Source organism: Pseudonaja textilis, chromosome 3 (genome assembly GCF_049901715.1).
Source record: "Pseudonaja textilis isolate UNSWEBS1 chromosome 3, rPseTex1.2, whole genome shotgun sequence".
Classification (NCBI taxonomy): Eukaryota; Metazoa; Chordata; class Lepidosauria; order Squamata; family Elapidae; genus Pseudonaja; species Pseudonaja textilis.
In genome coordinates, this window is record NC_141992.1 from 98,288,115 (window position 1) to 98,397,486 (window position 109,372).

Sequence of the window (109,372 nt, forward strand, 5' to 3'; positions counted from 1 at the left end):
CTGATACTTCAGAGAATGACCCTTGTGCTTGTTCAAAAGAATAGACCAAATAGTTTCCAAAATAGCCTTATGTACCATTCTTAGAAGATCAAACCATCAGAATTTCAAACACAGGAGCAACGTTTCATACATAGCAAAGTTTGCAGGCTTGCAGAAGTTATCAATCGAAATTTGAAACCAATCCAGTACATTTTTCTTTGTTGTCTGGCCAGTTCTATTTAAAAGGGTATTACCTTACAAAAGTCGTAGAACTGTTGAATTTGACACGGACCATTGTATTCAATACTTCCTCACCATAGCTTGATAATAAAAATATTACCTTTTGCAGTTCTACCAGCTTTAAGTACACGAAGATGGGAAGTTAGAATAAAGACTTGACCAAGCTTCAGTTGGGGTTGCAGGGGAGTGGCCTTTAGGTGTCAGGATGAATTGTTCTTAAGAAAACCTGTTCAGAATTGAGAATTTGGGGAGAACAGGATGTTTTTGCCATGTAAAAAATAATCAGATTTCAGAAGAAATTTGGTAATTTCTCCAATTCTTCAACTCGCAGTTTCTTACCATTAGTAAATGTATGTGCTTGTGTATGCGTGTTCATGTGTGTAATAAATACATTTTGACTGGCCTATTTTACATTCTAGTACAAATAAAGCATTCAGTTCATAAACGAATGGGTTACAGAAATAATCAAAACATTTCATTTCTTGTTTGTTCTTGTTTCACTTCAAATGAACCCTAATTCAGCAAACATGGTGTTACCTTTCCACTGGTTGTCTATATCCTGGTTGGGAATTATAATGTTCCCTAAAAAGTTCTGGAACTGATCGTCGTGAGCTTACTCTATTAATCAAGGGAAGTGAGTGGGTATTGCATTGAAGAGAGACAAATGGGTATGCCTAATGGTAGATCCCAAATCTCTTAGTGGTGGGGTGGAATTGTAAAGTGGATTCCATAAACCTTGAAATGCAAGATAGCCCTCATTAGACAAGAACCCTCAGTGGAAACAACTAGCACTTTGCAGGTTTGAAATTTGCACAACTCCCCCGTCCTCCCCTCCTTGGTTAGAGAGTTATAAATCTTTTGCTGCAAAGATCAGGAACAATGGTGGGTCTTGGACACATGTTCCATATTGGCAGAAACACATCACCTTAAAATCCCCACCCAACCAGAGGATCATACTGAAGCACCTGTGATAGTGATAGACAGTGATCATACTTCTGTACTGAAAGCCCTCAGATTTGGAAAAGTCCCGTGGATGGCGCAGTGATGGATCACCGGGTAATTTTGGTGGGTTGCCAGTTTGGCAGGCAGCCCCATATCCTTGCAGCATATGGGTGTGTAGGTGACACTCTCGCCCCCATTCCGTACCATGTCAGCGGTCTGTATATAAAAGGGAGCCCTGCAGGGGGAACAGACTGGGCCATAGTTCCGGTTACTCTGTTTGTTAAGCTCACAGGATGGAAAAGAGGAGCTTCCCTGCCCATCCATGATACGACAGTTGCAAGCATTGCACATAATGTAGTGTGAGTGCCGGGGAAGATTGACTTCTTCCTCCTCCTCTTCCTCCTCTTCTTCCTCTTCGGCTTCTTCAGATTCATCTTTCTTGCAGCAGTAATACTAAAGCAGGAGAGGAATATTTTTATTAGGACACAAAAAGTTTGTTGCATAGAGTAATGCTCTGAGAGTTCAGAATATTGACACACATTAAATTCAGCAATTTTCACATCAGGTTATGAGGTACATCAGATACATCAGTATTTCTGAATATTGCTGTCTGGAATTCTGGGAGTTGAAGTCAATTCCAATTTGCCAGCAGCATGAAGAAGATGACACCGGGGTGGGATTCTACCAATTTGCACCTATTTGCTAGAACCGGTTGTTAACATTCTAAGCAGTTCGGAGAACTGGTTGTTAGAAGAAATTACTGGCCTAATCCTGTAATGAAGGCAGGAAGGAAACATTCTGGTGTTGCTTATAGAAACTGCCTCTCCATTAACTCTTATTACATTATTGGCAGGATTAGACTTTCTGTCTCAGGAACTTCTCAGGATATTTTTTTTCTCCTTTGCTGGTACTTTGCTTGTGTGGAGTGACCATTTAAAGTTAAAATGGCACTGAAAAAAAGTGACTTATGATCATTTTTCACACTTACAACTGTTGCAGCATCCCCACAGTCATGAGAAGCCAGGCGAGGAGATGCGTTGAGTTGGCCACGCCCAGCCAGTCACATGACCACCAAGCCACGCCCACCAACTAAGCCATGCCCACAGAACCAGTTGTTAAAAAATGTGAATCCCACTCCTGGAAGACACCAATGGTCAACTGAGGCTCATGGGGGCACCAGGCTCAGGATGGCCAAAAGGGTGGAGAGGAGGGGCAGACTGGCAGGTGAGAGAGGTTGAAGCAGAGGGGAGCCCAGCAGGGCAGGAGAAACATGAAGTCCTTCCTTAACAACCATAATTGAGATTATCAGAACTTCTGTCGCTAAGCAGTATGATTACATGATATATTGCCGGAATGACCGCTTTGCTTAGAGATGGAAATTCTGGTTCCAGTTAGTGTTAAACAAGGACTACCTGTAGTTGGGATAAGAAGAAAAATTTGACAGTAGAACAGGAACTTTTAAAAATGCAGTGCATGAGTAACAAGAGCATTGTGCCAACCAACTTCAGAATGCTTTTCATGAGATGGCTGATAATGGGCAAGGCTGAAATTTCAGTATATATATTTTTTGTTTTTAGTCTTTACTCTTATCACATTCCATTTTATCTTTTATTGATTTTATCTTATTTTATTCCTACATAACAGATGAACTCACAACTCTGCCCTTTAGCTTAAAAGTTCTCAGTGCTGTGGGCAAGCAAAGGAGACATAGAATCAGCCCAAAAAACACTGAAACTAGCCGGGGTAGCAAAACAATTTTTATGAGCTCCTCATGCCAAAGGCTTCTCCAGAGAATCTAACATTCTCGAATCTGATGAATGCGGTGAACATAGCTGAGATACTCTCCCAACAATCTGATTAAGCACTGAGCTCCTCTTTTTAAAATAAAGATGATTCTCGTATGGAATGAAGACTTTCTGATAAACACTCAGTCTGTTTAGTGTATTATCCATCATGAAGTTAGCTTTTGTGCTTATGTCCTTAATGAAGATGATGAACTAAGTGAGGATGTAATTATAAAATCTTTTTCAGATTTTTTTGGGCTAATTATTGTCTTTTAACAGCTCACACTATTGTAAGTCTATTTGAGGAACAACAGCTATCTCTGTTAATACAGGTTTTTTTGTCTTTTAATGACCCCCATAATCCCTTGCATCAGGGCAACTGAATGGAGCTGAGTGTTTACTGGCCAGATGCCCTTCCTGTCAGCAATGCAGAGTTTGCAGTTGATATTTACTCATTGTGCCCAGAGAGAAATACCTGCCACTACCTAGGATCGAACTCAAAGCTTCCTGATTGTGAGGCAAAAACTCCACCTTTAGGCCACTGCACCACTATCTCTTGTTAAACCAGTGGGCCAGTGACCATTGGTGGTCCATGAGAAAATTTTGGGGGTCCGCAGAGAAATGTCACCCCCAAAGCACCCCCCAAAGCAATTAAGCCAGGGCACACAAGGCTGTGCTGCCCACATGGCCCGTGGGAACACAAGGCTTGTGTCACTTGCATTGCGAACAACATGAGGTAGTGAGGGGAGGGGGGGGAAGGCCAGTGGCGGGAACTTGCCCCACTCACCCCATGGGCCTGGTCCAGCCATCAGGCTATTTCTTTCCGCTTCTTCTGCTTTTGCTGCACGCAAGGAAAGCAGCAAAAGTCTTTCTTTCTCTTCCCCAAACTCCGCCAGAAATGAGTTTTGGGGACTCTGCAAGGCATCCTGCTCCAAGAGGCTGTGCCGGCGTGACAATCTCACAAAGACTCATTTCTGGCAGAGTTTGGGGGAGAGAAAGAAAGACTTCTGCTGCTTCTGCTGCTTTCCTTGCATGAAGCCAAAAGTCTCTCTCTTTCCCCCTGAGAACAGAGCTGGAGATGGTATCCTGCAATCTCAAATAAAGAATGATCGATCAGTAGGAAAACAGGGTGGGGAATTTTCCTGCAGACTTGGATTTTCCCAGGGTGTCTGGTCTGCAAGATTTAAAATTATGAGTTTGGTGGTCCCTGATGCCCAAAAGGTTGGTGTCCCCGATCTAAGGAAAACATTTGATGCTCACATTATTGTATCTTAGTGAGTTTCCTTGATAGACAGACTGTCTGACAGCTGCAAACACACAAGCCCAGACAAAAGAGAGGGGGAGTGGGAGGGAGGGAGGGAGGGAGGGAGGGGGAGGGAGAGAGAGGGATTTTTCAATCACTTATCAGTACAATCAATTAGTTCCATCTACTCTTAATGCTATTAATGCAAGAAGATGAGTTGCCAAAGGTTCTGGTCAATTTTCTTTCAGCCAACTGCTGCACTGCTAGCATTATACATTGATCCTGTCCATATTAACTGGCTCCTCCATATGCATGAAAAGGATCCAATTGTTTTTCAGCAGTTCATTAAGTCCATCGGTGCTACTAAAAATGAGGTTCTTTCTGGAACGTTTTGGAATTTATCCCGTTTGAGTGTTCAGTGATTTAATCATTGAGACCCCTTTTAAACAATGTTGCATCAGCTCATTCAATCTGAAATGCTGTCCAACTTGGACAGTTGTCATACTTAATCTAAACTTATTGCTAACCTTGACAGCAAGGGCTGTATTTAAATGCATCACTAACACAAGGGAAACATTCTTTTGCCCATTTCATAATGAATTGATTAACTTGTACAATGCATTGGCCAAAGAGATAATTCCCTTTAAAAGGGACGGGCTACCAAACCTAGGAAACAGCAAACCTTCTTGCCGTTTAAATGAAGACTTTAATTCTATCCACACTATGAAACACTAATCAAAACAACAGAGATGAGACCAAAGACAATTATGACTTTTTAAAATCTACACCAGGAATCTTGAAGCAGATGCCCTAATGGACATTCTATCTAACTCCTGTACACAAGTTGCCTGCCACTCTCTTCTTTAAGCCCTTGAAAAGCAAGACCAAGTAGCCCCTGGCACCCATCAATGGTACAAATGTGTCTCTCTGTGAGTATGTAAAAAGTACTGGTAATCATCTCCAGTTCAGCATGACGGAATGACACATCTGTCATATATAAGGCATCCCTCACAGTACAATGATTTGCAACTTCAAACAAAGTGATACTAGCCTCAATCTTCAGCCTGACTTTTACTGAGAATTCTCCAGGTAACAGTCTGTCAGTCCTTCAAGGCTGATCAAACTAAAAATCCAATGTCATGTACACCAGTAATAGTTTTGCCATAAAGCTTGAGTGACAGAATCTTGCAAGCCTGTAGAGTTGTAATTGCAGGAATGTTCCAATCTCGGATGGCAAACCTCAGATAAAGAATGTTTCCAAGCAAATACAACTCAGGTAAACAAAGTCACTAATCTAAAGGAGGATTAGAGAGAGGAAGTAAACATATGTTAGACTTAAGAGATAATTAATTGTATGGATTACTGTGCTAAACGATAACAAAAGTTAAGCAGTAACCAAAGTTAACTAGTGATGGAAGATAACTAAAAATGTTTATAAATGCAAGACTAGACTCCAATAAAGATCATCATGATTCAGTTGTTCATGATCAAACAACTTGACTGCCTCGTCATTACAACACAAGCCAGAAAGAAGTTTCCCCATTCCTCTCTTTTCCTTAATTTATTTTGATTACACTCCTTTTATATGAACATTGTCTTGGTAGCAACACTTTCTCTTGCCCCTCAAGGCCATTTCCTTTGCCTTCTACAATGATCATCTAATCTGACCTAATGATTCCATCTTCTGGTTTCTCAGGGGACATGTCATGACATTGGTCCACCTATAATACTGCTTCCTTTGTCCGAACCCCGTCTTATTACTAGGAATTGATTTCTAGATCTTAAAAGAAGTTACAAGATAAACACTCAATAAAAAGGAAGAAACATATCTGGGAACAATTTTTCCAAGCCACAAGAGATAAAATCTCTACAGCAGAGAATCTGGGAAATAGATGGAAGTAAGCAAAAAGGATTGAAACATTCCTTAAGGGCTGAGAAATAAGCATTAGAAGAAACTCAGGCAGTTTCTCCCTGATTCATTGGGAAGATGAAGCAGTCAAGCTTGCAAGATTCTATAATTACAGCCTATCTCAATTAAGTATCATTCTAGTCTTCTTCCTCTAGAGTCTGTTTCCTGATCTGGTCTGCCCAGAAGGACTGACCTTTATTCTAGTTTAGAAGATAATCACAAGCACTTTAGCCAAGAAGTTGGGCTGTCTTAAAGCTAAGATTTTAGCAAAGATGTGGAAAAAGTTTTATAGCCAATTATACCGTCCTCAGCTCACCAGTCTTTCATCTCAGTTAAGCCCATCCCCCCAATAATATTCTCACTTGGCCATCAGCCTTCTGGCTGGAAACTGTTGAATCAATCAATATTTTTTTAAAAAAACCACGATAGTAATTTGGTACCTGCTGAATTGTTAAAAAGTAATGTTGATTGGTGGATCTTTCTACTGACCTCCTTATTCACCCACATCAATAATACTGTCCATATGCCTAAAGAATGACATTGTTCTACTAGTGTTCCCCTCTTTAAAAAAGGAAATAGCATGGGCCCATCTAATTTTTGCTCTATTAGTTTCCTCAGCTTTTCTAGTAAACTATTTCATTTCTTATTTCATAAGCTTCTAAACTAGTTAGACTAGGAGAAATTTCTCACTAACTTTAGGAAAGGTACACCGACTAGGGATATATATGCTCTCCTGCAGTGTAGGGTAAAGAAATAAATGTTGCCCATGCACTCTCTATATACGTTGCCTTTATTGATCTAAAGTCAGCATTCAGTTCTGGAGAAAGGCTTTGGGTGAAGAGGTAATAATCACACTGGATAACACAGTTTTTCAAAATTTTTGCTTCCTGAAAAATCTTTGGTGATTATGATAGACTCCTTCAAACTGAACAAATATAATTTCAGAGTACCACACAGGAATCTTGAGAAATATGAAATTAACTTTTAATGAGTATAATATATTTACATGATTGGGGTGGGATTCAAAATTTTTAACAAATTTTAACAAATCTGTGGGCATGGCTTAGGTGGTGGGCATGTCTTGGTGGTCATGTTATTGGCTGGGTGTGGCCAACTCAATATCACATCAAGGCACGCATCTCCTTGCCTGGCCTCTCATGACTGTGGGGATGCTGCAACAGTCGTAAGCGTGAAAAATGATCATAAGTCACTTTTTTCAGTGCCATTGTAACTTTGAATGGTCACTCCACACAAGCAAAGTACCAGCAAAGGAGTGGGAAAAAACTCCAGAGACGTTCCTGAGACAGGAAGTCTAGTCCTGCCAAGAATGTAATAAGAGTTAATGGAGAGGCAGTTTCTATAAGCAACACTAGAATGTTTCCTTCCTGCCTTCGTTACAGGATTAGGCCAGTAATTTCTTCTAACAACCGGTTCTCCGAACTGCTTAGAATGTTAACAACCGGTTCTAGCGAATAGGTGCGAACTTGTAGAATCCCACCCCTGCACATGATTTTTCCAACATGCTGTGTGAGTTCACAAGGCTGAAAGTGTTTTGCTACTGATTTTCATTTGTACTCAGTATCCAATGCCTCTCACAGCAATGTGCAACAATAGTCAGCCAGCATTAATGGATTCCAGTTGCCACTGTGGCAATGTCCCATTGAAACCTTTCACCAATTCTATCTAGATTTTCGGGAAAGAAGTCCAAGTGTGAATACAGAAAATGACTCCTCAGGGGTTTCATGGTCTTATACACTGAGAGAAATTTGTCAACAAGCTGGATGTAGTTTAGATACTTTGTAGTTAGCAAGAAAATTCTCAAGGACATCCTTGAATGCTTTCCAGACAATTTTCTCTGGCCCCAGTAACAGATCTTTTTAATCACTTGTCACTGATGGTATATAGCTCAGGGCTGCCAAACTCACATCATCATGGTGGTGTCTCATGACATATCGGGACTTTTTCCCCCTTTGCTAAACCGGGCTAGGTGTGGCCAGCACGTGATGCATCTGGCCCATGGGCCAGGAGTTTAACACCTCTGGTATAGCTGATCTGTGGGCCCACAAAAATGCCTTCCTTAACCTTATTCATTGCTTTCACAAAATTTTTCATAAGTCTAAGTTTTATGTGAAGCGGATGCAACCATTTTTTGGTCAGATTAACAAATGGTTCATGTACCATGTTTTCCTGCACACCAAACTGAATGTAGCCCTTCCTCTTTATACTGGATATTTAATAAAGTCTGCATTGCCATTGCTAACCTAGAAGGAACAGACGTGGTACAATATTTCAAACCGCACTCTAACTAAAACAAGTGCATTCTGCCTATCGTTAAAAGGATGACTGGAGATAGTAAACCAACAACCTCATAAGGTCAGGCTGAGAAATAGTGAATTAACTCACACAATGACAAATCTTGAATTTCTTTCATGTGTGAATTAGCCTTGTGTTTACATGGTCCTCCTCCCTCTCTTTCTTTTATCCTGTGGATGTGATCAAAACAGTGAAGTGGTGACTACAATGGTGCACCTACAAAACAGGTGGAGCTTCAAACGTATTCATTGCAGTCACCATGCTGACTTTTTGGACCAAACTATGAGAGACACATCTACTGCCTGCAAAGAATTCCACCACTGCCATACTCTTCATTTTTAATCTAGCTCTAGTTAAGGATAAAACAAGCCTTGACTTTGAAGCCACAGTTTGATTAAAACACTCTAGCAAACCAAGTGTAACAAAACCAAATTATGCTAATTTTTTTTAATATAGAGTATATATTTAATATAACACAACTCTCTTGCATGGCTGTCCCATTCATATATGTAGCGATAGTATATCTGAGCTGCATTCCAAACAGCAAAATCACTACTTTTAGGTCTCCACAGATGTTCCAGGTGTACTTGGTGTACTGGTTGAGCTTCAACAATAGTTGCATGTTTTTGTATGTTTCTTTCAAGTATGCAAGCATAGCCAACAGATACTGAAGGATGTACATTGCCATTGTATATTAAAAAAAAAGGTTAAATAATGGTTAAACTGAGATACACCCCAAAGTGTTCAGGAAGCAAATCTTTATTGCCCAGTGTCATCTATCGGGCAGATGTTATTCTGCCAAATTAGGATGCTGACACACAATAGAGTATAGTATAGTACTGTACAGTACGGTATGGTGTGGTGTGGCATAGCGTGGCATGTGGTGTGTGGTGTGTAGAGTATAGAGTAGAGCAGAGCAGAGCAGAGCAGAACAGAAAACAGAACAGAACAGAACAGAACAGAACAGAACAACAGAGTTGGAAGGGACATTGGAAGTCTTCTAATCCAACCCTCTGCTAAGGTAGGAAACCCTATACCATTTCAGACAAAAGATTGTCCACTCTCTTCTTAAAAACAGGACCACCTCAGAAGTGAGACATGGCAATAAAGGTCAGCTTTCTGCAGATATTTCCATTTAGAAAGGAGAGAAATGGTTGCCACTTTAATGAAAGCAGAATTTAATCTCCTTATATTTAAAAATGGGCCGTTGGCTCTGCTTTTGTAAACAGATGATGCAATCCTTGCAGTTTACTGCAGAGAAGAATTGCTTACAATTAACCACACCAAAACTATGTTTTTCCCACCAAAGGACTGATATGTCACAAACAATGATAGCAGCTAAATTATAATACTATAGATCAGGGGTGTCCAACCTTTCACCTTCCCTGGGTCACATTAGAAGATGAAAATTTGGTTTGGGCCGCACATAAAATAAAATAACAGTAACGATACCTGATCATCCAAAAAAACCCATAGAAAACATAGTTAACATATTAAATTTATTTGGAAATGAAGTTAGTGAGATGTTTTTATTATTTATTATTTATTATTTATTTAAAATTATTTATTTTTTATCACGTTTTTTTATCACAGTTTTTTTATCACAGTTTATTTTCTGGCCAAATTTTGTGGGGGGAGAAAGCTCACCCGCCTCGCGCCTACCTCTCCTCCTGCAAATGGCCTGGCTGGATGAGGCAGGACTGGAAGGCAGAAGCAGCAGCAGCGGGGGGGGCAGAAGCGGTGGGGGCAGAAGTGGTGGCGGGGGCAGCAGCGGTGGTGGAAGAAGTGGCAGTGGCGGGGGCAGAAGCAGCAGCAGCGGCGGGGCAGAAGCGGCAGCGACGGCGGGGGCAGAAGCGGCGGCGGGGGCAAAAGTGGCGGCGGGGCGGCGGTGGCAACAGCAGGAGGTGGCGCTCTGACAGCACCCGCCTTTTCTCTTGCTGCTTGGCCTGGTGCTCGCCTTGCCCTGCCTCGCGCCTGCCTCTCCTCCTCCTCCTCGCTGGCTCTGGCGCGAAGGTTGGGGTGGGCACTGGGCCGCATTACGAGACGACCTGGGCCGCATGCGGCCCGCGGGCCGTGGGTTGGACAAGCCTGCTATAGATCTTTTAGGTATCTCAGCACAAGATTTTAACACTCAGGAAACTGCTGGGAACAAATTAAGCCTATTTGTGAAAAGGCCGATAATAGTGCTAAGGCCATGCTTAATATCTGAACAGGGAAGAACATACCTGTTACCCTAAGATCTTCTAAAGTTTATGTACTTCCCAAATATTATATGGGTCACTATATAACTTACTCACTCACCCATAATAACTTGAAGTCTCTAAATATAGAATATAGACCAAATTCTTAAGAGGACTGTTTGAAGCACCTTGCTGTATTCCAAAAGCAGCATTTTGTTCACAAACTATATTGATTTCCTTGGATTTTAGGGCATATATATATATATTGGCTCTACTTATGGCTTAATTAATGTTGCCATTTTGGTTTTAACACTTAGATTCTAGTTTTAATGTTCTGCTATTCATCTTCACTATAGTGTACTAAACGCCATACACAGTCCTGGTGATATCTTAGAAATGTTTTAAACTCCAAGGGATTTTATTGCTCTTTCTAGATAGTATCTATACTTTCTTTGCTATGTGAGGGCTCCTTGAACTTTGTTTTTTATTTTATTTTTTATAATGGTTGACTATTCAATTTGCTAAGATATCTAAGAACAACAATTAGATTTGTGGCCTAGATAGTGTTATGTCCTTAAGACTAACCAAGGTTTCCAACCAGGTCCGTTCCTATTGCGGGGGCGTTTGCAGCTCCCATTGGCTGGCTCCCTTCGACAGCCGGCTATAAAAGCCGGCTGCAAGGCTGAGCCAGCTGCTGTTCGCTGAGCATGTCTGCCTGTTAGCCTGCAAATGCGACAGCCCTTTATTCTGTTGAATAAAGCCATTCCGTGTTAATGCTCTGGTCTAGCCTCTCATTATTCGATCTATAACAGATAGTATTTTACCTGAGCTTACCATCCTCAGAGCTCTCATTTGTTATTTCTGTCCCAGAGCTGTCCGTGCATTAAGTTGTTCTTATTTTACAGAAGAGAAGTGTTACATCTGAGGAACATGAAGCAAAAATGCTTGTTGCATACAATGTTCTATTGTCCTTGAATGCAAAAGGAAGTATATGTTTTATACACTGGAAGGAGTCTTACCTGTAACCTACAATAGCAAAGAACTGCAATGATACACAATAAGATGACAGTTGCTAGTATTCCGCCAGTGATGACAACAGTTCCTGCTGTCATCCGACCGATTCTCCATCAAATTCTAGAAATGGAGGAAAGACAGGAGAGCTAAGCTAATAGAACTAGTTATAAGAAGTAAAAATCGCTCCAGCGATGAGATCCCTATATGTCCTGTTGTTTTTATAGCTTTATAAAGATAGCTTTAAAAATAATCTAAATAAGATTTTCATAAAGCATCTTGCTTAACTAGTTGGTCAACAACTGAGTTGGTTTTTACCATTAAAACTTTTCAGCTAAATATTAGGGGTATGTTTATTTGGTTGCACAACTATGTTGATCATTTTATTATAAGGAGGAATATTGTTATCTCTGACAGTTATTGAATACATTTATAATGTATGTTTCCTTCAGTATTTTCAACATTGGCCTATCTCTTTCTACCAAATTACCATGGCCGTTGAGATGTGGATCAGTATTTCTTTTAAACTGCAGTGAAAAAATCAGCACATTGAGTCTGAGCATTATCTATATCAGTAGTAGGTACAACATATTCAAGGGCAGGGATGGGGAATTGAATCTGATTCAAGTTGGGTTGGATAAAAATAAGGCTTCACCAGGAGAAAACTCTTCTTTGGAAGGTCCAGCCATACTTCCTTTGTTCAGACAGAGGAGTTCTTCACAATACATCTGCTGTTAGAGTGCAGAAAGGAAGTTATCCCTCTAAGCTTTCTATAAAATGGAAGAAGTATCCCTTATTTCTAAGTGAGTAAAAGAAGATTTTTGTCGACCTCCTCCTGCACACAAAAAAGGGAATGATTTGGATGCCCTTGCTTTGTGCAACTCATTTATTTGTGTGGGTAGGTAAAACAAATCATGACATTTGGACAAGCCAGGGTTTTAATTCAGGAAGGGATTAGCTTTTGTCGTTGGTTTCTTACTTGCATTTACAAACTGAATTAAGATTAAAGAATGCATCAAGTGAAATGTCATTGTATGAAGCTAGACTCAGAAGCTTCTAGGAAGCAACAAAAAACAAGAACTCTTCCTTGGTTGAGTTAATTCTAGCAATTTGTATTCTGACGTATATTCCTTTGAACATTGAAATGCCATTTCACTATCAGGGACAACAAACTTATCCACTCTCCACTTTCCACTTAATATATGTTGAGTGAAACATAGAAAACTGGCAGCAGAAAAAAAACTAGTGGTCCATCAAGTCTACCCTTTAGGTTTTCTTTCTTTTTTTAATTAGTTTATTCATTATTTTAATTCTTATTTTTATTTATTTCATTTTGAATTTTTGTCAGATGATGGACATGTATTTATTCCAAGCATGCTTAAATTCCCTTATTGATGATTGATTCACAATCTCTGCTGGAAATTGGTACCAAGCGTCCCTACTCTATGTGAAGTAATACTTTCTAATATTAATTTTGAACTTCCTTTCTGCCAGTGAGGTTACACCCCCATGTTTTTGAAACAGGCTTGTGTTTCTTCCCCTCTCTCAAATATTATTTTCCTACCTCTGCAAAACATTTCAGTCTGCTAATAGCTCCTGTGTGGATGTCACTTGGCTGCATGCTGATCCATTTCCACATAATCACTTTTCTGCCCATAATTAGACTATGAATCGAATGATATAACTGCAGCAAGCTTATCTCCAGTGAATCCAATTTTTAACAGAAACTATTAGTGCTTACTTTCATTTGTAGATTTGTTTGTACATTTATTTTCTTAAGTTTTCATGGGTACTTACATGTATGGTATTCAGCTTTGCTCGGGTATTTTCCCACATCATTGTAGTGTGCTTTTAAAGTTGTAGCAACGTTTCGGCAGAATCTCATCTGCCATCAATCAGGCTTCTGTATTGTGTTCATTTGTGAGTCAGACTTTCACAGCTATTTCAGTTTTAAATTTGGGACTAGCCTACTGCTGTGCCAGAATGTTTTTTTCTTCATCCTGATTGGTTGGGAGTCTTGGTCTGTGTTTATTGGTCTTGGAGTTTGCTGTGTTCTGCTTGATTGGTGTTTCTAATATCTTCGGTCTGTTTTGTGGCTTTTTTGTCTTGATTGGCTGGCAACATTGTGTTCCTGTATTGGAGGCTTTTAGTGCGGCTTGGCTTGGCTATCATTTATTAGGAAGCTAGGTTTCATCTGGGTGCCTGGTTGGGGTGTGTTTGAGCTGGAGGTATCAGGGGGATCTGTTTGTGCCCAGGTGTTTGCCTGGCTTGTGGTGTGGAGATTTTTTTGTTTGTGAGTGCAGGCTTCCAATTAATTGACAGTCTGGTGGAATCATCTCTTCTATTCATGCTTTCAGGTCTTTTTTCAATCTCTATGGCTTCTCTGATAATTCTGTGGCTGGGGTTTTCTATAGTGGCTAGGGTTTTGGTGCCATTGAAGTCGATGCTATGACCTGTTGCTTTCATGTGTTGGACTAGGAAGTGTGTTCCAGCTTTTTTACTGCATTTTTGTGTTCATCCAGGCAGGTACTTATTCTTCTATTGGTCTGTCCAATGTATGTGGCGGGGCATGATGCACAGGGGACTTCATATATGCCTTGGTTTTCCAGGTCAATTTTATCTTTGGGGTTTCTAAGGATGGCTGCTATTTTTCTGTCTGTTTTGAAGGCAGTCTTGATGTGATGCCTGTGTAGTATCTTACTGATTTTGTCTGTAGTACCTCTTATGTAGGGCAGGACAGCTGTTCCATACGTCTGTTCATCTTCTAGGTCTCCATTATGTCTCAGTGTGCTTTTGTGGTTGATTTTGCTTTTGTGGAAGTGATTTTGCTTTTGTGGAAGCCATTTGTACATTTATTTCACATTTTTTGGAAACTCTCAAGCAAACATGTTTACATAGAAAGTGAATCAACACTCACATAAAATAGTTAAAAATACTTACGTTCAATGAAGGGTGTATTGGACCTGCAAAATAAAATAAAGAAGAAAACTGATTAAATTGTTCACATTCTCGTTCTCAACTCCCCAATTGGTTTAAAACATTTTTTTCCACTCCTAATACAAATTTGCAGTATTTCCAGTGGACATAATTTGTTCCATCCCAGTCATATAATCTTATAACTTTAGCTAGACATGAAAGCTTGATGGATGGATGCATGAACTACATATTTATTTACATATTTTTTGGTCTGAAATTCCTTCTAATGTCTGGAATCAGCACTTCTGATTATTGTGATATTTATTGTCTTCTACCAAGTATTCTTCTATCCTGGTTATTCAAAGAAAACCCAGGGTAACATTAAACATAGAATGTATAAATTGTTACTCTACACTATATATTAATGGGGATGAGAAGTCATAGCAGAGAGATAAAAAGCAATCCATTTAATTTGAGATAAGAAATATATGCCTTTCTCCTTACCTGGGAATAAACATAACAATAGAATATATTTCATATTTATTCATAGGAATAAGAAGAGACAGGTTTAGGATTTTCTGCCTTCAGTTCCTAAATTTTCTAGATCTGCATTATTTTAGATCGTAGACATCTAAAATTAGTTCCCTGTGGTAGTTGTCTTATCCTGCTTAAGAGGATAAGTAGTAGGTGTCCTGATATTTTTTGCTGGTTCTTGAGCAACTCACTATATGCCTTCAGTTTAAACAGGTTCAGTAAAGAATGGTCAGGCTTTCTATAGGCATATTGTCTTTGTTTAGTATTTACTTAGTTTGGAATATGACCATCTGGGCCATAGCACATTTTCTTACCTGCCATAGTTCGATTTAAAAACAATAGCAATAATGTCTAACAAAGATTTGTCAAGTATTAACATTTGCTCAGGATTTCTGGGGGAAGTATGGTGAACAGAAGATATCCCCATGAAAGAGGACTTGACAACTGCAGCAAAGACCTAGTGAGTAAATCAGTTCCTTGGAAACTCTCTAGATAAGAAAAGGACAGGAGATTGGCACATGTGCTCCAAAAATCTGCTCCTTGCAATGTGAAGCAAATCACCTGCAGTTGTTAAGTGGGATATAACATGATTGCAACCTGAGATTTTATTGCTGGCTTCTCCATTGACTTTGCTTGTTGGGAGCCAGCTACAAAGCTTACAAATAATGATGATGTAATTCTGATACAATAAGACAGTCACAAGTTCAAGGACCGATTTTAAAGTTGTTTTTTCAGTGCCACTATAACTTTGAATGGCCACTAAACATGGCAGTTGTTAACCTGGGAGGATCTCTTTCTTTGCCAGGACGTGAGAAAGTTGCATTAAGTTTAATATAATGAAATCTGTCAGCTTTTCAGTGATCTTTCCCAATGATTAATTTACACACAATGGTGTAATTGACACATCATACTAAATCGCAAAGTTTGATTTTTAGCTTAGCATGCTGCATAAACCCAGAGAAGTACAGTTTCAGCAAAGTAAAGTTAAGTAGACCATGGCTTAGTACAGGGTAGAAACTCCGTCAAAATCAAGATATAAGTATTGCAGGCTAACTCTACCCACAGCCAGGAGTTTGATTCAAGGTTTCCATCCTTCCAAGTTAGGTCAAATGAGGACCCAGATTGTTGGGGGCAATATGCTGACTCTGTAAACCACTTAGAGAGAGCTGTAAAGCACTATGAAGTGGTATATAAGCCTAAGTGCTATTGCTATTGCTACAACTATAACTTTTCTTGTGAGTTTTTTTTCTAAAAGCCACTGTTCTCCCAAACTGATATAATTCCCACTCATTTACATGGAGTTTGTCCAAAAGTTCAATGTTAGCCCTATTCAAGTCAATCAGATCTTGGCTCTCTTCTTTTTGTAAGCTCTACTTACATTAAGACTCATTAAGAAATGGGAAGCTTCACCTCCTACAGAGATTAGGTTGATGTGTATTTCAGACACTCCATAAGGGATCCTCTAAAGCAGGGGTCTCCAACCATGGCAACTTTAAGACTTGTGGACTTCAACTCCCAGAATTCCTCAGCCAGCTGGCTGAGGAATTCTGGGAGTTGAGGTTCACAAATCTTAAAGTTGCCAAGGTTGGAGAACCCTGCTCTAAAAGGAAACCTCAGAAAAGCTATCCAGAGTTGGAGAAGGGGCTGATCTGCATGCCAGAGTTAGTCCCTATGAAGAATGGTTACAAAAGGTGGGGAGAAGATCTTGTTTGATCAGAGAAGGATCAGTATGTTTATTATGGACTGGAGATGGCTTATGAACTTTTTGCTGAAAAAAGAAAAAAAATAGACTTGTGATTTATAGGTCTGAAGATTAGAAAGACTAGCTTATGGTAAGAAGGAAATTATGAGATGGTAAAATGTAAATGCAGTTATAACTGCATTTACATTTTACCCTCTCATAATTTCAGAACTATTCAGAAGATTCTTTAGAACTTTTCTTTTTCCTTTTTCCTTTTCTTTTTTTTCTATATATTTTTTCGCCTTGTTATGACTTTTCCTTATTCTTCTTTAATTCAAAATTTGTACTGTTTCTAATTATGTTGAATTCTTCAATATACATTATTTTTTAAAAGGGTGGGCCAAAGGTGAGAAAAACAGAGGAGAAAGTGGGATGCACTGAGCAGTTAAAATAACTCGATCAGCTGACTGCAGAGAGATTCAGGACACAGATTGTGTAGTTCTATTTCCTAGGGCACATTGTTCAACTTCCACAGAGCCTTGCAAAGGATCATCACTATGTGCAATTTTCAAGAGGAAGAAGTTGAATCTGTTAAGGAGAAACCTACAATGGATTTTGATCATTGTATTTTTTTATACTCTATCCCTTAGTTCCAAATTAATATTTAAGCCTAACATTTTTATCATAATTCATTACAGTGACCAGTGACCAGACTCAAGTTTACAACTGTTTTTATGCTCATAAAGCAAGTCACTGAGGTCATTAATTGAATCACACGGTCGTTAAGTGACCCACTTGATCATTAAGAAATTCAGTGTATCCAATGGGCATTTTTTTGGTCATTTTCTGCTGGAAAATGGCAAAAAAGTCACAAATCACAGTCATGTGATTGTGGGATAGTGCAATTGGTTGTAAACACAAGCTGGTTGCCAAGCACCTGAAATGCAATCACATGAGTGGGAGAGAGGGGTGACAGATGTAACTTTGAGGATGGGTCCGAAGTAGCATTTTAAAAAGTCCGTTGTAACTGAATAGGTTTTAAGTGGGTACTACCTGTATGGATTTCCACTGGCCAAAGAGGTTTTGGCTTAACCAGCCAATTGAGTGGGACTGATCTACAGTGCTACACAAATATTATAAAAGGTTGATTCACATACAAGTTTTATTTTAACTGCCATGGTTAATAACTAGGTACTAGACTATGAACTTATTCAATCTTTAAAAAAATGCTGTCCCTAGGCCAGTTATAGCCCCTTGGAATAAGATTTTTCTCTAGCTGAATTAATGCCCAGTCAACATCATATGATGATTCTCCCTTGTCCTATTATGACCCATCAGAAAATAATAAAACCCCAACCTGTCTTTTTCCTGGTCATTCCATAATACTGTCCCTAACAGAAGGAGGAGCACTTGAAATCTCCTCTTAGTTACCATAGCAACTTAAGCCCCCAAACTTCCCAAATTAGCTCCCGTGCACTAGAGGGCCACTTCCTTCAAGAAACCAGAGCTGAAGTATCTGGCGACTGTTTTATTCTTATATTCCTTTCCAATGAGGAGTTGACCTGCCTGTTTTGCTGCCAAAGAAGCTTTGTTCAGAGAAGAGTCTGTTCCTTTTGCTTTAGATTTCTGTTTCCCTAAAAGAAAGAAGATGCTTCTACTGAGGAATGGGTAAGACAAATGCAAACTAGACATCTTAGGGGAGCAACAGAGTCATTTCTCTAGTCAGAAGAGAAAGAAGCAAATATGTTGAGGTGCAACAAGACAAAAATAGCCACCAATGTCCTACCTCGCAGAACCCATGTGGACCCACTTCCAGATTGATTGTTGCATCTCCTCAAGAGCCAGAATAAAACCAACCAGCAGTCATGTGGTGTCAGGAAAACATGGGAGATTAAATATAAACCTAAAACAGCAATAAACGTTCTCACAATCCTAATTCTCTTTGCCACTCATGATATTCTAGCAGCCATCGAAGGAGTTCACACAAGCTTTTCCATAGAGCTGTCTCGAGTGTCCAGGTTGGGAGGAGCTCCAGTCTCGGCTCTCACAGGCTGAGCTTGAGATTGAGGCACGCCTCTCACCATCACGTGGTCCTCCGGGCGCGCCCCAGTTTTTTGCTCAGCCTCGTGGCAGTCAGGCTGGTTTTCCTTTTGCTCCTGGTCGTTCTAGCACCTTGTGTTTTCTTTTTTTTTTTTTTGATCAACTTGGACTCTCAGACAGCGCAGGAAACTGAGGTTTGAGCTCCCTAGGGAGCCTTTTTCTTCTAAGGGGAATTGTTTCACTATCCTTTTAAGGGAGAATCCAGCGCTTCGAGTGCTGCCCCCTCCGATTGCTGCCTTTTCGCTCCGTGCGAAGCTGCATCGTTTCTTTCCTGCCTGTTTTTGTTCTTTGGCCGTTTCCCCCACGAACGCCCTCTAACCCAGGGAGATGCTTCCCTGCCTCTCCCAGGTACTTCTTTGTGGCCTCCGGGCCTTTTTAACTTCTCCTGGGTGATAGCCGCCGCTGGGGATTGCCTCGTCATTGCGCCCTCCATTTTGGGCTCCCTGTGGCGTCAGCCATCTTGGGAGTGGCAGGAGTCGCCGCCATCTTGTGTGTGGCCGCATGGCCGGGCGCCATTTTTCAGAGGCCTATAACAGGGTTTTTCTTAAGGTTTTATAGGCAGACTCCGGACTGCCTATATCCTTGCCTGTTTGCACTTAGTTTCTATCAGGCTAACCAGGGTTAGTTGGCTCTGTAGCCCTTCCCCAGCAGGCGAGTTAGCAGCTCTGCCATCCCCTTCCCGGTCCGTCCGGCAGGGGTAGCTGCCTGGCGTTCAACTTTTGGCTAATTGGCTTCTGGGCTAGGCCCTGCTGTGCAACAGCCTCCTATTTTAAATACAAAAAAATTTTTTTGATCAAAAGGGGGTGCGAAATGTGCGCTAGGATACCCGGCCTCTACGTAGGCCGCATCCAAACGTGCAACTGTCCGAGGACCCGTGATGGCACTTTACTTTAAAATTTTTGGTTGGTAGCCCCAGGGACGCCTGCCACTGCTCGAGGCCTACCTGCAGGCCGCATTGTGTTTGATTCCTGGGCAGATCCTTGGAATGTCCAAATCCCTGCTGGTACCTTGCAATCCTGCCTTGGTACTCCTCTAGATATAGGAGTCTACTGGCTACACAGTCTCTCCCCAGCAAGGGAGGTAGCAGCTCCGCCATCCCCTTCCCGGTCCGCCTGGCAGGGGCGGTTTTTTGGCGTCCATCTTTGGCAAATGGCTTCTGGGCTAGGCCCTACTTCTCAACAACGTGCAAAGCACCTCTGTTGCCCTTGACCTAGGGGGTGCGAAACGAGTACTGGGTTTCCGGCCCCTGCTTAGGCTGTGTCCAGCCTTGTTAATCACCTCACGTTAATCAAGAACTTTCCTCCTTTCTCCTCTCCAGATGGCAGACGACAATGCATCTCGTGGCACTTCACTGAAGGCCAAGGCTGAGTCTCACCACCTGCGCAAACAAGCACAGGAAACATCCAAAGCCTCTCAAAGGGATGCCCTTAGGCGACACAGGGCCCTTGAAAAGGAGATTGACAGATGCTCTAAGGAGTCAAGCTCTGTGCCTCTGGACCCTTCCAATCCCACTCCCTCTACCTCCACTCATCCTCCCTCCTCCCCTGCTTCTGCCTCTTCATCGCAGCCTGGACAGGCCCCTGAGGCCACCTTCCCCCCGCTGCTGCAGGTCTGCGCCCGGAGGAGCCTCACCCACCCCCACGGTGGAAATCCCGAAAATCTCAAACGAGCGATGGAGCTGGCCATCCGGCACGGGATAGCACAACAGTTTCAGCAGCTGACCGGTCTGGCCCCTAGGCCTGAGGTCCCCGAGGCTCGAGGATCAGCAACTTCGCATGGTCAGGTAGCTCTCCACGGGACTTGACCCTGCCCTTGGAGATGGAGGAGATGGAGGCCCAGGAACTCGGGGACCCTACCCTCTTTGGGGACGAGGAGGATCTCGAATTGGGGTCTGTCGTAGACAGTGAACTCCTCTCGGGAGCAGGCCCCCAGAAGGGGACATGTCGGAGGACGAGGGCCTCTCTCCAGGCCAGCCCGCTTTCTGGGGCTGTTTAAACCACATCTATTTAGGTCCCTCATCTATTTAGGTCCTCCTGTTCAAGGCCAGGAATACCTCAGGCCTGAACCCTCCCCCCACCCAACCCAGCGGCATCGGGATTCCTCCCGACTCCATTTTCTCCCAGCCTGTGGTGGAAACCGAAGTGATTCCTGTCCCACCCATATCCTCTGACATGGTCCCAAGGCAGCTAGCCTCCTCGGGCCTCCTCCTCCTCCCAACGCCCAGGACAAGCGGTTTTTCAATCTTGAACCGCAGTTCTCTACCTTGCTCGATCCCCCCTGTGGACGAGCCCGTAGTAGGTCTGGCCTCCCGCTCAACTCCCAGCGAGTCCCTCAAGCTCTCCAGCCCGAGGACAAACGAGCTGAACTGGCCCTGCGCCGCGCTCATCTCTCTGATGCCTGGGCGGTCAGGGCCTCCACGGCCGCGTCTTTTTCACCAGAACCTCCATCAAGTGGCTCCAGCAGCTCAAGCAGCACGTCCCCGCAGCTAATCTCAGAGCGCACCAGGATATTGCCAAGATCCTGGCCGCAGCCGAGTTCTCTGCAGACGCCACCTTCCAGGCTGCAAAATTCTCCACCAGGGCCATCTCGTCCCAGGTTACTGCCCGTCGCTTCTCTGGCTCCGCCACTGGCAGGCGGACGTAAAAACAAGGCTAAGCTAGCATCAGCCCCCATCTCTGGGGGAAGCTATTTGGACCGGTTCTCGACCCATTCCTGGCCGAGACCCGCAACAAGCGCAAATATCTCCCTTCTCTTGCTAGGAGATCTGATTTCAGAGGTTCCTCTCCCTCTTCTCGCCAAGGTTCTTCCCGCTCTTCCTCCTTCCCCAGGTACTACCAATCATCTCCCTACAGGCCTCCTGACCGATCGGAACCAGACAGGTCCGGAGGCACCTGTCCAGGAAGCCCTCCCGGGATCCGGGAGAGGTTTGTTCCGTGCGTGCTCCCGATAATGCAGTCGCCCCCAGGTGGCTGCCCCTCCCCCAAAAAGAAAGAAAGAAAGAAAGAAACAAGTATAAAAACGAGGAGAAGGAGAGCGAGAAAGCCTCCTCTTCAGGCTTCTCGCCTAGTCTGGCTCCACTCTGACACTTAACTCCTGCAAAATCTCTTTCTCTTCAGCCTTGCCCAAACCGTTGGGGAAGCCTAATCCTCATATCTGCCTTACCTCTCCTATACCAAGACTCCCGGTAGACCATACGGCTCCCGGACGCAGGCTCATAGTCTGGAGCACCCTTGTCCTCCTCACCTTGCCCCAGGGCATCTGGCTGGCAACACATTTATCCCCACCCCATGTTAGCTGGGGTTCCTTCTCTGGGCCCCGGCCCACAGCCTCATAATCCAGATACACGGACCCCTTGCCCTGGTCCTCACTACTACCCTTAGTTCCCTCTGGGGCGGTCCTCGGTCAGTTGGCTCTTGAGCAGGGCCGACCGCCTCGCTCTGGGCGGAACCAAACTTGGTCCCCACTAGCACAGGTCACAGTTTGGGAACTCCTTACGTCTCCCTCCATCATTCTGACCTGGAGTTCTCTCAGGGGGTTCCCAACAGGGTCTATCCCATAACACCCTAGGGCGTCCCATCGCCACCCTCGCAACGGTGACCCTCCGGTTATTGAGGGCGCCTCCCCTCACTCTGGCTAGGTCTTCTCAGGGAACTTCCATCCTCGCTCTGCCCGGCTCCTAGTACCGGGTCCCTAACAAGGTTTTGGCCGCTCTACCTAGTCTCCTTGCCCCACGGTCTCAGTAAGCATCCGTGGCATCTCGGCAGGGCTACCTTTAGACAGCCCCGTCTCCTTCATCAGGCCCTCTCGTTGAGGCATTCCAACCTCCGAGGGGTTCTCCTGTTGGGCGTGCCCTCCAGCGGGTCATCAGGGTTCCAGGAGAGGTCCCATTCCAGACGGGAGCCCGCCCGCAGGACTAGCCAAGCTTTGGTATGTCCCAACCTGGACACTCGAGACAGCTCTATGGAAAAGGGGCGTTGGTTCTTACCTGATACGCTTCTTTTCGTAGAGCTGTTGAGAGTGTCCAGCCCCACCCGTAGGCCGCCTGGTGGGAAACCCTGCTGTTCGACCGAGCAAACTAATATTTTTTTCCTGAGTAAGATGAGAACAGGACCTTCCTTCTCGTCTTCGCAAAACTGGGGCGCGCCCGGAGGACCACGTGATGGTGAGAGGCGTGCCTCAATCTCAAGCTCAGCCTGTGAGAGCCGAGACTGGAGCTCCTCCCAACCTGGACACTCTCAACAGCTCTACGAAAAGAAGCGTATCAGGTAAGAACCAACGCCCCTTCTACTGCCAAATATTACTTTTCTCCCTACTCCCCTGCTCAGCCTACTCACTCCTATTTCTATTTCTTCAGATTTCTAGCCTGAATTTGGAAATTCATCTTAATATGTGCCCCGATCTGGAATAATTTATGACCTATCCTTATTTTTTAAAAAACCTCTTTCTCCAAAGATCACTTTTTCAATTTTTGTTGTTTACAGTTATTTTACTCCCAGTTCTCATTCTTTATACAACATAGCTTTACAAATAAGGTTATTTAGCATACTTTGTAAGTGCTCCCATTCTTGCCATAAGCATACCTTAAACTTCAGTCACTTGCCATAAACATATCTTATACTTCAGTACTTCATGAGAAATAAATCTGCTCATACCCTAATTCTTTGATCAGGTAGTGCATTTCTTAATGCTTTGCAAGCCTACTTCTTTCAATCAATCAGGTGGAAATGTAGTTCTTATAGGAATACATACCTTATATTGGTCTATTAAGGGCATATATTTCTAAGCCTGCAAAGGTTCAATTTGAGACTTGTGCATAGCCATCCTTACCATATAAGCTTTTCCTGTTCTGTGTTCATACTAGTTTGACTCAAAATTGGAGTAAGGAAATCCTGTGTAAACTGAGACACTTGGACAACAGCTTGTATAATATTCAGTTCAGGCTTTAATCTATTGTGTTGTCCCACTAGACAGTTCCTCCAGCTGTTCTGCCCTCCCTCCTTTCTGTTCTGCAAAAGCAATTGACAATCTTCCTGGACAAATTTACTCTTAACTTTTATATGTGTTTATGTTACTGTTTTGTGCATAGGTGTGAGGGTATATACAGAAGATCACAAAACACACACACATGCATGCACACAGAGAGATACACATATATAAAGTTAAATGTCAAAATGCAAAATATATACAAGCAGAATAAGCAGCTTTAAAATAAAAAGTCCTTTTTTTCCCTCTCTATAACATGAATCTATCTATCTACAACTATCCTATTGTGATTCTATGACACCTATTATATTTTATCATGATTTTGTCCACAAAGAGACTTAAAACAAAATGGATCGATGACATCAGCAAGTATTGTGGTCCAATTGGCAAAGGAAAGCTCAGGACCACATGACTTGGAAAGATGCAGAAGTGGCTTTCATCTTGTAGTGGATAGGCAATAGGTAAATATAATATATCCACCATCCTAAGAAACCCTAAAGACAGAATCGAGTTAGAAAACCAAGGAGTATATGAAATCCCATGCACCACCTTCCCCACCACATACATCGGACAAACTAACAGAAGAATAAGTGCACACATTGAAGAACACAAGAACTCAATCCAAAAAGAAGAACCGACCTCTTCCCTGGTCCAACACCTCAAAGCCACAGGACATGAGATTGACTTTAAAAATACCAGAACTATCGCCAAAACTGAACACTTCAACAACAGAATAATCAGAGAAGCCATAGAGATAGAAAAACGCCCACACAGCATCAAGAAACGAGATGATACCTCCCGCCTACCAACCATTTTGAAACCCGTCCTCACTTACAAACGAGTACCTAACATGAAGAATGACACCAGACCCACACCCACGAGGACCACACAAGATGCTACCACCACACCTCCACATAGAAAGCAGACTCACACCCACACAGATGTGACATGACCACGAACCAGAAGCTGTACCGCAGCTGCATCACTACCCGCTTCAAACCCCTCCGACCCATACATGAAGCGAACGGACGCCCACCATGAAGATGTGGCACAACCACGAACGCAAAGCCAAACAACAGGATCACAGCTCACCAGCTCAAATCCTCTGGCAACTAAGACTAACCTGAGCAAAACCAAGCCCCCACCTGAACAGAACACACCCCCAGCCAATCAGAACACAGCCAAACCCCCAACCAATGAGAACACACCCCCACCCAATTAAGTCACACCCCCACTAGAAGTTAAAAGAAAGAAGCAGCTGCAAGCTCACATTACTCCGAGAAGCACAAAGCCGAAGACACAAGCCTGAAGATGACGAATGAGATTTCGTCGAAACGTTGCCAAGATACTTCCAGTTTTACGTGGGAGAAAACCTGAATAACGGAAGATCCACATACAAATACCCATGAAAACCTCAGAAAACACTATATACATATATGTGAGTGTGTGTGTGTGTGAGTGTGTGTGTGTGTGTGTGTGTGTGTGTGTGTGTGTGTTTTCTTAAGTTTTCGCGGGTATTTACATGTATGGCATTCAGCTTTGTTTGGGTACAGAAGCCTGATGATGGCAGGTGAGATTCTGCCGAAATGTTGCTACAACTTTAAAAGCACTACAATGACGTGGGAAAATACCCGAACAAAGCTGAATGCCATACATATATGTTGGCAGATGTGAGTTCGAATGAAGAGGATGTGGCAGTGGATTTTGAACCTGCATTGCTGAGTGACTTGGATGTTAGCCAGGATGAGGAAATGGATTTAACCAGGAGAGACGAACCTGATTTAGTAGAGTTGTCAGGACCTTCAACCTCCTCCGGTTCTTTCCCTTTGACTGAGCAGCATCCAGGAATAGCTAGCCAGGAAAACAGGCAAGAGTTTTCCAGTGAAGAAGAGAACTTTGAGAGATCCTGGCTTGATGTGCGAAATAGACGGAGATTGAGACATCAATCTCAATTGGGAAGGAGGCGTTGAGCCAGTGACTAATTAAGGAGATTAACACGCCCCATAGAGGATAAAAGGAAATGGCTTGGCTGGTGAAATTCATCAGAAGCAAAGTGATTTATGGGAGTGAACACACGAAGAGAACTCTTTGAGGCATTGAGATTTATAGCCACATCAGGATTGCTTTTGGATTTATTGCTGAGGACTGAAAATACTTCTAGGTGTCATTTTAAAGCAGGGGTGAAGCTCCTTTATGTCACATGACTGGTAAAACTAGGCAACTTGGAAAGTTTTTTAAAAATAAAACACCTGAGAGAAAACTAGTTACTTGGGAAAAGAAAATGTGTAATTTAAAAAAGGCCAGGGTTTCAAACCAATAACCTTTTCTGTATTAGGGGACAATCATGGCCACTGAGCCAGGGGTCTCCAACCTTGACAACTTTAAGATTTGTGGACTTCAACTCCCAGAATTCCTCAGCCAGCAAAGCTTGTTACTCGTGGACTTCAACTCCCAGAACTCCCAGATTTCCTCAGCTAGAATTCTGGGAGTTGAAGTCCACAAGTCTTAAAGTGGCCAAGGTTGGAGATTCCTGCACGGAACTATCTCAACTCTGCTGATAATACAAATCTGGGATGATACAAATCCACTTGTGGTGGCAGAACACGACTCAGGTGAAGGGACATGCCATGTAGCCAATGAAGAGTTGAGATTAACTTGCAACTAACTGCTCTAGCTCAAATAGAGAGGAGTACTCAAGGAGCTGTAACACAGAGAAGTATTCTTTGGAAATGAATCAGAAAAACACACTCTGAAGTCACTTTAAAGGTGAGAAGAGGACACTGCTTATACCCTCCAGAAAGGGTTGCCTGCCTATTCTGATGATTGGGCGATTGGTCTTCTTATGTACTAGAAGACACAATAGCACCCGTGCCTTAGTATACCAAATGATTTGCACTGGAAGCAGTTAGCAACAGATATAACAGAATGACAAAATGATAGAGTTGAAAGGGACCTTGGAGGTCTTCTAGTCCAACCCCCTGCTCAGGTAGACAAATCGTTGTCTGATCTCTTCTTTAAAATATCTTCTTAAAAACTTCCAATGTTGGAGCATTCACAAACTTCTGGATGCAAGTTGTTCCACTGATTAATTGTTCTAACTTTCAGGAAATTTCTCCTTAGTTCTAGGTTGCTTCTCTCCTTGATTAGTTTCCACCCATTGCTTCTTGTCCTGCCCTCAGGTGCTTTGGAGAATAGCCTGACTCCCTCTTCTTTGTGGCAGCCCCTGAGATATTGGAACACTGCTATCATGTCCCCCCTAGTCCTTCTTTTCATTAAACTACCCAATTCCAGCAACCGGTCTTTATAGGTTTTAGCCTCCAGTCCCTTAATCGTCTTTGTTGCTCTTCTCTGCACTCTTTGTAGTCTCAACACTAACATATAATGAGTCTTTTTAAATGCTAGCTCCAGAAAAATATCACAACTTAGATTCTGAAACAAAACAGGCTGATGGAAGCTCTGCAAGCTAATCTTTCTTACCAAGACCTTCCTGCAAAGTTATAGGCATTTTCAGAAGCACATTTTATGCTTCTGCAATTATGGCCAGGAACCTGTATGAATGAATTCAGATGCACATGTTGCTTCCAGCTTGATCATGGGTTGATGCTGTGTGATGGGGCTGCCTCAGCTGCCTCAGGTTCAAGCTACTCTGATGCCAATGTTAATTAAATCCCACTGCAAAACCCAGAAAGATATCTATAGCAGGCAAACAAAGCCATCAGATAAGATAGGATTTGAGTGAGAAGATGCCAAATTGTCCTTTCAGTTAATTACATTGAAAGGGCTTTGTTCCCTCTTTGTCTTGGCTTCAATGAATGCTTGGCCTTGTGGCATACTCTGCAAAGAATGCAGCTGTACCCATTCGGATCCAGTCTGAGATGAATTGTATTAAGGAAAGAGCATTTCTTCCTTGGCATTCGCAGCTGCCTCGTAAAAGGCTGAAGCTTTGGGCTACAGCCTCTATTTTCATTACTCCTCTTGCACATCTTTCTTTAAATACTACCCCAAATGTCACCTCCTCTTCTTGCACCTAGAGAGAAAAAGATAGCTCCAGATGGATTTTGTCAACGACAGATTTGCATCATTGTGCCCATGGTCTCTAAAAAGATATATATTAGGTTCATTTCAGGTGAAGGCAGAAAAGGGAGGGGAAAGCAGGAAGTAATATTTTCAAAAGCATGGAATACAGATTAAATGGAATAGGGTAGGTGAGTGTTTTTCAGCTTTGACTATTGAAGATTAAGGGTTACTTCAACTCCCAGAATTCCCCAGCCAGCCATTTCCCATGCTGGCTGGAGAATTCTGGGAGTTGAAGCCCACTCATCTACAAGTGGTCAAGGTTGGGAAACACTGCTGTACATTATATGGATTATTTTAAAATAAGCTTCTCTAGATCGTCTGCCCTCTCCCCCTTGGCTGGAAGTATTTCTACAGGAATTATCTTTCCCTGGAAGGGAAGAAACTAAGCACACTCGACAACTGAACAAATAATTAGCTTGACTAAATTATATATTGCTTTTTGGAATTGTTCATACTTTGTCCTTTCTTTGACTTCTCTCTTTGTATGTGTGCCTCTCTCCCTTTTTGCAGCCTCTACCAGAATTTCATACGACTGTGATGCTCTCTATTTTAATACACAGGACTAGAATATATTTCTATAAATAATATCCACAGGGATAAACAAACAGTCCAATCAGTGCATACAGTGATTAAAGGGACAGTCCAACGTAAGAAACTTTATACAAAATAATCTTTTTTAAAAGTTGATTATTATTTGGGATGTTAATGTACTTTTTTCCTTTTCGGAAAGTGATTGTGGAACAACACATTAAGCACCTTTGATCATTGTACTTAAATAAGAAGACTCTTCCACTGAGGATGGGGTGAAGGGAACGCAAACTGGGCATGTGTTGGGAGCAACAGAGGCCTTTCTCCAGTCAGAGAGGAAAGAAGCAAAGATGCTGAGGGGCAATAACATAGAAATATACACCAATGCCCATGGGCCCACTTCAAAATTCATTATTACATCTCCCCAAGAACCAGAATAGAGTGAATTAAGCAGCCATTTGGTGTCAGGAAAGCATGCATGGGAGCAGGGAATTCGGTCCAAAGGTGGAATATAAATCTAATACATCAATAAATCTAATACATCTACCAGTTTTCTTTGCCACTGGTATTCTAGCAACCACCGAAGGATTTAACACTAGTTAAAGAGCCATGGTGTCACAGTTGTTAGAATGCAGTATAGCAGACTACTTCTGCCGACTGCCAGCAGTTCGATCCTGACTGGCTCAAGGTTGAGTCAGCCTTCCATCCTTCTGAGGTTGGTAAAATGAGGAGCCAGATTGTTGGGGGCAAGATGCTGACTCTGTATACTGCTTATACAGGGCTGTAGATCACAATGAAGTGGTATATAAGTTTAAGTGCTATTGCTATGGCTAGTTTCTACTGCCAAATATTAAATCTCTTCTCAATCCCCCGCTCTGCCTGTTCTATCCTCTGTCTATCCTGCACAAGAGATGCTTTTGCAATCTGACAGATTTGGAGTACTTTTCAAGGAAGAATGGGTAAAGATTTCCAAGGCAAGATGTAAATTCCAAAAGACTAAATGCAGTCATAAAATGGGTTTCAACAAAGTATCAGTTTGTACACTATGGGGCCACATTATCCCCCGCCCTAAAAGTTTTCAATTTGTTTTTCAAAGGACCTGTAGAGCTTATATCACATTTTATGGGCCGTATCCAGCCCACGGGTGGTCCCAGTTTGGCCCACGGCATTGTCAACAGGGAAGCGGGGCATCAGCATAATTGAAGGTGGGATGCTGGCATCAGGGGGAGGGGCATCAATGGCAGAGGGCAGGGTGTTGGTGCAGTGGCAATATTGGGGGAAGAACAACAGTGTTGGTGGGCAAGGCGACAGTCCTCCAACCTACCGGTTTCTCATGGCGCCTGGCAAGATCAATTGCTCACCCCTGACTTATATATTATATTAAAGATGGAAAAAATTTTGAAGTCATTTATCTGATTTTTTTTTTGTTTGCATCTCAAAAACCTGGCATTTTAACAGAGGTGTGTAAACTTTTTATTCCACTACAGATAAACAGATGTGAATTAATTTTAAATGGATGTGAATTGCGGACTGCATTTCTGAAAAATAAAGATATTTTTCTCCCCACCTCTCTGTCTCTTTCCATATTATAATCATTTTTAGTAGATTAAAAAAAGAATCTCCCACTGTATGTTTTTCACCATCATGCTTGGTCCCATGTGTTTTGTATTGTTTTGTATTCTTTTAGATTTTTTAAAATCTCACTGTTATTATTTTTATAAATAACTCAAGGCAGCAAACATACTAGAGGGGGTATTCAGCAGGTTCTGACCAGCTCTGGAGAACCGGTGGCAGAAATTTTGAGTAGTTCAGAGAACTGGCAAATACCACCTCTGACTGGAGATTTTACAGTATCCTTCCCCTGCCACGCTCACCAAGCCACGCCCACAGAAATGGTAGTAAAAAAGTTTGAATCCGACCACTGAAACATACATAATATTTCTTTCTCCTCCTGTTTTCTGCGCAAGAAGAATCCTGTGAGATGAGTTGGATTAAGAGAGAATGGCTAGTCCAAAAGCACCCAGACAGCTTTCATGCCTAAGGCAGAACTAGAACACACAGTCACCCAGTTTATAGCCTGGTGCCTTAACCATTAGACCAAACTGGTTCTCTAGTTCATTTTGAATCTATGTAAAAAAAAAATTCAAAAAAGACCTCCAAGCAGTTCAAGCAAAATATTTATAATGGGATCAACTACCAGATCAGCAGGCCAGATATCACCCTTGCCTTTAACCAGAAGCCAAAGTGGATTCAGAGTGTCTTGTTTTGACCCCTCTCACCCAGGGGTGGGATTCTACCAGTTCGCACCTATTTGCTAGAACCGGTTGTTAACATTCTAAGCAGTTCGGAGAACCAGTTGTTAGAAGAAATTACTGGCCTAATCCTGTAAGGAAGGCAGGAAGGAAACATTCTGGTGTTGCTTACAGAAACTGCCTCTCCGTTAACCTTTATTACATTCTTGGCAGGACTAGACTTCCTGTCTCTGGAACTTCTCTGGAGTTTTTTTTCCCCTCCTTTGCTGGTACTTTGTTTGTGTGGAGTGACCATTCAAAGTTATAATGGCACTGAAAAAAGTGACTTATGACCATTTTTCACACTTACGACTGTTGCAGCATCCCCACAGTCATGAGAGGTCAGGCAAGGAGATGGTGCCTTGATGTGAGTGATATTGAGTTGGCCACACCCGGCCAATAAGATGACCAAGCCACGCCCTTTGCCTAAGCCACACCCACAGAACTGGTTGTTAAAAATTTGAATCCCACCCCTGCTCTCACCTCTTCTTTATCCTTTTTTGGGGCAGTCAGTGAAATGAAAGGCGCATATGCCAAGATTTTATTACAGTGAGATCAATCAACTATGCTCATCTAGAACAATTTAAAAGGAAAATCTAGTCAAGCGGAAACCGAAAAAAGAAGTAAAACCTTTTTGCTACTGCTCTTAGTAACTGGTTTGGATCCTTTCACCTCTTGTGTCATACACATTAAAATTGCTTAGAATGTGCATGACAGAAGAGGTTAAAAAGACCCTCACTTCTGATGTGTCAAAAAGGATAGAAAAGGGAGGATGGAGAACTTAAATGCCATTTTTCTTGTATATCTGATTGCATATCATTTATTTGTAGTGGCCACATTCACTTTAAGGAAGGATACTTTGCAGGCACATGTGAGATATGGATAACGTGACAAAAAATGATCACGAACATCCCAATTTTCTCTTTTCCCTCTCACAAAACACGCTTTTAACACATCCTTATTACTCCTACATTTATTGACAGTGTGATGAAGGATAGTATGATTTTCCCCACTGAACCTGCCAGCTCAGTCCAACAGAACAAGATGCTCTTCATGATGGACTCAAACTTAACTGCTCCCCCCTCCCTTTCTGTTGGCAACTCTAAAAAAACCATAGAAATATTTTATGAGTTGACAACAGCTTTACTTGCTCCTTGTCAATTGCCCAGAAAAAAGTGGGGGACAGTACCATACTTAGCATATTTGACACCCAGAGTGAATCATTTTAAAAAAAGAAATACCACCCTCTTTCATTGCTGAGAGTCAGTTAAGGCTAGAAATCAGGAGAATATGAGTTCTAGTTCTGCTTTAATCATTCTCTTAGCTCCAGGAAGAAGGCAGTCACAAACCACTTCTGAAAATTGCAAATACTGTGAAGAAGACTGTAGGGGGCAGTTGCCAGGAATGAAAACTGATTTGAAAGCACACATTTTTTCCTGCAATGTCAAACAGCTGATTGACATGCGGGGACCAGCTGTGATGACTCATAGTCTCTCAAAATAACCCCAAACCCAAAACATATATTAAAGTCTGGTAAAGCCTTCAACTTCACTGTTTTATTAGGCACAGTTTAAAGTCACAAAAGTAAATAATGAGGCAAACAGAAAACCAAAACAAACCGCATTGATGAGAGTTCCGAAGCAAGCCAAGATAACTAATTATAAACTCCAGGAAAATAACCGAGAAAAGTCCATGGGAAGAACACCAGCAAAGATAAGCCTCTTTCAAGATAAACACTAATTGACTTCAGCAATTCTAACTGCGCAGTTGCAAACTTATATACATAGCTCCCACCTGCAAGCCACGAGGAGGATCATGGTAATCTCCTCTTGAGTAGACCTCGCTTTTCCCCGATCTTCTCCTCCCTGCATGACCTAGGATGGATAGGGGATGGGCCTGGATCCTCCTCTGACTGCTCAGACGGCCTCTGCCCTTCCCCAGCCTCCTCCACCACTTCTGGAGCCACATTCCCACTCCCTGTTGGCTGTTCCTCCTCTTCCTCAGAGTCAGAATCCACTAGGGGCAGGACACCAGCAACCCAACTCCTTAGGCGCTGATAGCATCCCTGTCTTGGTAGGCAGCACAGAGGGTAGACTGCCCTCCTGTCTCTTCCCATTGGTGTGAGAAATCAAGTTTGGGCAAGAATTGTCCAAATTCCTTTGGTTCAAAAAGAGAGAGAAGAGGCTTAAGTTTTAAACCCTGGGCTGGTCTATATAGGCCTTGTTTCCTGAATGCAGATCTTTTCTGTCGGCAATAAGGCAGCTTCTCTAGCTATTCTGAATCAGTGAAGTTTCTACTGCAGGGGTGTCAAGCTCACAGCCCGCGGGCCAGATGTATCATGCACTGGCCATGCCCACCCCTGGTTTAGCAAAGGGAGGGGAAATGCGTGATGCATCACGTGACGACAATGTCGTGATGAGTTTGACACCCCTGTTCTACTGCTCCTGAACGTGATTCTGACTTTCTTTTGAGTTAATATTTATTGCCAAACCTAATATGATAGTTAACAGTTACTTTGCTACCAAATCAGAATGCCCTCCTCAGTAATTTCCCACTATTTATTGAGAATATTGCTCAGCCACTAATTCAATCAAACAGATTTGGCAAACTCGGATCAGTTCAGGTTTTGAATGGCCCGGGGAATGTGAGAACGAGTATAAATAAAAAGTAAAGCACTCTTCATAGCGAAGGGACTGATTATTTGTCTCCTACAGTTTCTACCCTCTGAGATTATTGGACACAATTGGCATGTTCTAGGTCCCACTGATTGAATAGTTTCATCTGGTGGAATTACAGGTAGTCCTTGATTTAAAACCACAACTGGGGCCAAAATTTCTCTTGTGGAGCAAGGTGGTTGTTAAGTGAGTTATACCCAATTTTATGATCCTTTTTGCCATGATTGTTAAGTGAATCATGAAGTCGTTAAGTATATCTGGCTTCTCCTTGTGGACTTTGCTAAACAGTAGCTGGCTGGCAAGGTGGCAAAAGCCAATCACATGATCCCAGGATGTTGCAATAGTCATAAATACATGCCAGTTGCCAAGTGCCCAGAATGTGAACATGTTTGTGTGGGGATGCAGCAATGGTATGAGAACCAGTCATAAGTCGCTGTTTTCAGTACCATTGTAACTTTGAATGGTCACTAAACAAATAGTTGTAAGTTGAGAATTACCTGTACACAGCGGTTGCATTGTCTACCCTCTGGAACTATATCTCCACAGAGTTTCATATGCACACACACACCTGACTTTATTTAAACAAGATTTTAAAATAGGATTCCCCTCCCCCCTCAGGCCTTGGTCAGTTATCATTTGTGTCTTTTATTCCAGGTATAGGTTTTTCTTTGTATGGATATGGTGTGGTTTAAAATTGTCTTCTAAATTGGCCAGAGTTGTGATGGAGCTGGACTGCCTATAAATAAAATCAACCATTAAATAAATAAATGAGAAACATTAATAAAATAGCAGTGCTCCACCTCCCATGTTCAGGAGGTTCCCTAGCAAATATTTGTGAATAATTGTCCCTTGTTTTCTTCTCACAGAGAGAAGAAAATCCCGCTCCACACCGCCTTCCTAGACTTGGAAAAGGCCTTCGACCGAGTCCCGCACGATCTCATCTGGTACGCACTGCGAGACCACGGCGTGCCTGAGCTGCTCGTACAATGGGTCCAACTCCTATACAGATGTCACAAAAGCCGTGTAAAAGCGGCAGCTGGGATATCAGAGGAGTTTAATATTACCGTTGGCGTACACCAGGGCTCTGCTCTCTCACCACTGCTGTTCATTCTGGTGATGGACACAATTACACACGACCTGTACACGCCCGCCCCATGGATGCTGCTCTACGCCGATGATGTGTTCCTGGCCAACCTGTGCAAGGCTGAACTAGAGCACCGAGTCCAACAGTGGCACGACCGCCTCGAGCAGTTCGGGCTCCGGCTGAACCTAAAGAAGTCCGAATACCTGACCACTGACAATGAAATGACAGGCTCCATCCACGTGAACGGGCAGGAGCTACCGCGCGCCTCCACCTTCAAGTACCTGGGAACTACTCTTGGGGAAGAAGGCCTACTACAAACTGAGGTGGCAGCCAGGATCAATGCAGCATGGGGCAAATGGAAGTCCGTCACGGGCGTCCTCTGTGACAAGAAGATGCCGATGCGCCTGAAGGCGAAAATCTATAACTCTGTGGTGCGCCTGTGGCCATATACGGCGCAGAGTGCTGGCCGACGACCAAAGAAGTCGAAAGCAGACTCCAGATAATGGAGATGCGAATGCTCTGATGGTCGGTAGGCCTCACCCTACTCGATCGCGTCAGGAACGAAGAAGTGCGTAGACGGTTCAACGTCGTGCCCATCCCCACGGTCATGAGGCAGTCCCGGCTACGATGGTTCGGCCACGTGAGCCGCGCCAAGGAAGAATCCATCATCAAATCTGTAATGAAGGTGACTGTCGGAGGAGCGAGACCGCGTGGTAGACCTAAACAACGCTGGATGGACACGATCAAGGCCGATCTAGAGATCGCGAAGGCAGACCCGACACACGTGGCAGACAGAGAGGTGTGGAAGCAGTACTCAAGGACATTAGCGGACCTCGCCCGAGCGCGAGACAAACGCTGAAGAAAAAGAAGAAGAAGAATTGTCCCTTGTTTTGTGATTAAGTCCCAGAAACAATTTGAGGGGAAGCTTTTAAAGAGAAATGGTTGTTTTTTAAAAATATATATATGAAGAAATGCACTTACAATTCCCAATAACTGTTTAAGTCATCCAGTTGGAAAACTCTGCAGTCTTTTAAACTCCCAATGCTGGCAAAGAGACAATTCTGCATTTGGACTCCTTTTCCCAGCAATGCCATTCCCATGGGAGTCCAGAAGCCAAGGAATTTCTTTATTTGGAGCCTAATCACTCTCCAAGGCAGTGTGATACATTGCAACGATTGCTACTTTGAAACTGCATTTCTCTGACCATGGATACAGAGCTCTCCGAAGAATAGATCAGAATTGCCCCTAACTGCAACCCCCAAATGGAAATGACTAATGTGGGGTTTTTTTTTAACCCTATGAACAGGATGTACCTTCAGTTGGCCACCTGAAAATAATTTTATTTTTATTTTTTTTATTTTGTCAAGCGATTATAAGATAACAGGTATAAGTATAAACATAGTTATGAATACATGAAATGGATACATATAAGAAAAATAAAGAAACAATAGGACAGGGACGGTAGGCATGTTGGTGTGCTTATGCACGCCCCCTACAGACCTCTTAGGAAAGGGGTGAGGTCCATAGTAAACAGTCTAAGGTTAAAGTTTTTGGAGTTTGGGGAAGAAACCACAGAGTTAGGTAGAGTACTCCAGACACTGACCACTCTGTTGCTGAAGTTGTATTTCCTGCCATCAAGTTTGGTGCAGTTTACCTTGAGTTTGTATCTATTGTGTGCTCTTGTATTGTTATGGTTGAAGCTGAAGGTACATACATATACATACATACATACATATACATATACACATTGACAGGTAGGACATTGCAATATATAATTTTATGTACTATACTTAGATCAGACAGAAGGCAGCGTAGTTCTAGATTTTCTAGGTCTAGAACTTCAAGCCTGGTGGCATAAGGTATTCTTCAATAAATAGAGGAGTGGAGAACTCTTCTTGTGAAATATTTCTGGATTTCCTCAACTGTGTTAATATCTCATATCATAGCCAAATATAACCAAAATAGGCACTGCTTCTTTTGCATGAATGGATATAAAACAAACAAAAAAGCAGAGAAATGTCCAACGTTTGGAAAGTCTGGGTTGTATTCAGCTTTACATCAAATAGGTTCCTTTGTGTTTATGAAGAAGGGCAGGGTAGGAGAAATGTCGATTAGCTTCGCAGCCTTAAATGGCTTTGATAATAAGGAACGGTAATTGCAAGCTCTTGGGAGGAGGTTGGTGGGGGGCGAGAGAGAGAGAGAGAGACCTTTGGCAACTTCTCTCGACTGAGCAATGTCCAAGAACAGGCCATGATTTATGAAACCAAGAGCTCTTTCCATCCAGAAAACTTCATTTTACAGTGGCCATGATTTGATTTAGAGTTCTGAGAACAGTATGCAATTATCCTAACCCTCAGAGCAAGCCAGCAGCCAGGCAGTAGAGAAATTACAGGGAGTGAGAGAGAAGGAGCAGCAGATTGTGAGATCACATGAAATATCCTGGGCAGAAAAGTAACAAAATTCACAGACATTTATTAGTTAGCTGTCCCACTTTTTGCGGGGATTTTTTTTGCTGGTTAATCTGCTGATATATCATGTTTTACAAACTGTGGGGAGATTGCTAAACTTAGCATCCCTGTGTTCATTCTCCTATAGAGGAGTGGGATGTGATGTTATTTTATTCCTCTCACACCACTCCTCATTGCATATATTTGATTTGTAAAGGTGTGGAAACATAGAATGTGGTAATGTCCCGGGGGGGGACGCATCATTACACTACCACCCTATATAGAAACAGGTACCAGTAGACCAGTGGTCCCCACCCCCTGGGCCGCAGCCCACTACCAGGCTGTGGCCTATTTGAAACTGGATCGTGTGAGTCGCAGGCTGACACATGCGCACTCAGCTCAACTTGTGCAAGTTGAGCTGCGTGGGAGCAGGTGCACTGGCCTACCACTCGTACGAGTTGAGCTGTGCACACACGTGTGCCAGGCCACCACTTGTGCAGCCCAGTTCCCCTTCCCCTGCTCAGTCAGATCACCAAAAAAGCACTACAGAGAATCATTAAAACTGCATCGGGCTCCAGCTACCAGCTCTGGACGATATCTTCACATCTCGCTGTTTGAGGAAGTTGCACAACATTCTAAGAGACTCTTCTCATCCTGCTTACAATCTTTGTGAACTGTTGCCTTCTGGCAGAAGATACAGAACAATTAAAAGTTGGACCACACATTTTCTGAACAGTTTTATCCCAGAATTATAATTATATTATTTAGAATTAAAATATAATTGCACTTAACAATAAACTTAAGGATCACCATTGGTGAGCTGTTGGACAATATTGCTCGGTCTGTTGTGTGGATGATTGTGAATTTTTAGGGGACAGGGAATTTTTGAGGGTGGGGGGTTGCTTGGTGATTGTCATGTGCGTGTGCGTGTTGGGTCTGGTCTCTGGATGTAACGTGAATTTTGTTGCATGTACACTGTGTATGTACGTACAATGACAAGAAAGAATTCAAATTCAAATTCAAGCCACAAAAGCTGGGGACAGCTGAGGTGGACAACCAATAATGTAGGACCAGGACTGGAAAATATTGCATGATTTTAGAATACAATGTAAGAACTCTGTGTATGGGGGAAAAAAATGAAAATCAAGATACTATTTCTATGACATCTCCATCCCATTAAATACTGTACATTAGAAATCTTGGCTTCTAATGTTAAAAAACAAACAAGAGACTTTGATCTATTCCAGACATACTGAACATATGTTTTTTTTAAAAAAAATCATAAAATAAAGTTGGAAGAAGTCCAATATTTCTGTTTTACACAGGAATCTGAATTAAAGCATCCCTGCCTGGCTGAGCAACATCTGACTACAAGCAGACTGCTGTAAATTTGGCGAAAAGCAATTCCATTTCAACATTTCTTAAATTTTTGGAGATAACACACAACTGGCACTGTGATAGTTAAACTAATGAAGATAGTCCTTGATTATGACTGGTTCCCCACCACAAACCCCTGCAAGTCATGTGATTACATTTTGGGTGTTCAGCAACCTCCGTTTACAGCTGTTTGCAGCATCCCATGTACGTTTGCCAGAAATTGGCCTGCTTTCTGGCAAAAATGCTCATTGAAGATTAATAGAAGAGAAGAGAAGAGAAGAGAAGAGAAGAGAAGAGAAGAGAAGAGAAGAGAAGAGAAGAGAAGAGAAGAGTTGAAAGGGTTCTTGAAGGCTTTCTAGTCCAACCCTTTGCTTAGGCAGGAAACCCTTTCAGACAAATGGTTATCCAATCTCATCTTTAAAACTTCCAGTGTTGGAGCATTCACAGCTTCTGGAGGCAAGTTGTTCCACTGATTAATTGTTCTGTCAGGAAATTTCTCCAGTTCACTTAACAACCATTGATTCACTTAATAACACCACAAAAATACAGAATTGGATTAGTCACATGATGAGCCCCTTAATGACCAACATGAATTATGACCATAATTACAGGTTTAATTATGGTTGTAAGTAGAGGACTACTTGTGAAGGCCAGTGATACATAATTTTTTGTATTTCCTAGGGATAGAAGAATGGGGTCTACACCTAAACACATGATAAGGTCAAACATAGAATCATGGAACTGGTAAGTAATTCATTAAGATCAGATTGCAAAAACACAAGAGGACCACAACTAGAAAAGAGAACATTAATTATTAACAATAAATCACATTTGATTCAGCAACCTAACAGGTCAATGAAAGGCTGAGAAGAACTCTGTGACAGATGCTGCTGGTAAAGACTAAAAGAACAAAGTCTTTGGGATTCTGTTGGAAGACTTCACTGTATTCAAGACTTACATACTTTCTTTTCCAATAACCCAGGCTGAGGTTGGCCAACTCAACAGTATAAATAGTATTGTATAATTGAGTGAAGGTATGTGAATGTTTTGTTTAAATGTTTGAAATCAATAAAGCTTTATGGCTTATGTTATCCACTGCATCAGGTTAGGCTATCTCTCTGAAAACTGGCAAGTGCAAGACTTCCTCAAGCAATGGAATGAGGAAGTAAGGGCCACCTCCTTGGCATTAAATTTCTGTGTAACAGAGATCAGTATCTCTTGGGCAATTTCTCCCACTGTCAAACAGGTACTTACTATTAAATATATATATATATATATATATATATATATATATATATATATATATATATATATATATATATATATATATATTTTCTTAAGTTTTCATGGTACTTACATGTATGGCATTCAGCTTTGTTCGGGTATTTTCCCACGTCACTGTAGTTGTGCTTTTAAAGTTGTAGCAACGTTTCGGCAGAATCTCATCTGCCATCAATCAGGCTTCTGAATTGTGTTCGTCTGTGAGTCAGACTTTTACAATTGTTTCAGTTTTAAATTTGGGGCTAGCCTATTGCTATGCCAGAATGGTTTTTTCTTCATCCTGATTGGTTGGGAGTCTTGGTCTGTGTTTATTGGTCTTGGAGTTTGCTGTGTTCTGCTTGATTGGTGTTTCTAATATCTTCGGTCTGTTTTGTGGCTTTTTTTGTGTCTTGATTGGCTGGCAACATTGTGTTCCTGTATTGGAGGCTTTTAGTGCAGCTTGGCTCTGAGTAAATGGACGAGTATCATTTGTTAGGAAGCTAGGTTTCATCTGGGTGCCTGGTTGGCGTGTGTTTGAGCTGGAGGTATCAGGGGGGATCTGTTTGTGCCCAGGTGTTTGCCTGGCTAGTGGTGTGGAGATTTTTTTGTTTGTGAGTGCAGGCTTCCAAATGATTGACAGTCTGGTGAAATCATCTGTTCTATTCATGCTTTCAGGTCTTTTTTCAATCTCTATGGCTTCTCTGATCATTCTGTGGCTGGGGTTTTCTATAGTGGCTAGCGTTTTGGTGCTATTGAAGTCGATGCTATGACCTGAGGCTTTCATGTGTTGGACTAGTGAGGAAGCGTGTTCCAGCTTTTTTACTGCATTTTTGTGTTCATCCAGGTGGGTACTTATTCTTCTATTGGTCTGTCCAATGTATGTGGCAGGGCATGATGCACAGGGGACCTCGTATATGCCTTGGTTTTCCAGGTCAATTTTATCTTTGGGGTTTCTTAGGATGGCTGCTATTTTTCTGTCTGTTTTGAAGGCAGTCTTGATGTGATGCCTGTGTAGTATCTTACTGATTTTGTCTGTAGTACCTCTTATGTAGGGCAGGACAGCTGTTCCATAGGTCTGTTCATCTTCTAGGTCTCCATTATGTCTCAGTGTGTTTTTGTGGATCAAGCTGATGATTTTGCTTTTGTGGAAGCCGTTGGCTGTCAGTACTTTAGTCAGGGTGCGTAGTTCAGTCTTTATGTCTGTCTTGCCTGCCAGGCGTTTGGTTCTAGCAATTAGTGTTTCGGCTACAGAGTTTATCTATGTTGGGTGGTGGTGGGATTGGGCGTTGAGGTAGTGGTTGGTGTACGTTTTCTTCTGGTATATGATGTGTCCTAGTGTGCCATCTGTTTTTTTGTAGATTAGTACATCTAGGAGTGGTAGTTGTTTGTTTGTTTCCGTTTCCATGGTGAACTTGATTTTGGGATGTGTGCTGTTTATGTGTGTTAGGAAACTGTTTAGGTTTTCTTTTCCATGGGGCCAAATCACAAATGTGTCATCGATGTATCTTAACCATAGTTTGGATTTGTGGGTGGCATTAGCCAAGGCTCTCGATTCAAATTCTTCCATGAACAGGTTTGCAATGACGGGTTACAGTGGTGATCCCATAGAGGCTCCTTCAATTTGCTTGTATCTTTGTCCTTTGTATATGAAATATGTGTTGGTTAAGCAGTGTTCTGTTAGTTCCATGAGGTGTTTTGGGTGGTTGGTATTTATTTTTGATGATTTTTGATGATATGTGTGTGTGTGTGTGTGTTTGTGTGTGTGTGTGTGTGTGTGTCAAATTAGAATCCATCTCACTGTAACTTATTATTTACCCTCTCTCAGATTTTATCATTCCCTTTGTCATTCTTTCAAGTATATGAAGAGTGCTACCAAATCTCTTTCCCACTCTTTTCAGCGATATACATTCCTAGTTCCTTTAATTTCTTTTTTTATACTTAGTTTCCAGTTCTCTGATCATCCTTGTTGTCTTTCTATGAACTTATTCTAATTTGTCTGATTTTCTTAGAAACGTGATGTGCCCATTACTCTACTATTGTCCAGACTCCTTCTGTTTGATGAGTTGTGTTTGAACACAGTTGCCCGGACAGTTCTGTATCCACTGTTATACCATCCAGTTAATGGATCCAACTCATGCTTAATTAGCTTATTAATTAAAATGGCATGTGGTAGCTTCTCAAACACTTTGCTGAATCAAGATATATTATGTCTATAGTGTTTTCACACTTCATTAACATTCTAGACATTTTTCCCTGCTGAATTTTGATAATCAGGAATTGTTTTTGAGAGATCGATCACTTTCTGATGTGCTTATGACTCTTCCCAAGTATCAGTGTCAGAATGATTAATTTTCAGTTTCCTGGCTAATTCTTTTTCTCCTTTCTAAAGATAGGGACATTTGTCTCCCTCTACTCATCTGGTACTTAAATCATTTTTTCAAAGATAAAGGATATATTATATGCATGGCCAATCCAGCAATGAGTTCTTTCGGTGTCCTAGGTGCAATTTTTCCAACTTTTAAAATAATTCAAATTTTCTCTGTTCAAGTTTCTATATTGCTTAAAATTCAGATTCATTCTTCATTTTTCTCCAACTTGTGGTCTACTTAGCCCAGGAGGTTGTGGTGGATGCTCTCCTCAAGATACAATTATGGACCATTTAATCATTCTGGACAATTCCCATCCAGTGTGCAATCTTTCCTTTTTAGGGAGGTGGTAAACAGGGTGGTTGGGCTTCAGAGAGCTTGCCAGATTAAAGCATTTTTATTTAATTATTTATTTATTTGTCAAGAGATTATAAAATAATATGTATAAATATAAACATAGTTATGAATACATGAAATTGATACATATAAGAAAAATGAAAAGAAACAATAGGACAGGGACGGTAGGCACATTGGTGCGCTTATGCATGAATGAACAAACAAACAAACGAATGATCGATTCCATGCCTTCATTTTGCTCTTTATTGTTGCCTGTCCTCTTCTCAGAGAAAACTGAACCTAAATAAGTACTAAGTAGTTTTGTCTTTACTTTGATCTCTATTGGCATTTTGCCTTTGTTTCATTTGAAGTGAATGGGAAGAAGAACTTTTTGCTGGCTTTAGCTTCCTTTGCTAAGCTTAATTAATTTGAAGCTTTAGCATTTCTGATACTGCATTATTCCAGGCTACACATACACAAATACTCTTCTCTCTCTCTCTCTCTTTCCATCTTTTTATTTTTAGGTTATCACTAAAACTTTATACGGAACCCCACTGTTTTCATCTGCTGCCTTCTTCTACACTCCTCCTGTAACTTTGAAATGTGGTTTTCAATACCTTATTTTATTTTTTTAGGGGGCGTGATGGCTTAGTGTTAAGGAAAAGCTGATAGCCTGGGTTTGAGAACCAAGGGCTGTGCAACAGGGTGAGCTCTCGTACTTGCTTCAGCTGCTGCACACCTAACAGTTTGAAAGCATGCAAATGTGAGTAGATAAATAGGTAATATTCAGCTGGAAGGCAACAGTGTTCCACGCACCTGGGTGTATAGTCAGGCTGGCCACATGACCACAGCAGTGTCTTTGGACAACACTGCTTCCCTCGGCTAAGAAATGGAGATGAGCACCGTGCTCTAGAGTCAGATACGACTGGGCAGGGAAATCTTTACCTTTACTTATTTTTTTTAAGAACTTCACCCATTATGGGTTTTTCTCCCCATTAGCTTTTGCTTCTGTGGAATAATAGCTCTGAGTTTATCAAAATCTCCTTTCTTGACATCCAAGATATTTGCTCAATTGCATTCAGCCTTACTTTCAGAATTAGTCTCTTTTTCTCTTGGCCTTGTTATTGTCACCTCATTGATTAAGTCTTTTTTGTTGATTTGTATTTAATCAAGGATAACTGATTCTCTTGTAATTTTCTTGTTGAAATCTAATTAAAGGCAATGGAAGAATTGTGAACATAAGCTCTGTATGCCTAGGTCTGTGCATACGTCCACAGATATTTACAGACAGATACACATGCACACACACACACACACACACACACACACACACACACAAAGGCATACATGCACAAACAAAATGAAAGTATATGCCATACTCTCTTTCTATATGTGCAGAACTCAGAATTAATTAACAATAATAATAAAGGGCACAAAACAATAATCTGAATAGGAATTTTGGTGATTTTCAATTTCCGTTAATATGGGTGGTGGGTTACTTGAACAATGGATTCTCCCCAAATGTAATCTGGTTGTTTTTTTCCAACTCTTTTCTTCAGTAAGATCTGCAGGGAGACTGTAAAAGGAAAAGATGAATGACCTTTGCTCATCAAATGACCCTAAGCAGGAACTTCAAAATTAACAGGCAATAAGTGGGGTGCACAGGGGCCTTGCAGGACCTCTGCCACCCTGTTTTGGCCAGCAGGGTGCTGCAGGAGGCGTCCATCCAGTCTCCCCACCCCCTGATGACCCATGGAGGAGAATTACAATGCTGAGCTGGCCCTCAAAGTAATCCATTTTGACACCCATGATCTAAGGATACTTCAACTTCTCTTAATATTCAATGAGAACAACTAGCATGCTCTCATTGGGACATTTTGTTTCCCTACTTTTTATCCTCAGGAAATGCATACATCTACATCTTATTCTGACCCATCAATGATTCTCACCTTTTGTCTTCGATCCCTGCATATAGTAATAATTATTGACTGTAGATGCCAGTCAGGGCAGGAATACCACAGGCACAGCCTTTTGGCTCATAATTTTAATTCCAAATGAGTTCTATATAGCTTATCCAAATCACTATCCTACTTCAGCCAAATTATTCTAAGACTGACCAATGTGGATGGACTCAGTTACAATGACAATAGCGCACCATCGAGAGACATGAAAACTAGGTTAGGGACAGATCATCATGGAAAAATAACTATGTGGTCACTAATACTTGAAACCTACATGATGGCACATCACATCACATCACATCACTGTTAACCAATTGACATTTGACTAGAATATTTGAAATCTTATTGTAGCCCAGAATTTCTTTGAGCAACTCTTAAGTTCTTGTAGTTAAAAGAAAATACATGTATTTAGAACATAGAATAATAGAGTTGGAAAGTGTTCCAGTTCAACCCCCTACTGGAGCAGTAGACCTTACACCATTTCAGATAAATGATTGTCCAGTCTCTTTTTGAAAGCCTCCAGTGATGGAGCACCCACAACTTCTGAAGGAAAACTATTCCACTGGTTGATTGCTCTCATGTTAGGAAATTTCTCATTAGTTCTAGGTTACTTCCCTCCTTGATTAGTTTCCACCCATTGTTTCTCCTCTTGCCTTTTGGTGCTTTGGAAAATAGTTTGACCCCCTCTTCTTTGTAGGAGCCCCTCAAATATTGGAACACTGCTATCATGCCACCCCTATTCCTTATTTTCATTAGACTTTCTTTTTAGTAGATTTCTTTCATAATACTAGACTTAAAGTCCTCAAGTTAGACTGATTACAATGTACTATAGGCAAGAAAAAATGCTGTAAAATTAAACTATTGCCTCTGCCCTAGAGAGTTGCTGGAAGTCCTGTTCTTTCTTCAAAATGAGCAGCAATTCTGTGGGCTGAGACAAGAACTAAATTTCATCTTCATCTTCTCTGCTTGATGGTTTCTAGAGAAATATGTGATTTTCCACTATAAAAAAAGGGAATGTGATACTAGAGATGTCTCCTGGGTACTATTGTCTATAGCTGTCAAAAATTGTAGTCCACACTTCATTAATCAGGTTCCGGCTTCATGTACCTTTGATCTGATCAAGTGAGGCAATTTGTAACCATATTTTGCTGTTTGCTAGAATATGCAAATATTGAGTTTTATAGGTTTGCTATTATTTTGGCTTTAACTTTGTATTCCCTCAAGGTTTCATAATTTATTAAATGATAGCAGAAAAAGAATTAAACAATAAAAGAAACAGAGCACATAATATTTGTGGAGGATACAAACATTGTTAAAGTCTATTGGGGCCAGTTGGTACAGAGATATTTGCTTTAATTGATGCTGCACTTTAATGTGAAGTTATGCTCTGAAAAATAACTATGTAAATTAAGAACACTGTAGAACACTATATTAATTTTCCTCCAATGACATCTTTACCAAAATACGCATACTATACAAGCCAACATGAGATATACTGCCAACAGTTAGGACATTGACAGCACAACCCACAATAGTTTAACATGTTAAATTCAGGTTCTACTCTTTCATTGTGTTAAAAGTACCAGTAAAATCCAGAAAACTATCCATCTGGGATGTTTGTTGCTTAACTGGTTTAAGATTGAAAATTGAACATCTATTCCTGAATTGTAGTCAAATGTTGAAATGCAGAAATAAAGGATCTTTTCCCCCCAAAATACCCTTTACGAATCTGGGTAAGATACATTCAATGCATCCCTCATTTCTGAAAACTTCAAAAAGCAAGAATATTGAAAACTGAATGTAGATCTAGTATAGCAGTTAGTCATAAAAACTAAAACAATACTCATGGGAAGCCTAGAAGCAGGACTCTGCTGGTAACATCACTCTCTCACCCATATTCTCTCACAGCATATAAAGGTAAGATGTCTTGTATCCACTAAAAATCTTATCCTTCAAAAATCCTTGATTAACATTATTCAAGATAGTAGCTATCATCACGCCCTAAGAGATTTCACACCCCACTGCTGATTTGCAAAGTGGATGAAGAAGTTAATGGATCTAAAGAAAAGAATGTGAACTGTAACTCTGAAGTGCATCAAATAAAAATAAATGGAATATTCCAACATTAAACATAGAGCACCTTTTAATTACACTATTTTAGTACAATGGATTTAAACCTCAAAGTAGCAAGTCTTTCTTCTATTTTGGGCTTGTTACCCTTGAAAATTGAGGACATTTATAGTTACTGAAAGCAGAGTGAACATGGCAATAATGGGAAGAACAGAAGCAAAATATTTGTCTCCTTTAAAACCATGTTTTGGTATTCAAGGTGATGTGAGATTTTTATTTTGCTTTCTTTCTTGCAAAAGTATGTTTGTTAGGCCAATGGAAAAATGTTAGAAATGACTGCTTTATTTAGTGATTGTTTGCAGTTACAATAGTGAAAAAAATTACTTTATGACCAATTCACTGTTTCACTTAGCAACTGGCTTCACTTGATGACTGAATTGCTGGCTCCAATTGTGGTCACTAAACAAGGAATATCAAAACGAGAACTGCCCAACCCTAACCCTTGATTTCTTTCTTTTTCTTTTTTTCAATGTCTAACAATGACAAGCATAATCTCAAACTGAGTTCCTGCTTCCGTCTCCCCATCACAACGGTTGAGGAGGTTCATAGGTGAAAGATGTATTTAGTAATTGATATCTAGTCTCACAAACATTATCCCAAGGGAATGTTTAGAACTGGCATTAAGGTTGCTGGGTTGTCCAGTAAGTCAACAGCTACTCAACAACCCCATCTATTGTATCATTCTGTGGTGGCCCCAAAGTGACACATTGCGTTGCCCGTGTACTTTGGAGAGTTAGACTAGGTATTTTACGTGTGTGTGTGTGTGTGTGTGTGTGTGTGTAGTGAGCTTATTTTTATATATCTCTGTAGAAGCTTCACTATCTCTTGTAGTCCATTGTTCCTGAATTCATTTACCACCAGTTCAACAATTAATGTTGGCTATTTGAGTAGAAAAATGTAATTATTCAAGAATTGGCAATTGGAACTGAATTTAGTTACAGAAAGTAAGAGTAGTCCTTGATTTATGTCCACAATAGAGCCCAAAATTTCCATTGCTAAGCAAGACAGCTGTTAAGTGAGTTTTGCCCCATTTTACAAGCTTTCTTGCCACCGTTGTTAAGTGATCACTGCACGTGTAAAGTTATTAACATAGTTGTTAAATGAATCTGGCTTCCCTATTGACGTTGCTTGTCAGAAGTTTACAAAAGGTCACCACATGATCCTGGGACACTGCAGCTCTCTTAAATACATGCCAGTTGCCAAGAGGCTGAATTTTGATCACATGACCACGGAGAGGCTGCAATAGTTGTAAGTGTAAAAAAATAGACTACCTGTAATCTCTACATAAAAGATAAAGTTCAGCGGCAAAGTTGGCATCCATATTTCAGTAAGGACTTCATGGTTACTACACATGATATGTGCCTACAAGCACACACATTCAAAAGTAATAGGTGCAAGCCATTCAAAACCTTAAAATGTGGTGCTAAAGTAGAGAATACCTTACAATTTAAAAACCATTTTCTCCATCAAAAAATCTTGAGAAAATGATTTCTTGATTCAAATGTTGATAGATGGGCACATTTCATCCCACCAGATGCCCATTTCACACTCTTGATTTAGATCATCCATTTTGTACTGAAAGTTGCTTGTTTAGACTGGTATTATTATGATTACAAGTATCATATGTGCTAGTGAAAGTTACTTAATCTGTTAGATTAAATAGGTCTGAAATTTTTGGAGGTGAACAATAAGATACAGACATTTGAGAGAATGCAATAGAATGATGAACATGGAGGAGACTTATTCTTTGCCAGTTAGATTACTGTCTTCCTGGGGGACGGAGTTGGCATCTCAACGATACAGCATGCGAACTTGGAGGTCTGAGATTGCTGCCGATATCTTTGCACCTGGATGGTCCAAACGGATCTAAACCATCCTGAAGAGATAGTGAATGTAAAGAGTGCATCCTGTCGATCCCAGGGATACTGCAAAGTCCCTGGTAGATCCAGGAGAAGCTCTTTTTGTCAGTGGCAAAGAGGCAGCCATTAAAGCTGCTGAAGTTGGGACAGCTCCGAAACAGAAGAAAACAGAAAGAGAGAGTGTGCCGGTTTGGTGAGAAGTTTTTCTTTACTTTAAGATTTAAAAGGACACCCTAAGGAAAAGAAAGAATCTGTAAAATCTCAGACAGAAGTAATTAAGTGGTGATTTTAAATGGGAAGTCAAATTATTTTTTTCTTTTTTCTTTTGCTGGACTCTTTCTGTGATTTTTTACTTTGAACTGGACTGGTCTTTTTTTCTATCTTATTTTTCATTTTTGTTTCTTCTCCTTTTTGTCTTTACAATATTTTAGGCTAGAGATCCCCTTTTAGCCTTTTTTTTGAAACCCTAATTAACTTTTTTATAATAATTTGTTTGGAAAAGGGAGGGGGGGTGAAAACAGAGGAAACTTTGTAACATTGCCAACTAGAGGCTTAGAAATATTGTTTCTCTTTTTTTCTCTTTCCACCAGACAAAGCTGAGAAAGAATTCAGACTTCTTTTCAAGGACTTTGAGCCTGTCTGATAAGATAGAGGAAACAGCATGGGAGAGTGTTATTGCAGGTGCTCTTCTGGGTTTTCTATCAGTAGCTGAAGTCTGGTGTTGGAGTATACAGAAAAAAGATGATAAGATTCTAGAGAAGAGAGCAATAAAAATTAACGAAAGCCTTGGATAACTAAATAGGTGCAGTGTGTTCATTTTCTCTTTTTTAAGTTGGGCTATTCCTCACACCCCCTCCTTATCAGCTTATTATTTGTAATTGTTATTTGGATCTCTGGACTCTTGGAACCTGCTTTTGTCTTTCTTTTTGCTTTTGGAGCCTAATTTTTACTTTTGCATTTTATTTTAAAGGAAAAGCCTGTTTTCCTCCTTCTTTTTTTTTAAGGGAGTAGGCTTTTTCTTTTTCTCTCTCTCCCTCTCCTGTATTTTATATCTACCTTCCATACTGGGGGTTTTTTTTTTTGTGGCTTCCTTTTTTTTTGTATACTTTTTCATACCTGAGACTTTCTAATTGGATTAAGGAGTAGAAGAACCTGAAGAAATTCCTTTTTCTTTTTAGTTTTTTACTTTTTATTTGTCTGCCTTTTACAAGATTTAACAATTTTTTCCTTTCTCTGTTTATGGTTTTTTTTCTTCCTTTATTGAGCTTTTACTGCTATTTAACTAATTTATTGGATTAAGGTATACAAGAATCTGAAGAAATCTTTTTTCCCCTATCTTATTTCTTTCTTTCCACTATTTTTACTTCGATTTACAATTGGCTATTTCACGAGTGGATTAAGGTTTAGAAGAACCTGAAGATTTTGAATTGTCTGAAATGAGCAGGAAATTAACAGCAGCTGGTTCTTCAATTACTACTTCTTCCTCTTCACCATCTGGAGGACAACACTCAATACAGACAATGTTACAGCAAGAAAAAGAACAGGAAAAGTTGACATTGCAGATGATAATGCAAGGAATTCAAAGCATACAAACAAGAACAGAGAATAATGAAAGGAGAATAGAAAAAACTGATGAAAAGGTGGAGAATATTCAACAAATGATGATGAAGTATGATGAGAAATTCAAAAAAATTGAAGAAGATAAACAAAGAGATAAGAAGATTGGAGATATTGATGACAGATTAACAGTGGTTGAACAAGATAAAAGTGGGATGCTGAGATGGGATATGGATAGATCAGAATTTTATCTCAGATTTCAAAACATAGAGGAAGAAAAGGGACAAAACGTAGCTGAGATAATGATAGAAATCTTGGCTGAAGCTCTGGAAATAACCAAAGAGAAGATGATGGATGGAATAGACAAGATTTTTTGAGTCTTCACAAGATATGCAATGAGAAATAGCTTATCAAGAGAAGTCCACATCAGATTTACAAAGAAATCCATTAAAATGCAAATATTACAGGTGGCAAGAGAGAAAACATTGAAATACAAAGATAAGGAGATTGTGGTCCTGAAACAAGTGCCTAGAAGTATGGGAGAAATGAGAAGAAAATACCGATTCCTGACTAAAATTCTACTTAAAATAGAGGTGAATTATAGATGGCTGATTCCAGAAGGATTAATGTTCACATGGCAAAAACAGAGACACAGAATTGACTCAATTGAGAAAGCTGAATCATTTTATACTGAATACTTTGGAGGGAGAGAGGAGGAGACAGAAAAAGAAATGTCACTAATTGAATTCCAAGAGGATTGCCAAATAGCAACTGAAAAAGAAGAAGGTGCAGTAGGCGAAAAGGTGGAAGTTAAGGAACAACGTGAACCAAGATCTACAAGAGCTGCTAAACCTAATTATAAAGTATAAACATGGAAGAGAAAAAGCTGATTACAATTAACATAAATGGACTTAATTCAGCTGCTAAAAGAAGGAAAACTTTTCATAAATTAGAGAAATTAAAATTTGATATAATCTGCCTACAAGAAGTACATATTAAAAAGCAACATGAACAATTGTTGATACAGCCAAAGATAGGGAAAATATTTGCTTCTTTGACACAATGCAAGAAAAGAGGAGTGGTTTTATACATTAAAGATATTATCCCAGCGAAATTGATTGATACAGATGATGATGGAAGAGTATTAATGGTGGAAATAATGGACAATAACATGAAAACACTCCTGATTGCAATCTATGCCCCGAATGACAATCAAGAAGAATTTTATAGAAAACTACATATGAAAATAATTGAACTGGACTATACTAATATCATTATGATGGGAGATTTCAATGTAATCATAGACAATAAATTGGATTATACAACACAGAAAACAACAAAGCAAAACAGAAAGACTCACTAAATCCTTTTTTAAAATGACAGATGAAATAAACCTAAAAGATGCATGGAGAGAAAGAAATGCTAAGACTAAACAATACACTTTCTATCCAAACAGACATTTATCATGGTCCAGAATAGATATGATATGGATGTCAACAGAATTGTTAACCAATATGCAAGAAATAAATATTGAAACAAGTATTTGGGCAGATCATAATCCAAGGACAATTAAATGGAAAGGAAAAAGAGATCTAGATGGACATTAAACAATACTATATTAAAAGAAAATGATTTCATACAGAGGATGGAGAAAGAACTGGCTTTTTTCTTTAAAGAAAATAAAAAAGAAGACACATCAACGCAGAATGTATGGGATACAATGAAGGCATAAGCCAGAGGCTTGATAATAGACTATACAAGGAAAAGAAATATCATGAAAAGACTAGCCTCTAAGACATTAGAGGATGAGTATAAAGAACTTGAAAAAGAGTTACAGAAAATGCCAAAGAAAAAGGACATTAAGTTAAAAATGGATATAATTAAACATAAAATAGGATTAATGGAAAAAGAAAAATTAGCATAGAAAATCAGAGGCACGAAACAGAACTACTTTGAAGATGCAAATAAACCAGGTAGATGGTTAGCATATAAACTGAGAAAGGAGAAAGAATCAAGGAAAATATTGCAATTAATAGATGACCAAGGCCAAGTTTGCTATGAAAGTAAATAGAAGAAGGAAATTATACGAGACTATTATATTATGAATATATAAAAATGTATTTTTTATTATATCTACAAAATGATTGTAGGATAGATCTGAGATGATAATATGAACTGTCACAAAACAAATTAAATAAAATAAGGATTATCTTATAAAACATGAATGAATAATAGTATAGTCAAATGATTGATTAATAATGATATTAATGTATTTAGGAATATTTGATTGACAATATGAGAATATATACAATGTAATTGTAATTGAAGACTACGAAGTGGAAGCACAAAACAATTTGTAAACCAACCGATACACAGTATGTATATATATATGGAAGATGGCTTGATGTTTTTATGTTTTGTTTGTCTATGTTTATCTTAAAAAACAATAAAACTTTATTTAAAAAATTACTGTTTTCCTCTAGGAATAAATCCAGGAAATGTTATTTTTTCCAATTTCCTTCATAGTGTATTGTTCATATAACACTCTATCCCTGGCACTGCGTATTTGCAGTGGTTTTATTAATCCAACTATAGCAGAAAGTGTTGCAAAAGGAAGCTACAGAAATTCAAAGAATCACATATTTTAAATATTGTTGGAAGTTAAACCCACCGCTCTCCTAGGAAAATAAATATTTTAGGATATATTAAAAAAGCAGAATATTTCCCCTAAAAAGAGAAGTAGAAACTGAGAAACAGAAACTCACCTCAGAAGCAGAAGCTCAACCCCACCTTTGTTAATGGGTGGGCCATTAAGGCCTGAGACAGAGTATTCTACATAATAAAGGCCTCTGCCCATCTCATCACCTGGCCTGGGAAGATTGCATCAGGCAGCACTCAGGTGAAGCCATGTGGTCCAGACAAAGCCTACCAAGTTAGTTAAGACCCCCACCCCTGGGAGTCTGACAGCCAAAGGGATATATTTCTTGCACAGGAACAGGAAACACTAAGATGTAGTCCAACAGAGGTTATAAAACTAAGGGTCTCTCAGCATCTCAGCCCTTTTCCTTCTTTTTTCACCCAAGGTATGTGATCCTGTCCACCGTTAAACCATCTTTCCCAGCAGTCACAATGTTTCCAGTGTCTTTCTTCCCCACTTGAAACTGAACCCAGGAAGATATTTCTTCCAACAATATAAAGTGGGAAAGTGCATACTGAGATGAGACTAATGGCCCAGTCACACATAATTATTTTGGTATATTCCTCAGAAATTGCTAAATTTACATTTAAAACCTAGAAGGTGAATAGAACAGATATTATCAGCAAATTTGTTTTTAAGAAAAGCTTATATTCCAGAGCTACACTCACCTTTATTCCCATCATCTTATTTTTCTCTAGTATTGAATGTATTAATTTTAGTACAAATAAATCTCAAAACTTCAAGAGGATAACAAAAAAAAAACCTTGAGAATCTAAAAGAAACCTTATGGAATATTAATTGTTCATACAAAAATGTCTTTTGAATAGATCTGTTATATACTTTTCTAAATAGCAAAAAAAAAATGCTATAAGGATTTAAATTAGCATATGTATTGATCTGGATTTGCTATTAGAAAACAGATTTTCTTTTTTAAAAATCCCATTAGAATAAATAATATCTTATTTCAGGAGCAAAACTCCTTCAGGTTTTAATAAGCACAAAGCTGGCAAGGAGATTGATTGTTGCTTATTTTCCAATTCCACTAACCTCTTTTATTGCAAATTGGCAGTAATAAGGAACACTAAATAAAGAGCCAGGCCAACTTCATCCAAACCAGCTTTCTTCCATTTTTTTCACTGGTCCATTTTTCCCCAGAATCCCTTGCTTCGCTCTCCTCTGTTTTCACATAATTCAATGAAATGTCAGTCTGTCAAATTAGTTTCTGCCTTTGCAGAATCTTCTAAAGGATCTAATTTGAGAAACAGGCAAGAGGGGCTTCCGTTTCAAATCAGATTAGGCTGACATCCAGTAGAGAATAATCCTAGCTAGCCCCCAATGATCAGGATAATTGCAAAGACTAGTTCAATCCTTGCCTGCAATGTTAAATAGTAGCCAATTCTCTACCATATGCTGTTAATGACATTCACCAACTCATGTAGATAATTTGATTTCTTATTGTGCATTAGGAATTTGCTTGAATGCATTAGTGTCTGAAAATGGATAGTAGATGAAATATGCCCACTCTCTTACATTCTCTGAGCTTCATGCATTCAGCTGGTGGTTTGAAAGAGAAATGGAGTTGTGATAAACCTCTTTTTGAAGAGGCTATTGTTCAATCCAGTGATATTAGACAACTTGAGGGAATATGCCCCATGCTGGAGCTCCAAATGCATGTAGGTAACTTAAATTTGGCTTTCTGACATGCCAACGAGTGAATGGCAATTCTCCAGTTGTTGTGTTAACTACATTGTTTAACACATGGTTACTACATATTATGGCCTCACCCCACAGTGTTTCAGGTAAACCTGAGTCAGATAACATAGTGCGAGCCATGGCTTGTAATGTTTGCCCTCTTCGTTCTATAAACGAGTTATGTTGTGGTCTGGAAGGTGCAGATCATTTATGCTCAACACCAGCCAATTTCAACATAGTTTGGAATCTTTTTTTTAACAAACTCAGTCCCATTATCAGTAACTAAAGTAATTAGTTTACTTTTTATTTTTCTCTCAGCAAACCTTAGTCAGTTAAAGAAATGTTGGAATGTTTCTGTTTTGTTTTTCATAAGATAGCAGAAACCATATCGTGAGTAATGGTCCATAATACTCAAAATATAGCAGGCACCTCCTAAACTTGGTTTCTTAGGACCAATTATGTCAGCAAAAACAACCTCTAAAGGTTCTTTGATCTTAAACCCATGAAGTCTGTTTGCAGGAGTAACCTTACTCTTCTCTTGGCTACAAGCATTACAGTTTAAATACTTGCTACAGGCTTTCAATTTTACTCCCTCTGCCAATTCAACTGTTTGTTTTAGCATTTTGAAATTAATGTGCCCCAGACGTCTATGTAGTAAATGTATACATTCATCATGTGGCTTAACATTGTTATAAACTGAGTTAGCCATCTTCAACTGGTCATCATGTATCACATATAAATCATTTTCTAATGTAGCAGTAACACTTTTACCCTCTTTCTCTATTATACACTTATCTCCCCTAAAGGTTACTACATAACCAAGATTAACTAAAGCCCTTACTGATAACAAATTAAATTTTAGTTTAGGTACATATAACATAGTTAAATGTTCGTTTATACAAGAACAATATGCAGTACCTTCACCTGATGCTTTAATCTTCCATCTATTTGCCAATGATACATGTTGTTTACTCGTGGACATCTTTACAAACCTCTTTCTATCTTTAGTAATGCATTGCGATGCTCCACTATCAACAACCCACAAATCATGGTTTACAGTTGAATTGCTATACATAGCTAAACTAACATTCTTCTTAGCCTTCTGGTGATTACCAGTATTGTGTTGTTTTCCCTTCTAGCTATATGTCCTCTAGCCCCACAAGAAAAACATTTCCTAACAGTATAGGCAGTTGAAGACAAATCCTCTTCTTGTGGTTGTTCCTTCCTCAGTTGGTCCCTATCCAGCCATCTTCTTGCTTCTTCTAGCAACCTTCTGGTTATGTCAGTCAATGTCAGTTTATCTCTGGTCAGGACTTCCAGTGAAGATACATAATCATCATAACTTTCATCCAATGAGGAAAGAATGATGTAAACTTGATGCAGCTCTGAAAATATCAGTTCTTTTTCATGTAGCTCTTGAAAAGTTCTTTTCATGAAGTTTAAATGAGATAACATATCTCCACCTTTCAGAAGACGTGCTCTAAACAGTTTACATGTAAGATGTATGTGTTGTGGCTCCGGGCTTGGATTCAGCTCCTGTGACTGATATGAGTTCAAGTGAGGAGGTCATGGCAGAAAAATATGAGCCGGCATGGCTCAGTGATTGGACTGGTAACCAGGATAAGGAGATGGACGTGACAAAGGACAACAGACCTGATGTATTAGAATTGTCAGGACCTTTGACCTCCTCTGGTTCCTTATCTGATCAACAGCCGGGAATGGCTGACAGGGAAGTTTTGAGAGAGTCTTCTAGTGGAGATGAGAACTTGGAAAATTTGTGGTTAAATGTAAAAAACAGAAGACAGTTGAGAAGGCAAAATCAGCTGGAGCGAATGAGGAGAGCGAGTCAGTAAATTAGCACGTTGCCTCAATGAGTATAAAAGGACACAGCTGGGCTGGTACAATTTGCCAGGAATAAAGTGACTTATTTGAGTGAGGACGTTACAGCAAGAAACTCTGAGACTAGAGATTTATTGCCAGGACTGGTTTGCCGGACAGAGTAAAGATTTATGCTGTGGATTGAGATTCCTGCCAGCCGTTATCTTGTAAGACTTCTTTCTGTTTGATTTAATTTGAAATGGCTTCTTTCTGTTTTGTTCGTTGGAATTTTGAAGGGGAGTCATAACATATATGTGTGCACCTACACTGTCATGAACATAAATCCTCTTCAAATTCTCCCAACACCTCGCAGCAGACACTTCTCCATGAATATGGACTAGTTGCTGGTCACTCAGTGTTAGTCCAATTATACAAAGAGCTCATTCATTGTTCTGTTTAAAGTCAGCAAGCTTCTTGGCATCATCCTCATTTTCTGGATCCCAAGCATTTACACCCAGTGGGTCTTGAACTACATTCCATAAACCTTCTCTACATAGAAGTAGACTGCATTTCATAGACCAGGAAACATAGTTTGTTCCATCCAACCAGGTTATCAGTGATAGACTTGTTTAAGTGTCTTGTGCCATCTTTACCAGGATAGTAACCCACAATTAAACAGTAAACAGCTGTCTGTATACAGTACTGTGTATTCACACTAACTCTCAGTTATCTGAGCCTGTTATGGCCTGGGCCTATAACCAGTGTTGACGTAATTCCCCGTTAGGAGAATGAGCGCATACAGGGAGATTTATAGAGAGTAGTGTTTGAATAATACACACACAGCACACAGATACACTGTACAGTAAATGTAGGTTTTTACTTTCAATAAAGGTTTAAGCAAAGTTCAAGATAAGCAGTCCAAAAGTCATTCACAGGTAAGATCAGTCAGTTTTTAGTCCAGGGATAATCCAGTAACAAAGTCCAGTGTCAAAAACAGTTCAGTATCAGGCTTACATCAAATCCAAAAATAGCAGTCAATCAAGAAGAAATGAGGAATGGCAATACTTTCGAACAGAATGAAACAGAGATACACTCACACTCTTTTTTGAGACGAAGACTAAAACAACCCAGGTTTCTGGCTCCATCTTATGTCCGTTTGAGAAACCACACCCAATTACACTTTTAGGATTCTCTTAAAGAGACAGTATTAAAATGTCTATCCTGGTTTATATATTTCTAACCCAAATACCTGTTAGGTGACTTATATTCCTAACAATAATTTCTGCAGGGAAAGGAAGATCATTATGATCTATATTGACTCTTTCCTAATATGATTGATTGCTTATTGTACCCTATGACTATCATTAAGTGTTGTACCTTATGATTCTTGACTCTTGACAAATGTATCTTTTCTTTTATGTATACTGAGAATATTTGCACCAGGACAAATTCTTTGTGTGTCCAACCACACTTGGCCAATAAAGAATTCTGTTCTATTCTAAAAAAAAAAAAAATGGAGTCCAGAAGTCAGGAAGTGGGAGCCAGGGAGCAGGAGTTTCCCTCACAAGCACCACAGAGTTCCAGAACTTTTATGAAAAAAAAAATAAGGTTCAGAATGTCTTGTAGAACTGCAGTTCAGCCATAAATAAAGTTCAGTTCAGTTCTTTAACAGAGCTAATGTCACTAGATCACACAGGCATGGTGTTGAATCAGGACTGCAAATACTATGTGAGGAGTCTGAGTAAATCAGACCTGGCTACAGAACAGCTGCAAAGCTATTTTCTCAAGATGAGTAAGCAGTTTTGTTCTAATACATAACTAGACAAGATTGTTTTTTTTAAAAAAAGAGAGTTTAGAGATGTGTTGCTGAGGAAAAGTTGAAGCTTGCTATTTTTTTAGCACAAGTCAGGGGTGTCTAACCTTGACCATTTTAAGACTGGTGGACTCCAACTCCCACAATTCCCTAACCAGCATGGGTTGACTGAGGAATTCTGGGAGTTTGCAGTCCATGTTTTAGAGTTGCTAAGATTGGACACCCCTGCTCTAAGTATTATTTTTTTGTCCAAGGGGAGGAGCTTGTGGAAAATAATGAGAGCTAAAGAATGGCAAGCAATTCACACTAACAAAAATAAGAAAAGCATTTCCAAAATTTCTCCATTAGAACAAATGAAGACAAGGTTTTCAACAGTAACAGATACCAAAACATTAGCGAGAAATAGAGAGTATGCAGTGGTTGTCAACCAATGTTTCTCTGTAATAGTTACTGGATTCCCCTCATAAAAAATATTATTTCATTCTACAGCTGCTCTTTCTTGTCTTTCTCCTATCCAAAATCCAGATCTTTTCATAATGGACGTGGACAGAAAATGCATTTATGGCCTCCAGCAGAGAATTCGAACTGTCAGAAAAAAGTTTTACTTGAAAGAGGGCAGCTGCCTGATTATAAATGCCATTCTTCTCAAAGTATTACTGTCTGTTGCCCAGAGTTAATTTTATATATGCTGAGTGGGTTGTAAGTTTCCACTCCAAACTCTGATAAATTTTTCTTTCTTTGTCTCTCATAAATACTGGAACTGGAGCCCGGTTCTCACTTTTGAAAGCTACCATCTCACAAACTAGCATGAAATAAAAGCTTCTTGGACTCATGCTGCTTTTCCTACTTCGTTGTGCCAAGGCAGAGCCTTTACGTTTTATAGCAAGAAGGGTAAAATTGATCAAATCTCCAGAGTATGGACTTTCCATAGGATTCTTTGTGTTTTGCAGCCTATGACTTCCGAATGCACCTGTTCTTTTTAGAATTCCCTGGCTTTTAGCCCTTTGTAATCCTTCTGAGTGAAGTGTTGACCCAATAAAGCCTGAGGAACTGTCTCATCCAAATGGGGTTGCCCCCCACCCCATTGATTCTGGCAGAAGGGGCATGTTGTGGGCCCCTTTGGTCAAGGAATTCTGGCTGGTGGGCTCCAAGAGAAGGTCTTTTCTGCCAGGGCCCCCACCCTCTGGAACATCATGCTCCTTGAGGTGAGATTCACACCCCACCCTCTTGGCCTTCCATTAAAACCTGGTTCTGCCAGCTGGCCTGGGGTCTCAGTGAGGGAAATCAGTGTTGGATGTGGTTACTGGATTAGGAGGAGGTCTTGTATGTACCCCATACTATTCTGGTTTTATAACTTTTAAAATCTCTATTTAATATTTAATGTTTGCTTGACAGTAATGTGGGTAAATAAATGAACAAATAAATAAAATGATATTACCAGCCACAAGACACGGGAAGTTGAGGGTCTCAGAGGAAGAAATGTGCAATGAATTTCTCCCAGAGGTCATTGAAGCTGGCAAGAAGTTTGTGTGCAAACCTCAACAAAACAAAAGCCTTTATGGGCTAAAACTGGCCCCTGGGACATAGAAAAGGAAAACTAAACCTTGTTTTAGGTGGTTAACCTTTGCTTATATTCAATATTGTAAAATGACAAATGGGTTTTTGTTCAGTGTTTAATATTTAATAATCAGTTATAAAGATTATTGTAGCACACCCAAACAAAGGAAGTTGTTGGGGAAAGGAGTATTTTGGTATTTTGGAATGCATATTGAAGAAGATGAGGAAGGAGGTTATATCTCCTTCCCCAGGAACAGATGTTTAGGCACAGTGTAGAATTCATAGGGCTGACTGAGGCAAACTCAATCAACGCACCAATGGAGGTTGCAACTTTCTGAAGAAAAAAAAAAAGACAGAACAGCAGTCCTTTTCCTGCATCGGTAAAGACATACCTGCAATTGAAAAGTCTCTGTATGTGTCAAGAATCCCTAGATGAGCCATTACCACAGCAGGGGGAGTTCTATGCAGAGAAGGAAGTGTGCCAACCCAAAGCAATTGGACAACAATCAAGAGGCTGGGCAGATACCTCAAGGGCACTGCTGACTTAAAGTTAAAACTGCCAACAAGAGGCAACCCTGAACAAACTAATTGGATACATGACACAAATTGAGCCAAAGATAGAGCTGGCCACAAATTTACAAGAAGGCCTCTGTTCCTCTGTGCTGGTCGGGAAATTAGCTGGCCAGCAGGAAATAAGCTATTACGGCAGTGTCCTCCACCAAGGCAAAGTCTATTTTCAGCTAGTGAAATCAAACTGTAAAGCACATTGATCCCCAACAGCACTATGCATGAGATGTACAAGAGCTTATCAGAATGCAGAGACAGGACTGATACGCTGATCAAACCACAGTCCTAAGAGATCGGATCCAGATGCTTCAGCAGAAGATGGGAGCGATAAGTGGGTTCTGGAAATGATGGGAAGCGGGCTGTGAAGATTGCATTTATGAGCTCTGTTATGTCCTGAGGACTCTAGGAGTTCTCACTCAGGTCCACTCACTTTGTGTGGGCGTTCTTCCCCCTTTCCTCATTGGTTGACCCTCTCCAGCAGCCAGCTATAAAAGCTGGCTGCGGGGTCCAACCAGTTGCTGATTGCTGCGAGCCAGTTCCAGGCGTGGCAAGCACGGTCAGCCCTTTATTGTTATAATAAAGTATTGTTGCACTCATGCTCTGGTTCAGCCTCTCATTGCTCAAACTTAACACTGGCGGCGAGGATGGGATGGCTACCAGAAGCACCATGCAACCGCTGAGTCACTAGTCACCGATCCGCAACCCAGAGAAGCGATCGGCCGACTGCAAGAAAACGCTGACCGCAGCCAGAGAGCGCGCCAACCGACAAAAAGAGCGAACGTTGATCCGCAGCCAGAGAGAGCGGTCTGGTTCAAAAGTTAGAAGCGTCTGTAGCCGCTTGTTAGCCCAGCTACGGGTAAGCGGCGCTGCGAGCCGCAGTCGCTCAGTATTAGGCGCGAAATTCAAGCGGGTGTCATTTGAATTTCAAACCAAAGAGACACAGCACAGCGCTGTAGTAAGTCACTAACGCCCACGCTGGCGTGAATCTAGACACCTCCAACGGCTAACAGCCAACGTGGTTAACCCAGAAAGAGAGGATAGCAAAAACCCTCTCCAGAGCTGATTTCACTTGCAACCCACGAGCGCCGTTGTCCCCAGAGAGATTTTTTCCACAGGTAGCCCAGCCGCTCCCAGCACCATGAGTTCCAACCCAGTATTCCCGGCGTTCAAGCCAGACGAAGAGAAGTGGGAATCGTATAAGAACCGCTTCAACCATTACATCGATGCGGTCGGCCTGGCAGATGCGGGAGAGCATCGGAAAAATCCTATTTCCTAATCTACTGCGGAGCCACCGTTACGATACTGCCGCAGCACTCGTAGCTCCTAGAGAGTTAAAAACGTCCGTGGTCCGAGTTGCTTGAGATCCTCACTAACCACTACGCTCCCAGGCCTTCACAGATCGCCAGGAGGTTCACGTTTCGTATGAGGAAGCAATCGAGTAAGGAGACCTTCAATCAATATATGGCCGCCCTCAGAACAGCAGCTCTGCACTGCGGGTTTGGAACATACCTGGAGGACATGCTCCTCGATCAATTAGTTTGTGGGGTCAAGGACCTCAACCTACAGAGCGCCTTCTAGCAAAAAAGATCTCAACCTCGCACAAGCGGTCGAGGAGGCCCTGGCAGCCGAGCTGGCAACGAACTCAGCCACCGAAATACAGGGCCCAAGCGCCAAGCTGGCATCGTTCCCAGTCCATTCCGAGGAGGTGGTAGCAGAGGAAACCCTCAACGACGAAAACGATGTCCACCGCCTCGCCTACGACAAACGGCCGCAGGTAGGGGCCAAACAAGAAAACACCGGTCCACCCAAGCACATCACACTGTGCCTATCCTGTGGGGGATCGCATCAAAGGAGCCACCTGAAAGTTTAAAGGAGCCACCTGTAACAACTGCCATAAAAGGGGCACATCGCGAGAGTCTGCCAAACCCCCAAAGCGCTGCACACAGACTCCCTCCCTCGCACTCGGGACCTCAGAGGCAAGTATTAAACTGTCGCCACGCACCGCCTTGCCAAGCGTACTTGCCACACTGTTAGTAAAATTTCTCTCTCCGTTTCCCTAGAGGTAAACCGTGCCACATGGAGGTTGACACAGGGTCAGCGCTCTCAATAATTTCATGGAACACCTTCAAGAGACTCCACCCAAGCCTATCTACCACGCGGCTTCAAAGATGCGAGTTCGGCCTGAAGGACTACCAGGGAAGACCATTCCTGTGATCGGCAGAGGCAAGTTTTTGTCAGTTTTAGAACTTTTAAAGGTCACCTACCTCTAGTGGTAGTTAACGGCAATTTACCCACCTTATTGGGGCTCAATTGGTTTCCCCACCTCGGCCTAGGGCTAACAGGAGTCCATGCTGTCTCAACCTTAGACACTGACTCCTTATTCGCTGATTTCGCAGATGTGTTCAGCGAAGAGCTGGGGTGTTATAACGGAACCCCCATCTCATTCACCGTGGACCCCAGGCAGTCCCAATCAGACTAAAACCGCGTAGAGTCCCATTTGCTATTAGGACCAAAACTAGACGCTGAATTAGATAAACTATTAAAACAAGGGGTCATTGAGCCAACAGATTTTGCCAAGTGGGGACGCCCATCGTCACACCCCTCAAAAAGATGGTAGCCTGAGAATTTGCTCGGACTACAAGACAACAATCAATAAATATTTACAAGTTAGCGCCTACCCTGTGCCCGTCATTCAGCACTTATTGCACACATTCGAGCCGGGCAGTATTTTCGCTAAATTGGACATGTCTCAAGCGTATCAGCAGTTCCCTGTTGATAACCAAACAGCGGAACTCCAGACCATCGTCACGCACAGGGTGCCTTCCGATGTAAGCGTCTCCAATTTGGCGTAAGTGTTGCCCCAGGGATTTTTCAGTCCCTCATGGAACGGATTTTACAGGGCCTCCCTGGTGTAGTACCCTACTTGACGACATCTTGGTCTCGGCCAGGGACAGACCCCAACTTTTCCAGAGAGTGCGAGCAGTGTTAGAGAGGTTCAGACAGCATGGCCTCAAGTTAAAAAAAAGAAAAATGCGCCATTGCCACTAGACAGGTGGACTTTTTGGGTTATAAAATTGACGCCTCTGGCATTCACCCCCTGGAGTCCAAGGTCAGGGCAATCCACGAGGCTCCCACTCCAACCTCCAAAACGGAGCTGCAAGCCTTCTTGGGGCTGCTGAACTTTTACGCATCCTTCTTGCCCCACAAAGCCTCAGTAGCGAACCCCTTCACAGATTATTGGACAAACAGTCACCATGGCACTGGGGGCACAAAGAAGACCAGGCGTTTAATGCCGTCAAATCGCTACTCACGTCAGAGGCGGTGCTTATCCAATTCGACCCTAACCTTCCTTTAGTACTGGCAGCAGACGCATCCCCTTTTGGAATTGGGGCGGTCCTTAGTCACAGACTTCCCAATGGCGCCGAGGCTCCCATCGCCTTTTTCTCAAGAACGCTCTCAGCCACGGAACGCAATTACAGCCAGATCGACAAGGAAGCCCTAGCAGCTGTTGCGGCCGTGAAAAAGTTTCACGAATTCCTTTTTGGCCATTCTTTCGAACTGGTTACGGACCATAAGCCCCTCCTGGGCTTACTGGCCGGGGACAAACAGACCCCTCAGGTCCTTTCCCCTAGAATGACAAGGTGGACACTATTCCTAGCGGCCTACTCCTACAAACTTATTCACCGCCCAGGCAAAACACTGTCCCATGCCGACGCTCTCAGTCGCTGCCCCTTACCCGCTCCAGCCGAAGACCCCGCTCCTGTCAACGCCATTTTTGAGATCACCCAGTTGGACCTGCCCATCACCGCCCTTGACATCGCCGCCAAAACCAAGGCAGACCAAACGCTCGCCCAGGTGCTCGACTGGGTGAGGAGGGGTGGCCAGGTGGCATCGTTGATAACAAATTAACTCCATTTAAGACTCGCATGCAAGAGCTGTCCAGTTTGCAGGGTTGTCTACTATGGGGCACTCGAGTGGTCATTCCGACCTCGCTGCGTACCCGAGTCCTGGAGGAGTTGCACGAAGGACACCCTGGCATCGTGAGAATGAAAGCATTAGCACGCAGCTACGTGTGGTGGCTGGGTCTAGACGAGGACATTGTCAATTGGGTAAGTTCCTGCAACATCTGTCAGGAATCCCGTCCTGCTCCCCCCATTGCCACCCCTACCAGATGGGAGAGCGCCAGCGGCCCTTGGTCTAGAATCCATATTGATCTGGCCGGCCCCTTGCATGGGAAGATGTTCCTAGTGGTCGTGGACGCTTATTCCAAATGGATTGATGTGGCACAGCTATCCACGACCACCACACTAGCAATCACCGTGTTAACGCGCCTGTTCGTACGCACGGGCTACCCGACTCCATCGTCTCCGATAATGGCCCACAGTTCGCATCAATAGAGTTCAGCCGTTTTGCTGCCAACCTGGGCATCCGCCACATTTTCACAGCCCCATTTCACCCTGCCAGTAATGGGTTGGCGGAAAGAGCCGTCAGGACCACCAAAGAAGCCCTCGCCAGGTTCAGCAGGGATGACTGGCACCACAAACTCTCACGGTTCCTGATGAGCCAGCACTCAACCCCTGTTCAGTCACCAATAAGTCCCCAGCGGAGCTCCTGATGGGCCGGCACTTGAGGACTGTATTGGACAGACTTCACCCCAATTACTGCCCTGACTCTCCCCTCGCTTCCACTTCGGGGTTAGACATTTTATGTTACAGGAGCCTGTATTCGCGAGGAATTTCGCGGGGACCCACTATGGATGCCAGGCGAGGTCATCGCCATCACCGGGCCGAGATCGTATAGGGTCAGGCTGGAGGATGGCCGCGTCTGGAGGAGGCACATAGACCAACTACGGAGGCGCCACAGCACCCTTGCCAGCAGAAATCCAGAATCACCAGATGAAGGGGAACCGCCTCATCCGCCTCTCAGCCTCATCGCACCCAACATCCAGTCCGCACCAACAGCCGTTCCGGTCAGCCCGAACTCGGACAACAGCGCCCGAGAGTTGACCAGCCTGATCCAGCCCACGGGAATTCGGTCCCAGTATCCAACCCTGTGAGTCCCGAGGATGCCCAATCCGGAGAGCGCGTTGGCGACACGCTGCCGGCTCAACCGTCACAGACTGATTCTGAACGGACAGACAATGCTCCCGAGCTGCGCCGTTCCAGGCGCCAACACAACCCCCCCGTCTACCTCAAGGACTATGCATGTTCGCATCTGGGGGGAAGGGGTGTTATGTCCTGAGGATTCTAGGAGTTCTCACTCAGGTCCACTCACTTAGTGTGGGCGTTCTTCCCCCTTTCCTCATTGGTTGACCCTCTCCAGCAGCCAGCTATAAAAGCTGGCTGCGGGGTCCAACCAGTTGCTGATTGCTGCGAGCCAGTTCCAGGCGTGGCAAGCACGGTCAGCCCTTTATTGTTATAATAAAGTATTGTTGCACTCATGCTCTGGTTCAGCATTGCTCAAACTTAACAAGCTCATTTTGACCTCTGTAGAAAATGAAGAACGATAACTAAGGAGAAAGATTTTCACACATTGTCCCTACACCTGCTTCTCACCTGGCCTCTTCTTAATGAGAAGGATCTGCATTTAAGAGGCAAAGAAATGCTCCTGATTCATTCACCTTCTGTTGAGACTTCTGCTTCCCCCTTCTCAAAATGCAATTAAGTAGCATGAAGCTTTTTTTTTTTAAAAAAAAAGACGTTTCCCTTATTTTTCTTTTATTTATTCTTTGTTCTGTTTTGTTAAATTAATGGATCTCCCAATCAATCTACCTTCCAATAGAATAATGCCTGTTAGCACTAAGAGCTGGGCTTAACCAATATTCTACATCCAAACATCTATACGTTTACCTTTCTTTTTTCAGTGAGATGCTCTGCTATGACTTTTTCAGCACTCTGCTTATATTCAGGAGCATATCCTCTGACCATGCTTTCTGCTGCATTTGGGTCACCAACATTTACTTCAGCAGGCCAAGAGCAGAACGTGTAGGAAGTCAAGACCAACAGCTGGTGGGGAAAATCCACGGCTACTTTGCTATCATTTCAAAAAATGTATTCAAAAATGTTCAAAAGCAGTCTAGTAAATATATTTGCTATCCATCTGCCTGATGCTGATTCATTACAGTAACAATTCCCAAATTTTTGAGGTGGCATTTGGAATTTTAAAATCATATTGTGAGCATTTAAGTGAGCATATTGTGAGCATTAAGCTAAATAATAACTGAGGTACTTATACCAAACAAAAGTTCAGTTAAAAACAATAACAACCCCTAATCGTGCTCAAAGAATGGATGAACACTCACATATGCATACTATAAAATCTGGGCAATCATAAACAAATATCTAGGCAAAAAACACACCAAGTCAACAAAAACAGTATTACACGCATAGTAAAATACAGACCTCTGCTCCTTGCTATGTCTTTTAACTTTCAAAATGCACTTTCCTGCTTCTCTCTCTCTCACACAGAGACACATAGATACACATGATCCTCCAAGCTCTTCTATTCAATGCCAGGCTATCTGTGTGTTTTTTTAGCCAAAAAGCAGAGTTATATGCAAAATTGGAGTTCAATTACCAGCATTTTTATTTTTCGAAAATGCTTTTTGGAGCACTACTTATATGACTCTTAAAGAAGTTGAATAATTATCAATAAATGGTAGCAGATATTCAACCTTGGCTGATCTTGCAAAGCTCAGACCTAGTCAGGACTTGGATGGGAGACCAACAGGAAATTCCAGGGCCCTTTGAGCCAGAGATAGGCTGAGCAGTCTTTTGAACTAATGGGAATCATCATACAATAAGAAGAATGTCAGTGCGTCAGAAAGAAAAAGAACATGTTTTTCCAAAGTACCACAACCCCTTACATCTTGAGACATTTGCTATGTTATGAACCATGTTTAAAATACTTCCATTTTTTTAGGCCTATGGATGCCATCATGAGATTCTGCAGATGTCAATCACTGCTCCAAGAGCTTTATATTTCTTATTACTATTCACAGGCTTCGTAGAGAAGACCTTGAGGAAACATTTAATATTCTCCTTTGTGCTTTAGCTTTAATCCAATACATGAATCCACTTGGCAAGGGCAAGGACAAAGATGATTTCTTTCCCATTGTTTTTATAACATGTCCATGAAGTGCAAATTAATACCAACTTCATATTCATGACATCCTGGTTGATATATTCTCCCCTCAGCTACTGCCTTCTTTCCTTTTTGCTATTTGCCATTCCAACTAATTATCTATGAGGAAATATTGGCAAATTTTAAGCACACAAACAATCTCTGGAGGCTTTCAAGAAGAGATTGGTCTGCCATTTGCCAGAAATGGTGTAGGGTCTCCTGCTTGGGTGGGGGATTGGACTAGATGATCTACAAGGTCCCTTCCAAAAAGTGGAATTGAAAACACACCATTCTAATATTCTAGTATAGAGAAAACCATTTGTATAAAAAATGTAAATGGGAATATCAGGAAATCAAATTAGAATATATCTAGAAGTTGTGTACTGCAATTTATAGCACTGCTGTCAATTTCCCTCAAAATATACCTTCTATTTTACCAGTTAAATCTGCATTTGAATGTAACTTGTACATTTTTTCGTACCAGAAGGCATGGAGGCAGCCAACAGCTGTCTTGCCCCTTCATTAATTTCTTCACCTACTGGCTTTTTCTAAGAATTTCTCTGTGGAAGTCCTATCAAGTATCAAAGAATATTTAAATTTGTAGAATTACCTGCTGAAAATCAGAAACATTTAAGTGTTGTTGCTACACTAGCTGAAAATTTTGAGCAAAGAAATATTGAAAACAAGACCCTGTTTGGTGCAGTAGCTAAAGTACTAGGCTAGAGTTTTAGGCCTGCCTTAAGTACAAAGTCACTGGATAGCCTTGGGCCAGTCACTTTCTCAGACCTAGGAAGGAGGCAATGGCAAACCTCTTTTGAAAAACCTTACCAAGAAAACTGCAGAAACTATTTCAGATAATCACTAGTAGTCAAAACTGCCTCAAAAAAAAACTAACATTGAAAAACAACAAGGGAGTATAATAATGAACTATCTTTGATCATGTGATTACCCAACTGTGTTTTGAGGGTTTTTTTTTAAAATCCTTCAAGCTCCATCCAATACACAAATCCCACTCTGTGCCTCCAGTACAGGTTTGCTTTTCCCATTTATCCTTCAGCTAGCTCCAAGAATAGAAATGAATTCAGTTGGAAGAAAAAGGGCCAAGGGAAGACATCTGGAGAAATAAGAGAGAAGAACATCCAGCAAATAACATATTTGAAAAAATATCTGGATTACTGTAGTTCAGTGTATAGAAGTTAATTGTCTAGAAAACCACTTCATTAAAGGCGCACATTTCTAACAATATCAGATTTTATTACTGTATTTTAAGTATACACTACATCTCCCTCCAGTTTATAATACACCTGGTATTTATCAACTAAAACAGTTCAGAAATTGTATTGTGGAAATCATGGTAACAAAATCAACAGTACTTTCTTTGAGATGCTGTGAAATGACAGGACATTTTTCAAGTAAAACAGTAAACACGAGTGCGCCAAGATCCTTTATGTCAAAGAGACTCGTAACAGGAATAAAGCAAGTAATTGAGAAAACAGCAGAGTATGATTTCTGTAAAGGCATGATTTCTCTCCTCCCTAGCTTTCTGAACTTCGAGGAGCTGTTAATTTATTCTCCAGTTTACAGCTTCTTGGAAATGAAAAGCTAGCTGACCACAGTAAATGGAAAGAGTCTGTGTGCTAAATCTTGGGTTTGCATTGCTTCATGTAATATCTAATTCTAATTTATAGTAAAGGAGCTGCTCCATTGTATCCTGAAAGAAGCTTGGAGAAAAGTAACATAAAATGATAAATTAGATGGGGGGGGGGCGGGGGGGGCTTTTTACTTTTTATTTTGTTATTCTGAAGATCAGTAGACCTATAGTATGAGAAAGGACAGACCGTAACACCCTTTCTCTACTAGATTGCTGCAGCCTTAGTTTTCTGTAATGCTCCTCAAAATATGGAACCTATAAGATAGAAAGTTAACATAGAGATACTACAGAGGGAATCTCAGAAGAGAGCTATTGGTAGGTGTTGGATCGCGGGAAAGGAGGCTCGAGACCAGTGTGACTTTTCAGCTCTTTATTTAATGTATAGATCTGTACAAAATCTTGGAGCTGTGGCAGCCCTTCATATAGGGATTCCTCATGGCTCGCAGCCAATGACGGCTCTTTGAATCTCCTGCGATCGCCCCGGCCAATCGCGGTTGATTCGTATGGAGCCAATCACTGTAATTCTTTTAACCAATAGCTTGCAGAATGTGTGGACCAATCAGATAAGGGTATTTCGAGAATGCTAATATAGAACAGTAGGCCTGCTGAACTTGCCACTGCAATGTGAAGAACATCTGGGAATTCATGGCTATGCACCCTGTTTGTTTATTATTTTTCTAGATATATATGAAGTGGCTAAAAGAACACTTCTAATATTCTTCTATTTTTAGAAAGCTTGCAATATTCATATTCTTTAACTTACCCTCCAGCATTTCTTAGAACAGGCAAATGATCATGTTAACAACCTGTCGGTTTCGGCTGCCCAGTGCCAGGTCATCCAATAATAAGCTCCCCTCCCCCTTATTTTTCATCTTATTTGGAAGATGTAGGCTGAGCTGACATGCATTTCTGAAACCTGATTGGGCCCAGAAGGGGGGGGGGGAATCACCTTTTTGAAATGTATCCATTTTGGAGTGTGACACCAACTGAGATCCCAGATTGTCATCTGAGAATCTCTATTGGCCTTTAGGGTCCAATTATTGCACCCTGTTTCCAAACCACCAAGAGTTATTTAGGTGAGATAGGTGGGGTAAAAATGTGATAAATAAACGTGTCAGTCAGTGATCACATGTTTGTTCTGAAAGCTTGGAGGAAGGGATCTGTTGTTTATATAACTTAGGCCAACCATAAACATGCTGAGCTTTAATTAAAAATAACAAGGAATATTACTTTTTTTTTCCACATCATGTATTTTACAGAATAAGTGCAATTGGGTTTCAATCTGGTGATTCCCCCACCCACAGGGTTTTGATAAAAACCTGTACAATTTTTCATTGGATTTTTGGCAGGAGAATATGCAATGGTATCTTGGAAGACTCACAGTCTGTTGCAGAGGTCTCCAACCTTGGCAACTTTTAAGACTTGTGGATTTCAACTCCCAGAAGTCCACAAGTCTTAAAGTTGCCAAGGTTGGAGACCCCTGGTTTACATTATGAAGGCCGGAGAAGGATGCTGTTATGACACACATACTGTGGGGAATGTTAAGAAAATGGATTGTTTCACGTTCTGACCGGTTGTGTTCAGCAATCCTACACAACTGATGAGCGTAAGGTTTGAGGTGAAAAAATAGTTTTTGCTCTCTACCAAAAAGGTTGAACTGCTGTTCATAGGAAAAAGTAAATCGGGACATCAATTAATCAGGAGGTAAGCTATGGAAGGAAATATAACGGTAGGATAAGGAAGCGTACACTGAAGTTTTTCTTTCATAACTAAATGGTGAGTTTTAAGAGAGCTACAGCAATTAGGTTATGTCCAAGTTCTGTAGTGCCTAAGCTAAATGACAGATCTGACCTCCTAAAACTGATGGTTTTACTGTGAGAATGATATATGACAAGATATGCATTAGGAAATTTTGGAAAATGGAGGGAAGAAGAGCAAAGAAAAAGAAAGACATAGATAGTGATGAATCATCCCAAGGAAAACTTTGGTTGAATAGAAAGAAAAAAGAAAAAAGCCATGAGGAGCAGGAAACCATGCATGAGAATGTGACGTGACAGATACAAATGTAAACTGTACTGTCTGGATACATGAGAGAATTAGGTGACTATATACTCTTGTAAGTGGTCTGAGTGCTGCTACAGGAATACCAATAGTCCTTGGCTTATGACCATAATTGACATTGATTTCTCATCATAAGATGTACCAGTTGTTAAGTGGGTCACAAAGTGACCATGTCCAGCTTCATGAGCATTTTTGCGGCAGTTTTTATGCAGCAGTTCTACAGAGTTCATTCAATGAACATCACAGTTTTAAGCAGACCCATTGTTTGCAAAGGATGTTTATTGCCAAAATCCTGAAGTAAACACCAGTATCTGGCAAAAAAAACAAAAAAAAAACTTTAAATCATGGTCATGTGATTTAAGGGATGCAGCAAATGGCTGCAAATGTGGGCTAGTTGCCAAGTGCCAAAAATCACATGACTTTTGGAGTGCCCATTGCAATTTCTAATGGATGCTAAATGACTAGTCATAAGTCAAGTGCCTGAAATACATTTCTGTCTGTCTGTCTCTCTCTGTCTCTCTCTCTCTCTCTGTCTCTCTCTCTCTCTGTATGTGTGTGTGAGAGAGAGAGGGAGATCGAAGGAGGGAGGGTGGGAAATAGTTCATAAACAGCTATAACCAGGCTGTCAGAATTAAGAAACTACTGCTTTGTTATTGGTTTGACTAACACTAAATCAGTCTTACTCATGAGATTGGGATGAAATGAAGGCAATGTCATGGGGACAGAGCAAAATAAAGATGTTGCATGTTTGTGCTATGGCTGGATATAAATATAAATGTGCAGAGATCCAGTGTTTATTGGCTGCACACCTTAGCTTGGCTTAAGAAGAAAGGAAAATGGCAGGCAGTGGGATTGACTAGCAAATCCTCTAATGACTTAGAATCAGACCAGAATCTCCCAATGGATCATTAAAGGAAGATTTATCAGTTCTAATTGCCTAGTAATAACAATAATATTAATATCCATTATTGATGGATCCATCATTGCAAATTAACCTATTAACTTTAGAAACATTTATCAGGCAAATATGATTGGACTTGTGCCTTGGACTGATATTTGCTTAGTGGTATTTTAATTTTTTTTAACACAATTGTTTTACTCAGAGAAACATTAATCCAATTCTATTCCATCTTTAGATCGCTATCCATTCTGCATCTTAGTCAATTTTCTGAAAATGTCTGATGTACTTTACATGGTTTCTACAATAATAGCTTATTCTAATGTCTACTCCTTCTGTCTCTTGGGGTAAACTGCTCTGAACTTGCAAAAACACATTATTAAAAATATCAAAACCAAGATAAGCATATAAACCAGTTCTTGCCATTGGCTGCAGTTTGAAGAACCCTGGGAGAAGAATAATCACCTTCACGTAGATGATTATTCAGTTGAATTAGCAAATAAGGTGCATTTTAAATTTAGTGCCATGAAGCTTCTGAATCTGTGGAATCCTTGGTGCTCTCTGAGCTTGGTGGTTCTCCTGCAGACATTTCATTATCAAACTTCACCAATACTTGATGATGTTACGTAGTTTGGTAATGAAACATCCACAAAAAACCCACCAAGCTCATAAAGTGCCAGGAGAAGGGACCCCCACAGTTCAATCATGAGCTACAAATATTGTTTTCCATCCACTTCTGAGTCTAATCTTGATTTTTCTCAATTTTATTTTAAAAACTACATGTTTTCATCTTTGAAGTTGCTGTATATCCCAGCTAGTTGGAGTCCATGTCATACAAACTTCTTCCACAGAGAATCAAGTAATCTCACCTTCACCTGGTTCACACGTATCACGGCTAAGCATGCTTGAAAATGATCCAGAAGTGCCTTGGAACATTAAAGATGACATTTATCTACATTTAAAGTTTTCATATATGCCTGAAAAAATAGGGCTTCTGCATTAAGAGGCACCTAAAGGTTCACAAAGGAGTCCTTAAACAAGTGGCTTTTTTTCTTTAAAAATTTAGAGAAATCTGAAAAATTTGGCTGCTTTAACAAAGAGAAGATAGGTGTTGTGCTTTCCCAAAGTCAAAAACATTTCTAAATAATTTTCTGAAGCATAAACAGACTCATCATCAAATATACAGTATTTTTTCTGCAATTGTGGTGCTGTGACAGCCAGTCCTTTTGACTATTAAAGGAATAAAGCTGATGATGAGGACATTATTCTGTCCTTTCAATTTTCATAATCTTTATGCTTTCCTTTCACACACTTAACAATGACAGCAGAAAGAATTGTTTTCTACTACATAATTTTGCCCCTATACAGAACAATATTATCCACATGTGTACCAGTTGATGGCAGCAGATATTAATATCAACATGTTCTTTCTAAACTTTCTTAAGTCTCTTTTTCTTTATTCTCTGCTATAGAAGCTACAGCTAAATTAAGAGCTAGACACCAATGATTCACAATTTATAGACGTATTTTGCCTGGGAGTATTTTGCTATCAATATATGATGATTTGCAAATAAAGTCAGTTCATACAAATTAGGTGAACAGAGAGTATGTGAAATTGCATCTGACCACATTACTTCCAAATAACCATTTCTTCTCTCACCTTTTTTCCACTTACATGCTCACATGAATTTGAAAGCTCTTTGGACTTTAACTCCTTTTAATGGGCAAAAAGTGGAAATGAAATCATCTATATGCTACTAAAACTCTACAATAACCTTTGTGTCTGTAAACTTTAACAGCATCTTCAGACAACCATTTTTGAACCAGGAGACCTGAAACTGGCTAACTTACAGAGTTTGTCCAAAATCTGGGACCCATGACTTCTGTCAAATTAAGAGCTAGGGTGGGACCAGTCCATAGAGCCTCTATGCAGTAGCATGGTAGCACTGAAGCAAGTGCTACCATGCTACTGCATAGAGGCTCTATGGACTGGTCCCACCCTAGCTCTTTAGAGCAGGACTCATGTCATCATGGCGGTGTCACATGACATATCAGGGCTCCCCGCCCTTTGCTAAACTAGGTGTGGGCATGGCCAACATGTGACACATCCGGTCCACAGACTAGGAGTTTGACAGCTCTGCTCTAGAGGACAGGTACATTGGTGGTAGGTAGACCAGTTGCACCATTGGATGCTAGAGGGTGATCAGCCACAATCAAGCCAGCAAGAAGTCACTTCTACTCCCATTGCTTTTTTGATCCTGATCATCCTGTTTCTCTGTTTAAGTAAGGAAATATCTTGAAATGTTGACCCAATAAGGCAGGGTTGTCTAGTTATTTCCAAAGCTGTCTGTTGTTTTATACCATAAGATGCTCAGCTCACTCACTAGAATACCAGAAATGTGATAGATGGAAAATATGGTTCAATGGCTAACTTGCCGGAGTTCAAATATGGGAAATATTTCATTTAAAAAATCCTAGCTTGACCATAGTCCACTGGGCATAGTAGGGGAACAGAAGATCCATATTGCCCACATAAAGGACCAGAATGGATATTTCCAGCTGATTCAAAATTAATAGATAGGAAAAAGAGGGGATGTCATTTGGGACAACAGTTCTACTCCATGAAATTCTGAATAAATTCTTAGCTTGAGACTATTACATTATTGGATTATTCAAGACTTTTTCCTGTAATAGTGAAGTCATGCAGGAAAATAGAGTGATTCAATTAGTCTGTCATCAGTTCTTGTCTATAGCAGCATATATTGTAAATGTAATATGTAACAATGCCAACTGTCCCTCATTCATTGCTAATCAGGCATATCTCTCTGTGAAATTCTTAAGTAGATATCAAGTTATTGTTGTCACAGTTCTATCAAAAATGAAAAGAAAATTCCATTCTATAGAACCCTCCATCTACAGCCAAGTAACTGAAGAATAGCTAAAAGCAATCTTAAACATAATTCCATTTGGCTCCCTATTGCATGCAGAAAAATAATGTCTAGTAAAAACATTTTGGAAGAATTTTCTTGATCTTTTCCAATATATGAGACAATCAACTTACTAAATTCATCATACTATCACTTTTTGACTTATTTTTCCAAATATGGTATACTCAAGTCCTGCCTTTTCATCAGCCTTGCTTGACATGTTGCAGCTGAAGTCTTTGGGGGTTTCCTTATGCTAGAAATGAGAATTCATGGCTATTAGGAACAAAACTCTTCCAGATGTGAAACCATATTTCAGATTGTGTATTTGTGTATTTTCTGATACTGATAATATTCATCAACAGACATCTAGAACATCCAGTGACTTGTACGGCTAAATTGCAAGGCAATATTCTGTTCAAATACCTGGAAAAGTATTTGTTTGACTTACTGCTTTTTCTTTCAAACAAAAGCAGACCATTACACTAAAAGGATGACTGTCAGTAGTAGTGAGAACAGCAGTGGTAGTGATAAGTCAGCAACACTATGAGGCACACCAATGTGGTGTAGTACTGTTGGAATAAGGAAATCAGATTTCAAGTTGATATTCAACTATAGATCCTTTATAGATCACTTTGGGCCAAACACTACTGGTACTACCGTGTTATATCTTAGGCCAACTTATTATATGTGGTGATTGTTATGTGATGAAATTGGAAGAGTGAATAGGAATGGTTAGCTATGAATTAACAAATAGAGACAAATAAAATAGTATGGTTTACAGTACCATTACAAAGGATACCTTATTCTTTCTTGGTTTTGCTCCAATTTTTTTGTGTCATTGGCATTCAACTCTGGAATATATCAACTTGCTCTCATTTAATATAATCTGTCATTTTGCAAAAAAGAGACAAAAATAATAGGCTCTTGAAACCAATCTTTCATTAACATGTCTTCAAAAAATTGCACAACTTTTTAATTAAGGTTTATAGCTTCTTGGAAAAGGGTATTATAAAGGACAGAAACAGGACATAGAGAAACAGGGAAAACATACAAGGATTAAGGGTATACGCCTATTTAGAAGACACAGAGATAATGGGTGAAAACTTTAAAAAAATTATGGCCCAAAGAGAAAGAAAAACAGAAGCTATGAGTACCATCTTTCCATGGACCTTGTGAAGAAATGAAACCGAATGGCTAAAAGAGTTGGCCTTGCATCTCTAGTGCAAAATCCTGCTGCTCAGTGTGAACCAAGCATAATAGCCTTTTCATAATGCTGGTGGCACATCTTCCAGCTGAAACCAATTTGTGACAGAGTGTTCTCCCACTTCTTCTCCCACCCAAGAACCATTAGAACCCAAGAACATTTATGGAAGCTGGGAATTGCAGGACTAATAAAAATACTTCTTAATAAAATGCAGTTAAATTATGGGATGTGCTGCCATCAGATGTGGTAAAGGCCTTACCTTCACTGTTTTCAAAGAGATCTCATGAAATTATCAAAGTGAGAAGATTTGTTCGGGATGCATATAGTTTACATCAGAGGTCTTCAAACTTGGCAACTTTAAGACTATGCTGGCTGGAGAATTCTGGGAGTTGAAGTCCACAAGTCTTAAAGTTGCCAAGTTTGGGGACCCCTGGTTTACATTATGAAGGCCGGAGAAGGATGCTGTCATGACACACCTACTGTAGGGAATGTTAAGAAAATGGATTGGTGGAGACACTTTGTTTCCCCTTCTGTGACTATCCGACTATTTCTGAAAAGGGAGATTTAGCATTATGCTAGAAGATCACTAAGTATATGTTCAAACACTGCCCAACTGGCATTTTAATAGCATAGAGGATGTGCACAGCATGAAACCAGGATAATGATAATAAGTGCCGTCCCTGGCTAATGTTGTGAGGAAACGGCAGTGCTGTCAGGGAGTGACAATTTGTCTGTTTTCTCTCACTGTCATTAGATTTGCTTGAACATGAAATGTTGGTATGCTTAATTGTCATAGCATCTTTTCTTTCAAATTTTACTCTGGTATAACATCGGGAAATTTGATTCAAAGAAATCAACTTGCAACCTGGAATATTTAATTGTTGGAGAAAATATAGAGATCCCACAGCTAGTTATGACAGAATAGATGAGTGTTTGTAAACAAGATCTGGCTGCCTGATTGACCAAGGATGGCAAATGATATTTTTGCTTGCAAAACAAGAGATTTATCTATGTCAACTGCAGCAGGAATAGCTTTCCTAAAGGACTTTCTCTCAGCAAGTATAACTTTTGCAGTGTTTATTCCCCCCCACCCCCCGTTTCTCTCTCTCTTGGTCTTTTTTCTTCCCTTGAACTTTGGCAGTGGCACTACTAAGGAACTACAGTCATAATTTCCATCAGCTATAACTTGGTTAGATAGAAATTAACGTAGGTTTCTACTATATACCTTACGTAACATCCATAGTCTATTGTATGAAAATGGTTGCTGTTAGGTCTAACAATGTAATTTTTTTCACATTTCTTTAGCCTCCTGTTTCACTTTATTTCAGTCCAAGATGGATCTTTGCAAGAAGGGAGTACAAGTCAATTTAAGTTGTATGAGTAACTCCATATATCTTATCTTAATATAAGGTTGAAGTAGTAAGTCGATTGACCTAACCATCTAGAATTCTAGGCTTTAAAATACCCAAGAAATAAAAAAGTATCAAAAAGCTACATCTCATATTTATTCTCTTCCCAACACTTCTAATGTTCCAGAGAACTAAAGAATACAACATAAAAGGTTTACGACCAGCCTGTTACATCATGGATATTGATGAGCTGGGAAGGTGTCCAGAAAATTCACACTCTGTGCTCTTATTTATTAAATCAATAAACCTTTCCCTCTTGGATATAAACATCAACAGATTCATAGATGGGAAATTGCTAAATAATCAGAAATCATATCCACAGCCAATGTGATTATCATGCATCTTTACTTCCCCTCTGTATTTCATCACTCTAAGAAGCCATGTATTTAATTTATATTCTTTGCTAGCATAAGGTTAACAGTGCCAAGGTTTATACAATGCAGGGATGGTTAGGAAGCAGGCAGATAACAAAAAATTGAATTTCCTCATTGAAACATAGACTAATTCACCAATTTCTTATTATCATTGTCTCCTCTGTCCATTCTTACTCTCAAATGTAAATTGGGTGCTGCTTGGGACATCTGTTTTTGCTAGTTACTTTATAATAAATCATTTTATCGTAGAGTCGCTTGATGGTGAGATGCTTGGTATATGATTTAATTAAATAAATAAATAAAATTTTGTTTGTGTCAGAGAAGAGATTCTGGGAAAGGTACTTAATGGAAAAATCCCTTCATTATTAGTTCCTTTCTTATTTTTAATGTTTGAGGATAATGAAAATAACCAAACGTTACTTGAAGTTACTTTTTTGTGAGATGGCTTGTGAGTCTCCCAATAATTATTGTGAGATAAAAAATCAATAAAGTCCCATTATAAACTTAAAATAGATTAAATTGTGTCTTATTTCTCCATGTTTTTAAAGCATGTTCTCCGTGTTTCCAAAAAGAAACCCCTCAACTGCAGGGAACACTGCCATGTGAGGCAGAAACTACTGTTGCTGTTATATATTATTGTACTAAAATATCTAAAATAACTTTCATCAAGTATTTCTGTAGAAATTGACATATTGCAGCAAATTTTGCATCAGTTGGTGGATAACTTCCAGTTTAGAAATAAATAAATTTGTTTCTCTAATATTTAGTTCAATTATATTGTCAAAGAAATTAGAGTCAAATTAGAGAAATTAGAGAGAGAGAGAGAGAGAGAGAGAGGCCTTTGAGCCAATACATTTTTGGATATTGGAATGTATTCTTACTCTAATATTGTGACTGGTACCTTTTGTTTACTCATTCAGAAGAAAATGGCCATATTTTTCAGCAGTGTGTACCTCCTAATTATAAGACTGGAGCCTTAGATTTGATTTGTGAAATCATGCCCACATAGAGGACACAAATGTAATAATTTATCATTATAAGAGAAGTGGGGGAAGGCCTGGACCCACCTAATTAGATAGCCAAAGTGCTTTTATGTCATTTTGAATAAAATATTGAAGAGTAAAGGAGAAAAGGAAAACAAAAGCGGGAGAAATTTCCCCCTTCAGTTTTACTGAAGAATTGTTCAGATATATTCTTTTCATGCTATGACAAAGCAAACCACAATCCATTACATCTTTTGTGTGCACCAGGTGGATGCTTGTGTGTGTGTGTGTGAGAGAGAGGGGGGGAGAGGGAGGGAGAGAGAGAAAGAGAGGGAGGGAGAGAGGGAGGTAGTGATGAGATAGGGGTTTGAATATAGTCTGAATCTGCCGCCTCTCAGCCCTCTGATCGTTCGGTTGGTTGTTTCTTGGATAACTACTCCTATGAATAGTCTGGTAACAGCATACTGAAAAACCAGAAATGCCTTTCATCTGGAGTAAAGTGGCAGGGCACAGAGAGAGCTAGCATATTTCAATAACTGGCAAATTTTCTTTCTCTCAATAAAATAATCGTCACAATCAGCACCTCTGTTTTCAGCACAGGCATTCACAGCCTAAGCTGCCAAGATAACAGATTCAGGGTAACAGGTTTAGAGTTGCTTGTATCTGCTGAAAAAGAGCTGCTGGTACAGTTCTTCAGAGGAATTATTGAGTCTGTCATCTGCATCTTATAACTGTCTGGTTTGGATCTACAATCCAACAGGACAGACACAGACTTCAGAGGATAGTTAAGACTCCAGAAAAAACAATTACTACCATCCTGCCTTCAATCGAGGACCTGGATACTGTACGAGTCAAAAAGAGGGCTGTGAAAATATCTACAGACCCCCTCCAACCTGGACATAAATTGTTTCAACTCCTACCCTCAAAACGACGCTATAGAGCACTGCACACCAGAACAACTAGACACAAGGACAGTTTTTTCCCCGAACGCCATCACTCTGCTAAACAAATAATTCCCTCAACATTGTCCAACCATTTTCTAAGTCTGCACTACTATCACTATTAATCTTCTCATCACTCCTTATCACCCATCCCCTCCCACTTGTGACTGTATGACTGTAACTTTGTTGCTTGTATCCTTAAGATTTATATTGATTGTTTCCTAGTAATGATTTAATTGGTTATTGTACCCTATGACTATTATTAAGTGTGGTACCTTATGATTTTTGGTTCTTGAGGAATATATCTTGTCTTTTATGTACATAGAAAGCATTTGCACTAAGACAAATTTATTGTGTGCCCAATCACACTTGGCCAATAACGAATTCTATTCTATTCTATTATTTGCAGCATAGTCCTTTAAGTTTAGTGGAATTTATTCCCAGAGAAACAGAGAGACTGCAACAGAGGGAGGGGATTGTAGCAATAAGTAAACACGTTTAAATTTAGCTTTTTTCTTGTCATACCTCCACTGAAAACTACTCCAAAAGGTCATTGGTGAAGAAAAGTGACTAGTAAGGAACAATTCACTTTAAGTTCCCTTACCTTCCAGTTGTGACTTTGTAACAAGTTTGGCTATAGCTAAACATAATTGTTATGTCCTTGGGACTGACCAAAGTCCCCAACCAGGTCCGACCATACTGCGGGGGCGTTTGCAGCTCCCATTGGTTGGCTCCCTTCGACAGCCGGCTATAAAAGCCGGCTGCTAGGTCGAGCCAGCCGCTGTTCGCTGGGCATGTCTGCTTGTTAGTATGCAGACGCGACAGCCCTTTATTCTGATGAATAAAGCTCGTTCTAGTTATTGCTCTGGTCTAGCCTCCCTTATTTCGAACCACAACAATAATTTATTTAACTTTTATTTTATTTGAACAATTCCCTGAACCATAAGCTGACCACACAAGCTGGGTTTGTACAAACACTTGACTAAAATGTGATTTGGGGGGTTGTATTTTGACATGTTTTGCAAATGTTATCTATTGGTGTCAGTTTCTAAGAGGAACTAACTAGTACTTTGAATGAAGCAGATTGGTTTAAAAAACAAACACCTTGCCTGTGCTATCTCTTTAATGATATCATGGCAGAAAGCTGGCCAAATCTTCTGCATTGCACTGGTGACATTATGCAAGTAGGTAATTTCAGATATACCTGGCCCAGCCTCATTACAAGCTCTGAGGTCAAGGCAAATCTTAATTTCGATGTTTGATCCTGCCTGATACAGCAATCAGAGAACCAGGGTGGGCAAAATGATGAAGTGGTGTCACCACACAAACACTTGGGTATATGTGTCATGATGTTGCACTAGCTTATCAAATGGGTAAAGGTTGTTGTGCAACACTGCTTTCAACATTTTGACAAAAGCCAGGAGCTCCATTGGATGCCCAGGTCTCCAAGCATAAGAAATCGAAATCCTTACATCTTCAAATTTTGTTCAGTAAGAGGACGTTCCTTGTTTTTTGAAGCAACGGGGAGATAGATAGTTGGCACAAAATATTTTGTCTAAAACTAGAGGGTTTTATTGAATAACTTAATGATTTTTCTTATAAAGAGGGGAGGAACATTTATCAGATTTCCTTCAACATATATGAAAATAACCTAATTATACCCTCTGATCTATAGCGGACATCATTTGCTACTTCAGCTCACACAGGCAAATCATTTGGGGCAATCTTCAAAGTCACTTTATTCCTTCCACCAAAACTGGGGGAGGAGGGATGTTTGTTAATATTGTATTTTTCTGACAGGACAATGACTCTGATTTTTGGGTGGTTATTCTCAAAGGCAGGGTACAGAGGAGAAAAACAACAAAATCTATCCCAGCTTTTTGACTTTGTCAACAACAAGATTTAAAACAATTAGTCCCTTTTAACAATTTAAACAATGCAGCCAAAAGATGAACAGAAGTAGATGCAAGTATTTCATATTGATTCATCAGTACCCACATTACAATAACACTGTTAAAATCAGCCTCAAATATAACATCTAGCAAGAGCATTAATTAATGTTCACAGGAAAACAACCATTGGCAAGCCTTATGGGAGACATAGATTGATTGGCACAAGGGGGGCTTCAAATGGTTAATGACCTCAGCAAAACACAGGAAACAAGAGTTCCAGTGGCACAGTAGAACTTTAAATGCAGAGTTTTGACCCATAGATAGTATCTTACAATGGCCAAAGAAGGCATTTTATAGCCATGATTTGCTGTTATTACTCAAGGCTATTTGGACCCATTTTGGAAGATGCTCCTTTGTTCTCAAAGCCAAACACCTATCAGTTCTGCTGATGGAATTGTCTCTGCAATTACAAACAAATTGGTAAACACAATGAGTTTTGGCGCTGGTAGGTAACCTATCATCACCGATCAGCATAAGGCTTGTCATTGGTTGCTTTCCTGCGTATGTTATAGGATTAATTAATGCTCTTGCTAGATCTTATATTTGAGGCTGGTTTTAACTGTATTATTGTAGTGTAGGTACTTGGTGAGTCAATAAGAAATGCTTGCATCTACCTCTGTTTGTCTTTTGGCTGTATTGTTTAAACAACAAGATTGACAATTCCTCCTGAAATCAACCATGGCAATTCCACATAAACTCTCCAATAAACGTGTCTATGTGTGTAAGAGAGATAAATTTATGTGTATGTGTATGGAAATATATATACCTGTCAGAAGTCGCATTTCAGATGAAGCATTGATTTCATATGAATTGTATTAATAATAACTGAATAAAGCTGACTGTAAAATTCATAAACTGGATTGTCCCATTAACTTATACTAATGATTCTTTTTTTTCCCACATCAAGCACTCAAAATACCCAAATAAAGAGAGACCCATTCTCCTTCCTTCTTCAGTTAGGAACCACAAACAGAAGAGGAATAAAGGCATCTGCTTTTTGAGATCTGTAGAGCGACTAATATCTTTTCCCCTTTCTATTCTTCTTACTGAATGCTAACACAAACATGCCGCTCTGTTTTTCAGCTGTCTGGGGAAAACTATATGGGACATATATTCCATAATTCTACTAGTCTCCAAACCTACAAAAAGAGCATGTGTTGAGGGCTGCAAACCCATGATACTTTTCATACTCTCAGACAATCTGGAAGAGATACAACTATGGACAGGCTGGTTGGAGCAGGTGGGCAGAGATGTGTAAGAGAAGTATGAGATAAATGTTTTCCAACATTTATCTTCTCAACTCCATTTCCAACCTTTCAAACTCTGAGAGAGTTTGGCCTTTCACCATTTAAAATTATTAATATTTTCAAGGGGTAAGAGGTTTTTTTTTTACTTGAAAAAAGGGACAAAGAGTTTTGGCACATTTTTATGAAAAATCAATGGATCGTTGCTTGCTGGCTATTTTATTAATAGCTGCAGTTTAACAGATGTGGCAGTTTGGTCCATTAACATAACTGCAACACTGAATGCAGAGTTCACTTCCCTGAGGAAAGCCATCCTGAAAAATTTCAGCCAAGGATGATGTCATCTTGGTTCGTGTGGGAAAAGAAACTGCAATTTCAGATCACAAATGAGACAAATTGTGTTTGGGGATACATAAACCAACAAGTGCCTCTGGAGATGTGAGATTAAGAAGACAAAGCTGTGGACTTTGTAGTGTTCAGTACATTTGAAAATGACTTTAAGCATAAAAGTATTATACACCTCTACCTCCCTCTTTTCAAAGAAACTAAATTCAGGAAAACTGCATTGCTTCTTATAGCTTAGGGGAAAGAGAACAATTATAACTATGGATGCATGTAACTGTCTCTCTTTTTCTGCATTGTGGATGAGGCCACAATGCCCTTCCAAGAACTGTCTGCCTCTCACAAATCAAAAACTACAAACCTGATCTTCCTAATTTACAAGGACATTGGAGTGTTGCAGAAATACAGTATGTGCTTAGGGACATTGTAATATCACGGCTTTTACCTCAATGGGTTATCTGCCATCTGTCTTCATATCACACTCAAAATGGAGCAGGCTGAGTTGCCACAGCCTCTGCCTTAGCATATGGCTTATGCCTTAAGGTCAGAATAAAATTCCAGCTAAAAGAGTGTAGGCCTACAGCTCCTTACGACAGTACATTTTTGCTTTTTTTAATTAAGAAAAAAGCTTTAAGACAAAAGCTAAAGTAAAAATTACAGCGTTAAAAAAGGAAACACAAGCAAAAGCAAGGAGAAAAAAAATAAAGAAAAAAATAAACACACACACATACACACACACTGATCATAAGGAGAAGCAAATAAACCTTTGTGTTCAGTATTTCTATCCAGAACATTTATGTATATAAGCAGTTAAAATTACTAAAATAAATGTCAGCTATAATCAATTTAAGATTTTTTTTTTCTAGAAGGGTAATAGCATCTAACTGGCTGTGGCTGATTCTGAGAAAGCTAAGCAGAGTCAGGCCTGGGGAATATTCTGCAACCCAACAAGACAGACACAGACGTCAGAGATTAATTAGGACTGCAGAAAAAACAATTACTACCATCCTGCCTTCCATCGAGGACCTGGATACTGCATGAGTCAAAAAGAGAGCTGTGAAAATATTTACAGACCCCTCACATCCCAGACATAAACGGTTTCAACTCCTTCCCTCAAAATGACGCTACAGAGCACTGCACACCAAAACTACTAGACACAAGAACAGTTTTTTCCCGAAAGCTATCACTCTGCTAAACAAATAATTCCCTCAACACTGTCCAACTATTTACTAAGTCTGTACTACTATTAATCTTCTCATCACTCCTCATCACCCATCCCCTCCCACTTGTGACTGTATGACTGTAACTTTGTCGCTTGTATCCTTATGATTTATATTGACTGTTTCCAAGTATGATTTGATTGCTTACTGTACCCTATGACTATTATTAAGTGTTGTACTTTATGATTCTTGACTCTTTACAAATGTATCTTTTCTTTTATGTATACTGAGAGCATTTGCACCAAGACAAATTCCTTGTGTGTCCAATTACACTTGGCCAATAAAGAATTCTATTCTATTCTGTTGCCAAGAACTGATCATGTCCTTGCAGTCAAGCTTGATGAACTGAACTTTAGCTTTTGATTGGCTTTTAAAAGTATGTTTTTGTTTCTGTTAATTTTTCATAACAATTTTCAATTTTTTTAAATGCTACAATACAGTTAAGACGTGTTGTAATTTTCAGCATTTTTTATAACAAATGTGGCATCTAATTAGCCTGTTTAATTGCTTTAGGGAATATGGATAAAGCCCAACAGCACATTCATTACAAACAATAGCCGTGTGAATTCCACAATTTCTTCATAAAATATGAAGCAAAGAACTGATTTAACTGGGCATTGCTACCTAACACGATAAGATAAATCAATTTGTAAACAATACTATCCCAATCAATGCAGTTAAATTTAGATAATTCAACCGTGGAGAAGTGGAAATCTATGGATTTTCTTTAAATCAGTGTTGGCAATTCAGTGAAATAGAATTTAAAGGAATTCATACCAGTGTTCCAATGAGCTTCACAAGTTCAAAGTTCAAATCAAAATTATAACTGGATCTGACTGATTTCAAATCAAGTTGGAATTCCTCACAAATCCTTTTGTATGACCTAGTTAGGATTCAGGATTTCCATCTCTATTTCTCTACTTTAAAAAAAAAATCTCTATTTTTTCCTACTAAGCAAATGTATACTGAGGCTTCATAAGAGAATCAAGGAATGGGAAAGAGTTATAAGGTCAAAAGCAACTTTTTCCAAACATCTAAGACGTATTAAATATGAATTTTGGATAGTGATACTACTTTTATAATACAAAGGAGAAAAGATATTGCTAAAATAAGAAGTTTGTTAATATCTTCTTTGACCATCAGTTCACCAGAAAAGGGTAAATGGCATTTAAAATATGTAAACAGGAAGCAAAATTTCTGTAGAATGTGAAATAAATGACTTCTAGCAATTGATATTCTTGATAGATTCCAGAAGCCTAGCTATCAAAGGAACAGAACAGAGACAGGTTAATATATTTCTGCTGGAAGTATCTGTTTTCCCTTAGGAAACACCCAAGCAGGAGGTCTGAATGGATTGACTGGGAGGGGATATTTCCCTCCCCCAACTTTTTTCAAACTGTGCAAGATAAGGGCAAAAAAGAGCAAAACAACAATGTTTTCAACAACGTGTCATTTACTGCCTAAGTCTTAACCACATCCACTTCAAGGCGGGAGAGGGCCAAACAATTAATCTCAGAGTGAGTAGAGCCGAATGATCCACTTCTACAAAGGAATCAGAGAAATAGCTCAGTCCTGCATTTCTCCTCCCTAGGAAGCTGCTTGTTGGGAACCTGGTTCCTTCTTTTCAGATGTACAGCGTCATAAATAAAAACTAGGGAAATATTCTCTCCAGGTTGCTAATTAGATTTATCCACTCACAAGCCATTTGCATTTATAAAGGCCCATCATTAAAATTTCATTGGACTTTTAGGCAACATCATTGTCACTCAACAGCTTATGTTGTCTATTTGGCTCTTGCTCATGTTTTTCTGGAAGCAGAGTACATCTGGAGCAAAAATGCAATCTTCTGAAGTTTTCCTGCCTTGCCCAAACAGTTGATTTCCACATTGGCAGTGATCCTCTTTGCTCCTTTCTGCCCAGAAATCTTTTCCAGGATGTTCTGAGTGAGGTTTTAAACTCCTGAGCCACTACTTAAAAACATTATATCTTAGTTATCAACTGGATTTAATTTTGTAATCTTCTGCATTCACTCTTTCTATCTTTTTGGCAGTTCTCTCTCATTATGTCTTTATGCTAGTCCAATCTATTTTAAAATAACAGTTTTCTTAAACACACACACACACACACACACACACACACACACACACGCACTCACCTAAATAGGACACTTAATCTCTCCTGACCTTCCCATCATTCCTGTTCCAAGCATAACCAGCATTTCTTTGTATATGTATGTAGTGGATTATTTTCTTTTTAAAAATATTTGTATATGCCTACAATTGGCCAGAATTTACACTGCTAAGTGATGAGATCATAAAATAAGATCATATCATTCAATGATGGTAGTCCTTGCATTCCTGCTTCAGAGGTGGTATTCAGCAGGTTCTGACCAGTTCTGGAGAACCGGTAGAGGAAATTTTGAGTAGTTTGAGTATTAGCAAATGCCACTTCTGACTGGAGATTTTACAGTGTCCTTCCCTTGCCACGCCCACCAAGCCACGCCCACAGAACCGGTAGAAAAAGAAATTGAATCCCATCACTGTCCTGCTTGCTGTTGTTAACTCAGTCCCATGGTCGGTAGGAGAGACAACTTCCTGCTTCTTCCCACAACCAAAGTCAGTGGGAAGCTGGCAGGGAGTTGTAAGGCCCAGGCTTGGAGGCAGATAAATGACTCTAGCCAAGTGAGGGGTGAGCAAAAGGCACACAGGGGTGTTGCGGAGGGTTGAGGAGGGTATGCAAGAGGTATGGCACAGGAAGGGTATGGTGGGAGGGAGGATCAGAGAAGTCAGTGGGTGGGGACAAAGGGATGTGCAAGAGGTGCAGCATGGATCAAGGAGGATCTGCGCGGGTGCCACAAGGTGCATCAGAGGCATCATGTGAGTTGGGGAGGGTGCAGAGGGGTATGTGAGTAGCTGACTTGGTGCAAGTACAGAGGGGCTGGGAGCTTCCCTGCCAGTTCCCCCTTTGACACTGGAAACCAGCAGAGAGGGTTGCAAATGGCAATCTCATGATCATGGAGCACTTGGCCATAACTATATAAATACAAATGGATTGCCAAGCACACAGACCGCGATAAAATAATAATAATAATAATAATAATAATAATAATAATAATAATAATAATAATAAGCAGATGGCAGTTGTGGCCAGTTACGCCCTTTCCTGGAGCAATGATCCCTACTCACAGTCATTCATGCCCTAGTTACCTCCCATCTTGATTATTGCAATGTGCTCTACATGGGGCTGCCCTTGAAGAGCATCCGGAAGTTCCAATTGGTGCAAAATGCAGTGGCCCGCATTGTTTTGTGCAACCCCCAGTGTGCACATGTTTCACTTCTCCTGCAGGAGCTGCATTGGTTGCCAATTTGTTTCCGGGTGCAATTCAAGATGCTGGTTGTCATCTTTAAAGCCCATCATGGCTTGAGACCAGGTTATCTGAGGGACTATCTCTTGCTGATCACATCTACTCAACCCATCAGAGTGGGGAGGCAGGGAATGATGTGGGTCCCATCCCTGAGGGAGATACACCTGGTGGGACCTAGAAGAAGGGCCTTCTCCATGGTGGCTCCCTCTCTCTGGAACATCATTCCCCCAGAGATTAGAATGGCCCCCTCTCTAATACTCCTCCGGAAGGCACTGAAGACCTGGTTCTGCCAGTGGGCCTGGGCAACCCAGATTGTGGTGGAGCCCATCAAATGGCTCGTGTGCACTGCTGTCGTCGGGGTGGGGGATGGGAGTTGGGGGTGATTTTTATTTAATTTTTTTCCCTCAGATTTTGTTCTATTGTACTTTATTAATTTATTTGATTCTTTTTGTTAGTTTTTATTGTTTTTTATTTCAAATATAATTTTACATTCTGTAAGCTGCCTTGAGTCACCACGGGTGAATAGGCGGCAATATAAATTCAATAAATAAATAAAATAAATAAATATGACTGCAGGGAATGCTGGGATAACCGGAACTCCGAGGACCCATCATAACTATCATTTGTTCAGCACTGCAGTATCTTGGAACAGTTGCTGACTGAATGGTTCTACATTGAAGACCACCTGTATATGAAAAAGTAGAAAGGAAAATAACCAGCTGAGGCAAAGGACAAGATGCTTTCCCACCATTCAATCAATTCAATCAATTCATTCACAATTCATTCAATTCAATAAAGAGACTGGCAGAGTTCTATGTATCCTAAAGATACGTTATGTATATTTCCAGATCCAAAAATTTTGGTACTTTGAAAGACCACTTGTATTGAGCTCTGCATCACATTAAGGCCCCCAAATTCTGCATACAGTTCCCAATTAGGGCTAGCCAAATGCCTATAGGAGCTGATACAAATAAAAATTTAAAAAAAAAACACGTCCTATTATAAACCTCACTGGAAAGGCCTAGCAGCTGTAGAACTGAGCTCCCAACTCTGATTGGCTGCAGTGTCCCAACCCTTCCTGTCAGGCTGCCAGCAAATATTCCTCCAGTAAGTACTTAGCCAGCAAAGCAACTAAATGACAAGTCACCACAACAGAGCCCCTCGAGACCAAGTTCAGAAACTCTGACATGCTAAATCACTCTGAATAGGTACATAGCAATATGTCTGGAACAAAACAGCAGCATCAAGCCTTCTTTTGGGACCAGTGTCACTCCATGCCAATTTTGCCTGGGAAAACAGGCCATTTTCCATCAAAGCTCTTTCCACCCATTAAAATACACACAGGTGGAGCACAGGCAGCACTACACGTGGCCTCTATTTGATGATAATTGAGCAGCCTCAGTCCAGTTTTACAAAGCACGATCCATAAACCTTTCTCCTGTCAGATCTCTGTCTCATGAGTAGGAAAGGTTCCTGTTGAGGGAGGTGTCTGTTGGTTGTGTAACAGTGAGGGAACTCTAATTTGGTTAACTGTTTCAGGTGCTACTTTCCCTCATGATTATGAGCATTTTTCCCATTTGTTTGCTAGTGCCTGCTACAAAATCCATCCTTGCTAGCAGGTTTCCTGTAACATTCAGTCAGGTTGCTTCAGAGGTTGCCCTCACAACCTGATGACAGGATACCAATGTTCCTATGGAGAGGTTCTGGCTCTGCCCAAGTACAAGCAGACATTCAGAATGAACCCCTTAAGTGCCATGTTTGTTTTTGAGAAAATATACGTCCTGGGAGATCTTCTGCAAGAGTATTTTGTCCTGAGTGAAATTGGAAGCCAGAAAGGTAAGAATGAAAAAGTAAATCATCAGAGGCTTCAGCAATTTGGGTTTTCCTTGAGTGGGGTTGTATATGTTCCCATCTTACCCTCAGAGGAAAATATTTACTTCAGAAATTTTCACTACAGTTCTCCAGATCATGACGAAGCCAAGGGCAATGTACCAGTAGTGGGATTCAAAATTTTTTTACTACCAGTTCTGTGGGAGTGGCTTGGAGGATGTGGCAGGGGAAGGATACTGTAAAATCTCCATTCCCTCCCCATTCCGGGGGGGAAAATTACTGCAAAATCCCATTCCCTTCCCACCCCACTAACCTGGTTTCCAGCTCTGTTCTCCTGTACAGGGCAACAAAAGAAGACCCAGCCAATCAGCTGAGACTCGGGAGGCACAGAATAGATGAGGACGGGGCCAGTCAGAGATGGTATTGGCTGGTTCTCTGAACTACTCAAAATTTCTGCTACCGGTTCTCCAGAACTGGTTAGAATCTTCTGAATACCACCTCTGTAATGTACATATACACATACATCTACACAAATGTATTTGGGAATGTCCAGTTGGATGATATTGAGATGTTTTGGTCCTTCCTGCCTGTGGGAAGGCTGGAGAATACCACATTCTTGAATGGGCCTGCCAAGATGTTGCATAGACTGCTGAGGAACCTGTTAGACTTTGGAGATAAGAGATCAGCTATAAGACTTGGCCTACAATAGCATTTCCTTGCACTCTAAACCATTGGCCTTCCTTCTTTTACAAATAATCATACTAAGTAATTAACAGCATGTATTCTGGCAAATAAAGGCAAGTTGACATCCTTCTACATCCTGCATGATCGAAGCTAACATGCTCCTGACCTTATGGTATTATTAGTATTCTTCCCCACTTCCATGAGAGCAGGTGGAATGGAATGTTGGAAGATATGCCCAGGTTGTCACTGAAATTTGTACAGGTAGTAGTACCATCTCAGGGAATAGCTGTAATATAGGGCAACAAACTTTCCAGGCAACTTCTGGTTTTAGGGGAACTGGAAGGCACCTGCCATTCATTCCTCTCTTGTGGCATCCCTTGCTCATGGGTGAAACACAAGGAATAGGGAACAGGCATGAAGTATACCATGAATACTGTATGCTCCCCAATATTCCTAGTAATGCTATACTTGACCATGTATATTATCTGCATTGCTGGTATGCATTCCACCAGCCTCATTATGAACAGGGACCACGTCAGTGTTACATTAAAATGCTGTTTGGTTGACATGTGTTTTACTTGTCATTGATCGTTTTGAAGAATAGAGGTGAATGATATAGTGCAGAGGTCTCCAACCTTGGCAACTTTAAGACCTGTGGACTTCAACTCCCAGAGCTGGCTGAGGAACTCTGGGAGTTGAAGTCCACAGGTCTTAAAGTTGGAGACCCCCGATATAGTAATTTGTCTTCTGCATACTGTGGCCATGTTGGGAAGAGGGAGATGGGAAAGTCGCAGAGCTGAGGGAATCATGCTGGTTGAAATCTGGAGGAATAGATTATGTAACTATGGAGCTGGAAGGGCAGTGGGTGACAGCAGAACCAGGAAGGTAGATGAAGTAAAACAGGAGCTTTAGGTACGTGAAAGATTTGCAAGTACTCTTCTGGTGCAAAGGAGCAGGGGGCACTTTCAAAAGAGTAGGAAATGGATGGGGATGGTTAGGAGTTATTTGGATTAAGTGTGCTGTGGCATGTGTTGGGGTTCACTGGCAGCCTGGGTAGACAACAGCAGTGGGAAAGAACAGCGACTAGTCCAGGAGTCAGGGAGGACTTGGATGAGGGTCCTGCGTCCGATACAGAGATGGGGCCAGGACTATCTGGGAGTTATGTGCTGACTCCAGAGCCTCCAGAATCTGGCAGCAGCGAGGCAGAGGAACAAGGGAAGCCTGTTCCCAGTGTGCGTGTACGCAGAGCTGCCAGAAGGCAAGAGCAGCTAAGACAAAAGGGGCAACTCGGGAGTAAGGCTTGGGGGTGATTGCCCCTCCCATAAGGTATAAAGGAAGTGCTAAGGTAGGAAAACCTTTGCAGGAAGCAACGTTGTTCTCTCTGATAGGTTTGGACTCTGAAAGCTCCATGGTGAACTTGTTTTCTGTTTGGTTTTGGAAAGACTAATTGGGACTTTAGTCGTTGGCAGCACTTCAAGTAAGATAAGGTGCGTTCTTATCAGACGTCTCCTGAAGAAGCTTGGTAGACGTCCCTGGGACTAATTATAACTGGTTAAGACTCATTCCGGGCTTTGAATGATGATAATTCACAGCTGTTGACCTACATAGCTTTTTCTCTGGTAATATCACACTACTAACTAGAGCATACAAAACATTTGCTAGACCAATACTCGAATACAGCTCATCAGTCTAGAACCCACACTACGTATCTGATATTAACACAGTTGAGAAAGTCCAGAAATATTTCACAAGAAGAGTTCTCCACTCCTCTACTCGTTGCACAATACCTTATGCCACCAGACTTGAAATTCTAGATCTAGAAAACTTAGAACTACGCTGTCTTCCATCCAATCTAAGTATAGTATATAAAATCATACATTGCAATGTGCTACCTGTCAATGAATACTTCAGCTTCAACCATGACAATACAAGAGCAAACAATAGATACAAACTCAAGGTTAACCGCACCAAACTTGATTGCAGGAAATACGACTTCAGCAACAGAGTGGTCAATGTCTGGAATACTCTACCTGACTCTGTGCTTTCTTTCCCAAACCCCAAAAACTTTAACCTTAGACTGTCTACTATTGACCTCACCCCTTTCCTAAAAGGTCTGTAGGGGGCGTGCATAAGTGCACCAACATGCCTACCGACCCTGTCGTATTATTTTTTTCTTATATGTATCCATTTCATGTATTCATAACTATGTTTATTCTTATAACTATTATCTTGTAAGCGGTTGACAAATCAAATTAAATAAAAAATAAAAATAAAATAAAAGTGTTTTGGATTTAACATTTGTTTGTTGGTGCCTCAGGAAGCTTTGGTTGGAACAACATGCAATTGTTTTACGAGGCAGCATTTAAGGTCAGTAACTGGTACATTAAGGATTTGTTGCAGACTCACTTAGAAGTTCAGTTTCTAAAGATCTGCTACACAGACTCTATGAAATTACCAAACATAAAATGCCACTAAAAGTCTAGTAATTTAAGTACATGTATCTGTAGTCTATTACCATTTTAAAACAGCTCAGTGAAATATGTTTATGAGAAAGGCCTTGGCTGATTTGGGTACTGAAATCAAGCAATTCCATCAGCTTGTTCAAATGAAGTTCCATGTTAGAAGGATATAGTTAATCAGTAAAAAATTACTTTTTGGCCTCTTATTAAAATTGTAATTAAAATCCCATATTTAGTAGGGGAACAGAGGTTGTCAATGAATTAAAATTATTATTATCACCCCAAATAAATCCAATACAACATAAAAAAAACCTCTTTATTGAAGGTCATGGACCATAATCTACTATGCATGTCTCGTGTGGGATATACATTTTTAGTGTTTAGCTAAATTCTTATGGACTGATAGTGAAAGGCATTGGTCACGTTATACTTGGAGATACAACTTGCACTTTCACTGCATAAATTAATACACAGCTGCTCAGAGATATTCCCTGTACAGATCTGAATAGAATAGACCATCACAGAACAGTGTCTTCAACTGCCAACTCCCACCCCATGTCCCTCAATCAATCTAGTAGGATCAATGTTATCTAAAGCCAATTAGAAATCTAAAAGGACCAAGAGTAGTGTTAAACACCACCCTCCCCCTCAAAAAAATCTTCCATTGGTAGTCATCCATGAATCCTATCTAAAAAAGAGCCTGGTCAGCCCATTACATTTAGGATGTTTTGGTGCTGAGACACAATTACCTTCTTCAATACCTTTCCTTAAAAAAGGAAGACAGCCTGGCATTTGTCAATATGGGCAAATTGAAAAAAAGCTTCTTTGAGAGAGAGAAGAGAACAATTGTTCCTTTTACTGTTGGCATCATCTCATTTTCTACCTACGAGTCATTTACCATCTCTCAAATCTAGCTGATCACCTGCCCACCAAGTCTTCTGAACAATCCAGGAAGGTTAGGGAACATTAAGTATTAACTTGAATACAGACTCATATCTGCAATGGCTTATCTTTACTTTTGGTCTTTAGGGCTCCATACTTCAATTATCAGAGTTCCTTAATAATTTCATATGCACCCTTGGCTTTTTGACTGAGGAAGGGCTACACAGTATGGGAGCAAGAGCTACATCTAGCATCCTGACTTTCTCACTATTCTAGGGAGCAGTTGGATGCATGCTGGAACTGCCCACCAGTTCACTAGGGAAATTTCAAAATGTTGTCAGAAAAACATCTGGCTCCATCAAGCACTTGGGAAGCTATTTTAATCCATCTAACCACCCTTGTAATGGTCAAGAATGGCACTGGGATACTGCTTGGCCAGTAAGTAATCTGACCATGGCAAAGAACTGATTGTACTGTCTTCCATTTTAAGTTCATGCACCATTTGTCCCAAGGTGAACATTAGGACCAACATATAACTGCCAAGATGACTCAGGACTACAATAACCAATGAGATACCCATGAAACAACATGGACATGAAAACCACTACTCTATTTACACGTGAAGGTAAAATTCCCCAGCACTATCAGGCTAGGAAATTGTACTACTCAGCCTGGCAGTAAGACCCCTTGGTAGACTAGATTTGTTCTGAAGATAGATAGATAGATAGATAGATAGATAGATAGATAGATAGATAGATAGATAGACAGACAGACAGACAGACAGATAGATGATAGATAGATAGATAGATGATAGATAGATGATAGATAGATAGATGACAGATAAATAGATAGATGATAGATAAATAGATAGATGATAGATAAATAGATAGGATGGAGAGAGAGAAAGAGAGAGAGAGAGGGAGGGAGAGAGATTATTAGACATATTTTGAATGCTATAACCAATAAATTAAAAAGTGGCCATGATTTTTTTTTTTAGATGCAGAAAATCCTTTTGCCAACTTGGAATGTGTCAGGTGCAAACAACAGACCCACACGTGTGAAGTTCAAGCTTTTGAATTGGTCTCTCTCATGACACAGGAATCTCCCTAGACTGGGAGCTTTCATGTGGGAACGACTAGACAAGGCTGGAAGGCATTCAGGGCAAGTCAGACCCTGCTCTCTTGTATTCTGTATTCTTGAGCCACCCCTCCCTCCCAGCCAGGATGGTTACTCTCCAACAGAATAGCCCCTTATGAGCCTGTTAGAGATGAATTGTGCTATGAACTTTCTTACATGGATACAGAATATTTGCAAATAAAAAATAAAAAATTATGAAGAGATTTCTATCACAAAATGTACTACAATGAAGGGATGTCTGTTAGTGATTGGGGACAAACCCCCAAACAGAATGTGCAGCAGCAGTCAAGCCAGGCAGCCAAATGAGAGAGGAAGGGCCCTAGAGTTTACACACACTGATGACAAACACTGTTTTTTGTAGTTTAAATAGTTGTTTAATCCAATTAGAGTTTAAACATTATCAATCAGTCCATATGTCATTCACAAATATATCCATTCAGTAACTTAGTTCATTCACTAGTCAGTTCTATATCCTTATCTGCTTGTAAAGATATCTTCTCCTCTGATACCTTTCCTTTTGAAGACAACGCTGAGTATTCACAGGATATCAGCACATCAATGAAATAGTCCTTTCGTTCAGGTATTCAAACAGTTGTAGCAAACAAACAGTAGCAAGCAGACAAAACAAGCAGAGAGAGGTTACGTTTCTCTTACTGCCTTTTATTGCCGTTTGTAACCGCACCCTTAATTAGTTAATTACAAGCAGTTTGGTGCTTAAAGCTACAAGTTACAAACACCCAAACCTTGGTTTTATATATTTATTCACCCAAACTTAGTTGGTGTATCAATGTTATACCCAACAATGTCCTTTTTCTCCTTTATTTTTACTCCATTAGAACCACCAATGAAGAAAATAAAATCTTGACAATTAAATTATTAAACCAAGAACATAAATGCAGACATATATATCATCACGCTATTTTCAGAATGACAACTTTATTCAAAGAATTAAAAAAAACCAAAATATTATGCAAAAGAAATTAAAGCATCAGATAAAAGAGAAAGAAATCCAATTAAATCTGGTTTAGATCAGCCATTCACTATACTTCTCCATACCTTTCTGACCTTGTAAACGAAACCATCCTTCCTTCCAATTACCCATTCAATAATGGGTAATTACTGAAATCAACCTTTTGTTTTATAAAACTTAACTCTCTCCCTTTGAGAATCTCACCAATTTCATTCAAACACAAATTTTTTTTTCTCCTCTTGACCTATTTAATCTTTCTTTATTATTGATTTTGCTATTTGACCCTCATTAATTATTTTTATATGACCAAATTAATGCATTTTTTCATATTTTGCACTTAGTTCATATCCATCGCTCATTTCTTTTTTATCCTATCTAGTCTTATTTCATAGTCTTAAGTAACCCATCTTATGACATTCAACTTACTTTTATATTTTTTCATACTCTTTTTTCATTTCCTATATAATGTGTGTGTATGTGTTAGAAGTAAATAAATAATAAAATCATATAGAATAATAATCTAATACATAGCTACTTTATTTCTTTTGCAAACATTCAATTATTGTAACAGACAACATATTATCCACAATCTTTCTATCAACATTTTCCTTTATCATTTTAGTATTAAAAAACAAGTACAAGTACAAACTATTACAAGTACATACATATTTATTTACTTCCTGTAACTGGTTGTAATTGTTCATTAAATTTTCCATGTGAAAAACAATTAACTTGATCTTTGCTGTATTAATTTTTAATTCTGTAGCTTCATTTTATCATATAATCTCACATTTGCTGCAAATTGCTCGGGGTTCACAGCCAACATATACAGCATACAAATTGTCACAATCCCAACAAATGTCTCTAATAAACATTTGTATACATTTTCTGAAAATACATTAAGCAATGAAGAGGATATCATACAGTTTTATCTGGTCAGTATTGAACCATATGCTAAACATCCATTTTATTTCCTTGCATGCTTTGCTTCAATCATATACAGATCTTATCACATCCAGCAATCAGTCTTCATATTAATGCAAAATATTCATAATTCAAACTCTTCTTTAAAGCTAGAATCATTCGTGTTTATGCCCATTACCTTGGATGATTGAATTACTTTCGATTGCTAGCTTTCAATATGTATGTCTAGAAGTAGACAAATATTGTATGGCCAGAGAATTGATAGCATCCCCTAATGGAAAATGAAAGTCAAATGTATCAAATGCACATTTAAAAATCTCTATTAAATCATATGCATTTATCATTAATCTCTCATTTGTGAACATCATGTGCATACAACACCAGTTCTCTGTATAGGTTTGCGCTTAGGCATTGCCACCAATTAGAAACAATTAATTTGATCTTCCTATACATCTCATCAATATAATATGATTAATATAGCAAGAAATCCTACAATCCAACTTGTTAGGTTGATGTGTTTGTACTGAATATTTGTAAACATTCGGAATGCACAGAGAAAAAGCTCTCAGAATGTTTTCTGCTTGATCGCTAGACAACAAGAAGAAAAAAACATCAGGACTGGGTTTGCAAATAATTTCATGTGAGTTTTAAGAGCAAAAGTTACATGATGTGGCAGAGGGAGGACAGGAAAAAGATATTGAATAGTAAGACAGATTAAGGATCCTTGGGTAACAATAAAAAAATAACTGAAAAGAGCAAGATGTTATGTGTATGGAAGCTGTATTTCACATTTTAACTCAGATAACCAGGCAGCTGAAAACTGCTAGTGAAATAAATAATATTCTTGGCTCGAGTCCTGGCTAAAATTAAGCTCTGCATCATTACAGATTAAATCATACGGGGCCTGAGTCAGTTGAGACATTCATTATCATTAGCTTTTGTTTAATATGTTTTATCCTTATCTTTATTGCAAGTAAACCTCTTTCCTAATTATTTCTGGAACAAATAACAAGGTACACAGTTAAAACATCTTGATCCAAGCTTCCTGTTACTATATTTATGCAATTAAACATCAGCCAGGCTGCAGGACAGTCTAAACAGTGCTCAGTAATATTACAATCATATTATACTAACTACAACTGGCATTTCACAAAAGCTAACAACATGTCTCTCCAGATAAAATTATCCATCTAGGTAGGCAGAAAATTCTACAGTATGTTTGGATTTCTCGTAGAAACATGCAGAAGAATAGCAGCTGGAGAAATAAGTAGCTTTGACAATGCTCTTTGGAAAGAAAAGCACTTAGACTTTTACCAAGACCTTGGAACGTTATGCTATGGCTTCTTTCTAGAGTCTGGACTCAGCAGAAATATTTATAATATTTCCTATGGATCGGGGCAGGGTGGGAGGGATATAGGGAAACGTTTTCCCTTCCGAAGTTTTTTTTTTCTTCCAGCAAGAGTATGTGTGATATAAATTGATCAGGACCTATACTTCATGGAAATACATTATGACAGATAAAAAATGTGGCTTTTTTTTTCATTCAATTATCTTCTTTTACAGTAAACAAGCTTCCAGTTCAGGCCTGTGGGTTCCTAGGACCCATAAGAAGAAACAGGAGGTTCAATGGAAGCAAATTCAAGATCATTGTTCAATGAAATAAGGCTTGATTTTCAGACTGCATTTTAAGAAGTCACCACATCTTTTTTAGGAAGTATACTGAGATGTTAATCTGATCGATCACATTAAGGTCAGAAATACCTGAAATTAGAATCTGATTTGGGTCCCTTAAGTTAGCCAACTGCCCCAGGAAGATGCACTATGCTTTCCCAAAATTGGGCCTGAGCACAGATTGAAATGCTAATCCAGTCAGCTTCTTATCTAGGAAAAGGAAAGGTTGCATTTGGTTTCAGAAATGTCTCGGGCTAATCTAGTTGTTGTCACTGCAAAGTATTAATTAAAATCAAACTACCCCACGTGGCCCTGCTTTTCCTTGGGTTTTGGTATTTAGACGAAAGCCATTTTAAAACGTGATCTGCATTCTTTAAGCAGAATGTTTTAAAACTTACACGAAGAAGCCAACTGTGCCAATCAATGCCTTCACCTCCTCCCTTACTGGAGCACATCTTATTCATGGATATGTTGATACAGCTTTAGTAGATCAAAACTCATTTAAATGACTGACATAGAATCGATCCAAGTCAGCAAAGCAGAGGCGGCATTGTGTGGGAGAATCAACTGGCAACATGGAGAATGTTTAATCCTTTTGCAACCCGCTTTGTGTGTGTGTGTGTGTGTGTGTGTGTGTGTGTGTGTGTGTGTGTGTAAATGGCCACTCAATTCATTTCTCCTTGGTGCTTGTCATGTTCCTTTCCTGGGGCAAGTTGATCAGAGGAAAAAGATGAACAACCCACTTTTTCCTAGCTTTAATTTCTCGCCACAGATATTCCATCCACCAATATCTTCCAATTACTTGCATTCCTTTTTCCTCCTCAAATCCCTTGTTTATTCCTTCCCATTAGCTTAACAGAATACTGAACAAATATGCAGGTCTACCTCCAAAGTCACTGCGTAATTGCTGTAAAGAGTTAATCAATCTGCCAGTTCTTAAAAAGGCTATCAATTTATTACAGAAATCTTGCAGACTGATATTTTCTAGGTTATGCGCAGATCATGTCCCACTAAATCTCATAAGGCTTGGACAAAAACTATGGGCAAACAAAACATAATGTAACATGATTAGCCTTGGCATGTACATTGTAGGGAGAGGGGAAGTCAGTCATCATGAGACACTGTGAAGAAGATCCAAGGCACGAGATAGTGAAAGTAATAATCCCCAACCTCAGCCTAAACTAATAAAATTTGGAAGATTCTGATTCCTATGATATCCAAAAGTGATAAAGATTTCATTTAACTCAAGGCTTTCCAGCAGGAGTGGGGGGGAAGAGGACAAAGAATTAAAGGCCCTTCACTCACACACACGTACACATTATGTTTCCAAACAGTCGTCTTTCTTCTCATACGCCAATGATTTTTTTTTTTCAATTGCACACCACTCATAAACATTTAAAAACTACAATGTATGTTCTAGATTTGAATGTGCCTGGGACTGTAAGTAAGGGATGCCCTTCAGGGTAGAACAGGAAGTAATTTTGATAAAGCAAAACCGGGCATATTTATATTTAGGATATAAGTAATATTTTAATAATAGTTGCCTGATTAGTTGTGGCTAGATTTTTTTTCAATTAATTAAGCCCATTACAGGTAGTCCTCAACTTTCAACCTTTCCTTTGGTAATCTTTTGAAGTTCCAATGGCATTGAAGAAATGGCACTGACTTTTAAGCATTTTGCACATTTAGTCTATCGCAGCATCTCTGTGCTCACATGCTCAAAATTTAAACACATGGCAACTAGCTCATATTTTGATGGTTACAATACCCCTGGGTCATGGGACCAGCTTTTTCAACCTTCTTACAAGCAAAGTCAATAAGGAAGCCAGATTCATTTTACAACCATGTTACTAACTTAACATCTGCGGTGATTTACTTAATTACCATGGCAAGAAAGGTCATAAAATGGAGCAAAACTCACTTAACAACTGTCTTGCTCAATTGTAATTGTAAATTGAGGAACAACCTGTACTTACAAACTAGTTTGCTGTACGCTAGGTATACCTGACACTGGTTTACTGGCTCAGAGAATTCACAAAGCCAATCCTATCTGATCCAGCAGAGCGAGGCAGCTATGTTTCACCCAGCAGCAGACATTGGTTCATGATGGGTGTGCTATCCAGCCAGTGTATGGGAATTGGATAGTTAGGTAGCAATTGTGAGCTGTCCCCTTAAGGGAATGCATCATGGTAAATGTAGTTAAGGTATCCTGGGAAATGTAGTCCATGTCATGTGACCACATCTGTAATCCCAATTGGTCACTAAATTGACCCTCGATGGGTTGAGGGAGTTTTCCTCACTTGTAGCTGAACTCATGGACTCGTGGTAACTCTTCTACTTCTATCATTACAAGATGGGAGAAAAAGGATAGGAGATAATCCATCTTTTTACCTACAAGACAGATATGCAAAGGATTAGTCATTAAAGAAGAACTTCGTCACAAATGTGAGTCATGAGGATACCTGATGAACCAATAAAAGTACTTAGTTATGGATGTTTTGTGGATGTTTTATCTATCTGCATCTGTACAGGATACAGAATAATGGGCTATGTATGCAATCTTGCCTGCCTGTCAGCTCAGATGTTTTTATTCTAGTAAGAGATATTTTCTGATCAATATTGGGAAGTTAAAATACAGCTGCCACTCTCTTGGCTGATGTATGTGGAATTCCTTTTTCAGAAAGCAAAATATTCAAGGTCAACTTCACTGCTACATTTAAGTCTAACTACAATTAGATCTGGCTGTTAGTTCGTGATCATCAGTGTAAAGTCAGCATTTGGAAAGTCAGCTGGTGCCCTAATCCTAAAACCCAATGTATTTAAATGTCTAAGATGAATGGAACCACTTTCTGGCATATCCTTCCAAATCTGATTATCTGTTATCTGTTATCTGAGCATCATACTGGGCTAGAATTTAGGAAGGCTGTAAAATTTCAATGCAGAAAAACTAGATTCAGAGCTTTGCTTCATTAATTATCTGGTTATGAGAAAATATTGGTAATAACTATTTCCTAACCTAGCTCAGAGGTGTTGAAATAAGCAAGAAGACACTTTTTGATTTTTTAATTAGATGTATGTTCTACTTCTAAATGCTTAAGGCATCACACAAAACATTCCTCTTAAATTTTGGGGGGAGGATCAACAAAACTTATGAAAGCTAAATAGAGAGCCAAAGTCATCTGGGGTACATATTTGAAGAAGGATCTAGTTCTGAGGCATTCTAATACATTGAATCTTAATTTTCAAAACAGCTTTGACCCATATAAGTGAGAGCCAATTTGGTGTAGTAGGTAGGTGCTGGCCCAGAAGTCAGAAGACTGAAGTCTAAGCCTGCCTTAAGCATGAAAATCGACAGGGTTATTTTGTGTCAGTCACTCTCTCTCAGGCAATCCACTTCACAGGGTTGTTGTGTGGAAAATGGGTGGCAGAAATATTCAATGTATTTTCTGCTTGGAGCTATATATAAAAAGGTGGGGTAAAACTATAATGATAATTTACAGACCCCTCATCCTGGACATAAACTGTTTCAACTCCTATCCTCAAAACGATGCTATAGAGCACTGCACACCAGAACAACTAGACACAAGGAGAGTTTTTCCCCGAATGCCATCACGCTGCTAAACAAATAATTCCCTCAACACTGTTCAACTATTACAAAGTCTGCACTACTATTACTATTAATCTTCTCATCACTCCTTATCACCTATCCCCTCCCACTTGTGACTGTACGACTGTAACTTTGATGCTTGTATCCTTTGTCCTTTGTTGCTTGTATTGACTGTTTCCTAGTATGATTTGATTGCTTATTTTATCCTATTACTATTATTAAGTGTTGTATCTTTTGACTCTTGACTCTTGACGAATGTATCTTTTCTTTTATGTACACTGAGAGCATTTGCACCAAGACAAATTCCTTGTGTGTCCAATCACACTTGGCCGATAAAGTATTGTATAATAATCTGCACATTGGCAAAATTTCCATCCGTCAATTGCAAAAGGCCACACAGTTCGGATCCACACCTATAATATGCCGAGACATTATAACAGTCTATGTTCTCAGGAAGAACTAGATGCATGTGAAAGCCAACACCAGCTAAAGAACAGGCAGCTGTGACTTCACATTGTTGTGAAGAGATAACAGTACTGGAGAGAGCAGAAGAGAATGGAAAGAATGGTAGAAAAGTCACAAAACACAAAGACCTACAAGTAGAAGTAGAACGATGTAGCAAAAGAAAGCAAAGATAGTACCAATAGTAATAGGCATCTTGGATGCAATCATAAAGCAACTGGAACACCACTTCAGCAATGACAAAATCACCACCAGTCAATTGCAAAAGGCAGCTATACTTGGAACAGCTTACATCCTGCAACGATACCTTTAGTACTATCAAGCAACATCTGCCTATCCCAGGTCCCTGGGAGAACTTGATAGGTGGATAAAAATGCCAAAGCCAGTCTAAACATCTGGCTGACAGTGTGGCCAATTGTAATATAATAATATTACATTCACAAGGGAAGAAAAGGAATTAAAATTAGCAGCCACAATAATCCATCATCAGTTAAATGCCATTCCCTAATCCCCCAAATTCCTAGATCTAAAGCAAATGCCTCCCACCCATCAATTTAAGGATCTTGAGTAAATAGGAAAGCCAAGAAAAAACTGCTGAAAACAAGCCTTTCCCAAGCTGCTGCCTCCCTGATATGTTGTGACAATAGTTCCAGACTATCCTGTCATAGTTATGTTCGGACATAATTATATCTACTCTTTATTTTCTAGGTAGAATTCTCTATATTTTGATCCATACAGTAATTGTGCTGCATATAAAAATTATAGGATAACTGTCACTGTATAGCAACAATGAAATACATGAAATATACAGTGAATACAAGAAAGGAAGAGAGTCAGGGGAAATTTTCATTTCATAAATACCTTTAACCATAACTTTATGAATATTACCAGACACAAGAAAGCAAAACAAGGCATGCATGAGACGTGAATTTTTTTAAAAACGGATTGTTAACCAAATGAAACCAGTAATTTCTAATATGATTTGCAGGAACTATGTGCCAGTGGAAAATTTCAATAACATGAAGCAAAATTAAATTGAAGCAAAGTTATTATTACTGGAATATAGAATCGGACACAATAATTCTGGGTAAGATAAAGTTTGATTACACAATCGCCTGAATGACAGCAACTCAACTATACACAAAGTGAATCAAGCCCGGCTCTCATTGTCCTTACCTATATAAGTGAAACACCATAGATTATGAGTTATATCAGCTCTCCTAAGCATAATGTCCTCCATTTGATATGCAGCTCCTCTGGAGTTGGGCCGTCAATAAATTTAAATAAATGAATTAATGAATAATAAAAATTTCTAAGCAGCCATTGTATGAAGAGGATTGTGGAAGCTCAGGATAAATGAATGGATGTCAAGATAATTTGCTGATGGATCATATCCATAGGTCAATATTTACCATACTGCTTACTTTCAATATGGAGAAATCTGCGGCATGGAAGAGTCATTTGACTTCTTGGAAGAGAAGCTCCCAGATGGAGCTCAAAAAAAGAACAAGGAAGCCAGAATGATCCTCTCAACTGAGATTTCTGAACAACTTGGAATGCAGTATCTCATGCAAGTCAGAAAATTGCTAATAATTATGCAGAGAATCCATGTTGATGAAAATGGGAGTCAATATGATTTGAAGTCAAAAGAATAGAAAGCATCCCAAATAGAAAACATTTGCACTCCATCTGGTGGAATTCCAACTTCCTCCCTCCCAAATCGGTAAAGAAATAAAAGAGAGGAAGGAGGAAAACATGAATATACCACTCTCTCTTTTTTGAGGAACGAAATAGGAGAGGAAAAGAGAAGAAGGAAGTCGAGTTTTGTAAAGATACATTTATATTTCAATCATGCAAAGGGATCCGTTTCCTGTCCCGCTTTGCATTTCCCTTCTCCGTGTTGGTTTGTTCGTCTAACAGCGATCGCGCCAGATGGGTAGACCCCAAAACTAGCAAGCGGTTTTAGAAAGTGGGGCGGGGGAGGTCTTAAAGAAAAGCGAGTGCCTAGCCTCAAGAGGAGGGGAGGAAGTGTCACAGCAAGAGGAGAAAATCCGAGGATCGGGACGGTCACTCCCCACCCTTCTTTTGCACACTAAAAGACCTCCGTGCAATTAGATCTGGATGGAAGGAAATGCCTCTTTCGACTTCTCCTTCTTCCTCCCTTTACACAGATATCCAGCGCCATCACTACAAACGTTACTCAACAAAATGTTTGTCGGACAGATCTTTTACAACCGGGAGGGACAGAATAAAAATGAGGAGGTGGGGGGGGGGGCAAATATCCTGAAACACGTTAGGACAGTATTGGGAGAGACCACTTACCCTTTGGAGGCGTCTATTGGGCGAAGTCGCCCTACTTCCAGCTCTGCAACTGTCCAAAGACGGTGGACTTCAGTAGCAACTGCTGGAGAAGAAAAGTGTGTAGATGGGGAAAAACAGGCAGGGAGAGCGGAGCCGCGGTGGCGATCAAAGCGCCTTCAAGCTCTTGGGGAGATCCTGGCACTTTTCAACGCCGCAACTCTCCCCAAGGGTGCGCTGGATTCCCCCTCCTGAAGGGGGCGCCGAGGTTCCATCGCCCACCAATTAGAGCTTGAAGACGACCCCCGGCACCCTTGTAACAGGACCCGCGGACATAGCTGTGCGAAACGGGAGATTGTCAACTGGGCGTCAGAAAACGGGTTAACGCTGATCAAGCGACGACCAGTTCCTACGGCCACCTTTTTCGACTAGGTCAAAGCAGTCCAACTTCGGGATTGTAAATCTCAGAACAGGGGATATGGGGAAGTCCGCTTTAGCAAACGATTATTTAAAAGCCAACAACACAAAAACAAACCCGCGTACTATTTTTGAGATGTTTAGCCCCGACTTCCGCTACCTTATGTCCCTTAAAGGATCGTCAGCTTTGAAATGCAGCGCAGTAAAACATCTGGCAAACAGGATCAAAGACACTCGGGAGACTTAAGGAGGAAGCGGCGGCGCCTGTTCCTAAAAACCGAAAGTTGAGCTTTGCTTCAGAGAAGCCTGAGAAGCGTTGGAAAAGGTGGAGCCACTGCGAGGAGGGGAGGTTCCTGCGAGGATTTTCTCGAGCTGCTGCCGAGCGGAATAAGAAAAGGGGCGAAAGAGAAGTCGGAGCTCGCGTTGGCTCCACAGGTTGCAAAGCCAACGTCCTCCCGCAAAGCCAGAAGCCCCTGTAAAATCGACGAACGGGTTGCTGGAGCGCCAGCGGAATGCAACGAAACAAGGGATTCCGGCTCTCTCGGTCGCTGTCCGTGGTACTGAAATAATTTCCCAACTTTTATTTTTAGCGAAAAATCGTGTCCTATGGCGTTCATTATCGGCACGCACCTTAATTAGCAGCCCAAAAGTTTGCTAATGAAATTGCCCGTCTGCTTGGCCAGGTCTTTAGGGTTTTTTTCCCCATTTTTAATCGGGCCCTAGTTTTTTTTTTTTTTAATGGAAGAAAATTTAGACGTGTTGGTTGCTTTGAATGTGTATCCTTGGAACTCATGAATGTTTAGGATTGTGTTATGACGTTGTTAATCAAAATATCTAGGGTATTGATTTTTGTCTGTGTGCTGATTCTAATAACCTAGTGTCCTAGTAGATTGCAAGCATGCTTAAAAACTAGAGGAATGGGAGAAACAGGACAAATGAGATGTTATCCTGGCCCTTAAGTAGACTGGGATGAACTTTTTTTTCCCCACATAACACTGTTGCTATGGGTTGTGCTTCACTTCAGATACATTTCACTATTTTGATCTATAAGATTCTAAATGACTTGACACCTGGGCATCTGCAGGATCAGACACTTTAAAAAGACTTTATTCATCCGATGTGTACATCCTTAGTATCCCTTTACTTAGGGATAGAGCAAGAAACCTGAATTTTCCTGGGATTCCTGTACCCTCTGGACTTGACTTCTACCAGAAATTCCCTGACCATCAGGGAATGGAACTATCTGTAAGAGTATTTTCTTAAAATCTAGTCAGATGTTAACAAATCTAACATCTTAAAAAGTGAATGAATAGTCAAACAGTTTGTTGGCTGTCATAAATTTATGGTTTGGGCATTATTGGATGATAACAGCTTCTGTTATGTTGGATACTGGAGGGTTGTGGTGTAAAAACATACATAATAAAATCAAACATGACAGCTGAATATGTCTTCTCTCTCACACACAGTTTATTATAGCCAATTTGAACACATTAAAACTGCATATGAAAAGTTATGGACATGAACTTCTACCTAAAGTACCGTGTTTCTCATATAATAAGTCCGGGTCTTTTTTTTTTTTTTTGAGCCCCCCAAAAATGGCTAGGCCGTCTTTTCAGGGGTGACTTAATTCCCCCCACTTGCATCTTCAGGTGGGTGGGTGGTGTCAGCTTGGATGTTGACCTCGGCATTGGTGGGGCACTTTGTATCGGGGTCAACACAGGCAGCACCATATCCAGGGGTGCAACAAAAGTGCTTCCTAACGGCAAGCCCCCCTGCCATTTCCCTCCCATTTCGCATGTTTTAATATAGGCCTTAATTTGGGGGGAGGGGCTTAATTTCATTTCATGCCTATAAAACATGCTGGGACTTCCTATTGGGTGAGGCCGTATTGTTGGAGAAACAGGATAGGTGTGTCCAACACCTGGCTTATGGGCTATGTGGGGCCCTGGAAATTAATGTGCAGTATATAAATCACATAATATTAAAAGTTTACTATCTTGTTAGTCCACATTACTAGCTATCCAGGGTCCCATATGCTGTATCGAGGATATGAGCAAGTATTGGGGGCCCAATTGGCAAAAGAAAGTTCAAGACCATATTGGTTGGAAACATGTGGAAGAGGCCTTCATCCTGCAGTGGATAGTCAATGGCTAAAATGACGCTGATGATGTACTGTACAATAAAAGGTACTGTACAGTACATTATGCTGCAAAGCACTATGAAGCAATATATAAGTCTAAGCACTTATTGCCATTACATATTCCATATTGTGGCCCAAGACAATTCCTTTTCACTCAATGCAGCCTAGGCAAGCCAAAAGGTTGGACACCATGACCTAAACCTTCAAATATATAGAATGGATTATAAAGGAAACCAACAAGTGTTGAATTGAGTACCCTCCTCCCTTTCCCTGTAAGGCAGATCTTTTGCCTCTGTCAGACTTAGCATACACAGCTACAGGAGTTTTCTTTTAATTGTTCCTTTGTTCCTGTTTTGCAGCACACTCAAAAAGTTTTCAAACAGATTCCAATTGAGCCCTTTTAAACATCCCCACACTAGGCTGGTACGGCATCTAATATATCATTTTCACAGTTTTCCTGGCCCACTTTAAGTTCAGTCTAAACAGTTGATCCATCTGAAACACATAGACTGCATTTGGGCCATTAGTACCATCTTGTATCTTATAAACATCGTTTTCAAAGTCCAAAGCTAACAGCAAAAACAATTGATGAAATTTTCCTGGGCTGGTTTAAATGGCTGTTAGGTTAGGTTTGTCTTAGTGGTGCATTATAGTAATAATTCTGGCCTGTTTTGATCAATAATGGCTTCTAGAATATCTCAGGGAGAGGGTATTTCCCCCCTACCCCACATTTAATGGAGATGCCAGCACATGAACTGAAGACATCTGAGGCAAAATATATACAGTGTCTGTGGTTTTTTTTCCAAACAGCATTCTAATCCCTTATAGATCCCTATAATATTCTAGTCCCTATAACAGAGATGGTATTCAGCAGGTTCTGACCAGTTCTGGAGAACTGGTAGTGGAAATTTTGAGTAGTTTGGAGAACCAGTAGCAGAAATTTTGAGTAATTCGTAATACCACCGGATTGGCCCTGCCCCCATCTATTCTCTGCCTCCCGAGTCCCAGCTGATCTGCTGGGTCTTCTTTTGTTGCCCTGCACAAGAGAAGGAGCTGGAAAGCAGGTTAATGGGGTGGGGAGTGTGCTGTCCCAGCCAGTCTATGGGAATTGGATAGTTACTTAGGAATTATGAGCTGTCCCCTTAAGAGAATGCATCATGGTAAATGTAGTTAAAGGTATCCTGAGAAATATAGTTCATGTCACGTGGCCACATCTGCAATCCTAATTGGTCACTAAATTGACCCTCAAGGGATTAGGGAAGGCTTCCCTCCATTCTTGCCTGGACTCATGAACTGATAGTAGCTTTTTCTACTGCTAAAAGATGAGTTAGGAGATAACCATCTTTTACCTGCAAGGCTGATATACAAAGGATTGGTCATTAAAGAAAAACTTTGTCACAAATGTGAGTTATAAAGATACCTGATGTACCAATAAATGTACTTTGTTATGGATGTTTTGTGGAATTTATCTATCTGCATCTGCACAGCTACAAATCCACCTCTGTGCAAGAGACAGAAAAGGGAGGGAATGGGATTTTGCAGTATCCTTCCCCTGGAGTGAGGTAGAAATGGAGATTTTGCAGTATCCTTCCCCTGCCACGCCCACCAGGCCACGCCCACCAGGCCATGCCCACAGAACCAATAGTAAAAAAAATTGAATCTCACTGCTGCCCTATAATAATTTGATACCAGGGAACAAATCCAATAAACTATCCTGATTATATATAAAAACAAAGGTGGAAAGTGAGAATGAATATTGTAGGACTATCAAGTTTGTAGAATAATATAAGCCAGGAGTAATGATTTTGACCCAAGATAATTTTAAAAAACCACCAGCTGTTAGAGGGAGGGAGCCTATCGTCCCTTAATATGCAGGAAGTATAGGTTATGGAGACAGGTGCATAATTCTTCTAGGCAAGATTGAAATTATGTTGGGGTGGTGGTGTCTATGGAGATTCTCAGTCATCCAGGTCATGGTTGTCCCCAAAGTGCTTTTTTAGGAGGCAACTGGACTTTCTGGTTTTTACTTTTGAAGATGTTTCACTTCTCATCCAGAAGCTTCTTCAGCTCTGACAGGATAGTGAGGAATGGTGTGGTGGGTAGTTGTATATGCTTGTTGGCAACTGGCTTATAAAATGTGCTCTTTTACTAAGGCATAACATAGGAGAACAAGCCCATTGGGATAAGATTCAGCAGTTCATCTGCATTTAAAAGTCAAAGGCCACTCTTGAAGACAGCAAAGTCCACATTTGGACAGAGAGGGCCACTAGTTTGAAAGAGGGGTCAAAGAG

At 40.4% G+C, this 109,372-nt stretch overlaps 1 protein-coding gene across 2 annotated transcripts; it reads right to left on the reverse strand.

The window, feature by feature from the left end:
* Positions 1-213: 213 nt before the first annotated feature.
* On the reverse strand, positions 214-105,246 carry LOC113438189 (protein FAM163A). 2 transcript variants are annotated; one of them, XM_087930458.1, is made up of 5 exons: positions 105,102-105,246; positions 104,549-104,630; positions 14,542-14,564; positions 11,610-11,724; positions 214-1,614 (listed from the first exon to the last, which is right to left on the reverse strand). In XM_087930458.1, the coding sequence occupies exons 4-5, from the start codon at positions 11,700-11,702 to the stop codon at positions 1,207-1,209; spliced, it is 501 nt and encodes a 166-aa protein (XP_087786584.1). In that variant the 5' UTR covers positions 11,703-11,724; positions 14,542-14,564; positions 104,549-104,630; positions 105,102-105,246; the 3' UTR covers positions 214-1,206. The 2 variants fall into 2 exon arrangements, with proteins under 2 accessions (XP_087786584.1, XP_026559250.1); XM_026703465.2 differs by having other exon boundaries at positions 104,549-105,246.
* Positions 105,247-109,372: the final 4,126 nt, after the last annotated feature.

Bases quoted from the DNA above. Each gene is read 5' to 3' on its own strand.
- LOC113438189 (XM_087930458.1), bottom strand. From the start codon at position 11,702: ATGACAGCAGGAACTGTTGTCATCACTGGCGGAATACTAGCAACTGTC. The intron at 1,615-11,609 runs GTAAGACTCCTT...CTCCTGCTTTAG, and splicing joins TTTGCTATTGTAGGTTACAG to TATTACTGCTGCAAGAAAGA.